Below are 144,179 nucleotides of genomic sequence, written 5' to 3'. Positions count from 1 at the left end.
CCGTTCTTGATTCTATGGTTTTGGCCCGTGGTATAGGATCTAATTTAGCCTCGGTTTGGATCCCTTGTATTGGTTATTGATGGTTTTGTCCCATGGTGTGGATAAGGGCTTGACTATAAATAGAGAAGGAGATCACTTGGCCAAAGTATCTTTGCAAATTGTATATCTTAAGATCTGAAATATTGGGTTATCGGTTTAAAAGCTTGATCTATATAAAAGAGAAGTTGAAAGTGAATCTATGAAGTGTGATCTCTTGGGCGCATGATCAGATCTGGGCATCTGACTATTTGTGGCACACTGGTGGACTGCCAATTCAGCCCTAATCAGAGGTTCGTAGGTGATTTACAGTGCAAGTGCGGGGGTACGCACAACAGATAAGGCACAGTGCGTGGGTACGCAGCGCGATAGAGGTTCAGGTGCGGAAGAACAGTAAAGGTATGCAGCGTGGCAGAGGTTCAGGTGCGGAGGCACAGTGAAAGTACGCGGCGCCACAAAAGCCGCAGGTGCGTAGATACGTGGCGCGATAGCATCTGAGGGTGCGTGTCCACAGTAGTAGTACGCGGCGTGATTGAAGAAACAGTGCATGGGTACGCGGTGCAGTGGAAGGCTCTCTGCGGGGATACGCAAAGACGCAGAAGGTGAAGTGTGAAGCCACGCAGTCTAGATAAAGAAAAATTGCGTATCTGTCCTAAAACATTTGTTGATCATCTTCTATTTATTGCTGTAGAGTTCTAGGTTTATATTTCTGGTACTATCTTTCTGTTTACAGCATTCTGAGAAGTTGGGTAATTCTTGGAGTTTGGGTAATTTGCATGTACTTGATGATTATTTGATATTCTTGGATCCAGTTTGAAAATTTATGAAAAGTGGTCCTTGAAAGAAAAGAAGTAGGGGGTTGTAGCTCCCTTCCAGGAGAGACTAGAAAACGAGAGAGAGTTGTAGCTCTCTGCAGGTTGCAGCCTGCGTACTGGTAAAGGACTGCACCAGTACAAAATCATTGTAAAAGGAGTTTCTAATTGAAAGAAGATAGAGACATATTGCAGCAGGTGGTTTTCACCCACATTGGGTTTCCACCTTATATCTGGTGTTCTTTGGTGTGACTATCTGTTTTTCTTGTTCATGCTCATTGTTTTATGGTACTAACATACAAGAATAATTCAAAGTTTAAATAAGGAAGATTTATTAAAAAGAACTTGATAATATTGATTCACCCCCCCTCTCAGTATTATTTCCAACATTTTTTGCCTTACCGGTTTCAGAATGGACATGAGCCAAATTTTCCTTAGTAGCTGCAAATGGCATGGCCACATCAATGGGACATAGTGACTGGAATCCCAAGATCACCTGAAAGGGGTTGTGGCCAGTTGAGCTATGGAGAGCCTGGTTATAGCTATACTGGACATAGGGGAGGCTCTCATCCAATGTGCATGGATTCTTTGAGTTGTACACATGCAGAATGTGTACAATCATCATGTTGACGACCTATGTTTGGCCATCAGTTTGGGGATGGAAAGTTGTGGACTTAGTGAGCTTAGTGTCCAGAACTGACCAAAGACTGGACCAAAATGTGCTGAGAAACCTACTGTCCTAATTTGAGATGATAGATTGTGGGATCCCAAAGTGTACCCACACTCGTTCAAAGAAGAGTTTAGTATTGGCTTCTGCTGTGATATTCTTCTTGCAGACCACCATAATGGCAATCCTCAAGAATTTGTCGACGACCACAAAAACAGAGTCATTTCCATGCTTAGTAGAAGGAAGGCCTAACATGTAATCCATGGAGATGGATTCCCAAGGTTGACTAGGGGTAGGCAGTAGAGTATAGAGGCCTTGCTTCTAGATGGTTGGTTTTTCAATGGCGCAGGCAGTGCAGGATCTTATGTACTTCTCGACATCTTGTTGAAGATTTGGCCAATAGAAATACTTTTCCAGTACTGCCACTATTTTCTCAACCCCGAAATTCCCAATAGCTCGACTATAGTGTGCTTCCCAAATCATCTTAGCATGCTCGCTTGAAGGAACACAAAGGTGACCCACGTGGCATAACAGGGAATTCTGGAGGTGAAAATCTAGAACATGTTGATCCTCCAAGAGCATCTAGTATGTGTGGCCAAATTTTGGGCCACATTTCTAGAGAAGTGGCCAATCAGAAGTCTCGTGCCCACAAGAGTTGAGCACAGTGGTTATCGCCATGATCGATGGTCGGTTGAGGCAATCTGCAACATTATTGGTGCTGCCCTTCTTATACTTGATATTCAAATGGAACTGTTGCAGGTATGTGGATCACTTCTAATGGTGATCGTTCTGTAACTTCCCTTGCGTCTGTATGAACTACAGGGGATGGTGGTCTGTGTGGATGACCGTTTCCTTCCCCAAAATGTAATGCTTCCATTATTGGTAGGCCTACACAATGGAATACATCTCTTTGTCAAAAGTGGAATACTTTCGGACTGTGTCTGAAAGTTTGTCACTATGATATGTCACTCGATGCCCATGTTGAGTAAGGACTACCCCAATAGCATATCCAGAGGCATTTGTTTCGACCTCAAATGGTTGTTGCAAGTCTGGTAATGTGAGCACTGGTGCCGAGCAAAGGCAATGTTTCAACTCTGTGAATGTCTTCTATTGAGATTCATACCAAAATAATTTTGCTTTTGCTCCTCCCTTGCTGACTTGACTCAAGGCCCAAGTGATATGAGAGAATCCAAACACGAACTTGCGGTAGAAATTGGCAAGACCTAGAAAGTTGCAAAGCTCTATTAGAGTGGTTGGAGTTGGCCAATCCCGAATGAATTGGATCTTAGTTGGATCCACATGCACTCCCCATTCATCAATAATGTATCTCAGATACTGAACTTGGGTCATGCCAAAAGTGCATTTCTCCAAATTGGCACACAACTTCTGTTTCCACAGTTTTTGGAGAACCTGTCAGATGTGATGGAGTTGCTCTTCCCAAATCTAGTTGAAGATCAGGATGTCATCCAAGTATACCACAACAAATGAGTTGGTGAATGGCTGGAAGATGTCATCCATTATCCTCATGAAGGTTGCAAGAGAATTCGTCAAACCGAAAGGCATAGCCAACCATTCGAAAAGGCCCTCCTTGGCTTTGAAGGCAGTCTTCCACACATCAGAGGGTTCAATTGGTAGTTGGTTATATCCTGACTTCAAGTCGATCTTGCTGAAATATTTTTCCCCCTTTAGTTGGTCCAGAAGGTCATCAATTCGTAGTATTGGGTACCTATTTTGGACAGTGATCTTGTTCAGCGCCCGATAGTCAATATAGAGCCTTCAAGTCCCATCCTTCTTCTATACTAACATGATCGAGCTTCCAGAGGACAATGAACTTATTCGTATGTGACCTTTCTACAACAATTCTTGAATCTTCCTCTTGATTTCGTTGTTCTCCAGAACGAAGAGCCGATAGATTGGTCCATTGGGCAGTGGTGCACCTCGAGTCAGATCGATGGAGTGCTTGACCTGGTAGTGCAGAGGCACCCCTGCGGGGGAGGTGAAGATGTCCTTGTACTCCTCCACGACCTTGTTCATCTATTGTTATCATGCAGAGGGGCCCTATCTAGAGTTCATGGCCACCATCTTCTTCTTTCCTTGAGGGCGTATCATCAGGAAAAAAAATTCCTAGTTTGGAAATTAGCTTACTACATTGTTTTGCAGTAACCAAAGAGATGGCGGTAGGCGGTGCTACCTCTGGTATCTTGTACAACTTATTTCCCAAGGTAAAAATAATAGCATGAGGCCTTGACTCATACACAACATTTCACTTCCAAAAGTATGGTTGGCCTAATAATAGATCACAAACATCAAGGGGAGCAACGTCACACAATACCTCATCTATGAAGGGCTTGATGTTGTATGGAAGGCAACACTGCTGGCTCATGTGCAGATATTATCCTTGGTGAAGCCACCTGATGGTGTACAGTTGTGGATGTGTTGTGGTTGGTAAGCCTAGCCGCTTCACAACCTCTGCCAAAATGAGGTTCTTTTGGCTCCCAATGTCAACAATGAACTGTAGCGGGGAACCCTTTGCCCACATGTGGGAGTGAAAGAGTTGCTCCTCCTCCTCTGGATCTTCAGGTCCCTCCTTCTTAATCTTCATGGTGGAAATAGTGGAATTGGGCTCCACATCGATAATCTGCTTCCCTTTGTCATTCCCCTTATCAGGGTTTGACTCAAAGTCGGAACATGCATCTAATTCCAAATACTTGAGCTTGGCCACTAGTGACTGCTTCACCTGACACTCACTTGTTTTGTGAGTGGAGCTCTTATGGAACTCACACCACTTTCTCATGTCCTTCTTCAGCTTCACAGTGTTGGGCCACCTTTCCTTGGCTTTTTCCCTTTTTCAGCAATTTGGGGGCACCTTTCCCTTGCTTCACATTGGCAGATCCAATGTCTTACTTCTTCTGTTTAAACTTCTGTTTGATCTTGATAGTGTATCGGTATGTCGTGCCGAGTGAGGAGATGTCCAGGAACTCCATATCATCCTGGATGTACCTGTGTAGGTGGTCACGGTATTTGAGTACCAAATGTAGCTCAGAATCCTTGATACCCAACTTTGTACGAAGGGTATGAAAAATATTGGTAAACTCCGAAATGTCTTGCTCCCTTCCCTGCCGTAGCGTGGTCCACTTTATGTATTTATCCTCATAGCTTCTGACAAGGTAGTACTGCTCCCCGATGGCATTCCAAAATGAATTCCAAGTGGGTGCAACTGAAAACAGTGAGGTCGTACTTTCATCCTTCTGCTCGCAGTAGGTTTCCCACCAGTCCTTGACATGGGGGGCGGCTTTGAGAAGAGTGAAGGTAATCTTTTCCCGACCGAAAAAATCATGAACAAGAAAATACCCTTCTAGCAGATTTAACCATTTATCTACAGTGTCTACATCTATCTAACCCTCAAATATGGGAATGTCAAAGTTAACTTGTACCTTAAAGGGTATGGCACTTCCAGAGTAGTTGCCGGAAGTAGATGTGTTGCCCCTGGGTAGCCACTGAAGGATCTGGGCAAAGTTGTCCATCATCGTGTTCATTTGTCACTCGAGGGCCTCTTCGAGCAAGATTTTGATAGGATATCCTACCCCCTCATCTTTATTTTCATCCACCATGGGAAGTCATTGGGATTTTTGAGGCTCGTCTTGCAAAGGTTCGACCAGTTCAAGCCCTAACTCCTTATATCCCCACCTCGTTGGGGACATGCAAAGAAAAATAGAGAAAGAGCAGAGTGATCTGATACCACTTATCCATATTTAAACAGGAACGCAACAAATTATAGATATGACAATAAATACAAAGATGCAACAGAAATAATACTTCATTTCATTGATGTAAAATACTGAAATATGCTTACAAACAGAAATTGACATAAACTAGCTCGGGCGATGGTAGCTTATCACTGAGAAGAGATGTGATGGCTACATGCCTCTGAACTATCTTACAATCATGCTGGAAGGCCTGTTTATTGTTGAGAAATAATGTAAAACCCTAAACATCCAAAAAACTAACCCTAGGAGATGAAGCGCCAAACTATGGGCGCCGTTTTGGGTAAATTGGTACATCAACTTCCCGGGGTCGTAACTTTGGCATACAATCTTCGTTTAACGTGCACAATACCTCGTTAGAAAGATATATTTGAGAACTACAACTTTTGAGTGAGCAACATCAAACCATGGACCCATTTTGCACCCAGTTCTCCCAAGAAACGTCATTTAGCTCCTCAAAACAGCTCCAAAAGTTCAGGACCCAAAAAACTACCAAAAATAGTAAATTGTGCTATAAATAAGGAAACTCAAAAACTAAAAGAAACAGTGGTGGAGGTCCAAGTGGAATAGGCGGGTGGCCACCAATATCCACCTGGATCAGTTGAAGGGCCAACATGTTGAACTAGTTGAAAGGCTTTCCTTCACTTTCCATCTGATCTAATAGAACCACCCATCTCTGGGAGAAGGTCTCTATACTCTCTTGGCCATATAGGTGACATGAAAAGATGACCACGAGTTGGTAAGCCTTCCTGAGTGTCTTTGTCTTGTATATCTGGTTGGGTGTCACCCTCAACTTTGATGGCTCCCTTACCCAACACTTCAAGATGTCTGTTGTGCTTGCGCTTCTGTTGGGAGTGTAGAATGGTGCATACATCTAGTTCACCAACTACAAAAAATGATACATATGTTGATAATCTTCCACCCTGAAGTTAGGAAGCTCTACTCCAATGACATTGATTAGTATCATCATTTAAGGATCAGTGTGTGAGACAATCTAGTGGATCATGTCTGTGCGTGGGAAGGTGGAATACCTGCATGAAACCTTGTACAATCTTGACTTATGAATGTTGACATGGACATGACGGTGCTCTAGATTCCCCTCAAAATTTCCTGCGAATATAGTGTTGATGTCTTACCATGTGATATTGATGTCTTTCTCAATGAATAGATGTGTATCTGCATAAATGGGAAAGCTCATAGACACCTTTTCAACCACATCTCCAGTACTATTTTCAACTGTGTCCTTTGATCCAACTCTCTTAGAGGCCATGCTACGTGCACTGCTGAAAATATTCTCAACACCTGTTGTACATATAGACAAAGAAGACACTCAGGGCAAGCCAATGTTAGCTAAAATACATAAGGCAACTCGAGAATCAATCATGTAGCAAACTAGGTGACTACTGGGCAAGATTGCATAACATTAACTCTAAGAGGCTGGGAGAGTGTTATTTGGAACTACACATTGCGTAGTCCCAGTAGCCAGTGAGGCCTTCTACTGACTAGAACTGCATAGAGTGCACTCTAGAGAGGCTGAGTTTGGACTTGAACTGCGCAATGCTTAGTTCAGTCTAGCTGGGTTACTGGTTGGAACTGCACATTGCGCTATCCCAGTTGGTAGGACTGGGCACTATTTCTTATAATTGCGCAGAGCAAAACTAGGAGCCAGTGTCATGAAACCTCTATGCAATTACTGGAGTCAAGGAAGAGCCTTGACTTCCGAGAATGTGCAGTGCATGCTGGGAGAAGCAAGATCTAGGCCAAGTTAGCCCAGATCTGCTCAAGGGAAACCTGAAAATGGGAGGGACTAAATGATGGTGCAAATATAGTCTGGATCTAAGTGAATAGATATGCATGCAGTCCAAGCAAGTGTAAAAATTAGTCAAACGGAAAAATAATGAAGCTCATGAAGAGAGTCATCGCAATAGCGACTGTTAGTGCAAAAACAAGTTCATGTATGCGACACTAAGGAAATGCAATGAAAAAATTAAAACAACACTTCTACAAGTTAAAATACATTGAAATGCAAGTGTTCATTCAATAAAGAAAGGAAAACAACACTCGCACAAGAAAAGAAATCAAAAGTGACAGAAAAAGTGGCAAAAGACATGAAAAGAAAAACTTACCCGGAAAATTTGTGCCAACTATGCTGAAGGTTCCTAGATGCCTCAGGAATGCTAGAGATCCAAGATTAAATGTAAATAATGAGATATGGGGTGTCCATTAAATAGATTTGTTAGATTTAGGGTTTATGACACACATTCCACAAATCTAGGAAAAGGTGACACTTGGTGGGAAGTTTCTAAATCAGTTTTCCAGGTAACTCCCACTTGCTAAAAAAAGATCCTTAAAATATAGGGATGCGTTTTCATGTTTTTTCTTTTTTATTTTTCAAGGAAAGTTTCCATGCATGCAAGGAAGTATTGCATAGTTTTTGAGGGAACCGGGAAACCTACCGCACATGCAACGAACAATCACTGAAGGGAATCTTCTGTGTTGTTTCTAGGGTGAGTGGCCCCGACTATCTCACAAGTTCTGCCCAATTTCCCATAGCAAGCCTAGCTTCTTGTTGTGCCAGCATAGTTTTGAGCCTTATCTCACTGCTAAGATAGCCTATGCAATTTTCCAAAGCAAGTTTGGGCTACCAACTCTGCACAATTTATGGGAGTAAGCTACAGGTCTTCTTTGTGCAGTTTTCCAGAGCAAGGCTGGCTACCTGCTCTGCACAATTTCTAAGTGCAAGGCAATAGCTGGGTTATTATATGCAATTCCTGAGGGAAGGATAGACTACCCTCTAGGATTGCATAGTTTCCCAGACAACACAAAGACTAGACGTGAACCAAGTTGCTGGGTAAACTTGTGCTTAGTCGACAGAACAAGTAAGTGAATACAATCTGTTAAGAGAAAGATAAAATTGAATGAAACACAAGTACCTGAGAAGTACAATATGGCTACTAAGATTTCAAGGAGGGAGGCTCCAAAACGAAGCGAAGGAAAAATTTTGGAGGGTGGTTGTAGTCGCTACAACATTGGCGACACACTATTAGAACTCCACCTCTTTGTATGGACCTTGTCTCATGAAAAGTGAGTCAAACTCCTCCAAAAGTATTGTTCGATTATTTGATTGTCATGGCTTCCCCACTAGCTTTAGTGAAAGATATAGTCCCCACCATTCTCTTGATTTGTCAGCACACATACCAAGCCAAGTCAATTGAGTTGTTTCGATTGGGGTTGAGGGGTATATTGGTGCACAAGTAATATAAATGTTAGAGTCTTAGTTTCATCTTTGGTGTTTCTCCGCTACCATCAAGCCTAGAAAGTACCCTGACAGAGTCATGCAGGGACACAAGAATATTTCTGCTTCCAGCAAGCCTTGTTAGTACCCTAGCGGATTTATTTGCATCACCTATCTGTGCAAGAATCCTTTCTCTTCTTTCACCTGATTTGTTTTTTATTTTTCAATTTTTCATTCTCAAAGAACTATGCGTAGGCACTATTTTATTTTATGGACAGAAGAGGGATCCCGACTTATTGAGAGCAGAAGAGGTTGTCCCTTTATAGAAGTATGTTATATATTCCTCTGACATACTTGTTGAGGTTTTTCCTCTCACCTTACTCTACTTGATTGAGATGACAAGGGTTAACCCAAAAAACCTATTAGAGTAGATGGTACTAGTTAAAAGTGCCAACATTTTGTTTTCACCGAGATTCACCCTAAACAGAACATATTTTCCATTAGGGTATCATCGACTGAAGAAAACAATATCTTCATAAAGAGAGAGGACAACAGATAAACAAGTGTTGATATCTATACAAGTCCTCTTTTACTTCACCTTACTTGTCTTGAGAGCCACCCATGGTTTCATGTGAAACTAAACCTATAGGTGCATAACAAGAAAAAAAACAAATAAAGAACATAAGTAAAAGACAGAAAACCAAGCAGGAAATGCAAATAAGAAAGCAAATAAAACATGCAAAAAAAGTAAAACAAAAGAAACACTACTCCTATTCCTAAAGTAAACAACGCATGGGCCCACTCACGTAAAGCGATATTTCCAATGCACCCACCAGTGCGTTGGTTGACCCATGTTGGTGAAGGCCTGGTTAATAAGAAATATAAGCATGTAAAACAACAAACAAGAAAGATAAAACAATGAAGACAAACAAGCTCCGAGTTTAAAAGCATCCACATAAAAGAAATGATTAAAAGCATAAGATAAGAATTATACTAACATATCATGGTGATACAACACACTATGTGTAAACGATAAGAACACACTCTCTTTTGACCTCGAAAAACAAGAAAATATGAAAATGAAAGAAAAATTATGTTTTGGAAGAGTACTCATTGTGTATGACTCCTCCAATGCATGAGTAATGTGATCATGTGATTCAGGTGGAGGATGTGAAATCTGTGAACTAGATTGATCTTCAATGTAAAAAGGAGAGTGATGAGGAGCCTTGGGTGTTTCAACAAATTTATGATATGAATTGGAATCGACATCAAGACAACGAGGACCTGACATAACCATCAGTTTGGGCTAAAGTGCCTCAGCATCTTGCGGGTTTTCCACTTCATCAGCAGGTAGATCATCACAGAATGGTGGCTTAGAAAGATCAACAACGAATGAATAATCATCGTGATCAAATGAAGGAGTAAAGAGATCACAATAGCCATGATTAGAAAATTCAATATGTTCATCAGCATCCTCATGATCTGACGAATCATATAGAGGGGTTAATGAGAAACAAGAATGTTCACCCACTATGTTTCTGGAAATGATAGATGAAAGGTTGAGTGGATTTGCAAAGAAAGCTCTATCCTCTCAGTAATGAAATGATAGACTGACATCTGATGTGTTTTGTGAATGATTAGAAGTAGAAACATCCGGGAATGATTTTTCACGAGATAAATAAAAAATGGAAGAATCACAAAAGTTGTCAGGAAATAGCAGATGAGGTGTGGACAGAAGGAGGTCATCTTTCACCATGGGTTCTTCTTTTGATTCCCACACATACTCATCATAAATGAAATCACAAGTTTGCTGCTCAATGCCAACTTTGTAGACAACTTGATCCCCATGAACAACGAATGTAGAGTCTGGAATAGGATAACATAACGTAGTATAATCCATAGGATCAAAGGAACCATAGGACAGAGGTTGAGAATATAAGATACTGTGACAACCGACTGAGATGCAAGCTAAATCTTCATAGATATCTGGATCAGCTGGGGTGGAAGGATGTGACAGTTCAACAGATGTGTGCACACCTTCTCCCACCTCACACTATGGAGCTAGAGATGTTTGATGAGAAGAAAATGGAGGATCACTTGTGACAACAACCTTGTCCATCTTAGATTTTGCAGCTCTAACACTGAGGTATACTAGGAGGGGTTCGAATACTTCTAAGATATGCATATTTTCATATATGTGAAGAAGATATTGAAATGTTTCATGAAGAAATTTCCAATCAATCTCATCTTCTGGGATTTGAAATGCAATATTATGAAATCGATCACAAAATTGGACAAGGGATTCATCAGGTTCCTTCTATAATTTTATAATTTTATTTTTGAGTGTTTGACGATTGTATTGATAGAAAGCACTTGTCAACTCTTCGACCAACTGATCAAAAGAGTGAATAGAGGCATCGGGCAGTGTGACACACCACATCAGTGCATTCCCACGAAGCACGAATGCAAACAATGAGTAGGCAATGTAATCCTCATGGATTTCATTCCTCTCACAGAAGCCAGTGAAGGAAACTTTGTGTCTAAGTAAATCCGCTCCACCTTCACCATCATATGTGTCACATGACAAGTCATTCCAAAGCTCCTTCGATACTTCAAAATCATTTCCATAAGACAGAAATATCGGAGGATTGATTGTAGCATAAGTCTTGACAGATGTGTAGGGATTCAAAACAAACTTTGAGGATTTAGCTTGTCATCTGTCCCTCCTTTTAGTGCTAGAAATGTTGGCAGTTCTTGACCCACCAACATGTCAAGTGATCTCCCCGGTAAGATGTCCTAACTAGACCTCAGACCGTTTGGATTAGGAGTCCCAATAGTGGGTATTAAAGCTATGCCTTGACTGTGATAGCATGCAGAGGTAAGTTTGATATATTTATCTAAAGCAAGTACGTGACCTTGCAATCAGGGAAAATTTTAGGGGCTAATATTCGCCCATGGGCTAATTTTCTATACTTTTTCCAAAAAAAAGATTCACTAATTTCCATTTTTTTGTAAAAATGATTCGCCCAAATTTTATAGAATGAAATTATTTTACCCTAAAAATCGCCAAAAAATTATATATAGACTATATAAAAATGTTATAAATTTGAATATTTTTACAAAAATATCTCCTAGCATTTTATAGATTTCATATTATGGACTAGTGGGATTCGCTAAGGTTTCCGAACTTTAAGATAAATTTCCATCCTTACAATTTTACCTGCTTGCAATGCGTCAAGTGAGATGCATAGGGGTTCTAACACAAGAAGGGGAAAAGGAAGTGTATCCCTTAGAATCTTGTAATAGTACGCAACAATAAAGGAACACACAAGCTGAATGACATCACAAGCTGGAAAGCAAAATAGTCGACAATCCAAAGTGATGGGTTAAACCAACAACGTGACTTCAACAAGATTCATACAATCATATACAAAATAGTTCATACACAAATGCATAAGTTTAAAAACATACATTGCTAAAGTAACCACAATAGTCGAACTACAATAACAAGATATGCATGAATATGTGTTGGCTCTGTTATATATATATAAAGTGAAAGTTCCATCCATACATACACCATTGACAACCACTAGCCTCAATAGTGAAATGTTAAAGTCAACACTGCCTACTCCTCCAAAGAGATGTTCTTGCTCTATGCTGTGGAGAAGCCAAGGCTCATCACAATACTCTCCAAGCCTTCTCTAAGCAATGCCCATTGAAAATCTTGGCTCCCAAAAGCCCTGTTTATGAGTTATGAGGTTCTATTTATAAAAAATAGTGGGGTGACCCTTGACATTCCCCTTTGTGACTCTAGGACTACCCTCATGACTCTTCAACTTCATTACATATAACTCCTTACGTTACATATGACTATTTGAATTCCACTAATGACACTTGGAATTTCACTTTACATCATGTTTACAATAATAATACATTTTCCACATATACCCATGTGGGAAAAAAATAGGCTTGATTCAGCCAGATATGACAACACGAAGACTCAGACGACTGTGGAAAGACCAACTCATCAACATCCTCTCTATGATATTTGGTGACGAAATGATTCCAGGCTTGGTAGTGGGTAACGGTGTCTACGTATTGTTTGATGATGTATTTCTAGAAATGAACACTTGCCTCCATCACTTCCGGGTATACTGATTTTGAACCTCTGCCAAACTCATCCTTTAACATGCACAACTTAGGTGTGAGAATGTTCGGACCAATGACATATCTCTACATGTGCTTTGCACTGGTGGCCATGTGCATCAACTGATCAAAGTATGTGTCGAGCTCTAGTTGGACTTGGTTCTTCTCTTTTTCTTCAGCGACTATTCCAATTGATGAGGTGCTGTAGTTTCTCACCATCACATTCAAAGTCCTGAACAAGCATGTGTATGAAGCCTCAATAGTGGTGATGAGCAGTAGGAGTTCCTCATAGTTTCATATCAGACTCTAGATGTGTGCTTTGTCCAAATCTACCTATGGCTTCATTATCTTATGCAAGTGAAGCGGGGCTCCCTTGTACCTCATTGTCCATGTCTATACATGATTAACAATGGCATGTATGTATGTGAGTGTGTGTGATATCTTGATGCAACATTGTTTATGACCATGTAGATGGATAATTGCCTTGCCTGTAGTGACGAACTTGTCATACAGTCTTTGTATGATTGTCTCAAGAGCTAGAACTTCAGAAAGTATCGCTTTCTTCATCTCTGCTCTAGCAGATCCTATTGATTGTTCCTCCCTTTGACTGGTTTCTTGCAATTCCTTAGCCATGCACTCATTTTCTTCTATCAAGGACTTCACACTTGAGCTCATGGCTTCAGCATAAGCCTATGTAGCATTGGCCAAGGCAACTGGATGTCTTCGCACATCTAGCATGATCACCCATTCTTCAAAGTGCATAAGTGATGCATGCTCATCCGGGATGTGTGCTCTACATGATTTTACAACTATGTGTTGTGACTCATCGAAGACTATCTTATCACATCTATTCCTGGATCATCCTCAACGAGAACAATCCCTCCTTGTTCACTTGGGACTTTCTCTATTGTTGGAGCTAGTGAAGCCTGTGGGGTGACCTTGGTTTCTTTTAGCATGAGGTTAGTGTCCTCATCTTGTTCTAGCTGTACGATATCCGTGTCTATCAGTTCTACTATTGGTTCATCTATTGAGCAAATTCCTATTCCTATGGCTGCTGAGCCTATTCATCATCTTCTACTAGTGGATCTCAGTCTTCAACCTGTATAGGTGCAGTTTTCACTATCTGAGCGCCCTGCACTTCCTCCTGTTCCTATTCGATTTTCTATCCCTGCGGCACTTCCTTCTCTCTTCTATGCAAATCCTATTCTTCTTTGAGCTTTTTCTCTACTTCTTGCAACTTCCTCTCTATCTCTTCCAGTCTTTGCTTCTCTCTTTTTTTTTGTGCTCCTCTCCTATCATGATTTCACCTCTTGGATTTTATCCCCAAAGCTACTCTCTCAACAAGTGGATCTTCCTTAAACATGTAGTTTTTCTCTACCTCTGCACCTTTGACAATCTTCCTCTTGGCTTTGTCTTGTACAAGTTTGCTACGTGTTGCTACTGTTGCTACTGCTCCCTGTGGTGTTGCTGCCTTGAGTGTTGCTAGCCACTCTACTACCATGTTGACTACTTCATTGAGCCTAGAGGAGTTATAACAATATCTCCAAGGGTCTTCCTATATATAGTGACACGCCCCATGGATCTAAGGATAGTACACTCTCATGCAATGGTCCCTGCATAATCCACACGGATCGTATAGGTTGAAACTCTTAGTGTCGAAATTAAACTTCTTGAAGTCCTCGACCTCGACATCTGCTTCTTTCAAACTTTAGATCATGTAAAACCCAATTCGCAAAAGAAACATAGGCCATATTGCCTTCTTATTCCTATGTAGTCTATCTGATAACCCTGTTGAGATGTGGTATGAAACCTCATGCATGACTAGCTTGTTCATGGAAAACTTCAAAACCAAATGCAAAGCCTTCTCCATGTTTTACATCATGATGAAGGTTCCATTGGGTGAGGTGTACAAATTTGAAGTTTTCAACAATGCCTCCATTGCTTCTTGGGACATACAAGGCGGATCTTGCTCATATATCATTGTCTATAGAGGAGCAATGAAGTGGTAAGATAGTCTAGCCATGAATCCTTGGTAGCTTCTCTCTGAGAGAAACTTGCAATATATGTTCAAAACATTCTTTGAAGGTGTCCATGCCCAACCGATTCCATGAAATCATTAACGGGCACAGATTGCATCAAGCAGGTAGGAAAACATGAAGAATCTTTCTTTTTGATCATTGGGAGGACTTCGGGAATTCGATACATGCACTTTAAGATGAAGATCCAACATGTCATGCCAGTTGAAAGGCTTTCCTTTACTTTCCAGTTGATCCAATAGAACCACCCAACTCTGCGGGAATGTCTCCGTACCCTCTTGGCCATACAGGTGACATGCGAAGATGAACAAGAGCTGGTAAGACTTCCTGAGTGTCTTTGTCTTATATATCTGGTTGGGTGTCATCTTGAACTTTAATGGCTCCCTTACCCAATGCTTCAAGATGTCCGTTGTATTTGCACTGTTGTGGGGAGTGTAGAATGGTGCATCCATCCTGTTCACCGGTTGCGGAAAATGATACATCTGCTGATAATATTCCATCCTAAAGATAGAAATATCTACTCCACTGAAACTGCTTAGTATCATCGTATTAGGTTCAATGTGTGAGATAATCTAGTGGATCATTCCTGCGCACGGGAAATTGGGATACCTGCATGCAACCTTGTACAATCCTGACTTATGAATGTCAACATAGACATGATGGTCCTCCAAATTCTCCTCAAAATTTCCTATGAATATAGTGTTGATGTCTTGCCATGTGATCTTGATGTCTCTCTCAATGAATAGATGTGTGGTTGCATAAACGAGAAAGCTCATAGATACCTGTTCAACCACATCTCCAATACTTCTTTAAACTATTTCCTTTGATCCAGCTCTCTTAGAGGCCATGTTACCTGTACTGTTGAGAATTTGATTAACACATGTTGTACCTACAAATAGAGAAGACACTCACGGCAAGCTAATGTCAGCTGAAAAACATAAGGCAACTTGAGATTCAATCATGCAACAAATTGGGTCACTGTTGGGCAAGATTGTGTAGCATTGAATCTGAGAGGCCGAGAGATTGTTAGCTGGAACTACACATTACACAGTCCTAGCTACCAGTGAGGCCTATTGCTAACTGGAACTATGTGGAACATAGTAAAGAGAGGCTGAATGTGGACTAGAACTGCACATTGTGCAATTCAGTCTAGTTGGGTTGCTAGCTCGAACTGTGCATTGTGCAGTCCCAGTGGGTAGGACTAGGCATTGTCTCCCAGAATTTCACAGAGCACCGCTGGGAGCTAGTTTCAACCAGCCTCTACACAATTCCTAGGGTCAATGCAGAGCCTTGACTTTTGGGAATGTGCAGTGCATGTTGGGAGAAGTAAGATTTGGGCTAAGGTAGCCCAGATATACCTAAGGGAAACCAGAAAATGAGAGGGACTGAATGAGTGTGCAAATATGGTGTGGATCCGATTGAATAGACATGGATGCAATCTAAGCAAGTGCAGAAATCAGTCAAATGGAAAAGAGAATGAAGTTCATGAAGAGAGCCACCGCAACGATGACTGTCAGTACAAAAACAGGGTCATGCATTTGACACTAAGGAAATGCAATGAAAAACATGAAACAACACATGTACAAGTTAAAATACATTGAAATGCAAGTGGTCATTCAATAAAACATGGAAAATAACACTCACACAAGCTAGGAAATAAAAAGCGACAGAAAAATAAGAAAAAGACATGAAAAGCTAAACTTACCCAGAAAATTTGTGCCGAATGTGCCAAGGTTCCTAGATGCTTCGAGAATGCTAGAGCACCAAGATTGAATGTGAAGAATTAGCTTTGGGTAACCATTAAATAGATTTTAGATTTAGGGTTTATGACGCACATGCCACAAATATAGGAAAAAGTGACACTTGGTGGGAAGTTTCTAAATCGGTTTTGCATGTAAGTCCCACTTGATAAAAATAGATTTCTAAAATCTAGGGATGCCTTTTCACCTTTTTTATTTTTTATTTTTCGGGAAAAGCTGTCATGCATGCAAGGAATAATTGCATTGTTATGGAGGAAACCAGGAAACCTACCGACACATGCAACAGACAACCACTGAAGGGAAGCTTCTATGTTGTTTCTAGGCTGAGTGACCCTGATTGTCTCACAAGTTATATGAAATTTCCCAGAGGAAGGTTGGTTTCCTGCTCTGTGTAATTTTTGGGAGAAAGGTTGCTGGCATGCTCTATCCAATTTCTGGGAGCAAGGCTGCTAGCCTACTCTACAATTTTTTCTAGAGCAAGTCTAGTTGCCTGCTCTGTACAATTTTTTATTGCAAGGTAGTTGTTGGGATGTTCTGCGCAAATCCTGAGAGAAAGACAGATTTCCCTCTAGGATTGCACATTTTCCCAGACAACACAAAGACCAGATGTGAACCAAGTTGCTGGGTTAGCTTTTGGTTATTTGACAGAACCAGTAAGTAAACACAAGCTTTTAAGCGAAAGATAAAATCAAATGAAACACAAGTACTTGAGTAGTACTAGATGGCTACTAAGATTTCAAGGAGGGAGGCTCCAAAATGAAGCGAAGGCAAAATTTTGGAGGGGGGTTGTAGCCGCTACAATGGTATGATGATAGCCATCATACATAATGATCTTTGTATAATCCTAAAATCATAGTTTGGATGGCAGAAACTAGAACTAGGGTCTTCTATCTCGTCCACATGACCAACCAATGTACAAGTATAACCATGTGAATGAATGAGTTGAGGTCAAACATGGTAAACACCATACGATTACTAGCTAATGATGTAATTCATTAAGAGACATGAGACAAACCACCGATGATGTTAATGGATTTTAAGGTACTCAAGTACAATCCATATGGTGTGAATAAATGAGTTGATGTCAAACACCACACATAATATTTTGGTCAAAGGCCAATGATGTAAACCTATCACCGAGAGTGCGGAAACTTTCCATTGATGTATGCAAGCACCAAGCTATCGATGGGTGTTTATAACTCAACTTCCTGGATAATGTGTTGATGTCGACAAGAAGCGACATGACGCAGGAGGACCTTGATGTACCCCCCATCAACAACATGAAATAGGTATGATGATTGAGACAAAATGATGAGAATGATGTTCATATGGAACTAGATCAGGAAAGGAAAACATGGAATGAAGGCTTAAGAGTATTGCAATGAATATAAACTAAATGACTTCTCTTGAACAAAATGGTGCCATTGAAATGGAGTTGGAAGCATTGACCCAAAACCGAGATTGAGGTTTTGTGAAGGTATGATGAAGTGAAGGACAAGAATATTACCCAACCCAACAACCACGTAGATGAAGTGGAAGAGTGTCATGTTCAAGAGCAACTCGCTAACATTAAAAAATGGAGTACCATGTTTTCCCAATTTCGCCAACCATATTGGTCAATACCTATTTATTTTTTAACAAGCTTGAGGAGGATAACATATGCTTTATCTATAAGTCCATCCTTTGGATGAAACCCTCTGAGTATATTTAACAAACCATAAGAAGGAGTGGCTCAACCCCATCATAATTGACGAGTCCAACATTGTTTGATGTTTTAACAAGTCCAACGAAGGTAAAACTTAACTTCTTTTTCATGCTTAGAGAGTTTGAAAAAGAGGGGAAAAAGAAAACTCGAAATGTTCCTTTTTGTAGGTACTCTTAGGTCTGAAAAGGTAGAAAACAATACCCAAGAGAACATATTAGCCATGTTTGACTAAGGTATTCCTTTTTCATAGCTATTCTATCTCAGTCTGGAGAAGGGTTAAACTTATACTGAGTAGATGTCTTTTCATTTACTTTTAAGAGTTTGAAAAGACAAGTGCTCAACAATATTTTGATGTTTTGGGAGTTTGAAAAGAGCTGAAAGAGGACTCAAAGGGGTTCCTTTTTTGTAGGTTTAAAAAACTCGAAAAAGAGATAAAGGTGTACTCTTTAGTTAAAATAACATGTTTAAAGCACAACAAAATCCATTAACAATAGTCAACCTGGTCAGAATAACACAGAAAGGATTAAACATACCTATTTCATAGTAAAAATGAATCTTCACTAGCTCAAAACATTATATATGAATAAAATAATGAACAATATGATCATATATACTCAAAATGACTATTCATTTTTACCATTTCACATTTACCTCTAACAGTGAGAGTTCTGAGTACCTTTTCCCTCAATTCTCTATAGCTGATTGTAGCCAATCCGGGGGACAATTTCGGGTATTGTCGCTTCCAGGTAGGAGCTAAAAACCTTGTATTTCTTTCAGTACTTCCATTCTATGATTTCAAGCAACATTTTTGAGTCTTTAAGGGCCTTGGGGTTCCAAAATTTCTCCCTATGACCAACGTAGGCCTAGAGGGTCGAAAAGTGCATTGCACCTAGGCAGTCATGCACTATAGGAAGTGGTGCAACATTCTGGTTTACTCTCCTGGGGTACGTTGGGTGAAAATCTAAATCTTGTTTATCAATTTTTTGTCAAACGTTGACAAGTTTTTTTCATGAAAAGGATCCTAATGAATCTCTTGTTGATGTTTCAAGGGTTCATCAACACAAAATTGCTTTCGTGTGGAGAGAAGGAGAACATGAGAAACACGATTCAAATGCAGCAAATGATCCCGCTACCATCCAAGTGTTGACAAACTATGGATAATTAAAATTTCTTATGGCTTCCTTGTATGAGGCAATAGATGGAGTTGTTGAAATACCTTGTTCATTCAAGGGATGTTCAAGCACAAGCATTCAAGTTTGGGGAACATCTACTCAAGATAAAAGTAGAGGATATATACTTTCTGATAGGACTGTCCATGAGAGGTGCCCCCATATCTCTCCTGAGTGGGAGAACTGGTGCGGAGATAGTGAAAAATTATATTGTCACCTATTGTAGACCTCGAGCCTAACCAATACAATATGGAAATATCAATATAAAATATTTGACCCAGTTACCTTTGAGAATGATCCCATTCATTATTGCAAGGTTGGTCAATTGCTCCACATTGGATGAGGCATTAAGGGAATTTTGTGTTGGAAAAATTAACTATGTTCGGAATTCAATAATGTACTTGAGTCATTATGTAATGTACTTTTCAAAATAGTAATGAAAATAATTTCTATTATTATTATTATGACTTATTAAAGCACGGGTTTCATGCTTGGGTCACCATATTTTAGGTCAAAGTCCCCATTGAGGACTTCTAGGATTTATTCTGGGTGTATAGAATTATTGTGCATTTAAAGAGATCCTTCTCGGGATTTTGAATCATGTAAATAGGGTTAGTATTGAGTCAAATATGAATTATGGAACCTCCAAACCATGTTGACCTACGAGAAGATCAAGTCGGCTTAAGGATCCATTCTACCCCACAAGAAGTCTATAAAAGGAAGGCCTACAAATTCATTTTGAGGATCACTTCTCATTCTCTCTATTCTGGGTGTATAGAATTATTGTACATTTAAGGAGACCCTTCTTGGGTTTTTGAATCACGTAAAAAGGTTTAGTATTGAGTCAAATATGAATTATGGAACCTCCACACCATGTCGACCTAAGAGAAGATCAAGTCAGCCTAAGGATCCATTCTGCCCCACAAGAAGCCTATAAAAGGAAGGCCTACAAATTCATTTGGAGCATCACTTCTCATTCTCTCTCTTTTGGGCAGATGTGCGAAAATCTGTTTTCTAGGTAGAAGTGTGAAGTAGGAGGCTGGGAAAGTCTATTGTCAGAGAGTCAAAGTGAATGCAAGTTTGGGGGATTCTAAGGAGTCAAGGAAAATAAAAAATTTGGTGGTGGTCTCTCTTTGTTTCATGCTCTAGATTGGGAGAACGAAGTCTCCCAACTTGGACTATTGCTAGAAGCCATGAGCTGCTGCAAATTGCTGCATAGTTGAAATTGCTGGAAAGAGATCAATCTTATGGAGGATCCCTTTGTGTGGAGGGAATTTCTAGTCAAGGTATAGGGTGAAGAGTCTCAAAGAATACTATTGAAAAGAAGAATTTCTTTGACTAGGTTTTCCGCTTGAGGGGGCTTTTTCCCTGGCATGTCCCTACATCTTGTGTTCATTGTTTTATGTGTTGCTTCTTTGTGTAATAACTTGATGAACTAAATAAATGAGATATAAAGAATCATAATAGTAAGTAACATCACAAGTAATTATCAAGATTGAGAAAATCTTTACTGCCTTTCTGATTTTCCAACATGGAATTAGAGCTTTGGTGATGATAGAAGAAAAAGGAAGATCTATTCATAGGAACTATCTTAGGGAAGGAATCTATCATATTCAAGGAAGATGTCTAACTCTATCAAGAGTGAAAAAAAGCTTGAAGGAGCATCTAAATTAAGATCTTGTAAGAAGAGGATTGACCTAATCCTCAAGAAGAACAAGGTATTAGATCTAGTAAAAGGAAATGTAAAGAAGCCTACCAAATAAGCTAGTGATGACAACAAAGAGAAATTCGGGGATTTAGAATTCGTGGCTATAACTCTAATGGTAGAATGGATAAAATACAATATTGTCCCATTCATAGCTAACATTGATCATGCTCAGGTGATGTATGAAGCCTTGTCAATGTTGTTTACTATTAAGAACATTGGTCAAATAGAAAGTTTGAAGAATGAGCCAAGGAATACAAAGATGACTAAAGAAGATATTGTTGCAACCTTCTTTGTAAATATAGTTAGACTCAGGGATGATCTTCTAGCCATCGATGAGATTATTCCAAACAAAGAATTGGTGATCATTTCTATATTAGTTTTTCCACCCTATTGGAGTTCTTTTGCTAAGGTCTCAAGAGTTGGAAGGTAGCTCCCACCTTTGAAGAATTATGAACCACATGTAGTCAAGAATAATTAAGGGTCTTTATGGCTGCCAATCCCAAAGAAGTATCAAATTCTTATGTTTCTCATCATAAAGGAAAGAGATCAAAGGGGAAAAGGAAGAAAGCTAACATGTCTAAGATAGAATGCGATCAATGTCATAAGAAGGGTCACTACAAAAGTGACTATCCCAAGAATCGAAAGAATAAGAAGAGTGGAAGAGAACAAGCCAATCTTGTTGTAGAAGGGGACTCAAGGAAAGTCAAGCCTCAAGAGTCTAACATTAGGGAATTGCATTATTAAGTATTTTATCTTGTTTTATATGTTTTAATATTTATAGGGTTTTAACTTATTTTTGAAAAGACATTTTTGTATTAAGTTTATAGGTTTCCCTCAAGTTTTGGAGGGAGCACCCAACAAGTCTCAAAGATATGTATCTCATGTCTTTTCAATTTTGGGTTCATGTACTAATTTAGTTTTATTTATATTAAAGTACTAATCACCTTTCTCCCTCTCTTGTCTTGATTACGAAAACATCTGCAAGAAGGAGGAACTCTCAAGACAAGGTTAGTGAAGAAGCAAAGGTATGATTTGAATTCGTTGATTGAAAGGATTATTCATTTGATGATATATTACTAACCTTGTTATGAATAGTAGTATTGAATCCTAGTGATTCCTATTTGGGTGATTCATCTCTTGATAAATCTACCCACTCCACTCTTATCTGATTTGGTATAACCCTAGACAAGTTCTAGAAAACCCTAACCAAGGGGTATGCTAACGTGAATGTCTGAAATACTAAGTTTCTTAGGGTGATTATAAAATTATATTTGAAGTTTTATTGATAATGTCTTGTTAGGGATTTTGGTGTGATCTAGAAATCCTAACTAGTTGGGATTGAGTGATAAGGTCTGAAATCCCAGAACCTTTCAATTTTTGGTAATGTTGGGTTTGATATGTTTCTACATTGGAACCCTAGCTCATTGGGGTTTGGTGGAATGTGTAAGCAAGACTCTTGCGTTTTCTTAAAAAAATTTCTCTGTAGTATGAGTGTGTTTGTCTGATCAAACCCTAGTGTAATCAAAATGATTATGCTTCTAACTCTTATTTGATCTTGTTGTGAAATTGGGTTTGACTAACACATGATATGACATATTTGAATGATTATAAGATCTAGTCATATATAGATATTCCATTTTTGGTTGAATTCCTAGCTTGGTATAGGTAAGATATATTTATTTTATTGGACATATGATATGCTTATGCATGGTTATGAATTCCTAGATATGTGGGTTGATCTAGTCCTTGATGGGCATGGGTCTTAGGATTTAACGAAAGTCCTGTCTGAGATTCTAGGATGATGATATCTGGAAATATAGGGTGTTGTAGCTAAACCCTAATGAAGTTAAAATTGTCTATTTTGTGTGATATAACAATCTTAAATCTATGATTGTTAGAAAAAGAAAATCTAAGGGTTTGCAGTTAAATCCTAGTGGTGAGATTGTCTAGTGTGAAATGTAACAATCTGAGATTTATGCATGAAATGATTGTTGAGATTAGAAATCTAAGGTTTTGGAATTAAACCTTACTCAAAGTAAAATCTCTAGAATATGTGATTTGATATTTGTATAAGTTTGTTTAGTTTGAGAATGGTTTCTATGGTTTTATATATGTTGTAGTAAGGTATGTCATACCTTTGGAAGACAGATTGAAACCCTAGATGGAATGAGTGTTGTTATGAAGTAGTCTAGGGTGTATGACAATGTCCCTAGCAAGATGTTGAATATTATGTCTCTCATTTTTAAGTTTAGGTATCTTATATGAATAAAAATGAAATGCTTATTTGATTCTTATATGGCTAACATCACGCTTCTATAGTTTTGGTTGTACTTGCTATCTAAGTTATGCAGGTATACAATCTTGGTGAAGATGCTCGATGTGACAAGAAAGCTGTGCAAGTACACAATCTTCAACTTGGTGAAGATGCTCGATGTGACAAGCAAGTTGTGTTGGTAGACAATCTTCAACTTGGTGAAGATGTTCATTGATGTGATAAGCATGATGGGGATGATAATCACTGTGATTGAAATGGTTGGAAGCCATGAAATATTCTTTGATGTCGAAAAAGAAGTTGATCTCCTGGACTGATGCAGATTTAAATAGGAATGTAATAAAGTACAGAAATAACCATAAATACAGAGATGCAATGGAAATAATACTTCATTTCATTAATGTAAAATATTGAAATATGCTTACAAATAGAAATGGAAAATAAACTAGCTAGGGCGATGGTAGCTTATCTCTGAGAAGATATGTGGCGGCTACATGCCTCTGAACTATCTTACAATGAGGCTCGAAGGCCTATTTATTGTTGAGAAACAATGAAAAACCCTAAACATCGAAAAACCTACCCTAGGAGATGAAGCGCCAAGCTATGGGCCCCCTTTTGGGTAAATTGGTACGTCAACTTCCCAGGGTCATAACTTTGGCATACGATCTCCTTTGACACAAAAAATACCTTGTTAGAAACATATATCCAAGGAATACAACTTTGGGATGAGAAACATTGGTCCACCCATGTTGCTCCCAATTTTCCCAAAAAATGTCATTTAGGACCTCTAAACAACTCCGAAAGTTCAGGACCCGAGAAATTGCTAAACATAGTAAATTGTGCTACAATTAAGGAAACTGAAAAACTAAAAGAAATAGTTGTGGGGGTCCAAGTGGGATAGGTGGGTGGCCACCAACATCCACCTGGATCATTCCTCCCACCTTAGGAAGCAATGGTCCCCATTGCGTTGAGTTCCTCCATGAGATGAGGAAACTTCTACTGAACTTGGTCCTTGGTGAGCTGTTATACAACCTCTGATGTGTCCACTAATGGTGGGAAGCATGGTTGAGGGTGGTCCACATTGAACACTCGATGCAAGAAAAGGAATGGGGGAATGATGTGCTTCAAAGCATTTTTTTCCATAGCCTTGGTAATGGTGTAAGGACCATATCGGAGTGGTTTGAGCTTTGATGGGCTCTTGTAAGGCATTCTTTTTGGAGATGCAACCAGACTTTGTCACCCACTTGAAACTTGTGTGGTACCTGATGCTAATCATGTCACTACTTGTACTTGGAATTTTCTAGAATGGAGCGACGATATATCAACCCATTGGGTAAAGGTGCTATAAGAGTCAGATCAAATGAATGCTTGACTTGACAGTGCAACGGTACCCCTGTGGGTGAGGAGAAGATGTTCCTATATTCTTTCATGACTATATCCATCTGCTGCTGCTGCTGCGTGGAGGAACCCTTTGCGAGGGTCATGGATGTGATGATGATCTTCCCCTTACTTTGGGATCGAACCAGACAGAAAACGAATTTCCTATGCTGGGAGATGATCTTGCTGCATTTCTTAGCATAGATCAAAGAGATGGTAGTAGGTGGGGCTATCTCTAGTATCATGTATAATGTATTACATAAAGAAATAATAACAACGCGAGGCCTTGACTCATACAAATCATGTCGCTTACACAAGTATGGTTGGCCTAATAATACATCACAAACATCCAGAGGTGGAACATCACACAATACCTCATCTGTGAAGGGCTTGATGCTGTAGGGAAGGCAACACTGTTGGCAGACTCGGAGATCTCTTCCTTGGTGAAGCAACCCAATGTTGAATGGTTGTGGGTGTGGTATAGTCGGCATGTCCAACTGCTTCAGGACCTCTGCTGAAATGAGGCTTTTTTAGTTGCCACTGTCGATAGTGAATTACAGTTGTGAACCCCTCACCCACATTTGTGAGTGGAAAATACGCTCCCCCTCCTCTGGATCTTCGGGTTGATTCTTCTGGATCTTAGTTGTGGCAATAGTGGCACTGGGCTCTGCATCACTGATGTGCTTCCTTTTTTCATTCCCCTTGTCAAGTTCTGACTGAGGGTCAGAACATGCATCTAATTCTAAAGCCTTCAACTCGGCCACCAGCGAGTGCTTGGTCTGACACTCACTTGTGTTATGAGTGGGGCTCTTGTAGAAGTCACACAACTTTCCTGTGTCTTTCTTTGAATTCATGGTGTTGTTATTTTCTTGCGGCTTCAATGGGTTGTCTAGGGTCACCTCACCTTGGATTTGTCCTTTGTTCTTCTGATTCGCAGATCCAAAGTCTCGCTTCTTTTGTTTAAAATTCTACTTGATCTTAACAGTGTATCGATATGTCGTGCTGAGCAAGGAGATGTTCAGGAACTCCATTTCGTCTTGGATGTACTTGTGTAAGAAGCCATGGTATTTGAGTACCAAATGTAGCTCAGAATCCTTGATACCCAACTTTGTGTGAAGGGTATGAAAAATATTTGTGAACTGTTGTAGCATTTTTTGGTTTTGATAAGATAGAATATTTTAAAAAAAAGTGTTAAGTTAGGATATGGACATAACAATAGTAAATAAAATGTTTTAAAAAAAGAAAATATCTTGATGATAATGTCCATATCAAAGAAAATGTTAGGTTAGATGTCCTAAAAAATCAAGACAAAAAGAGAATGTTAGGGTAGAAAGAAAAGAAAACAAATAAACTTTGAAAGTAAGCAAGTCCAAATGCCACTACTATTTTTCTACAAAATAATGGTTGTGTGCAGCTAGTCATAAATGCCACAATCCATGACAGTCAAATAGTTTAATCTTGACTGCTTCATGCTTTAAATTTGATGTTATAGTTAGAGAATAAAGGTCTGGCCAAATTGTTTAATCTTGGCAGATCAGTAGTTAGGTAGAGAATGATAAGGTGCTCATCAGTTTAATCTGAGCCCTTGGAGGTTATGAGGTTAGAATTAGATGGTTTTCTTTTGTAAAATAAAAGAAAGGAAAGGGTTTGCTAGCTTAAATGTTCCCATTAAGTGAAGAAAAAATGATAGGATAAGCAAAGGGTAAGTAGAAGAAAGGTTGCAGACGTTTGATTATTGATTGGAAAAAATGTACATTTATCACGTTTCTATGTCCGTGAGGCAATTCCACAAAGTAAAAAAAGGTCTACTTTACTAATTTCATCCATATATTTACTAATTTTCCCTTCCTATCTTTATACATTCATATTCATTCACTTTCCATAAAAATCCCTTTTCCTAAGGTCAAAACCCTTTTTACCTAGGAAAAGTGAAAATCCAATGTAAAATCCTTTTTTTCCTAAAAAACCCATAAAAATGTATTTTCCCTAAGTATTGATGCATTTATGAAAAGCAAATAATTCATAAAAAACATTATACTTAGTGTATTTCCCTTTTCCACGTATATTTCCCTTTTTCGCCTATATTTCCCCTTTTCATGTATATTTTCCTTTTCCGCTCATATTTTCATATTAACACTAACCTATAGTATTAAACCCATAAAATTCCATTTTTCCTTATATATTAACTCCCTTTATTAAATAATTTGAAACCTTAGTTTTATTATAAAACTATGTATTTTAATAAAACATCGCATCGGTAGATTGCAACCTTTCAACATGCATCCACTCCCCTCTGATTGCGATATGCGATGCACAACGGACCCGGACCCGACGCAATATATATTATAGTTCATGCCATATCGCATCTGCCTCCATCACAAATCCCAACTAAAGCAATAACCTTCCACCATTATGATCTCCGATTGCGATGGGAACTCGAACCCAACGCAGTATTATTCATGTTTTATTTCCATATCGTGCCCCTCCCTTATTGCATTCTTTTGTGATGGGCCCTCCTCTGCTAAAATGCGATTGTGATATGCGATATGAACCTAGACCTGATATCATTTATCCACCCGCATTCATATTATTTCAAGTCCGCCATATGTGTTTTGCGAAGGTTTCTTTGTTAAATCGTTTTTATGATTTTAACAAAGAATTAACCTAAACCTTTGTTTTAACATAAAACCCCGCTAATCTCAGTCTTTAACCCATAATAAAGTGCCATACCACCATAATAGCTCTATACTTCTCCTTCGCTCCACCACCATCCAATATAAGGCATTCAAATCCAATGGCCCTAAGCAATTTCGGGTTGTATCTCTGTACGGGCATTACCCACCCGAAAAGTGGTATTCCACCATCCTCCCTTGCTATGTGTTAGGCTTTAAATCATATCGGGTGACCCCTTCCCAAAACCGCCCACGCCTTATAAGCGGTGCGATGAAAACCAAAACCGCCTCCAACATAACGACAAAATAGCCACTGTACATTTTGCGCCATAATTAAAATAGAAGCATGTTTTTCTATTTAAATACAAAAAATGCCATTTTGCTCTATTTTTCCTGTTTTACACAGTGAAGCCTCCATAAGCCTTTGCGACCAATAAAAGAATCACTTTACCTTCCAATACGCTATGGACTCCTTTCAATGTCCTTTCAAGCTCTAAAAAGCCTTTGAAGACCTTCTGTCACTTATGTTTTTCTTAACAATTTCTGTATTTTGCAAGTAAAGACTCATGTTCCATGCTTACAAAGAAAAAGCTTGTATATAGTGAGAAGACAAATATGAAGATCATATCAATTCACTTTACCCTGTAACATAAAATCTAAAGTGATTTACTATTGAAAGACACAGTAAAAACATGAAATGCACAGTAAAGGTAAAAATGCACAGTAAAGGTTACTCAGCAGGGTCAAAGGATATTTAGAGAGTTTAAAGAGTATCAGATGAAAAATCAAATGAAGGAATCAACCAATGTGAAGGATACAAATAAATTAGCAGCTTAAAGGGTAGAATATCAACCAACAAAGCCAACACAACCTGAATAAGAGGGACAGCAAGAAGCAGTTCAATAACTGCCCCTATCTTCTTGCATGAAGATCTTTCCTTTCCTAGAATAAATGTTAAACAGTTTTAGGGATTTTCTTAGTTTCATTATTGTATAGATAACTCTCTTCTTGAGTTATTATGGGTTTGAAGTTCAAGATTCATTGTTCATTGCTTGTTAAGTCTTAACTGTTAATTCTTCTTTGAACCTAGAAGCCACCTTTGAAGGAAGCTTTTCTAGACACTTGATTTACTCAGTCTTTCTGGAACCTTAATACAAAGTAAAGGGTTCTGAATTTGGTTTTACACAGTTTGTGTTATCCTGTAAGTTTTTCCAGTTATCAATCATTATGTTTTCCTTCATATGCTTATGACTTATAGAGATATCTAGGTAGGAAGAATTGTGTCTCAATTTATTCCTATAAGCTCCTGAAGTGATCATTTATTAAGAGAATGGATTAATGAACTGTCTATTTAGCTAATCCCCTCTAATCAATAAATCATCAGCATCTTGTGTAAGCTTAAGTATACTACCTTGAACCTTTGGAATGTAGTTTAGAAGGTTTTCCCACTTATTATTGTTCTGTTTTATAGTCTAGAAACTGTGATAATCATATTATTTTCTGCCTTCTTCTCACAACTATTTGATCTATATCACTGTGTAAAGTCTTATAGCAGCCCTTTGCTGAGATATTAATATAACCCAAAGGATTAAGTATTTCAATTCTACATCTGTCTTCATTCATAGGTCTTCCAAAATTAAAACCAAAAACCCCAAAACAATTATTTTAGATGCCTTGGCATTAGTAGCTGACCTACTACTATCTCAGAGGTACAACATGAACTCTGACACATCTTGGTCCATTCCCTACCACAACGTGGTCAACTTTATGTATTTATCCTGATAGCTTTTGACAGGGTAGTACTACTCCTTAATGGCATCTTGAAACGAATTCCAAGTGGGTGCGGCTGAAAATAGTGAGTTCGTACTTTCATCCTTCTACTTGTAGTAGGTTTCCCACCAATCCTTGATATGGGGGGCAGTTTTGAGAAGAGCGAAAGTAATCTTTTCCCTATTGGAAAAATCATGAACAGAAAAATACCCTTCTAGCAGATTTAACCATTTATCTACGGAATCTGCATCTATCTAACCCTCGAATATGGGGATTTCAAAGTTAACTTGTACCTTAAAGGGTGTGGCGTTTCCAGAGTAGCTGCTGGAAGTAGATGTGTTGCCCATGGTTAGCCACTGAAGGATCTGGGAAAAGTTTTCCATCATCATGTTCCTTTGCCGCTCGAGGGATTCTTCGAGCAATATTTTGATAGGATCTCCTACCCCCTCGTCTTTCTTTTCATCCGCCATGGGAGGCTTTTGGGATTTGTGAGGCTGGTCTTGCAAGGGTTCGACCAGTTCAAGCCCTAACTCCTTATATCTCGACCTCATTGGGGACATGGAAAGAAAAACAGAGAAAGAGCAGACTACTCTAATACCACTGATCTAGATTTAAACACGAATGCAATAAAGTACAAAAATAACCATAAATACAGAGATGTAGCAGAAATAATACTTCATTTCATTAATGTAAAATACTAAAATATGCTTACAAACAGAAATGGAAAATAAACCAGCTAGGGCGATGGTGGGTTATCTTTGAGAAGAGATGTGGCGGCTACATGCCTCTAAACTGTCTTACAATGAGGCTTGAAGGCCTATTTATTGTTGAGAAACAATGGAAAATCCTAAACATCCAAAAAGCTAACCCTAGGAGATGAAGCACCAAACTATGGGCCCTGTTTTGGGTAAATTGGTACATCAACTTCCCGGGGTCGTAACTTTGGCATACGATTTGCTGTTTGATGCACACAATACCTTGTTAGAAAGATCTATCTAAGGAATACAACTTTGGGAGACTGATGTTGGTGCCAGTTTTCCCAAAAAACGTCGTTTAGGGCCTCAAAATGGCTTCAGAAGTTTAGGACCCGAAAAACTGCTAAAAATAGTAAATCATGCTACAATTAAGGAAACTGAAAAATTGAAAGAGACAGTTGTAGGGGTCCAAGTGGGATAGGTGGGTGGCCACCAACATCCACCTAGATCATGGATGAATAATGAATAGAAGAGATCTCCATAATATTAAGAGGGAGTCCAAATAAAAAGGTGATTCCTCGTTGAGAGGGAGTGACATATATGGTTCTTTGCTTCATGTGTCATGCACTAGAACAAAACTAACAACCACAAGTTTGAATGAAGGCCATGAGCAGGATAAGGAAATTGGAGAAATCATTTTGAAGTTTTGTTGAAATAAGAAAAGCAAGATTTGATTGAAGAAGATGTTATTGCATATGAAATACATAGAAAAATGTATGATTGAGGAACCTTCTGTAAAAGATTCAGTTGATAGTCCTACTGTGGAGGATTGAGAAGCAACGTTTGTCTCCTGGAAGACCTAGGAGTTTTATATTTATATACTTGTCAAAATATGTTATTGATTGGCGTTGTGTTTGTACAACAAAATCTCTCAAAGGAAAGCATACTGGTTACAAATCAGTTTGATTGGGAGAGATTGGTTATTCTTGATTTGCTCGATCAAGGGGTGTTGAGGCTTTGCGAGTGAAGCACTTCCGAGGGAAACATCTGGCTGACACTTTGTGTTGATGTGTGAGTCCCCAAACTTGGAAAGGTGGTGTTGATTATTGAGCTTTGTTACACACTTGGATTTTTAGGTTGGTGGTTAGCAAGTATGTCTAATGGTACCTAGAAGGGCTGAAAGCTTGAGTCCACCTTAGTCCCACATGGATAGATTTCCTTGTTCAAGAATATAGTCCATGGCACTATGATGCATCAATTGTTGAGTGACTGGTTGGATAGATTTCCCTAGCCAAGAATCTAGTCTGTGGCATTGCGGTGCCTAAATTGTTGTGTGACTGGTTGGATAGATTGCCCTGATAAGGAATCCTATCCATGGAATTGCAGTACCTAAAGTTCTTCAAGGTTCATACAGTTTGAGATATTTCATTATATATGTACATCACTTCTCATTCTCTCTATTCTGGGCATAAGTGTGAAAATCTTTTTTTCGAGAAGAAGTGTGAAGTAGGAGGCTGGGAAAGTTCGTTGTCAAGAAGCCGAAGTGAATTCGAGTTTGGGGGAGTTCAAGGAGTCAAGGAAAATTGAAATTTTGGTGGTGGTCTCTCTCTGTTTCATGCTCTATATTGGGAGAACGAATTCTCCCAAGTTGGACTACTGTCGGAAGCTGTGAGATGTTGCAAGTTGCTACATAGTCAAAGTTGCTGGAAAGAGCTCAGTCTTCTGGAGGCTGACTTAGTGTGGAGGGAAGGTTTGGTCAAGGTCTAGGGTGAAGAGTCTAAAAGAATACTATTGAAATTAATAATTACTTAGACTAGGTTTCCCCTCAAGAGGGATTTTTTGATGGCATGTGCCTACATCTTGTGTTCATTGCTTTATGTTCTACTGCTTTGTGTAATTACTTGATGAACTAAAGAAAGAAGATATAAAGAATTGTAATAGTAAATAACATAACAAGTAATTATCAAGATCGAGAAAACATTTACTTTGTTTCTGATTTTCCAATATTTTGAGGTCTAAAATGGGCCTCCTAAGGAAATTATAAAATAATAGTGAAAATAATAAAATAATATTAGATTACATCATCAAATTTTAGAGGGTAAAAAGAAAAAACTATTTTTCGAACAAGTGTCTCATATTTTCAACTTATCTCCTTATGGGTTTACTCAAATTTCAATTTAAAACACTCTTTGGATGCATAATTTGATTCCTTATCCAAGGATTACCCATGTTGCATACTTTCGATTGTCCCTGCTACAAAAAAAATGAGAAATACATGAAAATTGTGATTGCAATCATGTTTTTTTCATGTATTTCTCATTTTTCGTGTACTAGGGGCCATCGAAAGTATGGAACATGGGTACTCCTTAGATGAGGAATTAAATTTTGCATCCAATGAGTACTCCTAGTTGAAATTTGAGTAGAACATTAGAGAGATAAGTTTAAAATACGAGTTGAAAAAATAGTTTTATTATTTTATTATTTTTTAATATTTTTACTTTTCTACTCCAAAAATGGTGAATCCTCCCCCATGGTTGATATCATCATCTTGAATCCTATTTTTTCTTATAAAGCTTATGTTGGTTGTACAGTTTTCTTAGGAGGCCCATTTTAAATCTCAAAATTCCATTAATGCAATCATATCATATATGCAATAAGGATTGGAGTGTCTAAAGCCAACACTTTTCAACTGGAGCGAGGGATTTCTGGTCAATATGAAAGAACAACTAACTAAAGAAAAAGAATGAAAACTAACAAACTTTGGATATGGTACAATCGTATTTTCCTTTGCATTAGAATGGGTTCCATTACTTCAACCTCAACATATCATACTCAAGCCTATCGATCCGAGGGTGCCACTGATGAGGAGGTGGATAGATCACATGTTCTGATGTGCAAGGCCATTGATGATAAAATTTTCACCAACCTTCTTCAGATGGATGCACAGATAGTTTATCATGATCAATGAGTATCCTTACGCAGGCATGGATTTCCATGATGACCTTGAGCATGTGTTTCCTAAGGGTGAATAATGGGGTGCTGCAAGTAAGAAATTTTGACCTTTTAAGTTTTGAGAGTTTAACAATTTTTTTGTTGTTATTTTTTTTATGTTTTCGAGACTAAACTATTGATGTTTCATGCAAACATTGGACCATTTCAACCTATTGGTACTTCATATCTCTGTCGTGTAGAGGAACAAAAATAGGAGGAGGCAGTAGAACCAACATAGGTCGCTGCAATGGGACAAGATATGCTACGAGATGCAGATGTAGTAGAGGTCCTATCAGAGGTAGAGTGCCACATGGAATGGTTGACACATGGAATTGATGATACCACGGTCGACCAACTTCCATTGCGACTTCAACGATAAACCACAGATGTACCTAGTCATATCAATTGAATACTGTGCAAGATGGCTCGTGAAGTGTCATTCTATCATGAGAACCTTTGATTATGTCTACTTAGAACTTGCATGTAGTTCTTAATGTGGGTGATGTATGTGTCTTAGGAACAATTTTTTGTAAAACCAAACTATATATATATATATATATATATAATTTTTATTTTTCAGTGTTTTTGGGTTTTTATTGTATTTTCAATATGATCTGATGTGAATTGAAAATTAATTACATTTGTTACAAATGTCTATCTACAACATGATTAAGTAGGGCATCTATCAAGGTATTTAGATTCCTAGAAATGTGTTCATATTGTATGAAATTGAAATGTATTTCTAGAAGGCATACTCTTAAAACCATGCATAAGATGGTGGGACTTCTAATTGAATAGATACCGACAAGTTGTAGTACTATGAGTTTTGAGTCAAGTCTAATGACTAAACGGTGGATAACATGTGCAACAGCATAAGATAGTAGATAAACCATTGCGCTATACTCAACGATGTTGTTGGTGGAGTGACAAATACAAATCCCTTGTAGACTCACTAACTCGCCATTTGGATCAAATATAGCCCATGATGCAAAAGATAAGTCCCAAGTACTATGATTGGTACCATTAGCATAACCGATGAAAGTTTCAAGAGATATCGACATCTCCAAACTAAATGTAAAATGGAATTAATAGAAACCATGTAAAACTCTAAAAAGATGCACCATAAATACACTCAACACACTTATAGACAATATGTACACAATGAAAACTACATTTGATATCAAGCATAGTATTTTCTTAGGTACAACACATTTCTAGGCCGCGCCAAGGGAAATCCATAAAAATCTACTAAGTCGTAGGCCCCTTTTGCAAGGACTCACTTGAAAATATGGACCTAACCACATGGGTTGAAACTTCCCTTAACCTAACTTATCATACTCCTGGTCATATAGCAGACAATGTCTCCTTTCGAGAAGACATGAGGCTTGACACTCTTGTCATACTATGCCTTGATGTGTCTTTTATGAGCTTTGTTAGCTATAATAGCATCACGTCGGGTTTCATATAAATGAGTCAGATGAAAAAGATGCTCCTCCTCTACGGAAGTGGTAGGAAGAAGTTCGATAGCTAGTTTCAATGATGGATTTTTTCATTCAATTGGGAGAATAGCTTCGAGAACATACACCAACTAAAAATGTGTGAATCTGGTAGCCGTCCTGACTAAGGTTTGGTATGCCCACAAAGTAGTGTAAATAAGAAAATTCCAGCCTGATTCATGGACCCCTACCATGTGTTAAAGCATCTTCTTAAGAACTTTTTTGATGGCCTCAACCTATCCATTAGCTTGAAGATAGTAGGGAGTGGAGCTTTCATGGAAAATTCCTAGCTTAGCAGTTAGTTCGGTCATCAAATGATTTTGAAAATGTTTTCCATGATCCGCAACTATTTCTTGTGGAACAAAAAAATTGTGTGATGATGTGGTTGAAAAAGAAGTATGTAGCCATTTCTTCAGTGTTGTTAAATTTAGGCATTGCCTCATCCCACTTAGTAAAGTAGTCGACAATGACAATAATATAACCATGCCCTCTGGCCGAGTAAAGCTCTGAAAAGACATACCATAAATACACTCAACACACTTATAGACAATATATACTCAACGAAAACTACATTTGATATCAAGCATAGTATTTTTTAGGTATAACACATTTCTAGGCCGCGCCAAGGGAAATCCATCAAAACCTACTAAGTCATAGGCCCCTTTTGCAAGGACTCACTTGAAAATGTATGGACCTAACCACATGGGTTGAAACTTCCCTTAACCTAACTTATCAGACTCATGGTCATATAGCAAGATAATGTCTCCTTTTGAGAAGACATGAGGCTTGACACTCTTGTCATACTGCGCCTTGATGTGTCTTTTATGAGCTTTTTTAGCTATAATAACATCACGTCAGGTTTCATATAAATGAGTCAGATGTAAAAGATGCTCCTCCTCTATGGAAGTGGTAGGAAGAAGTTCGATAGCTAGTTTCAATGATGGAATTTTTCATTCAATTGGGAGGATAGCTTCTAGAACATACACCAACTAAAAAGGTGTAAATATGGTAGTCGTCCTGACTAAGGTTCGGTATGCCCAAAAAGTAGCGTAAATAAGAAAATTCCAATCTGATTCGTGGACCCCTACCATGTGTTAAAGCATCTTCTTAAGAACTTTGTTGATGGCCTCAACCTGTCCATTAGCTGGAGGATAGTAGGGAGTGGAACTTTCATGGGAAAGTCCCCGCTTAGTAGTTAGTTCAATCATCATATGATTCTGGAAATGTTTTCCATGATCCGCAACTATTTCTTGTGGAACAAAAAATTGTGTGATGACATGGTTGAAAAACAAGTTTGTAGCCTTTTCTTTAGTGTTGTTAAATTTAGGCATCGCCTCAGCCCACTTAGTAAAGTAGTTGACAATGACAATAATATAACCATGCCCTCTAGCCGAGTGAGGGACCAATAACGATAACAAGATACAATAGAGAGGGCGAAGCATGGGTCTTACAATCATGTATCTAGCATACATGACACTTTTGGACAACGAGGACGCAGTCTCAAAAGATGGTAAGCCAGAAGTAACTAACAAGTAAAATTTTCTAGGTAGTAGCATAACCAAATAAATTTTCACGACATGCTCCTGAGTGGCATTCAATTAAGACATTCTTGGATTCCTCAAGTGTAAGGCACCTTCATAAGACCGTATTGATACCACAAAGGGTGTCACTAATAATGATGTAATTTCAGGCTTTGTAACAAATACGTCGTTTGTCTGAGCAAGAGGTATTAGACTGGAAAGTATGGGTTTGGAGATAAATTAGGAATTCTCCATACAATGGGTCAGATGAAGATATCAGAAACAACGACTGGTTGGGAATAGAATCTTTAGATGTAGATTCCGAATTAGGGGAAGGGATATCACACATTAGTTCCATGAAAACTAGGGATTTCTTCGACCTAGATTTGATCCTGAGGTCGAATTATTGTAACATGAAAATCCATTTTGATTACTTCCCCCCAGCAATTGACATGAAAAAATGTATTTCATAGGGTTGCAATCTGAAATGACCATAGTTTTCTAAAGCAAGATGTAATGGAAAAATATTTGGATGGCTTGAATGGCCACCAAACCCAACATTTCTACGTGGGAATATGGAATTTCAGTAGTGTTAAGATTACGACTTAGATATTAGATGGTATGTTTAGTACCTAAATCATATTATTGGACTAATATCATTGCTATAGTATAAATGGAAGCAACAAGATACAGGAAGTAATCGCACTGATAGTCATGGCGAGATAGAAGAGATGCTCGAACCAGTACATCGTTCAGGGCATTAAATGATTTCTGAGTTGCATCATCCCAATGGAAGGGAACCCATTTTTTTCATCCAGCGAGTGAATCCTTTGGTCAATTCAATGTAGTTAGGGACAAATCTTCGTAGGAAGTTAGCTTTCCCTTGAAGTCATTGAAGCTGAACTAGTGAAGAAGGTTCAGGAAAATCGATAATTTCCTGTACTTTCAATGGATGGATACAAATTCCTTCTTTCTATATGACAAACCTTGAAGCTAAGTAGAACTTACACAAAAAATGCATTTGTGTGGGTTAAGGAAAATATTATAATGTCTACAATGAAGGAAAATAGTATAAAGATGCATCGGGTGATCAGTTCGATGTTTTGAGTGAGTAGTGAGATCATCCAAATATGGTTGAATGATGTGTTTGATATCATGAAAATCATAATCCTAAAATTGGTAACAAGCCTTATTATAGTCCTCCTTATCCTGGGATGGCTGCTAGTGTTTTGCATCCTACTTTTCCCGTTCAATTGGGTTCGATGTTGGGTTTATTGTTTGTTTCCCAACCCGTGCCATCATCTCAAGTTCATATTCCTCAATCTGTACCTCAACAAGCTCAAATTCATGTAACTCAACCTGTATAGGTTGTGATCGCATCTCAACTTATTCCTTCAATATCTGGCACCTCTTAGGTCCCACTTACTCAACCTTTACAAGTTCCTTTACAATCTCAATCACTTGCACAAGGTATTCCTCAAATTCCAGTAGGAGAAATTATGTACAATATGGCACAACATCAAATGAACCCTCTTTATCATGGAACAATGAAAATTCCCATCAGGAAATAGTATAAACCTGATTAGGGTATCCCTCAGGTGCCTTTTCAAGGCCAGCAAATTCATGGTTATCCTGGGGCTGGTAAACAATGTCACTTATATTCTGTCTATCAAAATCATCCTTATTCCGGTAACCAAGTTCCTTATCACCAAAACCATCCTTATTCAGGAATGCAAGTGCCTGTTGCCTAGGATATTCCTTCTTATCTAGGTCATCCTTTGCTAGAATTTAATCGGAAGTTGCCTTTTGTGGTGACTCTCGATTTGCCAGATTTGACTCAGCTCACCAATGACCCCATCACTCATTCACCTTGGTGGCCGATTATTCCTACTAAATTTCCTTTCGATATCCATAAATTCAATGGGAATCTAGGATAAGACCCATTGAAAAATATCATAACGTATCATCTATGGTGTTCATGAAACTCCCTTAATAATTATTATATTCAACTTCATCTTTTCCAAAGAATGCTTATGGGTACCACTGCTAAATGGTATATTGAGTTACCCAAAGCTTCATTCTATGATTTCAACACCTTACGCACTACCTTCCTCATGCATTTCCAGTGACCCATCAGATATCAAATTGGAACATAACTGTTAACCAACTTCAAACAATCTAATTCCACTCAAATTTCTAATCACATTCATGAGTGGAGGCATCATCATCGCTCGGTCAAAACTTATGTTCTCGATCAATTTCTTGTGGAATTGTTTACCAAATCTATATTAGCAACAATAATAAAATATGTGGCTAAAGGTGGAGACATGACTAAAGAGAAATTAATTGCTTGTGTGCAATATTTGGATTTGGTTTATACCCAATCTAGCGCACTCTATGATAAGATACTAAATGCTCTATGACCTTTGAATATTGTCCCTCCTCTTATGCCTGGTAAGCAATCTCATGCTACTCATGGCATTATTCATTCTACCAGCATGAAGACGACGAGTAAATCATCTGGTATTGCTCCACGCTCAATCCCACCCTCCCTTGGCTTCTGCTTCTGAGATAAATGATGTTTCATCTGATAAAGGAAAGTATCGACAACAACCTGGAAGCAAGAAGAAAGTGTTGGCATTATGACACAGGCTTGGCACTATGGCACAGGTATTGTCCTTGATGGCAACACACTCGGAAAATCACTTAGGTGACAGTTCAGGATCACAGGCTCTCAAAATAAAGGAAAAGGAGGTATACACAGGTTCCCATTGACCAAGCCATGTATACACATGGATTCACAGACCAAAAGGCGCGTATGCATATACACGCACTTTCATGCACATAAAAGCGCATAGAGTTTGGAAAACTTGGTTTTTGGTCCTTGGTATTCGAACCTATGGTTTTGGACCATGGTATCTCATCCGAAGTATTGAACCCAAGTATTTGGACCCAGGTATTGGTTCTAAGTGGTTTTGGACCATGGTATTGAGTAAGGCCTAAGACTATAAAAGGGGAAGGAGATCATTAGGAAATAGCACTCAAGGATGGAATATCTTATGAAGAGCAAGATATAGAATACTAGTCATTGGGTTATGGTGCATAGCTGGATCTGAATCAAGGAGGAACCTGAGCGCTAGGACAAGGATAAGTTCTATTGATGGGTCAAGATCTTAAGGCTTGAAGAGAAGTATCTTTGTGTGATTTTGATATGTTGTATTTGGTGCATGACTTGATCTATAAATCTGATGATCTAGGTATAACTGATGTCTGAATAATTGAAAAGGGTAAATTATCTTTTATAGATCTGTACACAGGTTCAGCACAGAAAGGCATGTATACACACAGGTTCGGCAATTCAAAACAGCATATACGCAAGCTTGCCTTAATATAGTGGTGTATGCACACAGGTTCTACATATTGAAGTAGCGTACATCTCATAAAATTTGTTTTAGCTACTTCTATTTATTACTGCAATGTTCTGGGTTCAAAATTGGTTTCTGGTTACTATTACTATATTCTGGTTACAACATTCAGAGAAGTGATTGATTGGTTCAATTTTTGGTTGGTGCAATGGAGATTGGTTGATGCAGATATATTTGATGTTTGATTGATGTTATTAATGGATCCAGTCTGAAAATTTATGAAATGTGGTCCCTGGAAGAAAAGAGAAGGTTGTAGCCTTCTGTAGGCCAGCACCTATGTACTAGTACATCAGCTAGTATAAGAGCTAGGGGGGTTGTAGCTCCCTTCCAGGAGAATCTGGAGAACAGGAGGAGGTTGTAGCCTTCTGCAGGTAGAAGCCTGCGTACTGGTATGAGACTACACCAGTACAAAAACATTGTAAAAAGAAGTTTCTTATTAAAAGAAGATAGAGACAAATTGCAGTAGGTGGTTTTAAACCACATTGGGTTTCCACCTTATATCTTGTGTTCTTGTGTGTGATTGTCTGCTCTGTTTTACTGTACCTGGTTACTATTTAGATGGTTATGATGCACAAATTAATGATCAACATCTGAACAATAAATTAAATTATAAGTCTGCAGGTTATACGCTAGTTTCCTTAACTACAGTTGCATATATACACAGTTTTCACTAACTGAAGTAGTGTATACAAATATGATTGTGAAATGAAAAATAATTGACTTGCTAATACTGATTCACCCCCCCCCCCCCTCAGTATTATTTCCGACAATTGGAATCAGAGTAGGTCCTTCAGAAGAAGCTTGATCACTTGAAGGAAGATCTATCATCATGAGCAACTACAAGAAAGAGGCATCCATCCGGCCACCAATTTTTTATGGGAGCAATTTCATTATTGGAAGGTAAGAATCACGACCTACCTTCAATCTCTTGGAACAGAAGTTTGGGATATTATGGAAGGAGGATACACATTTCCAGCAGCAACTCCTATAGATACGACAGGTAAAAAGCAGTATGAAACAAATGCAAAGGCTGTCAATACTTTATTGGGGAGTCTATCACAATAAGAATTCGTCAAGGTTATGCAGCTCGAAACCGCCAAAGAAATATGGGACAAGATCGTTCTAAGCTATGAAGGAGATGATAAGGTAAAACGTGCAAAACTACAATCTCTCATAATTCAATATGAAAATTTTAAAATGCACAATGATGAAAGTGTAGCTAATTTCATGAAAAATCTGGGTGAAGAAATAAAAGACGTCACTTTAGTTGAAAAGGTTCTAAGATCCTTGCCTTCTAAGTTTGAATCAAAAGTTTCTTCCATAGAAGAAAAGCAGAATCTTCAAAGTATTACTATGTCACAGCTGCATGGAATCGTAACTGCTTTCGAAATGAGAAAAGGGGGTCCACCAGACATGAGAGAAGCCGCATTCAAAGCTTCAGGAAAAGGAGAATATAATGAGTCAGAACATATGACAGAAGGAGAGGAAGAATCAAATTTTGTCAGGAACCTTCAACTGGGCTCTGGAAGATTCAAAGGTAAGTTACCTTTCAAATGCTTTGATTGTGGAAGAGTCGGTCACTATGCAGCCAAATGTCCTCATAAAGATAAGCTTGATAAAGGTAAGGAACTAGTTAAATGGAATATAAAACAAAACGTAAGTAAGAAGAGCTATTACACACATGAAGACAGCGATGGACTTTCAAATAGTGATGAATATGAACATGGTAATGATTATAGACTTTTGATGGCTTTTGAAGATGATGATTACTTGGATGCTATAAATGAAGATGTTCTCTATGAAGAAATTTCTAAACTTAAAATTTGTTTAGAAGAAAAGAGTATGATTATAGATACTCTGACATTCCAACTTGCTGAAAGGGAAAAAATACAATGAAAAGTTAGAATGTGAAACTGTGGGACTTAGAAAAGATATTGAGAAAACAAAAGCTCTTAATCTCAGATTTGCTAAAGGATCTAAAACTTTAGATGAGATTGTCAAAGTGTAGTGTTCTCCTCTAATAAAAATAGGTCTTGGATATATGGAAGAAGCATTTCAAGTGCAGAAGCCATCCACCTCCAAAAGTTATCTTGAAGCAACAAGGAGAAGTGAACAGGTTGACAATCATCAACAAAGGCATAAAGCAGATCATCAAGTAAATCAGGGTCAATCTAATTCAAGGATGAACATAAGCTACAACCAACCGCAGGTAAATCATTCCCAATTTGCTTCAAGAATGAATGTCAATGGAAACTACAATCACATGGTCAGTAGATTTGATAATCGCAGGAATTTCTTTAATGGCCAATGTTTCTCATGTCATAACTTTGGACACAAAGCTGCTCAATGTGTTGCCTACAAGACCATCATGACTAGGGAAACACAAAATCAAAGGAGTATGACTGGGATCATGAAGAGGACCTTCAATAATTTCTCTGCTCTTGAAAATGAAATAGAATGCTCTATTTGTAACAACTTTAGTGATGAAGAGTCTAAATGCAGGAGTAAGTTTTGACAACCATCTTAGAAGGAGCAAGCTTCATTGGGTCCCAAAACATGGAGAAAGAAAGAACCACAAACAGAAATATGTGGTATAGCCTTATATGCAGAAGGACAGGAAAATCAGTGGTACATCGATAGTGGATGCTCCAAACATATGATAGGTGATAAAGAAAAACTTCAGTCATATAGTGCCTTAGAAAAGGAAAGGAAGGTCTCATTTGGAAATGACACCCCTGCACTCATAAAAGGTAAAGGCTCTATTCTTTTAAGAGAAGAGGTCAAATCTAGAAATGTTATGTATGTTGATGGCTTAAAGCATAATCTATTCAGTGTTAGTCAAATGTGTGATCAAAGAAATGAGGTAGTATTTCGATCAAATGGATGTATTGTTTGTGAGCTTGATACAGGAGAAATAGTGATCAAAGGCATAAGAACTCCAAATAATTTATACATACTCAAGGGAGGATAGCAACAATGATATCTAAGAAAAAATGATGAACACTGGCTATGGCACAGAAGATTGGGGCATCTAAGTTTCCCTTAGATAAGGAAAGCATGCAAGTATTGTTGGAAATAATACTGAGAGGGGGGGGGGGGGGTGAATCAGTATTATCTAGTTCTTTTAATGAATCTTCCTTATTTATACTTTGAATTATTTTTGCATGTCAGTACCGTAAAATAATGAGCATGAACAAGAAAAACAGATAGTCACACCAAAGAACACCAGATATAAGGTGGAAACCCAATGTGGGTGAAAACCACCGCTGCAATATGCTTCTATCTTCTTTCAAATTAGAAACTCCTTTTACAATGGTTTTGTACTGGTGTAGTCCTTTACCAGTACGCAGGCTGCAACCTGCAGAGAGCTACAACTCTCTCTCGTTTTCCAGTCTCTTCTGGAAGGGAGATACAACCCCCTTTTTCTTTCAAGGACCACTTTTTATAAATTTTCAAACTGGATCCAAGAATATCAAATGATCATCAAGTACAAGTAAATCACCCAGTCAACTGCAGTAACCAGATCAATAGTAACAGTAAACTAAACCCAGAACACCTTATCAACAGAGGAAAGTCAGTCAAATAAATGCCTTAATACAGATACGCAGTTTTTCTTTCTCTGGTTTGCGTGGCACCGCACTTCACCTTCTGCTCCCCTGCGTATACCCGCAGAGAGCCTTCTGCTGCACCGCGTACCCACGCACTGTTTCTTCAATCATGCCGCGTACTGCTACTATAGCCATGCACCCACAGATGCTATCGCGCCGTGTACTTCTACTGTAGCCACGCACCCACAGATGCTATCGCACTGCATACTTACGCACCTGTGACTTCTAAAGCGCCGCGTACTTTTACTGTGCCTACGCACCTGAACCTCTGTCGCGCTACGTACCCACGCATTGCGCCTTATTCTGCTCTGTGTACCCACGCACTGCTCCTTCTTCTGCTCTGCGTGCCCACGCACTTGCACCGTTAATCACCTGCGTACCTCTGATTAGGGCCGAATTGGCAGTCCACCAGGGTGCCACAGATAGTCAGATGGCCAGATCTGCTCATGCGCCCGAGAGATCACGCTTCATAGATTCACTTTCAACCTCACTTTTATATAGATCAAGCTTTTAAACCGATAACCCAATATTTCAGATCTTAAGATATTCAATTTGCAAAAGATACTTTAGCCAAGTGATCTCCTTCCCTATTTATAGTTAACCCCTTATCCACACCATGGGACAAAACCATCAATAACCAATACAAGGGATCCAAACCGAGGCTAAAATAGATCCTATACCACGGGCCAAAACCATAGAATCAAGAACGGCGGGCTAAATACCACGGGCCAAACATAAGAAACCCCATGTGAGTGCGCTTCTCTACCTTGAAGTGAGTGAATTGGGGGTACGCACCTCATGAACGGGTAGCCTGCGGGTATGAATGCACTTCCTGGCCGGCGTACCTGCGGGTACGCACCTTTTGAACTATTCTCCTGCGTACCTCTTAATTTCCAACATTTTGAGAGCCTGATCAGAGCATTGCCACCTGTATGAGTTTCCATCAAGTACAACACATGAATCATAGAGCCATACCAGAAACATAATGCCAACAAGTATCAGGCTATTTGTGATCTTCCTGACATCAGAATTCTAGACAATACAATATGCAAATCATGTCAGTTTGGTAAGCGAACCAGAACACATTTCACTGAGAAGGAAGGATCAGCTAGTAGGCCACTTGAACTTGTCCATACTGATTTATGTGGTCCATCAAGGAAAATGTCACCTCGAGGAGAAGAATATTTTATATTGTTCTTTGATGATTTTTCCAGGATGTCTTGGATAGGACTTCTGAAGCATAAAGACGAATCTTTCAAAAAGTTCAAAGCTTTCAAAGCCTTGGTTGAAAATGAATCAGATCGCAAAATCAATTGTCTCAGGTTTGATTAAGGAGGGGAATTTACCTCGAATGAATTTTTTGACTTTTGTGAAGAAAATGGAATAAGAAGGGAATTTTATACTGCAAGGACTCCTTAGCAAAATGGAGTGGTAGAAAGGATGAACAGAACAGTTCAACAAATGGCTCGTGCTATGCTTGATGAGTCTAGAACTCCTGCAACCTTCTGGGGTGAAGCTGCATTTTCTACCATTACTATTCTCAACAAAACAAATGCCCGGGTAAACAACACAAACTCCTCATGAACTTTGGTATGGTAAGACCCCTACTGTAAAATACTTCAAAGTTTTTGGAAGAAAATGTTACATCAAAAGGACTGATGAAAAGCTTGGCAAGTTTGAACCTCGAGCAGATGAAGGAATTCTCCTTGGTTACTCTTCCCGAAGTAAAGGATATAAGTGTTACAATAAAAGACTTGGTAAAATTGTTGAAAGTATTGATGTGGTGATTGATGAAGCAGGCAACAATCCAAAATAGATAAAAACTGAAGACTTTGAAGATGATGAGGATTATCCTTCAACATCAAATCAGACTAATGTTGAAGAAGAAACTTATGAGGCACTAGAAGAATAGATAAGGGTAGAAGAAAAGATTCCATCTAGGTACAACCAGAAAAACCATCCAGAGACTCAAATTTTGGGGCAGAAAGAGGCAGGTGTACAAACAAGAAGAACTATTACAGAAGCTTCAAGCTATCTAGCATTGCTCTCCTCCATTGAACAACGAAATGTAAGTGAAGCATGCAAAGATGAATGCTGGGTCAAGGCCATGAATGAAGAACTTGAGCAGATTGAAAATAATGATACTTGGGAGTTGGTTCCTAGACCAAATGATAAGAATGTCATAGGGACAAAATGGATATTCAAAAACAAACTGAATGAAAATGGATATGTTATTAGAAACAAGGACAGACTTGTTTGTAAAGGGTATGCTCAACAAGAAGGTATAGACTTTGAAGAAACTTTTGCATCAAGTGCTAGACTTGAAGCCATAAGAATGTTCCTTGCTCTTTCTAGCTTTTAGAATTTCAAAGTATATCAAATGGATGTGAAATATGCCTTTCTAAATGGAGACTTAGAAGAAGAAGTGTATATTGAGCAACCCGATGGATTTATCCTTAGAAATGATCCAAAACTTGTATGCAAACTCAAAAAGGCTCTCTATGGTCTTAAACGGGCTCCAAGGGCTTGGTATTATCATCTGGAAAAATACCTCCATCAACAAGGTTTTTCAAAAGAATCAGCAGATAGCAATCTATATATAAAAATTGACAATGATAAATTGCTAATACTTGTTGTGTATGTTGATGATATCATCTTTGGTAGCAATGAAGAAGACATGAGTCAAAACTTTGCCTTGGTGATGCAGAAAGAATTTGAAATGTCCCTTCTTGGTGAGCTCACATACTTTCTTGGTTTACAATTCCAACAAAACAAAGATGGCATCTTTCTATCACAAACCAAGTACCTCAAGTAGATCTTGAAGAAATATGGCATGGAAGATTTGAAACCAGTATGTACCCCTATGGTAACAGGATGAAGCCTCAGCGCAAATGATGAATCAACAGTAGTACATCAACCAACCTATAGATCCATGATTGGTAGTGTGCTCTATCTGACAAGTACCCGACCAGACATCATGCATGCAGTGGGAATAGTTGGAAGATTTTAGGCAAATCCAAAGGAAGCTCATCTTCAAGTAGTTGAAATAATTTTCAAATATCTTCAAGGAACTCAAAACTATGGCTTATGATATCCTATAGATACAGATATCACACTTCATGCATATACAAATGCAGATTGGGTAGGAAGTGTGGATGACAAAAAAAGCACTAGTGGTGGTGCATTCTTTATGGGATCCAGATTAGTGTCTTGGTTCAACAAGAAACAAAGTTCAACTGCTTTATCAATAGATGAAGCAGAATATGTGGCTACTGCATCTTGCTGCACACAACTCCTTTGGATGATGTAAACATTGCAAGACATTCAAATCACTTGTACTCCACCCATCTCCATTCTATGTAATAATACAAGTGCAATAAGCATTTCAAAGAATCCTGTCATGCATTCCAAGACCGAGCACATACCTATCAAATATCATTTTCTTCAGGAACAGGTGCTCGAACAAAAAGTCAAATTGGAGTATGTTCCCTCCAAGGAACAAGTTGCTGATATACTCACCAATCCACTGCCCAGGGAGACATTTGAATACCTCAGACGGAAGCTGGGAGTAATTGATGCATCATCTTGCTGTTGACACTTATCTATTTCTGAGAAAAGTGGGCGTACACGAGTTTCATGAAGCGTATCTGCGTACATACGCAGGTTTCAGTGGATACAGTGGCGTATATGTTGGTTTGAAGAAAAACAGTGGGCCAGACTCAGGATGAAAAGAGTCTGATGTGGGTTTGATCATCTTACATAGGTTCAGGGGGAGCATATACTTCTAATAGTGCATTGTTGGCATTACCTTAGAAGATCTTGGTACAAGTTCACAGTTGTTTACTGATCCAGGTGGAACAGGTGCAGAGGGAGATCATGGTTGTTGGTCTATATGGTGATTGACAAATGTTGCTAATATTGTCTTAGATATTTGGTATCTATGTCATGTATTTCTTTGAGTATCAAGGTCATGTAATGACCTATTTGGTTTCCCCACTATGCCTGGGATGGATGATGTAATGTTATTGTTTTATCATGTACAAAATTTTGGTGTATCCCCACTTGGTTGGGAGGATGGGTCAATTTTGGTATATCCCCACTTGGTTGGGAGATGGATGTATGTATGAGTCTTTGGTGATAGGAAAGTCATTTATGATGTATAGATCATTTTTCTTTCTTGTAGAACATCTTTTTGCAGACCTTGCCTACAATCAGGGGGAGCATGGACAACACAGTAGAGCAGAAGATGTCAGCAAGTACTCAGGGGGAGCATAACCCTTTGCCCTTGATGACAAAGGGAGAGAATGACTTTAAGTAACCTGGGGTTTCCATCAAGTCTAAAGGGGGAGATTGTTGGCATTATGACATAGGCTTGGCACTATGGCACAGGTATTGTCCTTGATGGCAACACACTCGACAAATCACTCAGGTGACAGTTCAGGATCACAGGCTCTCAGAATAAAGGAAAAGGAGGTATACACAATTTCCCATTGACCAAGCCGTGTATACATGCAGATTCACTGACCAAAAGGTGCGTATTCATATACATGCACTTTCATACACATAAAAGCGCGTACAGTTTTGAAAACTTGGTTTCTGGTCCTTGGTATTTAGACCTATGGTTTTGGACCATGGTATGTCGTCCGAAGTATTGAACCCAGGTATTCGTTCTAAGTGGTTTTGGACCATGGTATTGAGTAAGGCATAAGACTATAAAAGGGGAAGGAGATCATTAGGAAATAGCACTCAAGGATGGAATGTCTTATGAAGAACAAGATCTAGAATACTGGTCATTGGGTTATGGTGCATAGCTGGATCTGAATCAAGGAGGAACCTGAGTGCTAGGAGAAGGATAAGTTCTATTGATGGGTCAAGATATTAAGGCTTGAAGAGAAGTACCTTTGTGTGATTTTGATCTGTTGTATTTGGCCCATGGCTTGATCTATAAATTTGATGATCTGGGTATAACTAATGTCTAAATAATTGAAAAGGGTAAATTATCTTTTATAGATCTGTACATAGGTTCAGCACAGCAAAGGCACATATACACGCAAGTTCGGCAATTCAAAATAGCGTATACACAGGTTTTCCTTAATATAGCGGCATATACATGCAGGTTCTACATATTGAAGTAGCATACATCTCATAAAATCTATTTTAGCTACTTATGTTTATTAGTACAGTGTTCTAGGTTCATAATTGGTTTCTGGTTACTGTTACTGTATTCTAGTTACAACATTCAGAGAAGTGATTGATTGATTCAGTTTTTGGTTGGTACAAAGGAGATTGGTTGATGTAGATATATTTGATGTTTGATTGATGTTATTAATGGATCCAGTCTGAAAATTTATGAAACGTGGTCCCTGGAAGAAAAGAGAAGGTTGTAGCCTTCTATAGGTAGAAGCCTACATACTGGTATAAGACTGCACCAGTACAGAAACATTGTAAAAAGAAGTTTCTTATTAAAAGAAGATAGAGATGAGTTGCAGCAAGTGGTTTTCACCCACATTAGGTTTCCACCTTATATCTTGTGTTCTTGTGTGTGACTGTCTACTCTGTTTTACTATACCTAGTTATTGTTTATATGGTTCTGATGCACAGATTAATGAGCAACATCTGAAGAATAAATTAAATTATAAGTCTGCAGGTTATACGCTAGTTTCCTTAACTACAGTTGTGTATATACACAGTTTTCACTAACTGAAGTAGCGTATACAAATCTGATTGTGAAATGGAAAGTAATTGACTTGCTAATACTAATTCACCCCCCCTCTCAGTATTATTTCCAACAGAAAGGAAAAGGTAAGAAAAATAAATATCCCTCTCCGCAGGATAAACAAACAAATCAGTCTTCTGTTGAGAAACAGAAGCCTCAATATCCTTTCTTGATTTGCAATGAGGAACACTTTACACATGGTTGTCCTCACCATGCTAAAGTGAATCAATTTCTTAAGTCCTCCACTTCTCTTGCAGTGTTGACTGATGTGTTTCCTAATCAATATACTCATATGGTTGCTCGGGACCCATCTTCCTCTAACACAATTTTGATGATTTCCTTTTCAAAGCCGAAATCTGATGTTTTGGTAGCTACTCAGAACAAGTATTATGGTAATGTGAATCTATTGAACGATCATGCTACTGAACAACCTTCCAGTTCAGCACCATCCTCATTAGATCCCACTCTACCATTGATTCCTACCAAATTGACTATTAAACCTATAAAGGCCGTTATTCATAAGTCAACTTTCAACCCTCATGCAAGAACCACTCAGAATTATAATGTATTTGAAGACTTGGCTCAGTATCCATTGGATATGTTGACTCTTGAGGTGTCATAGAACTAACCTACAAAAAAGAGGACTTTACTTTCAGCTATCATACCTGTGGATCCATCAGATTACAACCTTGTTGTTTTCTCTCATGAAAACTATACCCCTTGTCTTCCATCTCAATTATCTTTACAATCCAAGTTGTTGTCTATGGTAAGAATATTCATTATTCTTTCATGGATGAGGGAGCCTTGACTTGCATTATGTCCATGTCTTTCTGGAAGGTGATTGGTTCTCCTCAACTGAGTCAGTCACCTACTACATTGAGAGCATTTGACGGAGAGAAAACACAAACCTTGTGGGATTTTAAACTCCCTACAAGTTGAGTTAGGAGGAAAAATTGTCTCCATAGTCAAAGTTATTGACAGACCTCTTGATTAAAATACTCTATTAGGACGTATGTGGGTTTATTCCTTGGCTACTGTCATCTCGACTTACTTCTGTATAATCACCTTTCCTCATAAAGGCAAGATTGTAGCCATAGACCAAAGCACAATTTTCACCTCTGATTCACATGTTACTAGAAGTGTCCCTCTTTTGGGGTAAACCCTACAGTCATATCAACATTTTAGGGTTGGAGTGTTGAAGGATTCTTCACTTAGGGGGACCTTTTCACTCCCTCCTCCTCTCCTTCTCGACATGATATCATCTTATACTATCCTGGTCGATTTATGGATTCTACCAAATGAAATTGACATCCAAAGTGTTGGTGACCGAATGTTGCTAAGTCCCATTGAGCTAGATTATCAAGCCATTTATTTGTCTTGTGCAGTTTCCTATTATTATTTGCTTAATTGGTTAGGCAGATCGTTGGACTAAGGTACATCTTCTGATCCTTTCTTATGTAAATTCCCTACTAATGAAAGCATCATGGAAATCATGATGTCAAACGATGCACTGTGGGATGAACATCACCATAGTTCCTCCTTACCTGATTCCATTGAGGATAGTTTGAGTGATGTATAGTCACCCAATTCTGTTGATCTTTTTACAAATTCCGTGACTATTCATGAGGGAGATTCGTAATATAAACTTTCGAATATCGAAGAGATGGTACCTCTTGACATTTCCATCAAATCAAATGTTGTTGAAAATATACACATTTGAGAATCTTGTTCTCCATCTCAGATCGAGGCTTACCAAGCCCTTTTTCATGAGTTCTGAGATGTCAAGCATCGACCCAAATATCATTGTACATGAAATTAAGATGTATACTAAAGCCAAACTAGTCTGACAACACCTTCATTTGGTCCATCCCAAATTATTTAAACCAAACGAGAGTTTCCTATAAGCAAAAGTTCCCTAGGGAAAAATAAAAGAAGTTTTAGGTTGGTCCACCAGGAGAATGTGGATTTGATTATAGCCTAAAAATTTGTCCATGAATGAAAAAATTTCGTAGCCAATGTAGTCATCAACAATCTGTTCAATAAATAGGGTGGGATAATTGTCATTCATACATGCACGATTCACATCTCAATAATCGAAGCACACTCGAATGGTGCCATGTTTCTTCATGACAGGAACTACATTTGACACACAATCAATTAAAGGAATAGGATATATGAAACTAGCTCGAAGAAGATTTTCAACTTCAACCTTAATGCGAGCATCCTTCTTGGGATGGACTAGATGAAGGTGCTGTCAGACTAGTTTGGCTTCAGTATACATCTTAATTTCATGTACAATGATATTTGGGTCGATGCTCGACATCTCCTCATAGGTCTAGGCAAAGACATCTCAGAACTCAAAAAAAAGGTCTTGGTAAGCCTCGATCTTAGATGGAGAACAAGATTCTCAAATGTGTAGATTTTCGACAACATTTGATTTGATGGAAATGTCAAGTGGTACCATCTCTTCGATATTCAAAAGTTTATATTACGAATCTCCCTCATGAATAGTCATGGAATTTGTAAAAAGATCGGCAGAATTGGGCAACTATTCATCACTCAAACTATCCTCAATGGAATCAAGTAAGGAGGAACTATGGTGATGTTCATCCCACAGTGCATCATCTGACATCATGATTTCCATGATGATTTCATTAGTAGGGAATTTACGTAAGAAAGGATCGGAAGATGTACCTTAGTCCAATGATCTGCCTAACCAATTAAGCGAATAATAATAGGAAACTGAACAATATGAATAAATGGCTTGATAATCTAGCTCAATGGGACTTAGCAACATTTGGTCGCCAACACTTTGGATGTCAATTTCGTTTGGTAGAATCTATGGATTGACCAGGATAGTATAAGGTGATATCATGTCGAGAAGGAGAGGAGGAGGAAGTGAAAAGGTCCCCCTAAGTGAAGAATCCTTCAACAATCCAACTTTGAAATGTTGATATGACTATAGGGTTTACCCCAAAAGAGGGACACTTCCAGTGACATGTGAATCGAAGGCGAAAATTGTGATTTGGTCTATGGCTACAATCCTGCTTTTATGAGGAAAGGTGATTATACAGAAGTAAGTCGAGATAACAGTAGTGTTGAAGCCCCAAAAATTGGGTTGATAACAAGGGGGATACCCACCCGGTCCGGACCTTGGTTGTCAGCTCCTTATCCGTTTGGTATATCTGGTCCGACTGGGGATAATGGGACCAGTTTCCCAATCTAAGGGTGTGTGTGTGTGCAGAGTTGGATGATGCTGATCTAAGAGTTCTAATCTAAGCTACTTTAATCTAATTCTATGCTATTGTAATCTAATGAAAACATCACATCTAATCTATGCTAACCCAGGATGTATTTCTTCTATTATGTGATCTAAAGAGATTTCAAATAATAACTGGTAATAAAGATCATTCAGCTATCATAAGAATGGAAATCAATGAAGATGAACCACTTTGCATAAAAAGTTAGGCAAAACAGTTGTGAACAGCATATCACATAATAAGTTATTCATATATCAAACATAAATAAATAGCTCCACTATACAAAAGTGCCAAATGGTAACTCAAACATTCATGCAATAACATATAAACAACTAAAAACTGTATATCACTTTAAGAATATAAGCAAAAATGGCCAAGAGATAAAAGTTCCATTTATGACTGGTCCTACTCATAAGCTTCAAGCAACAATGATTTATCTCTACTTGTTCTAATATCTACCAAGAGTACAGAAGTGAAACATCAGTAGCAGATATCAAATGCAAACATTAATAAACCTTGATCCATTCATTCATCAAAACCTCCTCTGAGGGTGCAGAAGTGCATGTTCTGAGGACAAGTTTTTGACAAATTTCTGGACCCTTCTCTAAATGCATGAGAAGAGTTTAAATACTGCTAACTAAATAACTTAATTACATAAATTTAGGATATGGTTTAAATGACTGCCCTTTACCTAAACAAACTTATTTCTAAAAATTGAATCTAATTCCTAACTATTTCTGCATTTGCTCCTTAATGTTGCGAGCATGTAACATTTTCCTGGGAAGAGTCGGCTGGTTGTTTTCTGCTTTTACTTGAGCTATGGAAATAGAAATGGCAAGTGCTGGCACCACTTTCTAGTAAACTAGAAGATATTTTTGGGAATCATCCTCTGCCTGGGCAAATTTACTGCGTATATACTTGGTAACAACCCAAATTTCTCTCAAATTGCTTCTGCTTTTGCTATCTTGGTTTCTGGACTCGTGGAAGACTAAGAAAATTAGGGACTTTTCTTTCTGAACAATTTTCTTAGCGATGCGCGATTAGCGCTAGCGCTAATCACGCATCGAAAACCGCCTCCGTTCTTTGATCCGGGCCTTTCTGGTGCATTTTCTACCTTTAGCGCTTTTCCCTTTACTGGGCATAAGCTTTCAGAATTTTGTAAACATGCTGCTTTTGTGAGCTTTTGACCTTAAGTGTCGAATTTCCTATTGATATCAACATCTGTTCAGTAATACTCTGAAATCTGTGTTTCTATTGCATGCAGTATCCGTTTATGAGGACATCTCTTCTCTGTTCTCCGAGCATTGACGCTTTCCCTTTTTCCTTAGATATTTCCTGCACATTGCTTCATGTTGTTTCCTGTTTTTTATTCTTGCAGTTCACGCAAAGGAAAAGAGTAATGATAATAAATTTTGACACGAAATCTCTAAGCTCTACGAATGTATAAAATCATGACACCCATAGTGAACTGACTCTTCGAAAAACACAAAACTGTCCTTCATGAATACTTTGGCGTACATTCATTAATTTCTTTTAAGGCGTGCGCCCGATTTTTTGGTTTAGGGACAACTTTTCTTGAATGCTGAGCCGAGGAAAATTTGCGATGGGTGATTTCTGCGACTGGCATCGAGCATTGTGGATCGCATTATCAAGATGTGTCATTGCAGAGTTTCCTGATCAGTTTATCACAGAATCGCAGCATCGTGCTTATCGCAAGATCGCAGATCGCGCTTATCGCAAGATCGCAGATCGCGCTTATCGCAAGATCGCAGATCGCGCTTATCGCAAGATCGCAGATCGCGCTTATCGCAAGATCGCAGATCGCAGATCGTTGCAAGATTGCAGATCGCACTTGTTGCAATTTATTAAGTTATTGTGTGCTGTTTCTGCGATGTTGCGATATGCGATGTTGCGATATGCGATGTCGCATATCGGCCATCGGAGATTTGTTTAATTTATGGGCGCTTCTTAATGTATGCGATGTGATGAATTTCGCGTCGCTTCTTCGTAGTTTTTTATTGTGCTCATAAAGAAATGCTTTACTCTTCTCTGTGCGATATATTTTAAGGAGTATAATACAAAAAAAATTATAAAATTTTTTGAATTTTTTACTAAGGGTCCCCACTTCTTTAGTGTTATTGCTAACACTAAAGAAGGAGGGGGGTTGTTGGTGGCCACAACAATGGCGATTCACTTGGAAGAACCAGTTATCTCTGCTTTTCTATTGAATTTTTTTAAACTTCCAAAACGGAAAAATTTTCATAAATCTAAACTTTGTTATGGACAGATAGAGTACATTATACCTTATTCTATCAATGATATTTTGTTTCAACCTCTTTCTATTCTAATTGTTTGCTTCCTCAGGCTTGTCCTTGTATTTATATCAGCCATTACTTGGTCTTGTAAAGATAAAATAAAGTCTTCTCTGTGTGCTAGCTTTAAAATATGCTCGTTTGCCGTAGGTAGAGCCTCTGCTGCCAGCAGGCGTCCATAGCCTCGACAGGGTTACCTGTTACCCAGTAATGATCCTTTATCCTGTTTAAGGCTATCTACAACCTTCAAATAAAAATCCATACTGACACTTTTTCCTTTTTTATCCTTAAAGAACAATGTCTTGGTTTGGTAGCCAAATTATGACACAGTGATTCACTTGATTTACACTTTTGCTGAACAAGCTGGCTCGTGATGAGATCCCTTGTCTTTTGATTTCAACAATCTTGAGTCATTGCCCTGTTTTGATGGACAATGTTTGGCAAAGTCAGCAAAGTTATAATATCTGTGATCATGATAAGCTGGCTTGTGATGAGACCTCTTATTCTTTGAGATATAGTGTTTCTTGGATTGTCCCTCTGAATGCTACGATTTTCTTTAACAGGGAGGAAATCATTGTTTTCCTTAAGAAAGCTTTGGATGACAATAATAGAGTTTGAAAACAACAGTTTTACAGAGAATCTTTATTTTGTTATTGATACCTTTCATTGTGCTGACATAAAACAATTTCTTTGCTAAAGGTTGCTTTCATCAAATTTTTTGAAGTTGAAACTAGTATCATATCTAGGCTAAAGTTTTTAACTGTATCTGTCAATAATAAAGGTCATATTTTCAAAAATTTTCTATTTATACAAGCGAAAAGCTCAAAATCTGAAAGAGAAATGGTGTCTTTTCGTGAATACCGGTAGTAACCATTTACAACTAGTTTTATTAAAGAAAAGAAAAAAAACAAAACTATTCTACAAAATAGAAGAATAATCTTCTATGGAAAATATATTTTAAGGATTTGACCATTAACAGGCAAAGAATCCCTTCTACCTGCTAGATCCTGTAAGACAAATGTTGATGGACCTATGACTTCAACAATCTGAAAAGGACCAAGCCACATCTTTTGAAATTTTGTATGTTTGCCCTTTTCTTCGTGTTACAGGGAAAAGTGTCTATATAGAACTACTCTATCCCACTAAGGTGTGACAGCTGCCTCAGAAACAAACAGAGAAAAGCTACTTTCGTTTTTCCTTTATGAATTATAGATAGAGAGGAACAGAAAGACCAACCTCTGTCTTGCGCTAATCTCCTGATTTGATCCCTCTCTTCTTTGATAGTCCTTAGCAACCTGCTCCCTTGCACACCCAGCTTCACAAAATACCTGTAAGATCACAGAAGCATAGCACTATACAAAGACATGGATCTATAATCATAAACAATCTAGGGTCAGATGTAAATTGACCATACAAATGTAGCAATCATCAATGACACAAAAGTATGGAGGAAAACTCAAATAGCTTTTATTGATAAACAAGAAAAGAGCCAAGAGGAGTTACAACCAGTTGTTCTGACCCAGCATCAACCTCCCAGCAAAGAAGCCCCTCTTCACCTCAAACAAAGCTTAGATCACCCAACAATCTGATGTTTGTCAAACAATTCCTTACAATATGCAAAATTCCAGCCTCTGGATCTCTGGGATGAGGGATCCATATATAGATATCTGTAAGGGGGATGAGTCAGCTTGTGATTTGATTAGTGTCCTCCCTCTGATAGTTCTTGCTTCCACTTGGAGATTGATGGTCTCTTACTCATCCTTGGTCGAATTCAGTGAGGCAAGTGTCACAGGAGAAGATTTTGGAAGCTTCCATTGCCTCTCCACCTCGCGGAATGACACTGCCATTTGTCATTTCTTGCCCATCGCACCCTACAGAAGGTATTTTTGAAATGCAACGCACCCCCACAGTGTATTTAGGTGAGATGCAATGCACTTAGCTAGTGGAGCAGCTGAAATGATCTTGTTTTGACCAATTCTGAGCAGTTTTTCATGGAGAACTTTTGGGAGAAGCTGTAATCTATTGACCTTGTTCCTTTAGGGGTTAGAACAACACTTTTAGGGACTCAGGAGCCCTTGATTTATGGACATTTCATGCTTGGGGTTGTAGGGCCCAAAAATGTCTATAACAGTTGCCCCCTAAAGCATGAGGTCGTTAATCTTTTGATGTCGGGTGAAATGCTTTATTATGAGAATCCGAAGTTCTTTCAATGCTGGGAGGAGACCTGTAATAAGATACAATACAATACATTATCTTCATAATATTTTCATGATCTAGCTGAGGCGGGCATTCCCATGCTCAGCTTTATAAATTCACTTTCATGTACATAGGACAGACAATCGTCTGAGTGTAGACTGATGATTCTGATAGAGCCATCATCCTTTTGATTGGATGATTATCTGTGCAGCAATGATGTACATTTAATGTCTTTATTTCCCTGAATATATATTGCAGCCTGGATGGATGAAACTAGATCCTGGGTCTTCAATCTCATTCGATCTTCACTCGAAGTACAAGTCGATCCATGTGAGAAATGTTCCGAAGTCGAACATGGAAAGACATTGCTTGATTACCAGCCAATGATGTAAACTGTTAACAAGCGCGAGAGGAATCACCGATAATGATAATGACCCTCAAGGTACTGCAGTACAATTCACGTGGTGTGAATAAAGGACTTGGCATTGAACACCACGCAAAATCTTTCGGTCGAAGGCCATTGATGTAAACCTGTCGCCGAAAGTGAGAAACTTGCCATTGAGGCATGCAAGCTTCAAAGTACTGAATGGGGTGTTCCTAGATCAACTTCTTGGATAATGAGCTGATGTCGACAAGAAGTGATCCATCACAGGAGGGCCTTAATGAATCCCACATCAATGACACGGAACGGAGCAAATGATTTTAATGGAGGTGAAAACGATCTGGTGATATAAGGTTCAGGGTGGAGGTCATGAAAGAATGTAGTATAAATGTATGGTAGTGGGTGAGACACAGGTGAACTCTCTGAATGACTTCTCTTGAACATATCGGTGACACTGATGTGATGGATTGGTAGCATTAACCCCAAATGTGGATGGTATGATGGGACCATGGTGATGCGACCGGTGAATGAAACAACCCAACCCGACTCGGACATGGAGTGGAAGTGTCATGTTCAAGAGCGACTTGCTACCAACAAAGTTTCTTCAAGTTTTCTTCCCAATTTTCCGTAGTCATTGCTGACCAGTACCTCTTTATTTTTGTCAAGCTTGAGGAGTATAACATATGCGTGTTCTATAATTTTCCCTTCGGGCAAACCCATCGCTATGTTTTAACGAGTCTAGCGACAGTGAAACTCGTTCTCGTCTATAGACAAGTTTGTCGCTATTAATCTTTTTAACGAGTTTAACGACAAAGATAACTCGGTCCTTTTCAATTTTAGAGAGTTTGAAAAGGAACGTAAAGGTAACTCCAAAATTCCTTTTTTGTCATTTAATCCTTTAAGTCCGAAAAAGTATAAAACAATACAGAAGGGATGAATTTTCGATACTTTTAACGAGCCGAACAAAACAAGCGCTCGATCTTTTTGTGTAATAATCCCTCAGGTCCAAAAAGATTAAAATCTGGAGGAGGGATAGCACTTCCTATCCCTTTAATGAGCTGGAGAGGCCAATGGCTCGGCAATCTTTTCATATTTTACGAGTCAGTTGAAAAGAGCTTAAAGGAGACTCGTCTTTTGAGGAACGAGTGATAAAATGGGTAGCAGCTGATTCCAGGTAAGGTTTGGAATTTTCCAATCACGACAGTGTTACAAGGATGGCTAGTGAAATCACTCTTCGTAGCTGTTCCTCAAAATGGGTAAACAATCAAATGCGGGTGAATGATCGGCCAATGCAAAAGTGGAGGTGATGGTGCAAACATGACCAAGGCTTTAATGGCTAAAGTACTACATTCACGATGGTTATTTACTGGTGAATAGTTCATTTTTTAACGAGCTTAAACGCGGGAGGAAACATTTGCTCATGGCTTATGTTTATTTTTTAACGAGCTTGAACCTTGCGGTAACATTGCTCGATTGAATGGTCCCTTTTTTATTTTACCATAAATAGCTTTGTTCTTTCAAAGATTGTACTGTATTTTCAAATGCTTCATCAAACTAGTCAGAAATGAACAATATATGTTTGAAAACGAGTTAGAACATTAATATTTTACTTTGAACTACGTAAAAAGTAATGAAAAAGTGTTTTTACCTCTCATTTTACCATTTCATTTGAACTTTGGTTTGTTGGAGCTTTGGAGGTGCTTTCCCCCTTTGATTTTCATCAGCTGATTTTGGGAGATTCTGTGGACGATTCTCAGCGCCGTCTGGACCAGGTAGGAGCTAAACCTGAGCTCTTTCATTTCATGGTATGTATTTTACATTCTGAGCCTGATTCCTAGTTTTTCTGAGCCTCTGGGGTTTGAAAAAATCATTTTGCCTTCAACGCACCCTCTGTGTATCGAAAGGTGCGTTGAATGTTGGCCTGTCTAAAGGCTATCTAACATGCAACGCACCCAGAACACTACTGTAGGTGCGTTGGGTGCAGAAAAGGAATTCTATGCACAATTTTTGATGGAAATTTTGCTTGTTTCTTACCAAAATTAGGATCTAACTCTTCTCTTGTTTGTTTTTCAGAGATCTTTGGAGTAAGATGACCATTACATGGCAAGAACGTGAGCATGAAGAAGAGGACATGCTTTCCCTACATGATCCGGTTACAGTAAATGCACTGCGGAACTATGGCTTGTTGAAGTTCTTCCGCATTTCTAGCATGAGACAACAGATCAACTTACTGCAGTATTTGCTCGATGCTTGGGATCCTACCAACCAGGTTTTCTAGATCAGGGGCAAATCTATCCCCTTGACTGTAGTAGACATCCATTTCTTGACTGGCTTGTCGAGGTGGGATGCCCCCATCTCTTTATTAGGTTCGGCCCGAGGAGGCGACTCTGTGAGAGATTATGTTCACCGGTACTGCAGAGAAGGATCTCAGCTGAGTAAAGACGGCAAGATCATCATCTGTGATGTCACTGACAGGACCCTCAGGACTATTCTGTTTACTTTTGGTAGGATGGCCAGTGGTGCGGCTCTTCATGTAGCCAACCGATCTTATATGCAGTATGCCTTGGAATGCCTCCAACCGAAGGTGTTCAACTGGTGCGACGCAGTACTTCTTGTGATGAAAGAACAGTTGACCAAGATAAAGAGTGGGAGGTTGAAGAACTTTGGGTATGGTTCTATTTTGACCTCCTTTGCCTTGGAGAAGATACCACTGATGTAGCCGCAGTATATTGCACTCGATTTACCTTCACCTACCGAACCACGTATGCAGAGATGGGTTGACCATATGTCTAGGCATGTGGGTCAGTCTCAGATTTCATTTTCTGATACCTTCTTCAGGTGGTTTGATCTTCAGGAGATGGTTTATTCCGAGTATCCATATGCTGGCATGGACTTCCGGGGTGATCCAGATCTAGTACTGCCGGATGGCGAACAGTGGGGCTCCATTGGTAAAATCTTTGACTATATTCATGTTTATCATTTTTCATTTATAATGTCCTTGTGCTTTATTCTATCAAGACTTTAATCAAACTCATGTGTACATGTAGATGTTGGTCCTGTTCGTCCAGTAGTTCACCTGAGAGTACCAGCTGCCGCCCCAGCAGGAGAGGCCATCGGAAGGGCTATCCTTCGTGACCTCGATGTGGCCGAGACTCTCACAGCATTACAGGAGCAGGTTGAGGGCCTCACTCTTGGTATTCCAGATGTGAGGACTGATGAGCTACCTTTGAGGTTACAGCGGCATACTACTGGTGTGCCAAGACGATGGACTCGTCTCTTACGCATGATCACACAGGCTGTGACTTGCTATCACGAGCATCATTAGACTAGGGTGCCCCCTAGCATTTTGAGCTTTTTAGTCATTTGACCGATTTTGTCTTGGTTACAGAACATTATGTGTAAACCATAAAAAAATATATATATTTTTGATTTTTGGAGTTTTATTTTGGTTAAGTTACATGATCCAAATGCAAACATTGATGGTATGTTTCTTTTTATAAATGTTGCAAATGCCTATCTAACACATAATTTTCCAATGAGTCAGTTAATGTGTTTAAGTTTCTGGAAATATGTTGATATTGAATAAAATCAAATTGTCTTTCCAAAATCTTAACCCTTAGGAACATGCGATAAATAGCTGGATTTCGGACAAAGTAGATACTAGTGAGTTGTAGTATTACGAGTTGTGAGTCTAGCCTGACAGTTAGCCGGCGTATACCATGTGTGATGGCATCAGAGAGAAGTTCTATCAACGCGCTATATTCAGCGATGTTATTTGTTGATCGACCAATACATACCCCTTTGAAACTTACTAACTCGCCACTTGGATCAAAAATGGCCCAGGCCGCGGAAGATAGGTTCCGCGAACTACGACTCGCTCTGTCGGCATATCCAACACATGACTCCAATAGGTTTGACATCTGCAATAAATGTAAAAAGTGGATTTACTTGACCAAAATAAACACTTTAGCGAAAAAAAAACATAACAAAAGCATACAGGTTACCATTACGCATAGTAACGCTTGAGGTACAACCCGTTACGAGGTTGCGCCAGCGGAATTCCATCATAATCCATTAACTCGTAGGCTCTTTTTGCTAACACCCATTTAACAATATAGGGGCCCATCCATAAAGACTTAAATTTACCTACTCCCAATTTATCGGATTCTTGGTCGTAAAGCAAGACCAAGTCACCTTCTGAGAAGACACGGGGTTTGACATTTTTGTCGAACTGCACCTTGACTCGTTTCTTATGGGCTTCGTTAGCCAAAGTGGCATCACGATGGGTTTCATCCAATTGGATTAATTCCAAGAAACGAGCTTCTTCTTCTGAAGTTCCGGGGAGGAGATCAATTGCGAGTTTGAGAGATGAGATTTCGCACTGGATTGGTAAGACTGCTTCCAGGCCATATACCAGTTGGAAAGGTGTAAACCCGGTTGCATTCCTTACCAATGTTTGGTAAGCCCACAAGGCTGAGTACAGGATTAGGTGCCATCTCCTCTTGTGAACTCCAATCATCCTTTGCAGCATGTGTTTCAGGACCTTGTTGATTGCTTCAACTTGTCCGTTGGCTTGCGGATAATATGGAGTAGAGCTGTCATGAGACAACCCTAGTTTGGCAGCTAATTCAACCATCATGTGATTGTGAAAATGCGATCCATGATCTATGACTATAGCCTGTGGTACGCTGAATTTGGCGACTACATGATTGAAAAAGAAGAGGGTAGCTGTTTCACCAGTATTATCTAATGTAGGCATCGCCTCGGCCCATTTGGTAAAATAGTCAACTGCGACTATGATATACCCATGCCCCCCCGTCGAGGTGGGGTTACATGTCATGAAATCGATGCCCCATTTGGCGAATGGCCCAACTGCAACTATCGGCTACAGAGGTGTGGGTGGTCTTCTGGTTTTTCTATCAAAAATTTGACAAGCATGGCAACTTTTGACTGCGGTTATGCAATCTTTGAACATTGTTGGCCAGAAGTATTCTGCTCGTAAGATTTTTTGCGCTGTAGCATATCTGGATTGATGCCCCCCACATGTGCCCTAATGACAATCATTCAGGACTCTTTCGGCCTCCTCATGGGTGAGGCACCTTCTCAAAACTGTATCGATACCACGAAGGTAAAGTGTATCACCGACGATCATGTAGTCTTTTGCTTGGTATCGAATACATTTTTGTTCGGAGCAGGAGGTGTTTGGCCTGTACTTTTGGGTTTGGAGATAAATGATTATATCCCCATACCACTCATTGCTTTAAGATATCAGAAACAAACTTTCATCCACGATTGTTTCTTTGGATGTTTCATCGTTGGATGACGATGGGAGATCGCACAATAATTCTGCGAAAACTAGAGCTTTCTTTGACTTGGATTTTACAAATTCCAGATCAAACTCTTGTAGGATTGCTATCCATTTTGAATATTTGCCCCCCAGCAACTGTCGCAACAATATATAAGTCATGGGGTTGCAATCTGACAGAATGGTAGTTTTCCGAAAGAGGACATAGTGTCGAAATCTCTGTATCGCTTGAACAGCTGCGAGTGCTAGCTTTTCAACATAAGAATATTTTCTTTCTGTATCATTTAAGTTTTTACTTAAATAATATATAGGATGTTCAATTCCATTGACTTCTTGAACTAAAACCATTGCGATGGTCGTATCCGCTGCAGCCAGATACAGGTTAAAATCTTTTTGATAATCAGGAGCATACATTAATGATGCTTTCATTAGGGATTCTTTTAAAGCATCAAAGGAAGCTTGCGCAACCTGATCCCAGACAAAGGGTACTTCCTTTTTCAAAAGACGTGTATAACCTTTAGCAAGTTCGGCGTAATTTGGAATGAACCTCCTCAGAAAGTTCGCTTTCCCTTGGAGTTTCTAAATCTGAAGCAAATTCGAAGGTGGAGGCAAATTTATGATTGCCTGGACCTTACATGGGTCGAGACGAATCCCGTCCTTTGAGACTAAAAATCCAAGAAAATGGCCAGAACTGACGCAAAATACACATTTGTGTGGATTGATTCGTATCTTGTAGTGTCGGCAACGTAGAAATATCGCTCTTAAATGCTGCAGGTGATCAGTCCGCTTTCGCGAATGAGCCGGAAGGTCGTCGAGGTATGGTTGAACGATGTTTTTGATGTCATGGAAGGCATAATTCATTGCCCTGTGAAACGTCGCCCTTGCATTGTTTAAACCAAAGGGTAATTTTCGATATGCGAATGTGCCCCACGGACAAATAAATGCAGTATTTGACTGGTCCTGTGGGCAGATATTTATTTGATTATACCCGGAGAATCCATCCATGAATGAAAAGATTTTGCATCCAGCGCATTCATCAATTATCTGGTCGATGAAGGGTGTAGGGTACTTGTCTTTTGGACAAGCTTCATTTACATCCCTATAATCGACGCACACTCTAATTGTTCCTTGTTTTTTCATAACAGGGACAATATTCGATACCCAATCGGTTAGAGGAACCGGGTAAATGAAACCAGCATGGAGAAGCTTTTCAACTTCTGCCTTAATGGCGGCGGCTTTCTTGGGGTGCACCTACCATAGCCGTTATTGTACTGGTTTGACATCTGGATACATCTTAATTTCGTGTTCAACGATACATGAGTCAATGCCTGGCATTTCACTATATGACCAAGAAAAGACATCTCTGAATTCGCGAAAAAGAGCGTTATATATTTCCAGTTCTGAAGGAGAACAACATTTTCCAACATAAATATTCTCTACAACATCTGTCTTGGTCGAGATATTTATGGCGATAGTCTCTTCAATGTTGGACAAGTTTCGCTCGGAATCCACCGTGTTTACAGTATTTGATAGAAAATCAAAAACTGAGGGATGATAAAGGTCATCTTGAGTATCTTCTCCACAATCCGGAAGAAGGGAACGATGGTGGGAATCATTCCATGGTGCCCCTTCAATTACCATTGATTGGACAATTCCTTCATCGGTGACATGCACTCGCGACCAAGGATCTAAAGGGGTACCATATTCTTTAGACCTATCTATCCAAATGCTTGATGAGCGTTGATCTGGGTTTGCCATCCAGGCTAGGAACATTGATTGCTACAATATTTCTGTTGGGCTTGGGGGCAAAACCATTGCATGATCCATGTCGATATCATTTTCTGAGATCTTTTTAGAAGATATCATATTGCAGGTTCCTATTGACGCTACTTCCGCCAGGTTGATTGGAGGTGGAAGGGCAAAAGTTACCATTAGTATAGGATCTTTTAGTAGGCCTACTCCGATATTTTGAAGTGAATGGGGGCTTCCATGGATCATGGGAATGCTTCCTGTAACTTGAGAACCATTGGGGAGGAAGTTTTGTTGATCGACGATTGTAATCCCTCCTTGAAAGGGAAATGCAATCTTCCTAAAATAGGTCGACACAACAGCCACCATAGCATATATCCATGGTCTTCCTAGTAGGATGTTGTAATCAAGATTTCCATCGATTACTTCAACATCTATTTCTACCGTTTTCCCTCCTAGTTCAACTTTCAAGTTACTTAGAATACCATATGGGGTATATGTCCTTCCGTCGAATGCTTTTAATGTCGTCGAAGATCGCGACAAGGTTGGGGATCATAAAGTTTTCCAGCAACTCATCGACATAATGCATGTAGATGCCCCCTCATCAATAATTGTTCGATGAACAGTTTTGTTGAGGGCTTTCACTTGAAAAAGGAAAGCTAGTTGAGCTGGTAATTGAGGATCGTATCCTTTATGGTCGAAGGATACAAGATTGGAATCCTTTGGGTCTATCCCACCAATGGCTGATAATAAAGCTTGCCTTTGGGATGGGCAATTTTGTAGTACTTCAAGAGTCGACATAGTGGATGGCGATTGGGCCAAATCTTCCACTATATTATAATGTTGTGCCGCTCTAGCGCGGGGATTAAACGTCGACTTGTGTACTACTCCCTTTGGCGGTTTTATTGTCAATTCAGGAATGATGGGTGGTGCAACTTCTGTCGAAGTTGTTGTCGAACTACTAGGTTGATCTTTATCCTTGTTGTTCGACAGCTGTGGATTCCCATAATCTTTGTTCCTTGTCGATATCAAAGCATCATTTTGTTGTTTTGAAACCGACAACATTAGCACTTGACACCAGGAAGCATCTTCACTCTCAACCAGATTTGTTCCTGGATTTGGAAACGGATCAGTTAACACTGCGGAGGTTTTTGAATTCTTGAAGAATTTCTTAAGCTCGGCTCTGTGTGGATAGTCTGCGGTCTGATGATCCTCATCGCATATCATGCATGGAAATTTTGGTTTCCTATCTCCAGGAGGGTTTGAAGAAGATTTTTTAGGTGATGATTCCTCCTGTTTCTTCTTCTTCCCTTTGCCTTTCTTCTTGCTCCCTGGTTGTTTGGTTTCTTTGCCTTTATCTGTCGATACGGCATTTACTTCCGAGGCAAGAAGTTCATCTTTTGCATTTTGACCTAAAATCTCACGGGCCTTTTTGGATGTAGCCTTTGTCGATTTCGTGTCTGTTGTGCCGATCACGCCATCTCCGGCATGAGAGTCATTGTTTGATTTAGGAGGGGGAGGAATTGAGAATTCTGGTCTAGGGGCGTCAGGTATTTTATCGTAGAGCGTGCCGGACTGAGTGTAAATCAAGTCCAAATATTGTGCACGAGCGATAACTTGCTCTTCTGTTACAACCCCCCCCTTTGCCACATCTTCCGTGATGGAAGGTAGTAATGACTTGATAAACCATTCAGCTAAGAGCTGATCGGGAACATACATTTTTACCATTCTACGACGACGTCGCCACTCATGTATATGATCAGATATGTGAGTGGCCGTTGTCTGTCTGAAGTTGGTAAGAAGTTCTGTTCCTGTTTCGTACCTCATTGGTAACTGAAAATGGGTTAAAAAGGTTGTGGCTAAGGTACTGAAGTTGTCGAACGAAGCTCTAGGCAATTCGATGTACCATTTTGCCGCTGGACCCGTTAACGTCCTCTGAAAGAGGCGAAGTCTTATCGAATCATCATTTAGAGTGTTTGATGAACACCATAGATGAAAGGTCATCACATGATTCGATGGATCTTCACCCGGATTTCCATTAAATTTAGGAATATCTGATGGAAGTTTATGCGGAATCGCTGGCCACCAAGGGGCATAAGCGATTGGATCGTTTGTTAACTGATTTAAACCAGGTAACTCTAAAGTTGCCACAAAGGGTAACTGCTAATTCAGGTTAGGCGAAGCATACCCAGGATAAGATGGGATCGCCTGAGCAGTTGGTCTTTGCATACCGGCATAATGCATTTGATGCTGGTAACTTTGGTAAGGTTGGTGGGCATGACCATTGTAAAATGGTTGATTTTGACCGTTTTGAATATACGGTTGTCCACTATTTGCAAAGATTTGTTGCTCAGAACCTTGGTATACTTGTTGGAATTGTGGTTGTTGGTATTGCACTAGCCATGGTTGTGAAGCCATGTGCTGTTTCCCAATACTAACAGTTTGACCAAGATGAGGGGTAATTGTACCCATCTGAACCTGTGTCATTCCACCAGTCGGTGATTGTGGTTGAGTCGCAGGGTCAAGGGGCTGTTGCATTATAACTTGAGAAACCTGAGGTTGGCATACAATAGGTAGCGCTTGAACTTGCGACACCGTCACAATAGCTGGCGTAGTTGGTATATTTGACATAGGTAAGCATTGTTGCATTGAATATACAACTCTTGGCTGTTGAGGTAGTATTGGTACCCAACTGCTTGACGTAATTCCAGTATAACCCGAATGTTGTTGTGAACTCTTGTATGGATATCCTCCTGGAAGGGATAATGAAAGGGTATACTGCCCCCCATACGGTTGTAATCCAGAACTCAAGGGAATGGTTTGCCCTTGGGGGCCGGACTGCCCAAATTGACCTCCAAATGGATCAATTTGTTGAGACTCAACATAAGAGTTTCCGGATATTATTCCGGATGAACAAACAGGAACAGACCATACTGTCGAAATGGCCCCTGAGTGGGCTCCTTCTAGCGATTGAGAGCTAGTCGAGACAGATGGTATACCGACAAACATTGTTGGAGTGATAGCAGGGAGTTCTGTCGTCGCTATGTCAGACAACACAGTCCTAGATGTTGACGGTTTTTCAGACATTTCTAGTCTATCCAAAAGATTACCTAGCGATTCTATAGGAGCTTCCGCTGGTGGTAGACTAACTTCTGATGAAGAACGATATAGAGTGATCCCGACTCCAAATTGCGATGGAGTACTCGTTGGAGGATCTTCCACAATCTCTTCTATGGCAATCAGACCAGGTGGAAGGGGAAGACCGTCAGGTCCGTAGAATATTTCTGGTGCCGAAGAAGGTATAGAATCGGCAGCGACAGATGTTTGAAGAGCAAGACTCTCCGAACCGGTTGTAGATGGAACTGGTTCGGTAACGCAAGTGTTTACTCTTAGACTAGGATCAATATCACTGTCCTTCTGTGGCTGCTGAACTTCTTCTGTAGAGGTAGGGATTCCAAAAATGTTTGGAGTAACCGGAGTCTCTGATGTTGTTGGAACACTTGTTCTAACTTTAACAGGAGATTTGGAACCAGTTAAACGAGTTCGCTTTGTCCGTACTATCTTCGATTCTGGAGACAAAGACGGTTGACTCGTAAGCCTCTGTGAATGACGAGGTTTCAATTGACTTTCTTCCATGATTGCGGATTACTCGATCAACTAAAATAAAGGGGAAGTATGTTTCCGAATTAAATGAATTTTAGACGCTTTGACACAACTTATTTTTTCAGTTTTTAAGAGTCTAGAAAAAACAAAAGATGACTCTAGTCGCCTTCGATTTTTAATGAGCTTGAAGTGACAAGTGCTCAGATGGACCTTTTCCGTTAAGGAGTTGAAAAGGAACGAAAGGGACTGCTCTAGAAATCTAGGTAGAGGGATTACCAAACCAATCGCAAAACTGCAGAATACTTTTTACGGTATGGCAGTTAATCTTCCCGAATGCTGTGTTCAGTGCATTGCGATCGATAGGGTGGTAGACACGGCTTCCTATGGATAAAGGATTAAGCCTATTGGGGTCTCCCAAAATATACTCGACGGTACGTGGGAGCACAAGTCCGTACTGGCACTTATCGTCTCAAAGTGGAGGAATCACCCAACCATCAGTGAGGACAACAGTTACCAGGCTTTATGACGCCGAAATATGTCTCTAGCCTAGACTTCTAAATGTTGTGCATTAAGTTCCAAAGCGTTGTTAGATTCATTGAATTTATTTTAAGTTGATCTTGTTTATGAAGTTTGCCTTTCAGGTTCACCACGAGATGTAGATGTAATTCCTAAAATGCAATCTAAGATGATAAACAAACTTTTTATCTTCTTTGTGCAATGAAAATCCTAGCTACTAAGGAAAAGAAAGACAGAATATTTTCACAAAGAGCAAAGAGCACACTCTAAATGCACTTTCCTAAATCAAGCCAATCAGACTGTCTATATGCAAATGCACATGCATATATTTGTTTTCGACTTTCTTAGTATATGAATGCTAACAAGAAAGTTGATGCACAAATCTGAATTTCTTTTCAAGTGACAAATATCAACAAGTTTCTTTTCGAAATCAAAAAATGGAGACAATCACAACACTTTACGATTTTGAACTGAATACTTGTTCTCGACACTAGAAAATTACAAATTCAGACCAAAAGCAATAGTAACGGGATAATCGACCATCAACAACAATCAAACTCTTTCCTACAATTGAAATCGACACTTGCGACAGTTTCAAATCATAGGACGACAGTACGATTATGCTACTTTTGCAAAGGAGAACTGTAAATGACTCAACAAACACACAAAAACATCTGCAGTTCTTTTGTACAAATGAGGTGGAATAACAGCAAGGAAAAAGGGTTTCAAACAGACATATACTGATCACAGGCAGCAAAATTCAAGAATAGAACTGGAAAGAATGAATCACAGAAGCCACAACTGCACAGAGCTAGTCTGATCAGCGCACCTGTAACACAGAGAATCTGAAATGCAGCGCAGCTTGTCCACTCGGGAAGTGCACTGAAATTCAGAATCTCTGAACAGTACCTGCGCTGGGCCAGAAACGAGACTCTGTTTGGGTTCCGGGTCACAGTTTGCAGTTCAGTTCTTGGGTTTTGGCCGAGCAAAAAGCAATCAGTAATGCAACAATCAGGGGTAGATCTAAGGAGGATCTAAGAGCTATCACAAGGGCAATCAGATAGTTTGTGAATCAGTTGTTTAAATCATAAACAGATCCAGTAGATGGATTGAAGTAGCAGTTATCTACTTTGCATTTGTTATGGCAAATGTAGTTCGAATGCTACTTGTAAGTTTATGAAATAGACAACAAAGAATGATAAACAAACAAACTAATTAGCTCCCCAGTGGAGTCGCCATTTTGTTACAGGGAAAAGTTTCCATATAGAACTGCTCTATCCCACTAAGGTGTGACAGCTGCCTTAGAAACAAATAGAGAAAAGCTACTTTCGTTTTTCCTTTATGAATTATAGATAGAGAGGAACAGAAAGACCAACCTCTGTCTTGCGCTAATCTCCTGATTTGATCCCTCTCTTCTTTGATAGTCCTCAGCTACCTGCTCCCTTGCACGCCCAGCTTCACAAAATACCTGTAAGATCACAGAAGCATAGCACTATACAAAGACATGGATCTATAATCATAAACAATCTAGGATCAGATGTAAATTGACCATACAAATGTAGCAAGCATCAATGACACAAAAGTATGGAGGAAAACTCCAATAGCTTTAATTAATAAACAAGAAAAGAGCCAAGAGGAGTTACAACCAGTTGCTCTGACCCAGCATCAACCTCCCAGCAAAGAAGCCCCTCTTCACCTCAAACAAAGCTTAGATCACCCAACAATCTGATGTTTGTCTCAAGAAACCAACAACAATTCCTTACAATATGTAAAATTCCAGCCTCTGGATCTCTGGGATGAGGGATCCATATATAGATATCTGTAAGGGGGATGAGTCAGCTTGTGATTTGATTAGTGTCCTCCCTCTGATAGTTCTTGCTTCCACTTGGAGATTGATGGTCTCTTACTGATCCTTGGTCGAATTCAGTGAGGCAAGTGTCACAGGAGAAGATTCTGGAAGCTTCCATTGCCTCTCCACCTCGCGGAATGACACTGCCATTTGTCATTTCTCGCCCATCGCACCCTACAGAATGGATTTTTGAAATGCAACGCGCCTCCACAGTGTATTTAGTTGAGATGCAACGCACTTAGCTAGTGGAGCAGCTGAAATGATCCTGTTTTGACCAATTCTGAGCAATTTTTCATGGAGAACTTTTGGGAGAAGCTGTAATCTGTTGACCTTGTTCCTTTAGGGGTTAGAACAACACTTTTAGGGACTTAGGAGCCCTTGATTTATGGACATTTCATGCTTAGGGTTGTAGGGCCCAAAAATGTCTATAACACTTCGTGAGCCTTATCCCATTTTAAAACTAAATCTCCCATCTGAAAATTTTTTCTGGTCATTATGTTTGAATCAAAAGAGGATTTTATTAGCGCTTGATGATGAGCATGGGTTTTCTTAGCTTGTTCTCGTTTCTCTTCTAATTTAATTATTTCCATTTGTCTTAGTTGTATGGAGGAAGTAGGTACTTCATCAATGTATTGTATTAAAGACGAAGAGGGAATGACTAAGTGAGTTGGAAGAACCACTTCTTTCCCATAAAATAAATTAAAGGGGGAAGTGCCAATCGAAGCTTTTTTCGTTATTCTATCTACTCATAAAGAATTTACCAAAGCTTTATGCCAATTCTTTTGGTTCTGGTCAACTGTTCTTTTAATAATCCTGATTAGGTTTTTATTTGTTGACTCAGCTAACCCATTACCTTGCGGATAGTAATTGGCCGAATATTTTAGTTTGAACCCTCTTTTAAGTGCAAACTCAGTCATTGCATTTCCAAAAAAGTATGATGCATTATCAAACATTAAAGCTATTGGCAATCCAAACCTAGTGATTATAAATTGATCTATGAATTCGATAATATTTTCAGAATTAGCCATCTTGAGAGGAACTGCTTCTACCCATTTAGTAAAATAATCTGTTGCCGTGAGGATGTATCTATGCTGCTTAGAAGAGTGAGGAACAATCTCACCTATTATGTCCAAGCCCCACTGACTGAATGGTTGCTCGATGTTTATCGGTTGTAGTGGCAGGGATGGCTTCTTTTGTCTTCCAGCAGTAGTTTGGCAGACTTGACATTTCCTCACATAACTGTGTGAATCTTTGAACAGCATAGGCCAGTAATATCCTGCACGTAAAATTTTATGTGCAGTAGCATCTCCAGCATAGTGTCTGCCTGCTGGTCCATCGTGGAGTTCCTGCAAAACTTTTTCAGCTTCAGTTTTTTCAAGACATCTAAGAAAAACAGAATCATAATTCTTTCTAAAAAGAATATCATTTATGAGCTGATATTGTTTCGCTTTCAATCTCAGAGCTCTTTTCTTAGTGTGATCCAGGTGTGATGGAGCATACCCGTTCTTAAGATAATAAATGATATCAGTATACAATGATTCTGCGTCATTTAGGCTTACCTCATACATTTGTATCTCTTCGGATGAAATTTCAGAGATTTGCGATGCTCCAGCCAACATTTTGCAGAAGCCTTGACCTCTTACAATGTTTGCTAGTTTGATTTCAAGGTCGTATTCTTGTAAAGCAGTGATCCAATTTGCTCTTTTCTCGCCCATATCCTTCTGTATTAGAAGACTTCTTACCACTGGAAACGGTACTATGATCTTAGTATGGGTTTTAAGTAAGAAAGGTCTGAAATATTTGACCGCTTTGAAAACAACATAGGCCTGTTTTTCCACGTCTGAATAATTGAGTTCAGCACCTTGTAAATTTGAGCTAAAAAACGCAATTGGAGCTTCTGCTTTTTCTTGATTTGCTTGAGTTAGAATTGCAGCATATGATTTCTCTGAGGCAAATGTGTATAAAACAAAAGATTCTGAAAAATTCGGGGTTGCTAAAGATGGAGCATTAATAATAGCTTGTTTGATCAGGTTGAATGCTTCATGTTCATCTTGAACCCATTTGAAATTTGAATTCTTTTTAATCATGGTTTACAAAGGAGACACAATTCGTGAAAAATATGGGACAAATCTCTTTACAAAATTGATTTGACCAAGGAAAGATTGCATGGCTTTTTTATTATGAGGTAGAGATATTTCAGAGATTTCTTTGATTCTGTCAGGATCAATGTGAATACCAGATTTTGACACTATGAATCCTAGAAGTTTTCCTTCACTTAATGCGAAAAAAGATTTCTTTGGGTTAAGTGAAATCCCATACCTTAAACATCGTTGAAAAATTTGTTTCAAATATTTGAGATGGTCGCTTCGCTTCTTGGAGTACACTATTATATCATCCAAATAAATTACTACAGATTTATTGACTAAACCCTTAAATGCGATGTCCATGGCTCTTTGAAATGTAGCGCCGGCATTAATCAAACCAAATGGCATCTTCTGATATGCATATGTGCCCCATTTAGTTCTGAATGCGGTTTTCAACTGATCATTAGGATGCACCGGCACTTGATTATATCCTAAAAATCCGTCCAAGAAAGACATCAGTTCTGAGCTCGCTACTGCCTGTAATATCTGTTCCATAGGTGAAAGAGGAAAATTGTCTTTTTGACAGGCTTTGTTAAGATTCCGAAAATCGATACAGATTCTAATATCTCTGTTTTTCTTTCTAACGGGTACGATATTGGAGACCCATTTGGAATGTCTGAGGGCGAAAATTATTCTGGCTCTTAATAACTTATTTAGCTCAATTTTTATCTAATTTTCTAAATTGGGGTGGATCTTTCTCAGTTTCTGTTGGACAGGTTTTTCGTTGTCAATCATAGGAATAGTATTCTGAATGATAGAAGTGTCGTACGTCTTCAGCTCATCGTAATTCCAGGCAAAAACATTTTTATATTGTCTCAAAAGACGAATATACGCTAGTTTTTCTTCAGGGACTAGGCCGATGCCTAGATTAACATTTTGTGGTTTATCATCGGTTCCTAGGTTTACTAATTCATAGTTCAGAGTTGAACTGTAGAGCTTTGAATTGGTAGACCTTTTAAACCGATTTTTCAAATCGTATAAGTCTTCTAACTTAACCACTGATTTAGGTATAGCATTATCAGTGCTATTTTTTTGTATTTGTCGATCGTGATGGTCTTCGTCAATTATCTGATTGGAGTAGGATCCTTCATAAGTGAGGAAATTTACAATATCAGGATCGTCATTGAATACTCTCCAATTCGTAATGTTGTCAGGGATGGACGGTCTAAAGATTAATTCTATTGAGAATCTATCTGGACTAAAATTTTCGGATGGAATAAGCCTAGAGGCTACATTAGCCAAAAGGTCTGCGCTTGCATTCTAGAGTCTCGGGATTGAAGAGATATTAAATGCTATGAAATGCTCAGTCAGATATTGTACTAAAGATTGATAGTGTTTTAAATGACCTGATAGGCAATGTATAGTGTTACGTACCTGTTTGACGATAATCTCAGAGTCTCCGAAGACTTGAAGATACTTGACGTTTAACCCGATTGCTTTGTATAGGCCTTGCACCAAGGCCTCATATTCTGCTGTATTGTTTGTGCAATTGAATTCGAGTCTGCACGTAAGCATAGTCTTGTTTCCTTCTGGACTAATCAGAACGCATCCTACTCCTTCTCCTTCATTAGATTTAGGGCCATCGAAATATAATTTCCAAAACAAAGATGTATTTATAGGTTCATCTACAAAATTAACACACTTTGAACTATCAGTTTGGGAAAAAATTTCGACTTGGGACAAAACTGAATTTTCTAAGTAAGGTGATGGGTGAGCATTGAAATTACCGAGAAAAGAATCTACCGAGTAATTGCCTATGATACTGCTGTTATATGATACTGCTTCGTTTTCTCTCTCTAATTCTGTTACTATGTACTTCTGGTGTAACTCTCGTTCAACCTTTATTTGATTCGGTTTACCATTGCAGGGTAACCACATGTGCGACCAATCGGTTGCAAAGTATCCATGGAGTTTCTCGAACCAACCCCTGCTAAGAATTAAGCCATAGAATTCTGGGATATCAGCCACTAGAATGTCAATAACCTGACATACCTTCGGGTTAGATGACAATCTTATGGTTACTTGATTAATTTCACCAATCACTTCGACTTGAGATCGATCAAGCTGAACTATGCGTACTGCGGATTTTTGTGGTTGAACATTTAACTTAGCACATATTGATCTGGGTAAAATATTCGATGAAGCACCGTAATCTACCAAAAAATTTTGCACATTTTTTTTGAAAATTTCATAAGTGAGAAGAAACGGGGGAGTGTGAGATCTTGATCTTCCTCCAATCAAGGCAATATCATTTGGATCAATCTTATTGATCACGCTAGTTGGAGGTCTTCCCATGTTGTGGGAAGCTTGAGAGAGTACAGCGGTAGTCAAAGGTACAATAGGCACAGTGTGCAATTCTTTCATCATTATCTTCTATTGATGCTTCAATTTGCTCAATTCATAAAGGGTAATATTAGCCCTAGTTTTTTTTATGTCATCAATAATATTGTACTCCATTTCATCCGACACTATCAGTGTTTTTGATGGAGTTGTTTGATCTGCTTGGACTGGGTTAGATCGAGTCGCTTTAGTGGTTGTCTTCTTTGTTGCGAGTTTATCTTTTGTTGTAGGGCTTGCGCTCTTCTGCTTAGGGGTAGTTTGGGGAGGATCAAGCTGATTTTTGCTTCGTGTGCTAACCGGAAATAATTCTTGATCTTCTTCTTGTGGGAGGATGAAATCCCACATTCCTTGTAATTCCACAACTTCTTCATCATCGGTCTGCCCTTCAGTGGCACTTTCTTCTTCTTCCTCTTCCTCAGTTTCAGCATTAGAGATGGCATTGGGTGGTCTTGCATCCGTTGAAGGACCTCTTTTAAAAGCTCTGTAGGGTTTTTTTAAAGAAGTTTCAGCTACTTTTTTTTTTATGTCAATCATCTCATTAGACATGGTCTTTAATACTTTCTGCAATCCTTCCAAATTGAAAGGGTCTTTTGTTTGTTTCTTCTTGGAGTCTTCCTTGAAGGTGACTATTTTTGACTTGCGTTCCTCTATCGTGTATCTCTTTTCCAGGGCTATTACGCGTTTCTCTACTACTATCACCTCTGTCATGTTTTCAACTAAGGTTGTTTTATTTTCTCTATCCACGAAGATTGCTATGTTTGATGGTAAATCAGTAATATACCATTCACATCGTACTTCTTCGCTGGGTTGGGAAGCAGTGGGAATTTTGTTGAGAATTTTATTGAACCGTAAATCGAAATCTTTGATAGGTTCTTAAGCTTGGGCCTTAAGATTGGATAGGTCATTGATTAATGTTAACATTGATCTGTCATCACCAAACTTGATAAGGAATTGATTGTGGAATATATCCCAACTTGTGATAGACCCAGAGGGTATGAAAAATGCCATGACCCAGTTGTCCCTTGCAGTGTATAGGAAAAAAGCCGAACAACAGCATCTTCGTTAGTAACTCCGTTGAGATTGATAGAAAGCATGACATTGTTTATGTGCTCTTCCGCTAGCATGCCTGCTTCTGGATTGAATTTAGGTAGCCATTTCTCAGGATGGGCCAGTATTTGACTCAAGGGTGCAGGCATTAAAACTGCCCCAAGGTTGTTCCATGGAGACTGGGCCATCGTTGAGCTGCTAGTAGAGAAAAGTGCAGAGGATGATCTCTGTGGCTAGGAAGATGAGGATACTATGATCGTAGATGATTGAAGAGGGGTTGTGGGAGTCCCGTTAGATGGATGGATGATGGTTTGGAATGGAGGTGTGGGTGGTTGACTTCGCGGTGAGGTAGTTGAAATGGGCGATGTAGATGAAAGAGTCTCACTGTCAGACTCTTGTGGTGATTTCCACTCTCTTTTTCTAGTGGGAAGACGCAACTCAGTTGGCTAGATGCCAAATTTTTCACTCTTTAACCTGGTTAGGGGATGAGCAGGATTGTACTGCGAGGTCACACTGCTTTGAGATTTATCAGACCTCTGAGGAAAAATGGAAAATCCCTGAAGTTTGTGAATCAGAGATTCAACTCCAGGAGGTTTAATGGTAGATTGGTCTGAACTATCAGGGCGTGTAGCAGCGATTAATACTCAAGCGACTTCTGACTCTGGATTTAAATATACTGGAGAAGTCAGGGGAGATGATGAGGGCATTTTACTCTCAGAATGGTATTTAGATTTTGATTTACGTGCCATTCATAGTTCAGGCCCTCCTTCTAGCGCCAAATATGTTGAAGCCCCGAAAATCGAGTCGACAACAAGGGGGATACCCACCCGGTCCGGACCTTGGTTGGCAGCTCCTTATCCGTTTGGTATAGCGGGTCCGACTGGGGATAATGGGACCAGTTTCCCAATCTAAGGGTGTGTGTGTGTGCAGAGTTGGATGATGCTGATCTAAGAGTTCTAATCTAAGCTACTTTAATCTAATTCTATGCTATTGTAATCTAATGAAAACAGCACATCTAATCTATGCTAACCCGGGATGTATTTCTTCTATTATGCGATCTAAAGAGATTTCAAATAATAACTGGTAATAAATATCATTCAGCTATCATAAGAATGGAAATCAATGAAGATGAACCACTTTGCATAAAAAGTTAGGCAAAACAGTTGTGAATAGCATATCGCATAATAAGTTATTCATATATCAAACATAAATAAATAGCTCCACCGTACAAAAGTGCCAAATGGTAACTCAAACATTCATGCAATAACATATAAACAACTAAAAGTTGTATATCACTTTAAGAATATAAGCAGAAATGGCCAAGAGATAAAAGTACCATTTATGAGTGGTCCTACTCATAAGCTTCAAGCAACAATGATTTATCTCTACTTGTTCTAATATCTACCAAGAGTACAGAAGTGCAACATCAGTAGCAGATATCAAATGCAAACATTAATAAACCTTGATCCATTCATTCATCAAAACCTCCTCTGAGGGTGCAGAAGTGCATCTTCTGAGGACAAGTTTTTGACAAATTTCTGGACCCTTATCTAAATGCATGAGAAGGGTTTAAATACTGCTAACTAAATAACTTAATTACATAAATTTAGGATACGGTTTAAATGACCGCCCTTTACCTAAACAAACTTATTTCTAAAAATTGAATCTAATTCCTAACTATTTCTGCATTTGCTCCTTAATGTTGCGAGCATGTAACATTTGCCTGGGAAGAGTCGGCTGGTTGTTTTCTGCTTTTGCTTGAGCTATGCAAATAGAAATGGCAAGCGCTGGCACCACTTTCTAGTAAACTAGAAGATATTTTTGGGAATCATCCTCTGGCTGGGCGAATTTACTGCGTATATACTTGGTAACAACCCAAATTTCTCTCAAATTTCTTCTGCTTTTGCTATCTTGGTTTATGGACTCGTGGATGACTAAGCAAATTAGGGACTTTGCTTTCTGAACAATTTTCTTAGCGATGCGCGATTAGCGCTAGGCACTAATCGCGCATTGAAAACTGCCTCCGTTCTTTGATCCGGGCCTTTCTGGTGCGTTTTCCGCCTTTAGCGCTTTTCCCTTTACTGGGCATAAGCTTTCAGAATTTTGTAAACATGCTGCTTTTGTGAGCTTTTGACCTTGAGTGTCGAATTGCCTATTGATATCAGCATCTGTTCAGTAATACTTTGAAATCTGTGTTTCTATTGCATGTGGTATCCATTTATGAGGACATCTCTTCTCTGTTCTCCGAGCATTGCCGCTTTCCCTTTTTCCTTAGATATTTCCTGCACATTGCTTCATGTTGTTTCCTATTTTTTATTCCTGCAGTTCACATAAAGGAAAAGAGTAATGATAATAAATTTTGACATGAAATCTCTAAGCTCTACGAATGTATAAAATCATGACACCCATAATGAACTGTCCTTCATGAATACTTTGGCGTACATTCATTAATTTCTTTTAAGGTGTGCGCCCGATTTTTTGGTTTAGGGACAGCTTTTCTTGAATGCTGATCCGAGGAAAATTTGCGATGGGTGATTTCTGCGACTTGCATCGTAGCATCGCAGATCGCATTATCAAGATGTGTCATTGCAGAGTTTCCTGATCAGTTTATCACAGAATCGCAGATCGCGCTTATCGCAAGATCGCAGATCGTTGCAAGATCGCAGATCACACTTGTTGCAATTTGTTAAGTTATTGTGTGCTGTTTCTGCGATGTTGCGATATGCGATGTCGCATATCAGCCATCGGAGATTTGTTTCATTTATGGGTGCTTCTTAATGTATGCGATGCGATGAATTTCGCGTCGCTTCTTCGCAGTTTTTTATTGTGCTCATAAATAAATGCTTTACTCTTCTCCGTGCGATATATTTTGAGTATAATACAAAAAAAAATTATAAAATGTTTTGAATTTTTTACTAAGGGTCCCCACTTCTTTAGTGTTATTGCTAACACTAAAGAAGGAGGGTGGTTGTTGGTGGCCACAACAAGTAGCCATAGAATAAACCCACATACGTTCTAATAGAGTATTTTAATCAATAGGTCCGTCAATAACTTTGACTATGGAGACAATTTTTCCTCCTAACTCAACTTGTAGGGAGTTCAAAATCCCACAAGGTTTGTATTTTCTCTCCGTCAAAGGCTTTTAATGTAGTAGGTGACTGACTCAGTTAAGGAGAACCAATCACCTTCTAGAAAGACATGGACGTAATGCAAGTTGAGGCTCCCTCATCCATGAAATAATGATGAATATTCTTACCATAGACAACAACTTGGATTGTAAAGATAATTGAGATGGAAGACAAGGGGTATAGTTTTCATGAGAGAAAACAACAAGGTTTTAATCTGATGGATCCACAGGTACGATAGCTGAAAGTAAAGTCCTCTTTTTTGTAGGTTAGTTCTATGACACCTCAAGAGTCGACATATCCAATGGATATTGAGCCAAGTCTTCAAATACGTTATAATTATGAGTGGTTCTTACACGAGGGTTGAAAGTTGACTTATGAATAACAACCTTTATAGGTTTAATAGTCAATTTGGTAGGAATCAATGGTAGAGTGGGATCTAACGAGGATGGTGCTAAACTAGAAGGTTGATCAGTAGCATGATCATTCAATAGATTCACATTATCATAATACTTGTTTTGAGTAGCTACCAAAACATCATATTTCAACTTTGAAGAGGAAATCATCAAAATTGTGTTAGAGGAAGATGGGTCCCGAGCAACCATATGAGTATCTTGATTAGGAAACACATCGGTCAAGATTGCAAGAGAAGTGGAGGACTTAAGAAATTGATTCACTTCAGCGTGGTGAGGACGATCATGTGTAAAGTGTTCCTCATTGCAAATCAAGAAAGGATATCGAGGCTTCTGTTTCTCATCAGAAGACTGATTTGTTTGTTTATCCTGCAGAGAGGGATCTTTATTTTTCTTACCTTTTCCTTTCTGCTGGAAATAATATTGAGAGGGGGGGTGAATTAGTATTAGCAAGTCAATTATTTTTCATTTCACAAACAGATTTTTATACACTACTTCAGTTAGTGAAAACTGCGTATATACACAACTGTAGTTAAGGAAACTAGCGCATAACTTGTAGACTTATAACTTAATTTATTCTTCAAATGTTGATCATTAATCTGTGCATCAGAACCATATAAATAGTAACCAGGTATAGTAAAACAGAGTAGACAGTCACACACAAGAACACAAGATATAAGGTGGAAACCCAATGTGGGTGAAAACCACTTGCTGCAATTCGTCTCTATCTTCTTTTAATAAGAAACTTCTTTTTACAATGTTTCTGTACTGGTGTAGTCTTATACCAGTACGCAGGATTTTACCTGCAGAAGGCTACAACCTTCTCTCATTCTCCAGATTCTCTTGGAAGGGAGCTACAACCCCCTTAGCTCTTGTACTAGCTGATGTACTAGTACGTAGGTGCTGGCCTACAGAAGGCTACAACCTTCTATTTTCTTCCAGGGACCACATTTCATAAATTTTCAGACTGGATCCATTAAAAACATCAATCAAACATCAAATATATCTACATCAACCAATCTCTTTTGCACCAACCAAAAACTGAATCAATCAATCACTTCTCTGAATGTTGTAACCAGAATACAGTAACAATAACCAGAAACCAATTCTGAACCCAGAACATTGTAGTAATAAACAAAAGTAGCTAAAACAGATTTTGTGAGATGTATGCTACTTCAATATGTAGAACCTGCATGCATACGCTGCTATATTAATGCAAACCTGCGTATACACTATTTTGAATTACCGAACCTGCATGTATATGTGCCTTTGCTGTGCTGAACCTACGTACAGATCTATAAAAGATAATTTAACCTTTTCAATTATTCAAACATCAGTTATACCCAGATCATCAGATTTATAGATCAAGTCATGTGCCAAATACAACAGATCAAAATCATACAAAGATACTTCTCTTCAAGCCTTAAGATCTTGACCCATCAATAGAACTTATCCTTCTCCTAGCACTCAGGTTCCTCCTTGATTTAGATCCAGCTATGCACCATAACCCAATGACAAGTATTCTAGATCTTGTTCTTCATAATATATTCCATCCTTGAGTGCTATTTCCTAATGATCTCCTTCCCCTTTTATAGTCTTAGGCCTTACTCAATACCATGGTCCAAAACCATAGGTCTGAATACCAAGGACCAAAAACCAAGTTTTCCAAACTGTACACGCTTTTATGTGCATGAAAGTGCGTGTATATGCATACGCACTTTTTGGTCTGTGAATCCGCGTGTATTCGCGGCTTGGTCAATGGGAACCTCTGTATACCTCCTTATCCTTTATTGTGAGAGCCTGTGATCCTGAAATGTCACCTGAGTGATTTGTCGAGTGTGTTGCCATCAAGGACAATACCTGTGCCATAGTGCCAAGCCTATGTCATAATGCCAATAATCTCCCCCTTTGGACTTGATGGCAACCCCAGGTTACTTAAAGTCATTCTCCCCCTTTGTCATCAAGGGCAAAGGGTTATGCTCCCCTTGAGTACTTGCTAAGATCTTCTGCTCTATTGTGTTGTCCATGCTCCCCCTGACTATAGGCAAGGTCTGAAAAAAGATGTTCTACAAGAAAGAACATGACTCTATATGTCATAAATGACTTTCCTATCACCAAAGACTCATACATACATCCATCTCCCAACCAAGTGGGGATACACCAAAAGTTTGTACATGATAAAACAAGAACATTACATCATCCATCCCAGGCATAGTGGGGAAACAAAATAGGTCATTACATGACCTTGATACTCAAAGAAATACATGACATAGAGACCAAATATCTAAGACAATATTAGCAGCATTTATCAATCACCATCCAGACCAGCAACCATGATCTCCCTTTGCACCTGTTCCACCTGGATCAGAAACAACTATGAAATTGTACCAATATCTTCTAAGGTAATGCCAACAATGCACTATTAGAAGTATATGCTCCCCCTGAACCTATGCTACATGATCAAACGCACGTCAGACTCTTTTCATCCTGAGTTTGGCCCATTGTTTTTCTTCAAACCAACATATATGCCACTGTATCCACTGAAACTTGCGTATGTAGGTGGATACGCTTCATGAAACTCGTGTACACCCACTTTTCTCTGAAACAGATATGTGTTAACAGAAGATGATGCATCAATTACTCCCAACTTCTATCTGAGGTATTCAAATGTCTCCCTGGGCAGTGGATTGGTGAATATATCAACAACCTATTCCTTGGAGGGAACATACTCCAATTTGACTTTTTGTTCAATCGCTTGTTCCCGAAGAAAATGATATTTGATAGGTATGTGATTGGCCTTGGAATGCATGGCAAGATTCTTTGAAATGCTAATTGCACTTGTATTATCACATAGAATGGAGATGGGTGGAGTACAAGTGATTTGAATGTCTTGCAATGTTTGCATCATCCAAAGGAGTTGTGTGCAACAAGATGCAACAGCCACATATTCTTCTTTAGCTATTGATAAAGAAATTGAACTTTTTTTCTTGTTGAACCAAGACACTAATCTGGATCCCATAAAGAATGCACCACCACTAGTGATTTTTCTATCATCCATGCTTCCTGCCCAATATGCATCTGTATATGCATGAAGTGTGAGATCTATATCTCTAGGATACCATAAGCCATATTTTTGAGTTCCTTGAAGATATTTGAAAATTATTTTAACTGCCTAAAGACGAGCTTCCTTTGGATTTTCCTGAAATCTTCCAACTATTCCCACTGCATGCATGATGTCTGGTCAGGTACCTGTTAGATAGAGCACACTACCAATCATGGATCTATAGGTTGGTTGATGTACTACTGTTGATTCATCATTTGTGCTAAGGCTGCGTCCTATTACCATAGGGGTACATACTGGTTTCGAATCTTTCATGCCATAATTCTTCAAGATCTACTTGAGGTACTTGGTTTGTGATAGAAAGATACCATCTTTGTTTTGTTGAAATTGTAAGCCAAGAAAGTATGTGAGCTCACCAAGTAGGGACATTTCAAATTCTTTCTGCATCACCAAGGCAAAGTTTTTACTGATGTCTTCTTCATTACTACCAAAGATGATATCATCAACATACACAACAAGTATTAGTAATTTATCATTGTCAATTTTTATATATAGATTGCTATCTGCTGATTCTTTTGAAAAGCCTTGTTGATGGAGGTATTTGTCCAGATGATAATACCAAGCCCTTGGAGCCTGTTTAATACCATAGAGAGCCTTTTTGAGTCTAAATACAAGTTTTGGATCATCTCCAAGGATAAATCCATCTGGTTGCTCAATATACACTTCTTCTTCTAAGTCTCCATTTAGAAAGGTAGATTTCACATCCATTTGATATACTTTGAACTTCTGAAAGCTAGAAAGAGCAAGGAACATTCTTATGGCTTCAAGTCTGGCACCTGATGAAAAAGTTTCTTCAAAGTCTATACCTTCTTGTTGAACATATCCTTTACAAACAAGTTTGGCCTTGCTTCTAATAACATCTCCATTTTCATTCAGTTTATTTTTGAATATCCATTTTGTCCCTATGAAATTCTTATCATTTGGTCTAGGAACCAACTCCCAAGTGTTATTCTTTTCAATCTGCTCAAGTTCTTCATTCATGGCCTTGACCCAGCATTCATCTTTGCATGCTTCACTTACATTTCGTGGTTCAATGGAGGAGAGAAATGCTAGATAGCTTGAAGATTCTGTAATAGTTCTTCTTGTTTGTACACTTGCCTCTTTCTGCCCCAAAATTTGAGTCTCTGGATGGTTTTTCTGGATGTACCTATATGGAGTATTTTCTTCTACCCTTATTTGTTCTTCTGGTGCCTCATAAGTTTCTTCTTCAACATTAGTCTGATTTGATGTTGAAGGATAATCCTCATCATCTTCAAAGTCTTCAGTTTTTATCTATTTTGGATTTTTGCATGCTTCATCAATCACCACATCAATACTTTCAGCAATTTTACCAAGTCTTTTATTGTAACACTTATATCCTTTACTTCGGGAAGAGTAACCAAGGAGAATGCCTTCATCTACTCTAGGTTCAAACTTGCCAAGCTTTTCATCAATCCTTTTGATGTAACATTTGCTTCCAAAAACTTTGAAGTATTTTACAGTAGGGGTCTTACCATACCAATGTTCATGAGGAGTTTGTGTGCTATTTACTCGGACGTTTGTTTTGAGAATAGTAATGGTAGCAAATGCAACTTCACCCCAGAAGGTTGCAGGAGTTCTAGACTCATCAAGCATAGCACGAGCCATTTGTTGAACCATTCTGTTCATCCTTTCTACCACTCCATTTTGCCGATAAGTCCTTGTAGTATAAAATTACCTTCTTATTTCATGTTCTTCACAAAAGTCAAAAAATTCATCCGAGGTAAATTTCCCTCCTCAATCAGACCTGAGATAATTGATTTTGTGATCTAATTCATTTTCAACCAAGGCTTTGAAAGCTTTGAACTTTTCGAAAGCTTCGTCCTTATGCTTTAGAAGTCCTATCCAACACATCCTGGAAAAATCATCAAAGAACAATATAAAATATTCTTCTCCTCAAGGTGACTTTTTCCTTGATGGACCACATAAATTAGTATGGAAAAGTTCAAGTGGCCTACTAGCTAATCCTTCCTTCTCAGGGAAATTTGTTCTGGTTTGCTTACCAAACTGACATGATTTGCATATTGTATTGTCTGGAATTCTGATGTCAGGAAGATCACAAACAGCCTGATACTTGCAAGCTTTGGAAGCTCAGATGCCCCAATCTTCTATGCCATATCCAATGTTCATCATGTTTGCTTAGATAGCATTGTTTTTGTCCTCCCTTGAGTATCTATAAATTATTTTGAGTTCCTATGCCTTTGATCATTGTTTCTCCTGTATCAAGCTCGCGAACAATACATCAATTTGATCGAAATACTACCTCATTTCCTTGATCACACATTTGACTAACACTCAATAGATTATGCTTTAAGCCATCAACATACATAACATTTCTAGCTTTGACCTCTTCTTTTAAAAGAATAGAGCCTTTACCTTTTATGAGTGCAGGGGTTTCATTTCCAAATGAGACCTTCCTTTCCTTTTCTAAGGCACTATATGACTGAAGTTTTTCTTTATCACCTGTCATATGTTTCGAGCATCCACTGTTGATGTAGCACTGATTTTCCTGTCCTTCTGCATATAAGGCTATACCACATATTTCTGTTTGCGGTTCTTTCTTTCTCCATGTTTTGGGACCCAATGAAGCTTGCTCCTTTTGAGATGGTTGCCGAAGCTTACTCCTGCATTCAGACTCTTCATGGCCGAAGTTGTTACAAATAGAGCATTCTATTTCATTTTCAAGAGCGGAGAAATTATCGAAGGTCCACTTCATGATCCCAATTATACTCCTTTGATTTTGTGTTTCCCTAGTCATGATGGACTTGTAGGCAACACATTGAGCAGCTTTGTGTCCAAAGTTATGACATGAGAAACATTGGCCATTAAAGAAATTCCTGCGATTATCAAATCTACTGACCATGTGATTGTAGTTTCCTTTGACATTCATTCTTGAAGCAATATGGGAATGATTTACCTGTGGTTGGTTGTAGCTTATGTTCATCCTTGAATTAGATTGACCATGATTTACTTGATGATCTGCTTTATGCCTTTGCTGACGGTTGTCAACCTGTTCACTTCTCCTTACTGCTTCAAGATAACTTTTGGAGGTGGATGGATTCTACACTTGAGATGTTTCTTCCATATATCCAAGACCTATTATTATTAGAGGAGAACGCTACACATTGAAAATCTCATCTAAAGTTTCAGATCCTTTAGCAAATTCAAGATTAAGAGCTTTTGTTTTCTCAATATCTTTTGTAAGTCCCACAATTTCACATTCTAACTTTTCATTGTATTTTTTCCCTTTCAGCACGTTGGAATGTCAAAGTATCTATAATCATACTCTTTTCTTCTAAACAAATTTTAAGTTTAGAAATTTATTCATAGAGATCATCTTCATGTATAGAATCCAAGTAATAATCATCTTCCAAAGCCATCAAAAGTCTATAATCATTACCATGTTCATCTTCATCACTATTTGAAAGTCCATCGCTGTCTTCATGTGTATAATAGCTCTTCTTACTTACGTTCTATTTTCTATTCCATTTAACTGGTTCCTTACCTTTATCAAGCTTATCTTTATGAGGACATTTGACTGCATAGTGACCCACTCTTCCACAAGCAAAGCATTTGAAAGTTCATTTACATCTGAATCTTCCAGAGCCCCGTTGAAGGTTCCTAACAAAATTTGATTCTTCCTCTCCTTCTGACATATGTTATAACTCATTATATTCTCCTTTTCCTAAAGCTTTGAATGTGGCTTCTCTCATGTTTGGTGGACCCCCTTTTCTCATTTCAAAAGCAGTTAGGATTCCGTGTAGTTGTGACATAGTAATACTTTGAAGATTTTGCTTTTATTCTATGGCAGAAACTTTTGATTCAAACTTAGAAGACAAGGATCTTAGAACCTTCTCAACTAAAGTGACTTCTTTTATTTCTTCACCTAGATTTTTCATGCAATTAGATACACTTTCATCATTGTGCATTTTGAGAGTTTCATATTGAATTCTGAGAGATTGTAGTTTTGCACGTTTTACCTGATCATCTCCTTCATAGCTTAGAATGATCTTGTCCCATATTTCTTTGGTGGTTTTGAGCTAGATAACCTTGACGAATTCTGATTGTGATAGACTCCCCAATAGAGTATTGACAACCTTTGCATTTGTTTCATACTGTTTTTTACCTGCTATATCTATAGGAGTTGCTACTGGAAATGTGTATCCTCCTTCCACAATATCCCAAACTTCTGTTCCAAGAGATTGAAGGTAGGTTGTGATTCTTACCTTCCAATAGACGAAATTGCTCCCATAAAAAATTGGTGGCTGGATGGATGCCACTTTTTCGTACTTTCTCATGATGATAGATCTTCCTTCAAGTGATCAAGCTTCTTCTGGAGGACCTGCTTTGATTCCAATTGTTGGAAATAATATTGAGAGGGGGGGTGAATCAGTATTAGCAAGTCAATTATTTTTCATTTCACAATCATATTTGTATATGCTACTTCAGTTAGTGAAAATTGCTTATATACACAACTGTAGTTAAGGAAACTAGCATATAACCTGCAGACTTATAATTTAATTTATTCTTCAGATGTTGATCATTAATCTGTGCATCAGAACCATATAAATAGTAACCAGGTATAGTAAAACAGAGCAGAAAGTCACACAAAAGAACACAAGATATAAGGTGGAAACCCAATGTGGGTGAAAACCACCTGCTGCAATTTGTTTCTATCTTCTTTTAATAAGAAACTTCTTTTTACAAGGTTTCTGTACTGATGCAGTCTTATACCAGTACGCAGGCTTCTACCTGCAGAAGGCTACAACCTTATCTTGTTCTCCAGATTCTCCTGGAAGGGATCTACAACCCCCTTAGCTCTTGTATTAGCTGATGTACTAGTATGTACGTGCTGGCCTATAGAAGGCTACAACCTTCTCTTTTCTTCCAGGGACAACATTTCATAAATTTTCAAACTAGATCCATTAATAACATCAATGAAACATCAAATATATCTGCATCGACCAATCTCCATTGCACCAACCAAAAACTGAATCAATCAATCACTTCTCTGAATGTTGTAACCAGAATACAGTAACAGTAACCAGAAACCAATTTTGAACCTAGAACACTGCAGTAATAAACAGAAGTAGCTAAAACAAATTTTATGATATGTACGCTACTTCAATATGTAGAACATGTGTGCATACGCTGCTACATTAAGGAAAACTTGCGTATATGATGTTTTGAATTGCCGAACCTGTGTGTATACGTGCCTTTGCTATGCTGAACCTGCGTATAGATCTATAAAAGATAATTTACCCTTTTCAATTATTCAGACAATAGTTATACCTAGATCATCAGATTTATAGATCAAGTCATGCGTGAAATACAACATATCAAAATCACACAAAGATACTTCTCTTCAAGCCTTAAGATCTTGACCCATCAATAGAACTTATCCTTGTCCTGGTGCGCAGGTTCCTCCTTGATTCAGATCAAACTATGCACCATAACCCAATGACTAGTATTCTAGATCTTGTTCTTCATAAGATATTCCATCCTTGAGTGCTATTTCCTAATGATCTCCTTCCCCTTTTATAGTCTTAGGCCTTACTCAATACCATGGTCCAAAACCACTTAGAACCAATACCTGGGTTCAATACTTCAGATGAGATACCATGGTCCAAAACCATAGGTTCGAATACCAAGGACCAGAAACCAAGTTTTCCAAACTGTACGTGCTTTTATGTGCATGAAAGTGTGTGTATACGCATACGCACCTTTTGGTCTGTGAATCCGCGTGTATACGCAGCTTGGTTAATGGGAACCTGCGTATACCTCCTTTTCCTTTATTCTGAGACCTGTGATCCTGAACTGTCACCTGAGTGATTTGCTGAGTGTGTTGCCATCAAGGACAATACCTGTGCTATAGTGCCAAGCCTGTGTCATAATGCTACCACTTTCTTCTTTCTTCCAGGTTGTCGTTGAGACTTTCCTTTATCAGATGAAACATCATTTATCTCAGAAGCAGAAGCCACAGGAGGGTAGGATTGAGGGTGGAGCAATACCAGATGATTTACTCATCGTCTTCATGCAGGTAGAATGAATAATGCCATCAGTAGCATGAGATTATTTACCAGGCATAAGAGAAGGGACAATATTCAAAGGTCTTAGAGCATTTGGTATCTTATCATAGAGCGTGCTAGATTGGGTATAAACCAAATCCAAATATTGCGCACGAGCAATTAATTTCTCTTCAGTCATGTCTCCACCTTTGGACACATATTTTATTATGGGTGCCAATATAGATTTGGTAAACCATTCCATGAGAAATTGATCGGGAACATAAGTTTTGACCAAGCGATGATGATGCCTCCACTCATGAATGTGATTAGAAATATCAGTGGAATTAGATTTTTTGAAGTTGGTTAACAGTTATGTTCCAATTTGATATCTGATGGGTCACTAGAAATGCATGAGGAAGGTAGTGTGTAAGGTGCTGAAATCATAGAATGAAGCTTTGGGTAACTCAATATACCATTTAGCAGTGGCACCCATAAGCATTCTTTGGAAAAGATGAAGTTGAATATAATAATTATTAAGGGAGTTTCATGAACACCATAGATGATATGTTATGATATTTGTCGATGGGTCTTATCCTGGATTCCCATTGAATTTAGGGATATCGAAAGGAAATTTAGTAGGAATAATCGGCCACCAAGGTGAATGAGTGATGGGGTCATTGGTGAGATGAGTCAAATCTGGCAACTCAAGAGTCACCACAAAAGGAAACTTCCAATTAAATTATGGGAGAGGATGACGTCGATAAGAAGGAATATCCTAGGCAACAGGCACTTGCATTCCTGACTAAGGAGGGTTTTGGTGATAAGGAACTTGGTTACCGGAATAAGGAGGATTTTGATAAACAAAATATAAGTGACGTTGTTTACCAGCCCCAGAATAACCATGAATTTGCTAGCCTTGAAAAGGCACCTAAGGGATACCCTAATGAGGTTTATACTATTTCCTGCTGGGAATTTTCATTGTCCCATGATAAAGAGGGTTCATTTGATGTTGTGCCATACCGTACATAATTTATCCTACTGGAAGTTTGAGGAATACCTTGTGCAAGTGATTGAGATTGTAAAGGAACTTGTAAAGGGTGAGTAAGTGGGACCTAAGAGGTGCCAGATATTGAAGGAATAGGTTGAGATGCGATCACAACCTATACAAGTTGAGTTACATGAATTTGAGTTTGTTGAGGTACAGATTGAGGAATATGAACTTGAGATGATGGCACAGGTTGGGAAACAAACAATTGTTATAGATCTAACCCAAAAGTATATGATAATAGAAATAAACCCAAGAAACAATAAGAGAGAAATAGATAGAAATGCTTCTTTATTGATATCAAGACGCTTAAGGTAGGGCAACACCATACATTCACTCCTTAAGGAAGGAGAACACTCCACAAGCCATATGCCCGTTCATACCATAATCCTTCACTATATCTCCACATGGAGTCTCTAGCCTCTATATAGGCCTCATACATACAATACCATGGGTCATTACCATGGTTCCCTCATACCATCAACTAATACCATGGGCCCATTACATTATTATTAACTACTTGTGGTCCCTTACATGACATGGGTTAACCACCTTATTTATTGCTATGGCCCATCCCATTATTACATTATTACCTTGGGTACCTCCCTTGGTACCCCATATTATCCCCCCTAGGTATATAACAACAATAAACCCAACATCGAACCCAATTGAACGGGAAAAGTAGGATGCAAAACACTAGCAGCCATCCCAGGATAAGGAGGACTATAATAAGGCTGGTTACCAATTTTAGGTATACCAACAATAGGTTTCACCCTTTCCAAAGGAGGAGGGGGTGATGGACGCAACTACCATGTTGTGGAGGGTAACCAACATATAGATACTTAGGTTGTTGAAGAAGACCTTTTCAACTAACATAGGGGCCAACCTGTTGTTGAACTGTCAGTGTGAGAGGAGGAGAAGGAGCAGGCTGAGCAACACTCATAAAAGCAGTGCCATATGGAATTCCCTAAGTGGATGACATGGAGGATGTCCATAAATTGGAAGATGCACCAGAGAGGGTGCCAAATAAGGACCGATAAACTAGTGGAATGGATGGGCCACCATATAAATGTGCTTCTGGTGATGTCAAAAACGTAGATGTGGAAGTGAAATTTGAAGTCTCAACCATAGTGGTAGATGTAGGCTGGGAATCTATATTGCTTCTAGTCATGTTCAATAATCCCAATGTGGATTGTTGCGTGAAATTCATGGGTAAGTCAAAAGAACCAGGTAAAGGAGTTTGTTCAGGAGGTGGAGGAGGAAGAAGAGGATGGGTTGGATAAAGAAAAAGTCCCTCCAAATGAGTAAAAGGACAAGGCTCTTCTTGTTGGATCTCCTCAATACTCACAAGTCTAGGTGGAAGCAGTTCACCATCGAGACTGAGATATATAGTAGGTGGATCTGTCTGAGATAATGGAAGAGAGGATGAAATACCTGAAGTAACAGGTAAATATGACTGAGGCTCCTCAGGTTCAATGACCTCAGGAAATAAAGTTTCTGACTCGGGAAGGTTAGATTGTATAACCTTGGGGAATAAAGTCTCAGGTAGTTCAGTATTGGTTGTGTCAGTTTCACCGACAAGAGTTGATGTCATCTCGGGTTTAGTACTCAAAGGGACATATGATTCTAGCTGATAAAATTTAGGAGGACCAGAAATAGCTCCCAAGATTCTCGATTCAGTAGTTTGTGTTCTTTTAGGCTTCTGACGACAGCCATGAGTAGCCTCTGGTGGAATATGAGGCTTATTTTTCATTCTAAGGGAATGATGGAGTGAGGGATCTTGTTGTTCCATGTTGGATAGTAAATTTTATTAACACAAAAAAAATAAATAAATAAAAAGGAGGGTAATCTAGGCATAAAGGATTGCCAAGCAACCTCGAACTACAATGTACACCTTGGCAAACCAAGGATGTAACATATGGCAACCAATCTCCCTGAATGTTGTGTTCATTGTATCACGATTTACAAGGTGGCAGACTTGGTTACCTATGGATGGATAGCAACCTATTGGGGACTCTAGAAATAGACACGACAATACGAGGGAGTGTAGTCCATAGTAGTGTTTTCTAATGCGTAATCGTTCGATGAGAGAATTCCCATATACTTTACATGCATGGAGTGCCACCAATATACTTGAAGGTACGTGGAGTATGATCTTATACACTCACATACGTGGAATGGGATTTTACCCTTGGGATGCAACACTGGAAAAAAATGATAGCTCCTACATTTAACGACATTGGAACACATCTTTAGCCTATACCTTTATGTGTTTTCATTAATGTTACAAATGCTCCTTAGGTTGATTTAGTAAATTTTAAGCTAATCTTGAATTAAGTTTTAGTTTTATGGCTCCCCATGAATTCACCTGAGTTCCCTAAAATGTGAATCTAGCACGAGGATATATAATCTTTCTCTTTAATGAAAATCTAGCTAAGGAAGGGAAGAGACAAACAATATGTAGCATAGAAAATGAAGCAAACAAGATGGTCAATGCAATTCCCTTTTGATGCAACTATTCCTAGATCAATATAAATGCAAAACCCTAAATTCCAATGCAAGATATTTTCTTTCAACCACACTTAATTTTCGAAAAATAAGGAAAACTAAGATGTAAAGTCTAATCATTCATTCAAATGAACTTTTCAAAATGAGGACTAGAACAACAATTCATCCAAGTGATCAATGATCAAACAAAACATGTTTGCAAGTGACCTAATGATAAGAACAAAGAAAAAATGAAACCAATTCTTACCGAAGGCAATAAAAAATAAATGCAAATAAAATTGACACTTTAGAGAGACCATAAGACACTCCATACTCAGGGAAGGTCAACTGGAAGTAAGCTGATCAAATCAACATTGAAAAAACAAGGATTTTTTGTTTGTTGCAAAAATAGGGATCAATGTAGGTGTAGAAGAGCCACTGGTGCTTTGCAATGCAAGCACAGAGAGGGCCTGGGTGGGGTGAAACACATGAAAAAAGAAGGCCCAGGTGGGGGTGCAACGCTTTGTCAGTAGACTAGAGGGTGTGTTGGTCCTAGGAAAGAGGATTCTAAGATATAAATTGCAAACAAGACTCAATGCGATCACTTCTTAGGTCTATTCTTGGCTGGTTAGAGAAGAAAAGGATTCTGATAGAGGTAAATCAAACAAAAAGGACAAATAAACCACCAATTAAAGGCATCGTTCCCCAATGCAGTTGAAAATTTGTTCTGCAATATTTATGACTACGGATAGAAATATCTCCCCTAGGTTTGGTGGCTAACCTAAAACAACAGAATGACAAAGGACCCAATGTTTTCATTAAAGTAAGTAGATGATTAGAAGAAACCTACATATAATTTTTCATATGTTTCACTCTTTCTTTGGCTTGAACGCTCCAATCCTAGCTCTAGCTGGAAAAATTAGAAATTGCACAACCAGACAACAAAAGCCAAGAAACTACGAGATATATGTAGCATCATCTATCTAATTTATTCAACAAATCAACATGGTATTGAAATATATGAAATAACGACATCACATATAGGAAAACAAAATAACTCTTTGTATTCATATAAATGGAGTGAGTTACAACCATAAATAGGTGTTGATCTTATAGAACAACTCCTCCAAGTTATTGAATTGTCCTTCCTTTTTCACAAAGTGTATCTCCAATCACCCTAAATGCATGAAAGGATAACTCTCATAATAACATCATAAGGGTAGAATCACTCTCCAAAATCCAATCCCTTGCGTATGGAAGGCTATAAATATATAGAGGAGTAAGGTAAGTTGGGATTTCTTATCCTTTCACCAATCTTGGGATTGATATTCACTCTTGATGGGAGGATGAGATCTAAGGATAAGGGATGGAAACTCCAAGGTATGATATGATAGGATTCAAAATTTTTATTTGAGGTAAATGGTTACAACAAATACTGTAAGCTTCTGGAAATGGAGGCTTCGAGATTCTCCCACTTTTTCTTGAATTTCTAGAACCAACACAGGTGCAAGGAGGGAAACCTGTAGGTGATCAATGCAGGCCATAGTGGAGAAACTTGTAGGTGAACATTTTCTAGCAAGAGGCCATGGTGTTGTGGTCCTAAAACTGGCTCAAAGGATGTAGTTCAAGGCATAAACTGTGGGGAATGGGAGACTCATGCATAGGGCTTTGTGTATTATGATATAAAGGGGAAATAAGATGTGAATGATCCCATTAGGAGGCTGATTGATCAAATGAGACAAAATAACCTATAACACTTGGTATGTAAGTATGGAAAGGAGATGAGGAATTGTTTTTCTATCAGGGAAAGTATGCCAACGATATACTGAAGAAGTTCCACATGGAGAGTAGAAAACCCATGGAGACTCCTCTAACAAGGAATTGGAGGAAGGAAGATGCTACTTCAGGTGAAGTAGTGGAGGCTACTATTTACAGGGATCTTGCAGGTTCGCTTATATATATGGTGAACACATGACAAGACATATATTTTTAGTTTAACCAACTTAGTCAAGCAATGGTTAATCCAACCAAAATATATTGGAAGGTAGCTAAACATGTGTTGAGATAACTTAGAGGCAGCACTCAGTTTGGTATTTGGTACAAACGGGAAGAGGGAGTGAAGCTGCCAGGCTTCACAGATGCATATTGTGTAGGGAGTCCATCTGACAGGAAGAGCACATCAGGGGGAATCTTCAGTATTGTGTCAATAATAGTTTCTTGGTACAACAAGAAACAAAGATTAGTTGTATTCAGTTCAGCAGAAGCAGAGTACATGGTTGCTAGTTAAGCAACTTGTGAGGCTATCTGGATGAGGAAGATCCTTGTTGGGTTATTTACTCAGCAAATGGATCCTATAGTGATGTACTATGACAATTAGGGTTGTATCAAACTCCTTGAGAATCCAGTTTTTCATGATTTGTCCAAGAATATCGACATCTTGTATCACCATCTATGAGATTGTGTGAAGAGGAGAACCATGTTGCTAGAGTAAATTCCTACAGATGAAAAAGATTCAGATATTTTCACAAAGGCATTGTCAATATGAAAATTTTACCTTCATAGAGGAAAGATCAGGGTATCAGATAGTCCCTTTCTTGTTGAGAGGGAGTGTTGAAAATGAAACGAGAAAATCCTAATTTAGTTTTTTCCTTGGATTAAATTAGGAATAAAACTGTAAATCCACATCACAAGACAACTTGTATTAGTTAACTAAGATAAATTAAATTAGTTGTCTCAATTAATTGGAGTGGAGGGTGTTATCACTCAAGTTGTTCCCTGGCTCCTGAGGGAATACGGCCGAGGTAACCACTAACCAATATTTTAGCTGCAAGTCCTAGCCTACTTGCAATGAAAGAGGGCTCTCTCTTTATATTTTAGCTTTGTTGTGGAATAATTTTAGGCTAGTTATGATGTACAGAGTTTTGTTTTAAATTTGGTTGGATGATAATTTCAGGAAGAACTGGGATGTAGTTTCAGAACAGTCTAGACTATTGGGCAATGGAGTCAATGATGGTATACTGCTGTAAGTGTTTATTGTGGAAAAGGTAATGCTACAGAGCCATACAGGCGCCTATGGAACAATTCTTCAAATATGGGACTCGATGGCATGAAATCAAGGAATGAAAGGCAATCAAGGATATTTCACTATGCTGATAGAGGGAAAGTGTGAGAATATTTACCTAGGAGCAGTTAAGAATTCCTAAACAACATCCATAATGAAAGAATCAGTTCAAACATGAGCAATTAAGAATTCATATTTATGACTAATTCCGAAGAAAACACAGTTAGAAACAGAGATTGAGCAGAGGGTGTATTCAAACAAGTCATGAGCTATTTTTTCTTCTCTGTTACTAAGATCATGAAACATATGTGAAATTTGCAAACACAGAAAGACAAAACATAGTTTAGAATAACTTATTGTTCCATTAAATGACACAGGAATTCTGTAGCAGAACGCAATTCATTACTTCAACATCCAGATGGTGCACAAACCATGAACTTCACCAGCAATTTGTATTAAAAGTCTGAAAATTTATAGCGTAGCTCTTAGAGAGAATTACCAACCAACCCCGAATACGTTCTATGGGGAGGTATATATACAAAATAAGATACAAAATATCTAGATGATGAGTCTTCATGCAATAAATTACATCACCAACTCTTCCAAGGGAGTAAATGAAGAATTAAACACTGCAGTTAATATTGGCTTGCTAGCTGTCTATTTTGTCAGAAAATTTTGACTTTCTGGGCTAAATGAGTTGGCTACCTGCTGCGCATTTATTCTGCATGTGTTGTTCTAATGCTGGTACGCTGCCTGTTGCTGTCTTGGTCTTCATCCTTGGTGCTAGGTTTCTTTACATTTAATGAGCTGTAGTTAACATTCCAATTCTGCTTTACGCTGCTTTAATCCTTTGATAGGTGGACCGTGCCCTCTGTATATGCTGAACTGTAGTTTACAAAAAAGAATTAGTAACCAAAATCACCTGAGCAGCATCTCCATCATTCCTCTCCACCAATCTTCTGTAGGTAGATGATGCCTTTGTATCTTTATCAGTGTTTCATCAGCTTTTGTGTATCTATAAAAGTTTGGCTGGTCTTCAAAGAGATGGTTTATCTCATGTGCAATGTAGAATAGATTTTCTAATTTATCAAAGACACTCTGTCCAGATGGAGGCCCTGTCTCTTCTTATGTGCTTGAGGAAGTTATGATTTGATTAGAAGCATAATTGTTCACCCTATTGGCATAATTCTCATGTGACAGCAGTCTTCCAACACTGGTTACTAGGCTAGGTAGCCCTTTGCTCTGTAATGCTGTGATCTTTATTCTGAACTCATCCACCTCTGCTTGCATCTCTTGGCATTTTCTTTCCAATGTCTACACACAATTCCTAAGGGTTAACACCCTTTTTATTAGCAAGATAGATTCAGTCCTGTTCCTGATTCCTAATGTTGCCAACTGCCCTTTGGTACGAGTATTCAGGAATTGGATCATTCTATTAGCTTGCTCGGGCATATTTCCTAAAGATGCTCTAGCCTTTTGGTTTTCAAACTGAGCCAAGCTTATCAAATCCATTTGCTCATGAATGGTTTCAATGGACTGCCATTGGTCTGTAATGGATTGGCCAATCTTGGCCCACAAAATTTTCTTGATATCTGCTAGAGTTTTATCAAAAGTGAGCTCTTTCTCCAGCTCCTTTATTCTTCTTTCCAGGGCTTTCACTTCCCTTGTCTTCTCAGCTACTTCCTGCTTTGAATTGTCATATTTTTCCTCTATTCTAGCCAGCTTTTCCTTGGTTTCTTTCAATTCTGCCATTTGCAATTCCAAGGCTTCTATTTCTTTCATCATATTGTCCATTCTCAAGCTGGTCCCTTGTTCTACAGGTGCTGAAGTACTTGCTGAAATTGGTGCTGAGCTTGAGGCACCTGCTTCTGATGTTGTAACAGTGGGAGGGACTATTGTGGTGGCCGTAGGAGGAGCAGCTGTGAGAATCTGAGCTGTTTGAATTGGCTGAGAGGCCAACTCTCCTTGTCTTGCCTGTAATGATGCCTCCAGGGCACTCTCTATCTCTACCAACCTTTTATGTAAGGTCGTAAGCAAAGCTACGACATCCTACTCCTCTTTTTGTTGTGCCACCACTGTAGTTTGAGGATGCAATGTGGGTGACAGCTTGATTTGTCTCCTAAGGGCGGCTATGTCTTCATCTTTCTTTTTTATCAAAGCTTGCACACCCTTGGGATCTGTGGGATCATGTCCCAACTCTATGATCATCTCCTCCAAGGACTTGATTCTGTTGTCCTTGGCCTGTGATGAAGCTTTCTCCAACTCTAGTTGGGCAGCAGTATTGTGCAAAGAGTTTTGCAATCTATAGGCTAACAACGTTTTATCTGCTAAAGTAGAATATACCATCTCCCTAGTCTGCTTGTGCAATTCAATCTAGTCCATCGGATGGATATCCTTGGAGAACACTTCTAGATTGGTTCTAATATAGTCAGCGGCTGATTGGGGTTGCTGAGTTGTAGGTCTGAAGTGACCCAGGGTCATTCTCCCTTCCTGGATGTCATAGGCTGCCATTGGCCTTTGCTGATTGGTGGGGGCCATCCTTATTAACTGGTTCTATAGCTGTAATCTCATTGGCTCATTCCTAGCTTTGATATCAGTGAATGCTTTTTTGATGTCAGAACCCTGTCGGCCCTGTTGCCTGGTGGATGTTACTTCCACCCCCTGTTGTCTCTCTTGCTCCTGCTGAAAGGAGTTGGCCGATGTTTCCATGCTTGGGAGAACTTGCTGTTCAGTGGGCCCCTCTAGCATTTCTTCCTCCAAAAATGGATTCAACCTTTGTCTCTTTCCTCCTTGCTGCTCTGTGGATGTCCCTGGAGGGGTCTCTTCCTGTCTATCCCTCTTATTTGCCCCTTCCTCATTAAGAGGTGTCTGTAATACTGGGATATCCGTCACCTTTTCTTGAGTAGAAGGGCCTTGTCCTTGACTTTGTTCATCAGTAGAAGTATGCCAATCTGCTATTGTTTCTTACTGTCCTAAATTGTGCGCTTGTTCTTCTGAATGCTACACCACTTTTCCTTTAGCTGTCCCTGGTAGTGGAGCACTTTCTTGAGCTGGTTGCTGGTGGGCTGTCGCAGATGAGGTGCCTTCTCTAAGGTGCCGAGGAGCTGTAAAAAAGACCTGTCCAAAAGATTCCAAGTCAACAGATTTTTCCAGATTCTTGATTGCTTTTTCTGTTATTTCTTCTTCAGTGAGCTATTCCATTAGGGTGCCTTCTACCCATTCTTGTTGATTGGCATATTGTTCAATTTGAGGGATATTGCAATGTACATATCCTTCAAGCCTATACTTGATTCTTCTAATGCTTAGAAACTGATTGGGGTCATATGGTGACCAAATGAAACTTAGTTTGAGCTTAATTTTCTCTCCCAGAATCTGGTTAGCATCCTTCCATGCTTCCTCTCTCTTATTGAAAATAAAGGGGCCCAATTGATGTCTGATTTTCAGCTGTGCCTTTTTGCTTTTGCCATGGAAATGAATCATATCTGCATTACCAAATTGCCAAAAGTATTCTAAGGCAAAGAGTCTCATAGGGACATATTTTGGCAGTTGGTAGGGGGCTAATTCACAGCCATAAACCCTGATTACTATGTGGTTTTGGTAGAAATACCAGTCACCAATGCTGTAGCTTTTGGAAAGCTGTAGAATCTTTTGCATCTCATCAGTGAGTCTGGGAGGAGGATCTGTTGATAATAAGCAGGTAGCTGGATAGACAAAAAGGTCAATGAACTCACAATATGTGTATGGGGAGTAACTAACATGATGGAATACTGATGACCAAAATATGACTGACCTCCTTTCCCCCTTAGCATCCAATTTTTTGAGGACGACTGGGAAACTTTCAGATTGATAATATAGCAGCAAATGATAGATGTATGAGGTGTATTTGAATACCCTTTCCCTTTCTAGGTTCATGAATTGCTCATGAATCTTATAAGATATGAAGGTGGCATAATCATATTGGACAGCAGGGGGTTGTCCTGGAGTGAAGATAGACATCAAGGCAAAGACAGTGCTGTCCACAATTTCACTTGTTCTGAATCCCAAGATGTAGGAGATCATATCTATGAGCATTTTCCCCTCCTCAGTAAATGCAACATGGAGATAGGGGATTGTGAATCTGGAGCAATAGTCTGGTGGCATAAACAACTTAGCAATTGGTCAATCTCTGCAGAGGGCAACTTTGAGGCTTGATCCAGTAGATTCTTCATGGAAAGGGGGACCAAAGGCTGAGTTGGTTTGAATTGCAACATCTCATTGATAGACTGAGTAATGTAGAAGAGGACTTTACCAACAGGGCCCATCACCGCCCTTTGAGAAGGATCATAATTGGAACAACATTGATGGATGAGGTCAGGAAAGACATTTGCTGAGGGCAAGTAGTACATGGGCATGTTGGACTCCCATATTCTCAATGGATCAGTTTTGTTTCTGAATTTACTCCTTATCTCACAGAAAGCCTGAAGATGAGGCTTGTCTCCTTCCATATCAGCAATTTGATAGTCTCTATCTGCCATTGGAATCCATTCTAACTGTCTATGGGGTGCATTTAGTGGTGCAATATTGAGGGCAACTAGGGCCTCCATGTTTTGACTATGATTACAGTTGGATTAGGCCTGTATTTCAGCAAAAAGCAGAGTTTTGACAATGGTTTTCTGGGCAAGGAACTTACAGTTTTAAGTTCTGTGCAGAGATGTTATTTCTGAGTAAGGCTTAAGGGGAATGAAGAGTATGGAGGGCTCTACAGTAAGTACACTGGAAAGGGAGAAAAATAAAGGGCTTTAGCAAACTGTCTTTAGTGGTTCCGCGGGCAAATTGGAGCTGGAATTCGAGCTAGAAATGGCAATTTTATAAGAGGGGATAGAGATGTCGGGTTTTGGCCACAAATCAAGTTATACAATGGGGCAGAGAGGAGAAGCTCGCGAGTTCCGGCGTCTTTCAAGTGAATTTTTAGGTGTATTGGCAAATTTTGCAGAGAATTTATGAAAAACAGGGTTACGGGTGTTTTTTCAGGTAAATACCTGTTCCTTTGAGAGATTGCTGTGGTGAAGAGTTGTAGGCTGAGGCCGAAGAGGTCGGGTTGCAGGTCGAGTAGGCCTGGGTGGCTGACGAGAACGTCGAATGCGATTTGGACGTAAGTTGCATGCACGAACTTGCACCGTTTGGTTGCATAAAAAACAACCAAAAATGACAATTTCGCGAGTTTTAATGCCAATTTGTGTTTCTGCGGCATTTTGGTGCTTTTTTGCGATGATGTTAGCATGACATCATTGGCGGGTCCCACATACGGCAAGGTGATGTGGCAGTTGACTGGGACGACGATGTGGCACAGGACACAGTGGCAGGGTAGGGACGCAAGCAGATGCGGTGGCGGTGACACGAAGCAGCAGCGGGTTAACGCGGAGGTGACGTCACGGGGATGTGGTGCCCGAACAGAAGGCGGTAAATGTCAGAGGAGGCCTGACGCAATGAAAATAGGACACGCATCTTTTGTACGACGGAAAAACCGTCGTGCTATCAGATGCTAACTCCCGTACGTCGGGGGCACTCCGATATCGACGATAGTTGTCGGTTCTAGGAGAGCGGATCAGAGGGTCAACGGAGTGCGAAGCTGGCAGCAGGTTAATGTACGGGGGCTCGCTATATATTATATTGATTTATTTATGTGGCGGGGGGTTCAAACCTTTGGAAAGTAGGTTATATGCGTTATACGCGCTGGAGGAATTGAATGTTTAATAAAATTTTAAACACCAAACTTTTAAAAATGAACGTGGAGGGTATTGTAACAAAGTTTAATGAGCGGAGAGGTGGGCAGCAGTTGTTAGTTTAACCAGAGGTTACATTAACACCAGTTTAAGACGCGGAAGGGTTTATATTAGTCCCAAATGGACTAATATCTCCCAAGACTACATTATGTGGCTATAGTGCCATGGGGTGGGTTATGTAATATTTTTTGGAATTTAATATAGTTTTTTGTATAATAGGGGTAAGGAAGTGATCTAGGGAGCTAGATAATAGAGTTAGAAGTTAATATGACCTTGTGAAGTGAAAGTGTAGGGGCATGCAGCTAAGTTTATGAAGGAAAACATAGATGTAAGAAGTGGATGGAAGTTGGAATGAGGATTTTTACACAAGAAATGTGGCTTCTTTTCATTGAAGAAAGTCAAAACTTGACTTGATATTTTACAAAAATGGAGTGAAAGCAGGACTTGTTGGGCGGATCCCCAAGGTCCTCAAGGGGATGTTAGTAAGAAAATTTGGGGGGGTGAAAGGGAGTTAGACATGCTTCCATAGTTCTGCCATCAAACAACTGCTTTGACATTTCTCTCGTCGATGAGATGAGCTTTCCTTGATAGTATCATAAGTGACCAAAACCTTGCTTCTGCAACCTCAAACTACCTACCCAGCCGAATACACCTAACATTTTTTCTTCCTTTTGAATGGGTGCACTTAGACTTGCAGACCCTGATTATCCTCTTTTCTTTTGACTGTCCTCCTATCTAAGTCTACCCTTATTTCTTCCAAGGGCCTAGATTAAGCAGTTGGGCTCCTTAATTTCTCTACCTAGCTAGTGATCTGCCAAGCTTGAACTGTTTGGACAGATATTCATTCTCTAGTCTAGAACAAGCAATTTAAAACATGGCATGGTCTAGATTGAACTGTTGGGCCATCCAGAAAGTGTGATAAACAACAAGACTTTGCCCATCTTGCAAATCAGCTAGCAGTGGCATTTTGGCTGGCCACTTTCCTGGTCTTTCATTGGGGTTCATTTTTATCATTTTTTCTGACCAATTGATTTTTCTTGCCCTTTGATTATTATTTTAGGGCATACCCGCTTTACATTTTTTAACTTTCCTCTAATTCTTTTTTACAAAATATGGAACCTTTGCAGCATGAAAAGATGAACATATTTGGCACTTCCCAGGTCAATCATGAAAAATGAAACCTATTGGTATAGGAACCTAACAGTGGCTCCATTTGGGGATGGCCTTTCCTTGTGAAAGGCCAAGAACAACAGGTCAGATTGCCTTGTTTTTCGACAATTGTTGTAGCCTAAAATTTCCTTCTTTTGAATATCAATGATCTGAACCTTTATATCTTGTATGTAGTCCTTATGAGCTGATCTGTGCAAAATTACAGCTCTATCTTTACTCGTTTCTCTGAGTATTGATCATCATCTGTATACTTCCCAAGTCTTCTTCTTGATTTGCTTTGTTAATTTCAAAATATACACCAAAATGGTGTAGCTCCTTGACTTTTTCTTCAAAATCTGCTGCATGTTGTTCCTTATGTAATTGTTGTGAACATAAAAAATTGTTGGAAATACAAATATTTATGTACAATATACAGTGGTGTTATCATGATTACATGGAATCAAAATAATGCTTGAGCATTCGCCCATTGACTGGGCCTTCCTCAGTATTTGTGCCATCTAAACTCCTCAAGAAATAGGTATTGTTACCTTGTACAACATGTATGACATAAGGTCCTTTCCATAGAAAATCAAATTTCCCATGTTTCCCTTTATCTTCCCTCCTAGAATCCTATCTCAGCACTTTATCTCCTATGAAGAGATCTTCAGCTTTTGTTCTTTTGTCAAACATCCTTAAAGCCTGACTTCTCTGATATACTTCTTCTCTTGTTTGCTGCAAGTGGATAGTTTGATTGATCCTTCTTTGAATATCATTGGGATCTGCCTGTATTTCTTGCAGAAACTTGATCACAGGGATTCCCAAAGATGAACGGAAAACAACTTCTAGTCCATATACTAGTTCATATGGACTTGTGCCAATGGATCTTTTGGTGGTCAATCTATCTGCCCATAGTGCATTTACCATCTTCTTATGCCAATTCTTTTTGTTCTCCTCCAAGACCTTTTTGATGATGTTGATGAGGCTTTTGTTGGAGGACTCAGCTAGGCCATTGCCTTGAGGGTAATAGGCTGTGGAATGGCCCAAGGTAATGTGGTATTTGTGGCAAAAGTTGATCATTCTTTTGGATTTGAAAGCAGCAGCATTGTCTGTAATAATTTTATCTGGATAGCCAAACCTTGACAAGATGTTGGTTTCTAAAAATTGCATGATGATTGAGTCATTGGCTTGCCTACAAGGGATGGCTTCTATCCATTTGGTAAAGTAGTCTATGGCAGTTAAAATCCACCTATGTTGGCCAGAGGATGAAGGGTGGATTTCCCCAATGAAGTCTAAACCCCATTGTTGGAATGGTATTTCAGTTGAAATAGGTTTGAGTGGTAAAGGTAACAACTTTCTCTTGCCTTCAAAGATCTGGCATTTATGGCAAGACATTACAAATTTTTTCACATCAGCAAATAGGGAGGGCCAATAAAATCCAGCCCTTAGGATTTTATCAGCTGTTGATTTCCAGTACAAGTGTCCACCACAGTCACCTGCATGAAATTCTTTGAGGACATTGTCAGTTTCATCCAATGTTAGGCAATTAAGTAAAATTCCTTCATGGTTTTTCCAAAACAAAACATTGTCTATGATACAAAACTTTGATGCTTTCATTTTCAAGAACCTTTTCTTAGTCCTGGACAACCCTGGAGGAGCTTGCAGGTTTAGTAATACAAAACATATGTCAGCATACCAGGGTGATTGTAAAAAGGCTTGATTGATCTATGGAGTCTCCATCTCCTCTTCATTGTCCAGTTCATTGATATCAAGGGCTTGGAAATTGGTTTCAGTCATCCGTTTGGCTAGCCCTTGTCCTTTTATTAGTTTTGTAGGCTTGATTTCAATGTCATATTCTAAGATATTGCCAATCCATTCGCCCCTTTTGCCTTCAATTCCTTCTTGAGTTAAAATGTCTTTAACCACAACATTTGGGACATAGGCAATGACATGAGAGTATAGAATGTAAATTCTGAAATCCTTGATGGCCTTTACCAAGGCATAAGCTTGTTTTTCCATGATCTGATATTTTAAGGGAGCATCTCTAAGAGCTTTGCTGAAAAAGGCAATGGGCTTCTCACACCCTTGGTCATCTTTTTGCAATAGGACAGCAGCAATTATATGCTCAGAGGCAAAGGAAAAAATGATGAAATCTCTATCAAACCTGGGACTTGTGAGGACTGGTGTATTTGTCAAAGCTCTTTTGATGTCCTCAAAGGTTTGTTTGGCTTCCATAGTCCACTTGACTTTAGAATCTTTCTTCAGCATATTGTTTAATAGTCTTATGAGCTCGGCCAAATTAGGAATGAATCTTCTCAAGAAGTTGATCTTCCCTAGAAAAGCTTGTAATTCTTTGATGTTTCTTGGATGAGACACTTGAAGGATAGCTTGAATTCTGTTCGGGTCAATCCTAATGCTATCTTTTGAAATGATGTGACCTAGGGGCTTGCCTTCCTCTAGGCCGAACAATGATTTCTTTGGATTCAATGATATGCCATATTTTCTGCAAATTAGGAAAACTTGCCTCAAGTGTTCTAAGTGTTCTTGGTCTGATTTTGAAAAGGCAGTAAGATCATCAAGGTATATGACTAGGAAATCATGGATTTCTTTGGCAAAGGCTATGTCCATTGCTCTTTGAAAAGTGGCCCCTGCATTTTTAAGCCCAAAAGGCATTTTCACATATTTGAAGGTTCCCCAAGGTGTTGTAAAGGCAGTTTTGTCTTGATCATCTGGGTGTACTAAAATCTGATTGAATCCTAAGAATCCATCTAACAATGAGATCCTAGAGGCTCCTACTACCCTTTGTAGGATATGGTCCATTTTTGGTAAGGGATAATGGTCTTTGAGAGAGACTTTGTTCAAATTCCTTAAGTCAACACACAGTCTAATCTCTCCCGTTTTCTTTCTAGTAGGCACTAGATTTGAAATCCACTCTGAGAACCTAATTGGAGCAATGATTCCTACCTCATACATACGTTTAACTTCTTTTTCAATGAGGGGAAGCAGAACAGGGTTCACCCTTCTAAGCTTCTGTTTAAAAGGCTTTTGGTTCTCTTTCAAGGGTATAGTATGTTGGATGACTGAGGTATCATAAGATTTGAGGTCTTCATAACTCCAGGCAAACACATCTTGGAATTCCTTAAACAAGTCAATGTATTTCAATTTCTGATCAGCAGGCAAGGCTTTGGAGAGTTTTACCATTTTGGGATTTTGTTTGGTTCCAATGTTACAGTCCTCAATTTCAGCATTCAGTGGTTGTATTCTTGGCTTCCTTGAAATGTCATTTGAATCAAATAAATCCTCCAAAGGGGTTAAACCTGTGGGTAGAAAATTGTCTTTTAGATCAATTACTTCAGCTTCTGCCTCAGCTATTTCATCAAAATCTGTTTGCTCCAGCTGTTGTACATTCTTGTCATTAAAAGTAGTTGGATGCAAAATCAAACTTGTTGTTTCAGCTGATATATTTTTTTCAATTCTGTTTGTCTGTTGTTGATCAGCCATAGTGCTAGTATCAATGTTCATGCTGGAAATTCCTCCTTCAAGGTTAGGAAGTTATTTATCTGTGTGTCACTTTCAAAGACTTGCCAATTTTTGACATTATCCGGGACTGCAGGTCTATGTTTGATTTCAGCTGTGAAATGGTGGTTAGGTTCAAAAGGTAGCTTGCATGTGCTGGCAAAAGTTGCCAAGCAATGTGCATGTAAATTGTGCTTTCTTGACATTTTGGTGAGTTGAAATTCTAAGAAAGTGTTAAGTATTTCAATGGCTGCACCTCTATAAGCCCTCAACCTAGGGTCATTTGTGACAAAATTTCACTTCATCTACTGTATGATTAGATTTGAATCCCCTAAAATTGAGACTTTGGTTATACCCAGGTTTTTGATTAGCTTGAGTCCTAGCAAAAGGGATTCATACTCGGCCATATTGTTTGTGCATCTGAAGTTTAATTTGTATGCATGAACTTCAGCATGGTCATTTTGCATGTTGTGCATCCAGACCCCTGCCCCTGCTCCTAATTTGTTTACTGAGCCATCAAACTCTAAGTACCATAAGATTGGGTTCTTGTAAGTCATTTGTTATGTCCTTTCCATTTGTTGCATTAACCATATCAAGGATTTTTTGCTCTTGGCCACTAGATTGTTCATCTATGCCTTGTGTTTGCGTTGCTTCTAAGAGTTTGACATCGGTTGTGGAACACATATCAACATTATATAAAATGAATGAGTCCATATCAGAATGCATAGAGTAGATGGGGAAGTTTTGGGGCTTTTCTTGACTACTCACCACATATTTCATTAGTGTTTCATGGTACAATCTCTTTGGCTGTCCAAAGACCGAAATAGTGGCATAAGACATGTCTAATTGCAAGGATCCTTAGAGTTTGGCACCCCATGATCTTGATAAAAGCATACCGTATTTGGGTGGAATGTCAGCTACCACCACATCCATCAGAATTATTTTGGTTGGGTATTGGACCAGGGAAACACACAAATCTTTAATTAGGCCTAGACACCTGACTTGGCTTGAATCAAATGAGAACAAATCTTTGTATGGTCTTGTGATATCTAGGTCTAGTTTTTCCATCACAGATTTAGGCATTAGGTTATGGGAAGCTCCTGAATCAAACATTGCATTGTGTAACACCTTGTCATGAATGTTTAAACTGACATAAAAAGGTGGAACTCCTCCATTTGTTGTCTTTCCATTAACTTTAGGACCAAAAAGTAATTCAGGTTGATCATCTAGAACATTTACAGCATCCCTATTGTCTAGTATTTGGAGTGACCTATTGATTTGCTATCTATACACTTCATGTTTGGCTAATTCAGAAAGAGGAATAGCTATTTTCAGCTTACCTATTTCTATTTCCAAGTTAAAGGGTTTTTCTATCTGCAGCTTTGTGTTGGGGACAACAAGCTTTTCTTTTTCAACTAGATCTTCAATGATCTTCTCTTGATTTTGACTGTTGTTTTGAAGTACCTCTTTTTTAGAAATATTTTCAGGAACACTGTTTGAATTTGCTTTTGAGGGGACGGATGAGAATGGATGATTTTTAGAGGGCTGTACATCTGATATATCTTCCACAGTGACTTCTCTTGGGTTTGGGTCTGTTTTATCAGAGAATTCTGTGAGAGCAGCTTTATCTTTTACTTTCTTTGGCTGTTTAGCATCCTTTGGTTTGATATTTTCAGGCACATCTATGGTTCTGCTCCTTAATTTCTACTGTTTGTGAACCTCATAAACTGCTGCATCATAGCCTTCCCTAAAATCAAATGACTCTCCTGATTTAGTTTGAAATTGATTGCAATTGTGGGCCTCTTGATCTTCTTGTGTTAAAAAGACTTGGTGTTCACTGTCCAAACCCACCAAATTGATATGAGGGTCCTCTGTTGGTTCACTAGATGTTGAAGCTTCGGCATAGTTTTCTTGAAAAGGAGGTCTGATGTTCTGGTTGGGACCAGCCCTTCCAACATTCAGATTTTGATTCTTTCTAAAGTTTGGGTTTCTTGCAGTATTTGGTTGCCCTTCCCATGATGACTTTCTTTCGATGGTTTCCACCCTATCCCAAAGTCTGTCCATACCTTTGATGATTGCATCCAATTTTTGTTCAAATGTTGAAGGTTCTTCTTTAAAAGTAGTTCTTCTTTCAGCTCTTGCCCTATTTCCTTTAGCAATTAGGTTTGCCTCTACACTAACAGCTATATTTTGCATGTCTGCTAAGGTCGGAGGGGCTCTTTCCCTCAGTTGATATGCCATGTCAGAATCAAATCCATCAGGGAATTTGATTAAGGCTAAATCAGGTGGAGGTCTAAGGTTTTGAGGGATGGCATTGTAGACATTATTGAACCTTGCACAATAATCTAGGACAGTTTCTTGTGGGCCTCTTTTTATAGTATCATACTCAGATAAAATGTGTAGTGGATCTTTTTTCTTTTCCCATCTATTGAGAAATGTTTGGTAAAGAGCATCCAGATTGGCTATTGAATTTGCAGCAAGTGCTCTAAACCAAGTTCTTACTTCACCTGTTAAACTTTGGACAAAAATTTTCATTCTTACATCATCATCGTCAATTTCATAATTCTCAAAGTAGTCTTGCATTTCCTTTGTGTGATGTAGAGCAGTATATGTACCTGTACCATCAAAATAAGTGATCTTACTTTGATAATCCTAAGGCATAGCCCCAGGATTTCCAGGTAACTGTAAAGGGGCATATCTATTTGCCATATTTACAGGAACAAATGGGACAACAGGAACAAATGGGAGAGCTGGAACAACAGTAACAGTGGTAGAAATATGGGTAGTAGATGGTGGTGTAGAGAAGGTGCTTTGAGAGGTGGATGAGGAAGAAGGAGAAGAAGGAGCAATGTGAGGACAGACTGAAGGTTTAGCAGGGGTTAGAATATAACTTTGCTGAACTGCTTCAGGGCTAGAATCAACAAGATCTTCTTGTTCCTCTTTTTTCCTAAGGATCTTTGGGATTAAGTTGGGATTGTCAAAAACAGCTGGAGGATCTTGGTCAGGATTTGACCTCGTATAACGAGTTTTCGTTTTTAGAGCCAGCTTCCAAACCTGTTTTTGGTATTTTCTGGGAATGTTTTAGATTAGAATGAAAATGGTCAAATTTTGGAACAACTGTTTACAGCTTAAAACTAGAATGAAGATTGACTGAAGCAGCTTTTATTTAATCCTGTAAATGCAAAGCAAGAACAGTTTCAAAGGCTTTTTGGCTGACATTCAGGCTTCATCTGTAGTTTTAAGGAATAGATAGCAATTGAAAAATTTGTGTCCCCAGTGGAGTCACCAATGATGTTATCACTCAGGTTTTTCCCTGGCTCCTGAGGGAATACGGCCGAGGTAACCACTAACCAATCTTTTAGCTGCAAGTCCTAGCCTACTTGCAACCAGATAGGGCTCTCTCTTTATATTTTAGCTTTGTTGTGGAATAATTTTAGGCTAGTTATGATGTACAGAGTTTTGTTTTAAATTTGGTTGGATGATAATTTCAAGCAGAACTAGGATGCAGTTTCAGAACAGTCTAGACTATTGGGCAATGGAGTCAATGACGGTATACTGTTGTAAGTGTTTCTTGTGGAAAAAGTAATGCTACAGAGCCAGACAGGCGCCTATGGAACAATTCTTCAAATCTGGGACTCGATGGCATGAAATCAGGGAATGAAAGGCAGTCAAGGATCTTTCACTATGCTGATAGAGGGAAAGTGTGAGAATATTTACCTAGGAGCAGTTAAGAATTCCTAAATAGCATCCATAATGAAAGAAGCAGTTCAAACATGAGCAATTAAGAATTCATATTTATGACTAATTTTGAAGAAAACATAGTTAGAAACAGAGATTGAGCAGAGGGTGTATTCAAACAAGTCCTGAGCTATTCTCTCTTCTCTGTTACTAAGATCATGAAACATATGTGAAATTTGCAAACACAGAAAGACAAAACACGGTTTAGAATAACTTATTGTTCCATTAAACGACACAGGAATTCTGTAGCAGAATGCAGTGCATTACTTCAACATCCAGACGGTGCACAGACCATGAACTTCACCAGCAATTTGTATTAAAAGTCTGAAAATTTACAGCGTAGCTCTTAGAGAGAATTACCAACCAACCCCAAATACGTTCTATGGGGAGGTATATATACAAAAATTAGATAAAAAATATCTAGATGATGAGTCTTCATGCAATAAATTACATCACCAACTCTTCCAAGGGAGTAAATGAAGAATTAAACACTGCAGTTAATATTGGCTTGCTAGCTGTCTATTTTGTCAGAAAATTTTGACTTTCTGGGCTAAATGAGTCGGCTGCCTGCTACACATTTATTCTGCATGTGCTGTTCTGATGCTGGTATGCTGCCTGTTGCTGTCTTGGTCTTCATCCTTGGTGCTAGGTTTCTTTACATTTAATGAGCTATAGTTAACATTCCAATTCTACTTTACGCTGATTTAATCCTTTGACAGGTGGACCGTGCCATCTGTATATGCTGAACTGTAGTTTACAAAAAAGAATTAATAACCAAAATCACCTAAGCAACGTCTCCATCATTCCTCTCCACCAATCTTCTGTAGGTAGTTGATGCCTTTGTATCTTTATTAGTGTTTCATCAGCTTCTGTGTATCTATAAAATTTTGGTTGGTCTTCAAAGAGATGGTTTATCTCATGTGCACTGTAGAATAGATTTTCTAGTTTATCAAAGACACTCTGTCCAAATGGAGGCCCTGTCTCTTCTGATGTGCTTGAGGAAGCTGTGATTTGATTAGCAGCATAATTGTTCACCTTGTTGGCATAATGCTCATGTGATAGCAGTCTTCCAGCACTGGTTACTAGGCTAGGTAGCCCTCTGCTTTGTAATGTTGTGATCTTTATTCTGAACTCATCCACCTCTGCTTGCATCTCTTGGCATTTTCTTTCCAATGTCTGCACAAAATTCCTAAGGGTTAAAACCCTTTTTATTAGAAAGATAGATTCAGTCCTGTTCCTAATTCCTAATTCAGCCAACTTCCCTTTGGTGCATGTATTCAGGAATTGGATCATTCTATTAGCTTGCTTGGGCATATTTCCTAAAGACGCTCTAGCCTTTCAGTTTTCAAACTGAGCCAAGCTTATCAAATCCATTTTCTCATGAATGGTTTCAATGGACTGCCATTGGTCTGTAATGGATTGGCCAATCTTGGCCCAAAAAATTTTCTTGACATCTGCTAGAGTTTTATCAAAAGTGAGCTCTTTCTCCAGCTCCTTTATTCTTCTTTCGAGGGCTTTCACTTCCCTTGTCTTTTTAGCTACTTCCTGCTTTGACTTGTCATATTTTTCTTCAATTCTAGCCAATTTTCCTTTGTTTCTTTCAATTCTGCCATTTGCAATTCCAAGGCTTCTATTTCTTTCATCATATTGCCCATTCTCAAGCTGGTCCCTTGTTCTGCAGGTGCTGAAGTAGTTGCTGAAATTGGTGCTGAGCTTGAGGCACCTGCTTCTGATGTTGTAACAGTGGGAGGGACTGTTGTGGTGGCCGTAGGAGGAGCAGCTATGAGAATCTGAGCTGTTTGAATTGGTTGAGAGGCCAACTCTCCCTGTCTTCCCTGTAATGATGCCTCCAGGGCACTCTCTATCTCTACCAACCTTTTATGTAAGGTCGTAAGCAAAGCTACGACATCCTGCTCCTCTTTTTGTTGTGCCACCACTGTAGTTTGAGGATGTAATGTGGGTGACAGCTTAATTTGTCTCCTAAGGGCGGCTATGTCTTCATCTTTCTTTTTTATCAAATCTTGCACACCCTTCGGATCAATGGGATCATGTCCCAGCTCTATGATGATCTCCTCCAAGGACTTGACTCTATTGTCCTTGGCCTGTGATGAAGCTTTCTCCAACTCTAGTTGGGCAGCAGTATTGTGCAAAGAGTTTTGCAATCTGTGGGCTAACAATGTTTTATCTGCTAAAGTAGAATATACCATCTCCCCGGTCTGCTTGTGCAATTCAATCTGGTCCATTGGATGGATATCCTTGGTGAACACTTCTAGATTGGTTCTAATATAGTCAGCAGCTTATTAGGGTTACTGAGTTGTAGGTCTGAAGTGACCGAGGGTCATTCTCCCTTCTTGGATGTCATAGGCTGCCATTAGCCTTTGCTAATTGGTGGGGGCCATCCTTATTAACTGGTTGTACAGCTGTAATCTCACTGGCTCATTCCTAGCTTTGATATCAGCGAATGCTTTTTTGATGTCAGAGCCCTGTCGGCCCTGTTGCATGGTGGATGTTACTTCCACCCCCTGTTGTCTCTCTTGCTCCCGCTGAAAGGAGATGGCTGATGTTTCCATGCTTGGGGGAACTTGCTGTTCAGTGGGCCCCTCTGGAATTTCTTCCTCCGAAAAAGGATTCAACCTTTGTCTCTTTTCTCCTTGCTGCTCTGTGGATGTCCCTGGAGGGGTCTCTTCCTGTCTATCCCTCTTCTTTGCCCTTTCCTCATTAAGAGGTGTCTGTAATACTGGGATATCCGTCACATTTGCTTGAGTAGAAGGGCCTTGCCCTTAACTTTTTTCATCAGTAGAAGTAGGCCGATCTGCCATTGTTTCTTACTGTCCTAAATTGTGCACTTGTTCTTCTAAATGTTGCACCACTTTTCCTTTAGCTGTCCCTGGTAGTGGAGCACTTTCTTGAGCTGGTTGCTGGGGGGCCGTGGCAGATGAGGTGCCTTCTCCAAGGTGCCGAGGAGCTATAAAAAAGACCTGTCCAAAAGATTCCAAGTCAACAGATTTTTCCAGATTCTTGATTGCTTTTTCTGTTATTTCTTCTTCAGTGAGCTCTTCTATTAGGTTGCCTTCTACCCATTCTTGTTGATTGGCATATTGTTCAATTTGAGGGATATTTCAATGTACATATCCTGCAAGCCTATATTTGATTCTTCTAAGGCTTATAAAGTGATTGGGGTCATATGGTGACCAAATGAAACTTAGTTTGAGCTTAAGTTTCTCTCCCAGAATCTGGTCAGCATCCTTCCATGCTTCTTCTCTCTTATTGAAAATAAAGGGGCCCAATTGATGTCTGATTTTCAGTTGTGCCTTTTTGCTTTTGCCATGGAAATGAATCATATCTGCATTACCAAATTGCAGAAAGTATTCTAAGGCAAAGAGTCTCATATGGACATATTTTGGCAGTTGGTAGGGGGCTAATTCACAGCCATAAACCCTGATTACTGTGTGGTTTTGGTAGAAATACCAGTCACCAATGTTGTAGCTTTTGGAAAGCTGTAGAATCTTTTGCATCTCATCAGTGAGTCTGGGAGGAGGATCTGTTTATAATAAGTAGGTAGCTGGATAGACAAAAAGGTCAATGAACTCACAATATGTGTATGGGGAGTAACTAACATGATGGAATACCGATGACCAAAATATGACTGACCTCCTTTCCCCCTTAGCATCCAATTTTTTGAGGACGACTGGGAAACTTTCAGACTGATAATATAGCAGCAAATGATAGATGTATGAGGTGTATTTGAATACCCTTTCCCTTTCTAGGTTCATGAATTGCTCATGTATCTTATCAGCTATGAAGGTGGCATAATCATATTGGACAGTAGGGGGCTGTCCTGGAGTGAAGATAGACATCAAGGCAAAGACAGTGTTGTCCATAATTTCACTTGCTCTGAATCCCAGGATGTAGGAGATCATATCTATGAGCATTTTTCCCTCCTTAGTAAATGCAACATGGAGATAGGGGATTGTGAATCTGGAGTAACAGTCTGGTCGCATAAACAACTTAGCAATTCGTTCAATCTCTGCAGAGGGCAACTTTGAGGCTTGATCCAGCAGATTCTTCATGGAAAGGGGGACCAAAGGCTGAGTTGGTTTGAATTGCAACATCTCATTGATAGACTGAGGAGTAATGTAAAAGAGGACTTTACTAGCAAGGCCCATCACTTCCCTTTGAGAAGGATCATAATTGGAGCAACATTGATGGATGAGGTCAGGAAAGACATTTACTGAGGTCAGGAAAGGATCAGTTTTGTTTTTGAATTTACTCCTTATCTCACAGAAGACCTGAAGATGAGGCTTGTCTCCTTCCATATCAGCAATTTGATAGTCTCTATCTGCCAGTGGAATCCATTCTAACTGTCTATGGGGTGCATTTAGTGGTGCAATATTGAGGGCAACTAGGGCCTCCATGTTTTAACTGTGATTACAGTTGGATTAGGCCTGTATTTCAGCAAAAAGCAGAGTTCTGACAATGGTTTTCTGGGCAAGGAACTTACAGTTTTAAGTTCTGTGCAGAGATGTTATTTCTGAGTAAGGCTTAAGGGGAATGAAGAGTATGGAGGGATCTGCAGTAAGTACACTGAAAAGGGAGAAAAATAAAGGGCTTTAGCAAACTGTCTTTAGCGGTTCCGTGGGCAAATTGGAGCTGGAATTCGAGCTAGAAATGGCAATTTTTTCAGAGGGGACAGAGATGCCAGGTTTTGGCCACAAATCAAGTTATACAATGGGGCAGAGAGGAGAAGCTCGTGAGTTCCGACGTCTTTCAAGTGAATTTTTAGGTGTATTGGCAAATTTTGCAGAGAATTTATGAAAAACAGGGTTACGGGTGTTTTTTCGGGTAAATACCTGTTCTTTTGAGAGATTGCTGTGGTGAAGAGTTGCAGGCGGAGGCCGAAGAGGTTGGGTTGCAGGTCGAGTAGGCCTGGGTGGCTGAAGGGAACATCGAATGTGATTTGGACGTAAGTTGCATGCACGAACTTGCACCGTTTGGTTGCATAAAAAGCAACCAAAAATGACAATTTCATGAGTTTTAATGCCAATTTGTGTTTTTGCAGCATTTTGGCGCTTTTTTGTGATGATGTTAGCATGATGTCATCGACGGGTCCCGGGTACAGCAAGGTGACATGGCAATTGACTGGGACGACGACGTGGCACAGGACACAGTGGAAGGGTAGGGACACAGGTAGATGCGGTGGCAGTGACACGGAGTAGCAGCGGGTTGACGCGGAGGTGACGTCACGGGGATGTGGCACCCGAACAAAAGGCGGTAAATGTCAGAGGAGGCTTGACGCAATGAAAACAAGACACGCGTCTTTTGTATGACGGCAAAACCGCCGTGCTATTGGACGCTTACTCATGTACGTCGGGGGCGCTCTGATATCGACGATAGCCGTTGGATCTGGGAGAGCAGATCGGAGGGCCGACGGAGCGTGAAGCTGGCGGCAGGTTAATGTATAGGGGCCCACTATATATTATATTGATTTATTTATGTGGCGGGGGGTTCAAACCTTTGGAAAGTAGGTTATATGCGTTATATGCGTTGGAGGGGTTTAATGTTTAATAAACTTTTAAACACCAAACATTTAAAAATGAACGTGGAGGGTATTGTAACAAAGTTTAATGAGCGGAGAGGTGGGCAGCAGTTGTTAGTTTAACCAGAGGTTACATTAACTCCAGTATAAGACGTGGAAGGGTTTATATTAGTCCCAAATGGACTAATATCTCCCAAGACTACATTATGTGGCTATAGTGCCATGGGGTGGGTTATGTAATATTTTTTGGAATTTTATATAGCTTTTTGTATAATAGGGGTAAGGAAGTGATCTAGAGAGCTAGATAAGAGAGTTAGAAGTTAATATGACCTTGTGAAGTGAAAATGTAGGGGCATGCAACTAAGTTTATGAAGGAAAACTTAGATGTAAGAAGTGGATGGAAGTTGGAATGAGGATTTTTACACAAGAAATGTGGCTTCTTTTCATTGAAGAAAGTCAAAACTTGACTTAATATTTTACAAAAATGGACTGAAAGCAGGACTTGTTGGGTAGATCCCCAAGGTCCTCAAGGGGATGTTAGTAAGAAACTTTGGGGGGGTGAAAGGGAGTTAGACATGCTTCCATAGTTCTGCCATCAAACAACTGCTTTGACATTTCTCTCATCAATGAGATGAGCTTTCCTTGACAGTATCATAAGTGACCAAAACCTTGCTTCTGCAACCTCAAACTACCTACCCAGCCTAATACACCTAACATTTTTTCTTCCTTTTTAATGGGTGCACTTAGACTTACAGACCCTGATTATCCTCTTTTCTTTTGACTGTCCTCCTATCTAAGTCTACCCTTATTTCTTCCAAGGGCCCAGATTAAGCAGTTGGGCTCCTTAATTTCTCTACCTAGCTAGTGATCTGCCAAGCTTGAAATGTTTGGACAGATATTCATTCTCTAGTCTAGAACAAGCAATTTAAAACATGGCATGGTCCAGATTGAACTGTTGGGCCATCCAGCAAGTGTGATAAACAACAAGACTTTGCCCATCTTGCAAATCAGCTAGCAGTGGCATTTTGGCTTGCCACTTTCCTGGTCTTTCTTTGGGGTTCATTTTTATCATTTTTTCTGACCAATTGATTTTTCTTTCCCTTTGATTATTCTTTTAGGGCATACCCTCTTTACATTTTTTAACTTTCCTCTAATGCTTTTTTACGAAATATGGAACCTTTGCAGCATGAAAAGATGAACATATTTGGCACTTCCCAGGTCAATCATGAAAAATGAAACCTATTGGTATAGGAACCTAACAGGGGGTCTAACTTGAGTCATGTAGAGTGTCTCCTACTTTATAGGAGCCCTGGTTGAGTTTATTTGAGTTGTAATTAATTGATTTAGTTTAATTGAGTTAAAGTCATATAAACTTGTTCCAACTGATGGAGGAACTAGCAGGAGGTCAGACAGTGAGGTGTTGCTTCATTTTTTTCAGCCAGTTAACTAATGATTCACTCATAAATAACCCATTCATGTAAGATATGAGAGTTACCCAGTTGAGATTAGACTTCAGAGACAATGTACTATCAGTTGTATAATCATCTGAATTGTACAGGTGGTGCATGCAGTCATAGGAAGGCCTATGATAATTGCATGATTCCAATTGAGGAATTTCCCTAATTAATAGGTGGCTAATTCCCGAGGAAACAATGCAAGGAAATATGGACTTGGGCAAGCAAAAATTTGGTTAAGTATTGGCCTAGGCTTGTTTAGGAATTTGTGAGACAGATAGAGATAGTGCTGAGGTTGCTTGGGCTTGAGCCAAGCATTGTAATCTTCTCATATTTTATGACTAATGCAATATATAGATAAGGGGTTTCTAGCTATGGCTTTCCCCAGGAAATCATCCTGTAATGTGTTGATTGATTTTTTTTCTCTTGCATTCTTTGTGACTTCACCATCGTTTAATTTTTTCTGTTAATGAGTAGAATAGATTCAAGTCTATTGTTTTAGTAAATTACAATTAGAATTTTGAATCTACAAGGAATTTCTACATGATTTGTGCAAGCCATTTTGGGATGAACGTAAAGGAAATAGGAGCTTGACTGAGATGGAGGAGTGCTATCTAGCCACCAAGGAACCCCATTGACATCCCAAAATCTCAAACCAACGACCGTGTGGAATCCAAGGTAGGTTTACTATCATTTTTTCCCATTTTAATTAAATTTCCTTGTGAAATTAAAACCCACTACACACCACCATATAAAATCCGCAAAAAACAACCATGAAAACCACTAAGAAAACCCTTGAAAACCACAAAAAATTATAATTTAGGCTTTATTTTTTATTTTTTCATTTCAAGTAGAAGTGTTTAATAATTGTAATGATAACATGTTTATTATGATTTCTTTTAATGGTAAATACTTTATTTTCAAATTATTTTATGTTTTGAAGTTTTTTCTCAAGAATTTAGTGAAATAAATTTTCAACATAATTTGACTTTTTGTTATTTAAAATGCATTTTAAATTTCTAACAAATTTGGCCAAAATTATGCCCAAAAATACCCTAAAACATAAAACAACCAAATTATAATCAATAAATAATAAATTTGGATCTTAAGATTGACATAATGAATATGGTTTCTCATGGTGCAACTCTATGTATCAAATAAGAATTTTTTATTTATTTATTTTTTATTTTAAATTTAAATTAGTTTATATTTTAAATATTTTTTTAATAATACATATAGTAATTCATTTCAAGAAATTAACTACTTAATTAATTCATTTGTTAGTTGTGTAAGAACTAGAGAGGATGTTTTTCTATGGACCGATATATGGATTATGAATGTTAAAACTTGGGGATAGGCCTATAGGTTGTAGACCTAGTTTTTGGTTATATGATTGGTGGGTATACACATATAGTGGTATCTCAATCCTAGATCACCATCCATGCCATACACCTATTTCATAAGCCATATGTAGAAAGAGAAACATTCATATAACATGTACTTAACTAAAAACCATCTAATAAACATAATCAAAGATACCACTATATGTATATACCCACCAATCATATGACCAAAAACTAGGTCTACAACCTATAGGCCTATTCCCAAGTTTTAACATGCATAATCCATATATCGGTCCATAGAAAATCATCCTCTCTAGGTGTCACAAAACTAACCTTTCCAAGGTGGGACACTACATACTCCCCCTCTTGGATTAAACTTGGCCCAAATTTTTCTTATAGTTGTCGGATATATATATATACATCTCTCTCTCTCTCTCTCTCTCTCTCTCTCTCTCTCTCTCTCTCTCTCTCTCTCTCTATACATACTCTCCTTCTTGGATTAAACTTGGCCCAAATTTTTCTTATAGTTGTCGGATATATATATACATCTCTCTCTCTCTCTCTCTCTCTCTCTCTCTCCTTCTTGGATTAAACTTGGCCCAAATTTTTCTTATAGTTGTCGGATATATATATATACATCTCTCTCTCTCTCTCTCTCTCTCTCTCTCTCTAATCTCTCTAATCCAATCATAGGTTGTCCATGAAGACATACACACAAAAGAAAACATACCATTATTAATGAAGTACCATGTACAGTCATGCCATACTATATAGGTTTTGACATACACTACAATACATACTATATCAAAAAAATCATATAATCAAGCATATTGTATCTAGATACTATTATCTATAAATGATATAACATATAGAACATATATTCATTAAAATGACAATTATATCACATTAAACATGATTGTCTTTCCCTATTTAATGTGTTAAGAGTTTTGTAATCTTTCATGTGTCATTCTCTTGGGTTTCTATAGAAAAATTGATCTTTCCAATTCACAAATAACTCCCACATTATTTGTATAAATAACAATCATGGTCCATCCCATCTCACAATCATGTTTGTATACAAGAAGCATCAAATCATCATACAATTGCTTGTGAATTTACTCAACAAAACATGATGTTTCCCCTTGATTTATGTCTTCTCAATCCAAGTTTCCCCTTTTCCTTCCATAAGACATCTTTGCAATCAAAATCTTTAGGATTTACTTATAATTTTTACTAAATGTTTACTCTTTAGGAAAAATCACAATTTGAGGTTCAATACACAATTGTTTTTTTAACTAACATGCTAAGGTTCCATATAGTCCTCAGTGACCCACTTTCTTATTATAGACCATTCATTCAATTCCCATAATATTGATTATTAATCATTTATTTTAATTGAGAATCAATTATGAATCACTGGTTTAGAAGATATTCATTCCAAAAATAAATTAAAAATATTTTTTTGCAAGCTTGTAATCAAGAACAACACTCATAATTATGCAAATACAATATCTATATTATTGAATCTATCTTGATAATTGCAAGACAACATGTTTTCCAACTATAAAATTACTCATGAATTCTATTCAATAATTAATTCATTCATTTGATTACATGCATTTCTCTTAACATAATCACATAAACAAAAACTTCAAACTAACGCATGAAAATATACCATCACAATATTATGAATCATCTTCTTAATTCACATAAGATTTATTTTAAGAATTTACATTTTGAAGAAAAGATTCATTTCTACCCAAATACAAAGGAGAATTACTTCCAGCTCAAATATTACAATAATTTGTAGGTCTATTGACTAATCATGCTACTATACATCCCATCAAAACCACGCAAATACAACAATCTCTTTCATTCCACATACTCTACAATTATTTTAGGTGTCTAATTCATGTGAATTTTCCAATATAAAAAAATGAGAGATGACTCTTCTTTAATTTCTTTTTCTTTTTATTTTTATTTTTTAATTTTTAATTTTTAACAATTACAATCTAACAAAATTTCAATTGATTCAATGATCAAATTCAGATACAACACGAATTTATAGCTCTATCACCTACCCAACAATAGTTTAGATCAATTCATGGATTCCATCCTCATAATTTATCTAAATAATTTTGTTAAATGTAATTCAACCAATAATAAATGGTTTCCTAAGAAACCAATACAATGACCAATGAGACTACCTGGGCTTTCCTTGACACAACAATATGCAATCTCCTTCAAATGCTATACTTAATTCTTCATAAGACAAAGAGAAGATATACTGTCAAATTACCACAAGAAAATTTTCACAATTTTAATCATTTCAAAACCAAATTAAATCTAGATCAATCAAGAACATACACATAAAGAAAATAAAATAAAACATTGTAGTATAATTACCCAATTCTTATTTGATTAATTTATATCAATTATCAAACTATTCCAAACATTCCAAACAACTTAATGGTATTCAATATACATTCATATTTTTATTCATCTATAATTAATAGAAAATAATGCATTTATATCTCACCAAATTCATGCTATGAATATTTAATCCATTTAACTTCAATTACACATAATAATTCCTCCTTAATCATGTCCATGAGATTCCATCAAAATAACTTGTTCATTCTAACCAGAAGAATTACTTAGCTCATAGATATATGTTAGTATGGATTCCACACTCATACATAACATAAGGAAAACATAACCTTCAAGTTTTCCTTTAAATGGCTTCCACAACCATTCATGAAAAATCCATTTAAGATTATTGTTTATTATGGAGGTTATACGACAACCTAGTATTTGAGTAATTTCAAGTTATTTGATTCAAAATTTCAACCCAAAATACACGAATTAACAACTACACAAAATCATATTAGAGATATCATAGGAGTTCCATTCTTACTCATTAAGAATGTATTCCCGAATGATATTTTAACACATCAATTTAATGCACATGCATTACTTGTGAATCTACTTTCACAGTTAAAAGTGACATCCTTCAAGGTAACTTTTGTTAAGTTTCCATTCTAGATAAAAAGATTCAAAATTATCATTATGAACTAAATAATCACATTAATTGAATCTTAACCTTACACTTGTTACACATTCCCAAAGCATACACACCAAACTCATCATACTATAGTGCATATTAAGCCAATATTTTTCTTGGTAGGTACAATTTCAGCGAGTAAACATGGCTACTAAGCCCATATCACATTGATAACGATGCATTAACCATAAATACAACCATGAATTCACTCAACATATCTCACTAATCCATTGACAAGCAAGCCGTTTGCATGCTTGGGTTTAAGCCCAATATGTTTATTTTGAGGTACATTGTGCTATCCTCCAACCCTCAAAACTCTCTTTTTCTTACATTAATTCACATTTTTAGACATAATATGCTTAGTAGGAAGACTGAAGGGTGTTTTTCATATTTTATGTCCTAATGTGGTTAATATGCAAGAGAAGGAAGCATTTTTTGGGATATTGGCCATGCAGAGGGTTGATGGAGACAGCTAGAGAGAATATAGGGGGCTTGTCCACCTCATTAAGCCCCTAATGCAGCTTTAAGATCATATAATCCTCACCAAAAACTTGAATTAAATAGTAGTCGAGGAACTTCAAGTGAATGACAAGGTCAAAGGGAACCAGATACACAAATATCTAGGTTTTGGAGGGGAGCGTTCCTCCTTTGAAGGGAGATGCCCCTCAATTACTTTTGTATAAATAAACTAGCTAAAAGGCTCATTATGATTCATATTTGGTTGCATCTAGGAGTAGCTACTTAGAGAGTAGTGCTTGACATTGTTATTATTATCTTTCATATGATGTATGTGACTATCATTTTCTATTAATGATAAGTTTACCATTGGCCTGCATCTAAGTTAGTTTTGGAGGGCTAAAACCCTTGGGTTTGGGGCCAACCCATAGGCTTTAGTCCTTCTCTTGTATTTCTTTCTTGTTCCTATTCAAATAATTGCAATTCTTTCCCTATTTTAGTATATTCTATATCATAAAAACTTGTAATTCTAGGCTTTCCTATCACCTCTCTTACGGGAAGAGTGATTGGAAAGATCTACAACTCAGGATTATTTGTTTATGATTCTTGGAAATTGTTAAGTATTAGATTGTAATATTCCTACATGTTTAATCTCTGCAAATTAGGATTTTGCAACATTGGTTTGTCACTTGGAATTATGTTATAGGTTAGAGTAGACTTCAATGAAATTCAACTCATATTTTCCATGTTAATTTACTTTGCTGCAATAATGATCATTTGATGCATGTATTTGGCTAGCTGCAGGAACTATGTTGATTTGAAAGGGTGGGAAAAACTTTCCACATCCACCTAGACCTTTCCATATTCCTCCCAGGAACCTCACCTTGCTTCCAAACTCTATCTCCTAAGTCACTTTGTTAAGGTAAATAGAGGACACTATGGGCATCAACTTTGGTGCAAGATAGACCTCTGAGGGGTACTAGGCTTGGCTAAGTGGCTTACACAGCCTTCATTCACCTCCTTCTACCTTCATCCACCTACCTTTGCCTTCAATACACCATTTTTATCCTCAAAATGCTCTCAAATCCTCCTCCTATAACAAAACAAGGCCTTCTGTAGCAATACAAGATCCCCTGTAATAGACCTGAAGCATTGTTTTCTTGAACCAATTTTTCTCCATATTTTGACTCTAGAATAGTTAAGTTGAAAAATGGACCCCAAACTATGATTTTATGATTAGGGAAGACTCTAAGACCACTCAAACCTCATCCCTTCCTCACTACAACCATCAAATAGAAAAACGGAGATAGAATTAGTATCTTTCTTCATAGGTATGTTAAAGATTAGATTCCTCATTTTCAATAAAGTGTGAGTAGACAAATGATGCATGCTAGTAGGTTATTGATTTTATTAAGTGTGAAAGTACAGTAGCATGATGCACTTCTGCAAATAGACTATCCTTTTCCTTTCATGCAATTTAAATTAGCATTTACATTTAATGAATGATATTTTCAACTTTTTAGTTAGAATGATGTTCATTTATGATGTCATAAGGAGTTTTCACTGTAATTAGTTGGAGGAGTGGTCTTTGAACACCTTGATTTGATTTCATGAATGAGAGTGACATGAGTAGAACCTAACCTACTATGCATATAGCACTGTCACATATAAGTTTGTATGAACTCTGGGTTGATAACGTAAGTTGGGAAGTCCGTGGGAGGTTTAATATCCTTGGTGCAATATCAGAGCTCTTCACTTTTTGGCACCATTTCCAGGGTGGTGTCTAAGTATGTGTTGTTTTTACTTAAGATTTGCTTGCTTTTTCTATTTTGCATTAGTGTTATTATTTTGAAAAATGGTGAAAAGTTCAAAAAGAAAATTGTTCTTTCTTGCCTCGTAGGAGTAGGGATAACCAAGGGAAATTATTACCAAAAAACCCCACCCCCTCAAGTTGTCAACCCTCATTCTTGTTTGGTGACTGTGAGCTTCCCTCTCTGACTATAGGTGAGTTAGAAAACCCTTTAGGAGAGAAACTTGAAATTTTTAAAGAACCTATTGGAGAGTAATAACTTATCTCACCTACCCGAACCATGGCTTAAAACAAGAAAAATAAGCTTTTCCCTATCAGAGAAACCAATGGATAGGCCAAAATAAAGAATATATGCCTTGCTTCCCTTCCACAGTTCCATGGCATAACCTATGAGGATCATGACTCCTTCATGTTTGAGTTTGATGTTGTCTATATGACTTATGATTATGCCTCTAATGAACAAAAGTTGAAGTTGTTCCATCTACCCTCAAAGATGAATCCTTCCATTGGTTTATGAGTTTACCTGGACACAACATCATTACCTGGTCCAAAATGAAGAAAGACTTCAATGGAAATTATAGGGACTATTGTAATTCCAAAGAAACAAAGGAAAAAATATTTAGGATGACCCTTGTACCTGATGAATCCTTAAAGGACTATGAGGAAAGATTCCAACTAAATTATAGGAGGGTTGTTATACAGGAAAATGACGTCCTCATCAGCTCATAAGAGAAGGGAAAGATGACTGAAACACTGACCAAGTTCACATGCCTATTTGTCAAGCTAATTCTCTCCAGGAACTAGCAACCTGCTTTATAAATCTTCCTAGCCATGCATCAGGTGCATTAGTCCCTAGGGTGACTCTGTCTATTGCCTTGGGATGAGAGTTAGTCAACTTAAGTGAGTTTCTATGGGTCAAAGGAGCAAGTTGACCGAGAAATATACCTATATTCACTCCTATGTCAACTCATAAAAGTAGGGAAACATCCAGATTTGATCGGTTTGGAGGAATTAATATTGCTAATGGAGTCTACAAACAGGGAAAGAGCATTAAAGCATGGAAAATCTCTGATTTTTCCCAAAGGAACTCATGAAGTATTTGGCAAGGATTATCCTCTCATGCTATATATTTGATCCTACGGCCATTGTGAAAGAGGTCCAAAATATTGAAAGGATTGCCTATCGACTGTCAAAGCTTGCATTAGACATTGGTTCTTCAAGAGGTTAAGAAGGGAGAGAGAGAGAGGAGCAAGATGAGTAAGGGAATGTTGATGAAACCAATGGTTGTAATCACTATTTTCTATCATTAATATAGACCTACAATTGTGTTGTCCACTCGATGGCATTGGTATTCTAATTTATTTACATGTTTATGCAACGTTAATGATTATGAGTGACTTAGAAGTATGAAGTTAGATATCCCTATGTATTAATGTATTAATTGTTGAAGTTATATGTTGTGATACTATGCCTCATCTTGTTTATGTGTAGGTATTGACCTTGGAGCTAGCTGAGGGGTCTTCCACTCTGCTACTTTGCACTATCCAGCAACACCATGCCAAGACCTGAGGTAACAATCCTTCTTTCTACTTCAGTTCTCATTTCACTAGTATGGATATGTGCATGTATCTCTAGGCCAGTTGCAGCTAATCCGACTGTCTGCCAAAGATCCTGGGAAGATCCTTGAGGGTATCTCCATCACCAAACACCAGTGCATTAATCCCTATAACAGAATTGGCGACTCCGCTGGGGACTACATTTAGTTCCTGATTTTATCCCAAGAAGTTCCTAGATCTCTCTTTCTTCCAGATCTTCCTATACTTCTTGATCCCTTTTTTGACCACTCGGCACTATACAACACCCTTCTCTCAGTGCTCAGCTTTCGATTTGATCCCCACAACCTTCTTTTTCAAGCCTATTCCTCACTAACACACCTTGCCAGTGTAAACAATGATTTATAAAGTGCTCTGGCCTTGCACACAGAGCATTAGTGCAGTCACTAACTCTCTGTACCCTTTGTTACAGTGCATTAGCCAACCATTTCTTGATAAACAAGCTATTCTGTGACCTCATGGGTTGGGAAATTTTCTTCTAGACTGATCAGGTATCTGGAACTGTGCATGCTTGATTGATATCTATCTCTTGAACAAATTTTTCTTTTCGAGAAATAGCTTTATTGCTTAAAGTTTTTCATAAAAAAGAAAATACAAAAAATTTTATTGTTTTCTTCTTAGTTGGTAAGATTTGCATTTATTTGGTTTCAAAATTTGTTAGAGAGCATTGTATTTTTTTTGGTTGTGCTTGTGTTTTACTGAACTGGATGCATGGTATATATATTGACATATAAATGACTCCTCCCTTGTAGAAGAAATTTATTCATCGAAAATTAAATTTAAGTTATTGTTTTTGCATGATTTGAGTTAGAGTCCCACACAACTTCATACGTCAACACCCCCACTGGAGACTTTAACAAAGTACATTTAAAATGTACATAATGAAATCAATCAACAACTCTTTTTTTTAGTAAACACATATTATTTTAGGTTAGGATATTGGGTTAGACAGTTTTGAGTTAACTACCCAAGATCATACACTGAAACTAGTGTCATTAACGAGGGAAACCCTTCTGCACCAATACTATCCAGGACAAATCCAGTAAAAGCGGAGCTAAATACGAGACAACATCAAACTGTAAATGAAGGTAGCCCACCTTCGCTTACATATCCTTTGGGTATTTTGTGTATCGGGGATCCCTTTGCGGATATTGAAGCTGAGTCGGGGACTTAGGTATCCTGCCCACACAGTGTACTGTCTGTGACTATGTTCCCCCCAGTGGTGTCTGTGTTTTGAGGTAACCATAATGGCCATACATTTTAGGTACGAACACAAGGTGACTGGGGTGGACTTCCTTGGTACGTAAAAAAGACGAACCTACTCTGTCTTCGATTTTTGGGAGGGTGCTTGTCTTCATGAGAGTACTTGGCCCCTTAATCTAAGGTTTGGGTGAAGCTCAAGAATAATCGTAACTGTACATTTGGCCAACTCTCTCTTTTATCCATTGTGATACTGGGTTTCATCTCCAACAAACAGTGGTTATCAGACATGGTCATACCCTCTGCTTGTTGGTTGATTTCTTTAGAGTGTTTTTATTTTTAGGTTCCAATTTGTTATTACTGAGACTTTAATAAATATCACTAAAAATATATTCATAAAATTTATCGGTCACTCTGGCTACATCTGGTCCTTATCGTCAATATAGACAACTACTAGGTCTTCCCCACTAATTGTGGAAAATCTATTGAGCCCCAGTGAACTGGATTACCCATGTTTAGGTAACCAGTCTACAAGATCTCACACTGAATCATTCTGGACATCCCATGACTCAAGTTTACCAGAAGATTTCTTTACTGAAGATTTCATTCGTCCATATAATCCTATGATCAAGAATCCATTGGGACTGCTCTTGATTGTAGTTGCACTTGTACCTCCTATGTCTTCTATTGAACCTATACCTACCATCCCATTGACGACTAATGGGTCATGGGTGTTTGTGTATACTTTTGGTCCACCTCCACCTCCCCAGTCAACAGTTAGTACCACACCTTTGATGGAAAACCCCACTATCCAAACCATGCTAGGTCCAAGCACTATAGTGACACCCAACACGAATGGAACCTAGTACATACCGATTTCTACCCCTTTTGTGCCATCTCCTAGACCATCGGCAAGCGCTCCATATAGTGATCCTTATAGCGCTCCATATAGCATGGTTATAACAAGTCCCTTCAACAACCCTTTTGGTTGGAATCCCTTAGTTAGTTCCAACCCCCAGGTTAAAATGCCTGGGGAAACCATTCCCAATATGCATATACCGGCCGAGAACATTACTGTTCCCCCTCCATTTATAGGACAATAGGGACAGTCATTGATAGACATGAATCCTCCTTATGTCAGTCAAGGGCCTATGGCTAATTATGTGGCTAGCGAGATCCCTCAACATGGCCTTGCTCAATCTATATGGGCACTCCTTATCTTGGGGGCACTTATATCCCCCAGCCTAACCATATCACCATAAAATTGGAGGACCACCACAAAACCGCCTTCATTTTCCTTTGGGGAATATTTTCATATCAAAAACACCCATTTGGAATAAATAATGTTGGAGCAACATTTCAACAGGCCATGGACTATGCATTCCATGATATCTGACATATTGTTCAAACTTACCTGGACAACCTCCGAGCCCATTCCAAGAAGTGAACTCAGCACCTAGTTCATTTACGAGCAATCTTTCTTAGGTGCAAGTTTTATAACATACATTTGAATCTATACAAATGCATTTTCTTTGTCGAGTTTGGATGTCTACTTGGTTTCATTGTCTCAAAACATGGGATCAGCGTTGATCCTGATAAGGTAAAGGAAATTACTCAATTTCCTAAACCATGATCCATTTTGCAGCTGCAAAATTTGCAAGGGAAAGAAAAATTCTTACGACGGTTCATCGTAAATTATGCCAAGTTGATGAAAGGGTTTATGTGCCTACTGAAGAAGGGAGTACCATACTTGTGGGATGATTAAGTCCAATGATCATTTGATGCCTTGAAAAATGCACTTATATCAGCCCCACTAATTAGTGCTCCCAACTATGGGTGCGACTTTCTCCTCTATCTGGCAGCCTCGCCATCATCTCTTGGAATGGTGTTGGTCCAAACTCATGATGATTTGAGTGAGCATGTGATCTATTATATGTTGAAAGGCTTGGCTGGGCCCGAACTTAGATATTCACATGTGGAAAATATGTCCTTGGTAGTTTTCTTTGCTATCAATTGATTCTGGCATTATATACTGTTGTGACAGATTACCATCATCTCTTTGGAGAATCCCATGAGACACATTTTGTCTCATGAAGTCATTGGTGCAAAATATTCCAAATGGATAGTTATCCTCCAACAATTTGATTTGGTTTTCTCCACTGCCAAGGTGAAAAAATCCTTAGTCTTCGCCGAACTTTTGTCGAATCTTCCCATTGTCGATCCAAAAGAGATAGCCCATCATCCTCTACTGAATGAATCTATCTATCTGATTGAGTATACTAACCCTTGGTATGGTGACATTCTTGTCTACCTCCAAGCATAATGTTTCCACCCTGAACTATCATTAGGTGACCATCGTCGCATCCGCCACCAAGCTCGACACCATTTAGTGTTGAGCGATACTTTATATCACGGTGGAACTGATACAGTTATTCAATGTTTCCTCATTCATGAAGAGGCAAAATGTGTTTTAAATGACTACCATGCTAGGGCATGTGGTGGTCATCTTTTTGTCATTTCTACTGCCCAGAAAATTTTATGCGCAGGCTACTACTGGCCAACCTTGTTCAAAGATTGTGTCAAGGCAATCAAACAGTGCCACCCTTGTCAAGTGTTTACAAAGAAAATGCACACTCCCCCTACCCAACTACATCTGGTTATCTCCGTTGGCCCTGTTAAACACATATGGGCAGCAAAGGAATATGAAAGATAAAACATGAGAGTACGATTTTTATTAACAAGAGATATACATTTATAGTACATATTGTGACCATTGGGTTCTGCATCCCATGGTCTCTTGGGCTCCTTTTGTCTATTCGGCTTCCACACTAACCCATTGAGGATTAGGTGTCCAACATTCCCCCATTAATCCAAAGGGTTATATATGAGACCAAGAAGAGAGCTGTAATACAAAATGTGCAAAAAATGCATGGCAGCACTAGGCCAAATGTGCTCTCTGAAATGTTGGTATAAAGGGCATTGGTTTAAGGATAACCACCAACACTGGAATGCTTAGTGCAATTCTCGAAACTCTTCCAAAACTAGAAAGAAACTGAAGTCTTCTGTTAGAGGAAGTGTTCCTATTATTTTGAAGAGGGAAACCTTCAACCATGAAAGGGAGGTCTCACCCCGCATAAAAGGGAGAACTTCAACCTGAAAAGGGAAGTCTCAACCTGTGATGGTTTAAGGATTACCAACAACTCTGGAATGCTTAATGCAATTCTTGGAACTTTTCCAAATCTGGCAAGAAGATGAAGTCTTCTGGTAGAGGAAGTGTTCTCAATTTTGTTCCTGGAATTCTTCTGAAACTGGCAAGAAGCTGAAGTCTTCTGCTAGAGGAAGTGTCCCAGATTACCAACTAAAGGCATGCTCAGGGGCATCTTTGTCTCTAGCTACAACTCTAAATCTAGTGTCACAGGTTGTGGCTCAGGCTCGCTTGATGTGGCTTTGAAGCTTGTAGATGACCATCCTTTCCCCCCCTGTCAGACACAAGGTGAGATGATGGAGAAAGCTCAACTGCAAGACTATTCAATACTCTGGAACAAGTTCTGACATGTGATTGGAATATCTTCTTGGTTGTTGATTCCCATTGCCAAGAAGTGATCCATCCAAGATCAATCTTTGTTCTTGCAGGACATTTGTTTTTGAAGCATCTGTTTGAAGAATGACTAGTTTTATGATAGTGCTTACATGGATGAAGATAAAAATAGTCATCTTTCAGATCGCCAACTCGGTCACAGTGTTGGCATTTCATAATCTGTTGTTGTTGTTGTCGCTGTGGAAGAGGGGCAGAATCTGGAACAGCTAGATGTGAGCTGTCATGAGGAGCAGGTGAACTATCATGAATGAATCCATCACTTTGAAACTAAATGGGCTTTGAGTATTCTGGAATATGAAAGGACAAGTCCTTGTCATATCCAAGACCAGTTCTATGCTTGTTGTGGAAAAGTTGTTCCCAAGGTCTGATGATGGGCTTGGGAAGTGCAGACTGATTTTCTGCATCTGCATGTACAACTGCTACTTTATGGGAGTCTATTTCAATCTTCTGAACAAAAATAGGTTCAGAATGACTCCTCTATTTTAATTCTTCTTGCTGTAGCTGAGTTTCGAGCTGCAAAAAATCAATTTTCTCTTCTGCATTTTGTAGACAGACCTGAATGGCTGTTAGAGAAACTTTGCTAACTTTTAATGTATCATGATTAGTAGATAATATCAGAGTTTTAAGGAACTCTAATACTTCACTAATTCTCACCATTTTTTCTTCAATGTCAAATTTACACCTTAAAAACTGATCACAACTACTACTCAATTTAGAAAAGTAATACCCACTCACAGTACATAGCGATATCCTTTATAAATGTCAGCAAATGATCAGTGTGCAACCAGCAAGCACCAATTACAATCCATTACATAAAAAAATAAGAGTTTACTCATGACCAACATCATGTTCTGACAATACAACCGAAAAAACCTTTCTCCATAAAAGATTACAATTAGCCCACCAAACTCTTTATGCAACAAACGAATCAAGGAATCAATACACTATAATGAGTTTTAAATACAATGCCACACTGGGGCAGCAACAACTTCAAACTTCTTCACTCTTCACTGAAATACATGTTCAAAATTTACACAATGATGTAGATGCTAGCTTCAGGCCCTATCGCACATCACAAATAGTGGCTACATTATTTGGCATAAAATGATCACTCCACATGCATAGTTCTTCCCAGTCACATGTGTCGTATATGCTGGAAAATTGGATTATCTCCCAATGCATAACAAGGATCGGTGTCAATGACGTAGGAAGTCGGAAGATAACTAGCTAATGTATATGAGAAGAAGGTGGTATTGTGGGGACAATCTCAAACACTGGATGCCACTGGCATGATGCTAGCCACAAGAATAAAATTGCTACCCGTCAGGACCATACATGCTACCAAATTTCAGAGAGGAACCTACGTATGTGCCCACAGTTCATTACCCCACATCTCCACCAAAACATAGCCTACGCCAACACCGACAGCAGGAATTTACATGCTTGCATTATGATAATCGCTCCATCTTTGTTTGCCGAAGGTCAAATGTTCATAGGTATTGCATGTACGAGAAAATAATATTAGTAGGAGAGCGCACAACTATGGATTAGTTTGAAGTTTTAGTGTGAAGGAAACAATCAATCAGGACGACATAAGGAACGACCAATTAATTTGAGAAACTGAGGTTGCCTATCGCATCCTTCTGTGCAAATCAGTACCAATTCAACATGCTTAGTTACGTCTTCCTTTCTGGTCATACTGGGTCCGTAATGCCTCTTGATTACCACCAGAATGATGAATATCTTATCTTGCTCGTGCCATGGGAGAAGTGGAATTTGTTACTGGGGCGTTAATCAAGGTGCATGCACAAGATACCTCGAAGGTGTTTGCGTCTTCCATCCCCAGTACTAATCGTTTGGTCATCGGCCTCTACCAGCCCCTGGAGTAATGGAACATGGCCGAGAACAAGAGTTTGACCAGTCCTACTCTTGAAGGTCCCATTGTTGCATTAGCTACTTCTAAGGCAGCAAAGATGGTTATTCCTGCAAGTCACGTCAACAAGTGTGATTATGGGTTGCAGAATCCCATAAATAATTCGAGCAAAGAAATGGCAGACCAAGCAGAAGCTCAAGGGTTTCATAGATTCGGCATTGAGGACATGAATCGATGCATAGAGAATGAGGACTACATTGTCTGGAATCAAAATTGATTTTCACTATCCCTATCTCAGTCGCATAGAGAGAAACAAACAGATTTCTTGAAAGAAGCCAAATTAGTGGAGCGTTATGAGGTAATAGAAAACCTGAGAAATGAAAAGACTGAGTGTAGGCAAGGATTGAGAATTATTGTAAGCACTCAGGTGAATTGATATGTCACAATTGGCGTTTCTCAGAGCTACTATAGAGCTGGGCAATAATCACCATGATGGTCCGAGCGGTGGTGGCCACATAGCTTTATATCCCACGTATATGTAGGGAGGCTAATGACCACTTTCAGAATTCACAATAGAACTGAGTGAGTAGGGATGAAGATGATCTCAACATTGGAGAAAATTGTAGAGACTACATTGCCAATGAACATCGAAGAGCCATAAACCAATTGTGAATATGAACATTGAATGTGAAGGATTGAACCAACTTTGAGAATGATGGAGCAGGAATAACGATCGCCGCTGACCTCCCTTATCTGCGTGCAAGTTTGATGCATATATGGAGCAGGCTTACAACAACAAAAGCCACTAAATACTCAACAACAGAAGCAAGCTTATAGCCACAAACTGCGAGTTCTTGGGGAAGGAGTGAGTAGCCGCAATGGGCACAACATTCCTCTCTTCTCGTTCTATGAGGAATGGCAGGCTTCCAATATGCCTAAACTTCACAGTAAGGGCAATCTTGGGCGAAGTCACCGCACTGATAATAGTTGTCCCTGCCACCACCTCTGTCACCACCAACACCGGCACCGTTGGTCTTACTTAAATGAGCGCACATCAACTGCTTCCTTCCCCGAGCACTTGCTCGAATGTATTGGTCCCAATCTTGCTCAAGTTCTTGTCTGTATTTCACGATAAATGTAGAGATTTTAGGTTCAATTCTTTGCGATGTCAATCCTTGCGATCCATGACTGTTTCAAAGGACCTCTCGACACAGGTATGGAATGGATTCCTAGAGCCGAATGCTATTGAGGACACTACAAAAGGACGAGAAAAATAATAGTTTGGAGTATCATAATTTAGAGCTTCGCAATGGTAGAAAGAGTGAAATATAAAAAATTGAAAGTGGGAGCGAGAGCGGATTCATATGCATGGATGGAGCTGAAAGTTCTAAAGGTTATCTTCAAGCTCAGCATCAACTTTAAGCGCAGAAATGCTGAGTGTTTTGCATGTAGGTGGAGCAACAACAAGACCAACGTAGTAGAAGGAACAAGCCAGTGGAATAATAGTGAGTCGCAGGAGAATAATGATGCGTTCAGGTCAGTGGAGGCATCAGAGCTGCGAGGATTTTCTATTTGGGTTAGTGTGCATAGAGAATGCAGCTAAAATATGGCTAATAAAACATTCATGAAATGTAGAACTGACTTGCACAAAAAAGCCATAAAACAAATGGCTCAAATTAATTATGCAGGGTAGGAACACGCCTGCTCTGATACCATGTTAAACACACATGGGCAGCAAAGGAATATGAAAGATAAAACATGAGAGTACGATTTTTATTAATAAGAGATATACATTTATAGTACATATTGTGACCGTTGGATTCTGCATCCTAAGGTCTCTTGGACTCCTTTTGCCTATTCGGCTTCCACACTAACCCATTGAGGATTAGGTGTCCAACAGGCCCTTTTGCCAAATGGTGTATCAACTTCATCACATGCAACCCCACTTCCTCTACTGGACACAACTACATTATTGTGATTGTGGACTATTTCACGAAATGGACCAAAGCCCTTCCCAATTTTTAGGCTGATGGAGAAACCATGATGCTATTCCTGTTTAATTAGGTTATCTATTGTTTTGTTGTGCCTCACACAATCATTACAGACCATGTGTCTCATTTTTAGAAACACATGATGTTTGACTTAACATCGTTGCTCAATTTTTGCTTGGACCAATCATCCTCCTACTACCCCAAAGCTAATGTGTTATGATGGAGTCCCCTGGGTCCATTTTGGGGCAAAAGCCCAAGTTTTGATGTAAAAAGATGTAAAGTCTCTGCAAATTGTGGTCGCGGAGTGCATAGCTAGTTAATAGTCAAAAACGGATTTTACCCTCCTTTATGTAAGCTTGAGTCGAGTTTTTGAAGATCTACTCATGTGTCTTAGAGAGTCTAAGGAAAGCAATCAAAGTTTGCCTATGGGTATGAGAGAAGGAGTCTAGCACAGAGAAGTAGTTTTAGAGGGGAAAAGGCTCTGCAGCTGAGTGTGTAGAGGCCTAGAGTAGCATCCATAGTTGAGTGCATGGATGCCTACAGCTGAGTGCACAGGAATTATTGAGTATGTAACCCTATATTAAAGATCAACAAAGAAGATTGTTGCAGAAATTCATGTGTTTTATCTCTTTATTTTTGTTATGTAAGATTGTGATATATGCTGTAATGAATGATGTCCTTATGAAATAATGATGCATTGATGCGGGACTTTAGTTGATCTATATTATTATCTGAATGTAATTAATGTTAATTGATTAAGCGAAAATCATAACTCTTCCTGTTAAAATTATTGAAAACTTAGGTAGATCTAAGTAAATACCGATCTAAGGAGAATCTATGGTGCACATAAGTAGATAATTTCTCTGGTCGAGGTCCGAAAAAGCAAGTCGTAGAAATTTGGGGAGGTCTAGGGGCCAATTAAAGGAAGTTATAACAATAAGCCATAAGGGCTTAGAGATTTGTGTGAAGGTAGATCTAGGTCACAAAAGGACATCACAGTGATCTTTGGGTGTGGAAACTTGGTTCCAGCATCCCCCCATATTTCTTCGGGTGAGACTTTAGTACGCGCACTGCGGATTGATGCCGAAAGGGCCAGTAGTGTAGGGATTTGTTTGGAACAACTAACTTTGAACCTGGGTCAGGACCCCCTAAGCCAACAAATGGTTCCATTATCAGGACCGGGATCTTCATAAAGAGATGTGTGTTGTCGCATCACTCGAATCTGACCAAGAAGGAAATTGAGAAGTGGTTGGATAGAAAAATCCATGAATTCACAACGTAGGAAAACAGGAATCCACATTTAAAAAAAGAACAGTGGTTGGACAGATATTTGTACATAGAAATACATGAAATTTTCTTTTACACCTTCCCGATTGAACTATACAAGTGGATAACTAAATTGACAGATGGCCAAGGGAGGTGGAGGCTCGACTGTCCAACAGTGTGGACTCTAGAATTAGTGCGAAGGTTGGAATCTTCTGAAGATAAGATCATGTGCATTGTTTACCATTGGCTTGATCGGGTTATAGGAGGATTGTTTACAGAGTTTTTGGTCGACACCTCAGTCAGTTATAGTGAAGCAAAGTGACGCTTTTTCAAACGACTGCAAGGTAAGTATCTAAGATCTTTGAATACTTGGATTAAGATGTTATTGTGTGAGAAACAGGTTACGCCACTGCCTTGATGTTTGGAGCTATGCGAAGTGGGAAGCTCTTCAAAGCTAGGGGAAGAACATGCACTGAATATAGCTTGTTGATTGAACCTCTTGTGAGTGAAGACGAGGGAGCAGCACAGGCATCACCATAGAGCATTGTCTAGTTGATAAGGTAGGGTTTTCTGTGAATACCTCATCCGTCCACACCACCTCCACCTTCACCTCCACAACATACACCTTCACCCACACTGCCACCACCACCACGACCATCAGTCAACATGTTGAATACAATGAAGTTTCCATTTTTCGAGGGCTTAGGAAGTGAGGCTCCAAATCAATTTTGGTTTGTTTTGAAGGGTGTTTAGACATCACAACAAATTATAGATGATAACATAAAGAAGGCGTAGTTGGTTACCGCTCTGCAGGATCGCGCATTGACATGGTACGTTAAGTATTGCACTAATAATCCATTGGAATCATTAGCAGATACTCAGACTGCTTTGAAAAAAGAATTTGTTAAGCCTAAGTCTACCTCACAATCGATAATTGGATTTAAGGAAGTCATGACGAGAGCTGGTGAAATGCCATGGGAACTAGATCAAAGATTGAAGTGTGAGATCCGCGAAGCTATTATGAATCTCATAGATATTCAACACCATGATTGGTTGATAGTCGCGCTTCTGCCCCACCTAAGGATTGCTTTATCAGAGAAAAATATAGGAACTCAGGTAGAAGCTCTAGAAATCGTGATGAGATTGCATGAGATACCTATTCAAGATGTGTCTTTGGGAGTCCAACAAATTCACCCACAGTTGCAGAACCTCTGTTTGGAATTGCAGAGCTTGAAAAAAGAAAAAAGAGGCCAAGATAGAGGTGCGCAAAGAAGTCTGGTTTTTCAAGTGTAAGAGCCAAGGGAATGATAAGGATCATTTCCCTATGTTCACGCACTATATTACACGGGGGTCAATGCCCCTGAGGTAGGAAGCTCCAATAAGACCAAGTATGGGGCCTGCGCTATGGTGCACTATTTGTCAAGAGGCCAGAAAACATGTTACAAATAATTATCATTTGCTGCAAAAGTTTGTACAAACACCACAACAATTGTTCTATGATTTTTTCAAATCGGTGGGCCATGATGAGTGCCACTATCGAATCTATGAATTAATGATGGAGAGGATGCGTACAAATTGAGTGCAAGCGGAAACTCGACCTCCAGATTAGGGCATTGGGGGAGCGTGCAAAGGATATCAGGGATGCGGACAAGGCTGAGGAGGAGGAGGACCTGCTAGGGGTTGTGGGTAGGTCATTTGCTACAATTGCGGAATGGCAGGACACTACACATGGGAGTGTATGAATCAGACACATCCGTCATGTCAATATTGTACTTAATTTGACCACACAATCGAAGAATATCCTATGCTGATGGCCAAGATGCAGGAGAATAAGTTGAAACCTCAATATCCTAGCCAGAACTTACAAATGATGAGGACCAAGCCCTGCGAAGAGGACCCGAATGTGAATATCCTACTACGAATCATGATCACAACTCTTGACGATAAGGGAAAGTACCCTGAAGAAGGTGGATGGGTTTGCAAGGTCTCGGAAAAGGAGACTGGTTGTGATCTGGAGCACGCGAAGGAAACATTCATGGAAGCAAAAGAAAGCTTCGCTGAAGCCTCTACCTCAGGGAGTTAGAACAAACTTCCAGACACCAGCGTGCCTACAGAGGTTGAACCCTCTATGCTTACCACCTTCTTGGAAACTTGTATGAAACTACTGCACAATATCCAGGCTTTGGAAGGACTATAGGAGTTGATAAAGAAGTGTGTCATTAAGGATAATGCTCTTCATAGACCCCGCATAGTAAGAAATATTGGTAAGCATAAGGCGAGAATAGGGCGCGAGATGAGACCTACTGCACAAATAGGAGACTATGAGATGGACAAAGTTATTTTGGATTTAGGGTTTGACATGAATGTATTTCCTAAACAGACCTGGGAGAGAATGAGGAGACTTGCAGTGCATTGGTCTCTGATTCAACTAAGGATGGTGAACCAACAGAAGATTATCCCTATGGGATAATTGCAGGGAGTTACCATAGATATAGAAGGTGCGAGCGCACTGGCTGATTTTGAAGTGATAGAAATTGTTGATGACAACAATCCATACCCCGTACTCCTTGGAATAGATTGGGCTATTGATATGAATGGGGTAATCAACTTGAAGAAGAAGATGATGTTATTTGAAAGAAAATCGCTCCACATTGTAGTACCATTGGACCCTGTAGAAGGACCGCGCTATACCAAACCGGTCCACGACTATGAGGAAAGTGACAATGATATGGATAAAATCTACAAAATCATGGCACGAGACCAAGATTGGGTCAATACAACAGCTGATGGATGGATTGCATGGGACCACGAAAGTTCTTGTACCTCAAATTCAAATGAAGAGTTGGAACATTGGTAAAACAGGTTGCACAAAGTATCCACACCGTGCTGCAACATGATGACCAAATTGTTGTGCTGTGTGTCATCAGAGGTAAGAAACTTACCTTATTACAATGGTTTAACTAGCGTAGATAAGTTTTTGGATGCTTTTGAAAGAGAAGTTCTAGAGGATCACCGCTATCAGGCATTGGATTTGTCACTGCGTGCTACGCCCGCTCGGTGGTGGGGCATGCACAAAGATAGCTTTAATGAGTGGCACGATTACAGGAGGATGATGAGAGTGTGATTTGGTTTTCCTAAAGTACGGTTAACTGAGAAATATGATGGGAGGAATGATCTACGCAATCATTTAGAAGAATGGACTAAAGTGTATGGAACAGAGCCGCACCAGAATGGGTACATTTATTTTGTCACACTCTAGACATAATTCCTATGAATTGGTATTTGGAAACAGAGCTCCGCCATGACACTATGGAGTGGGATATCTTAAGAGAAGGATTCTTGATGACCTTTAGCTTTGGAGACAGGTTCCAACGCATTGATGAGGCATTGTAGGAGGTTAAGGCAACAATCTTTCAAATTCTGAATTGGTTCAACTAGATTGGATCAGCACCCAGCTGTGCCATGTGCTCCTTGCTATAGCATGACTATTGAAGGGGGCAATGAGGATCCACGAAATATCAATATCCCAAAAATAGAAGGTTTCCATGAGATCGAAGGTCGCAAATAGAGAACCCGAATATCACTTTGCCACTAAAGACTAGGTAGATAAACATTGGTACTGAAGTGGAGCATAAGTTCATGAAGATCAGAGATTATTGGGATAATGCCATAGTGGATAAAGTTTTTGAATTACTCTGTGAGTACCAGGATCTTTTTCCTACAAAATTTTCAGACTTGAAAGGCATCATAGGTGATTTGGGAGTGATGAAAATAACTTTGAAACTAGACACGAAGCCCATTAAGCAGAGGCCATATCGCCTTAATCCCAAATACAAGGAAAAGGTCTGCTTGGAATTGGATAAGATGCTTGAGGCAGGTATTATTGAACCAGTGGAGGAATCTGATTGGGTGAGCCCAATGGTAGTTCAGGAAAAGAAGTAAAAGGGAGAGATAATGATTTATGTAGATATAAGAAAGCTTAATGATGCTTGCATCCATGATCCTTTCCCCCACTGTTCACTGATGAGGTATTGGACAATATTGGAGGGCAAGAGGCCTACTTATTTACTGATGGGTTCTCTGGATACCATCATATCAAGATTGCACCAAAAGGCAGGAGTAAAACAACCTTCGCTACTGAATGGGGGTGTTTTCAGTATATGGTGATGCCCTTTAGACTCAAAAATGTGTCGATGATATTCTCTCGCGTAGTCATCATGGCATTCAAAGAGTTTATTCAAAAATTATTAGAGGTATATTTTGATGACTAGACAATGTTTGGGCTAGTAAAGTGCCATGTAGCCAGTTTGCGCTTAATGTTGGATACACGCTGAAGGTATTAGATCACATTGAACTTGAAGAACTTCTTGTTTTGTGTCCCCTTTGGGATTTTTTCTTGGTCATGTTGTATGCAATCAAGGAATATTGGTGGACCCTGCCAAGATCATGGTAATAATCAATTTGGAAGCCCCGAGGAGTTTCAAACAGCTGTGTGCAACGTTGGGCCATACTAGTTATTATCGAAAGTTCATCAAAGCTTATGCTCAGATTATCATGACTATGGAGAAGCTATTGAAGAAGGATGCTACATTCTGTTGGGATGAAGAATGTTAGCATAGTTTAGATGTATTGAAAGAAAAGATGGTCATTGCACTAATCTTGGTCTTCCTGATTGGAAGAAAGAATTTTATGTGCATGTTGATGCCTTGTGTATTGTATTAGAAGCAATATTGACATAGGCTTGCGAAGGAGAGATGGATCACCCTATAGAAATTGCAAGAAGAAAGATATCAAAGGCTGAGAAGAACTACTCAACAATGGAGCACGAGGGATTAGCTATGGTATATGTGCTCCAAAAATTTAGACACTATCTATTGGGCAAACATTTCAAGATGTACACAGGCCACTCCACCTTGAAGTACCTAGTCAATAAGCCTGTGTTGGAGGGGAAGATATGCCGATGGCTAATGTTATTTCAAGAATATGACTTTGAGGTAATTGTCAAACTAGGGAGGTTGAATGCAGAACTTGACCAATTGTCACGAATAGAAATGGTGGAGGAGCCTACTAATTTGGAGGAAGGGTTGCCCGACACGCAACTCTTCATGGTGCACATAGCAGAAAAACACTTTGTAGATACTATCCACTTTTTGACCACAGGGACAGCTCTAGAGGGATACACCATATAGTAGAAGAAGGAGTTAGTAGTGCGCGTGGCAGACTTCTTAGTAATTGCAGGACATTTGTATAAGATGGGAACTAATGAGATACTCCAACGGTATGTGCTAGATTTTGAACGAAATAGCATCTTAGTTGAAGCTCATGGAGGGGATGTAGGGGGGCATTATGCAGGAAATGCAACGTCACAGAAGATTTTGCGTGTCGAATTGTGGTGGCCTATATTGCATAAATATTCTAAAGCGTATTGTAGGGTGTGTCATGCATGTCAAATGAGGGGTAGGCCATTGTGAAGGGATGAGCTACCTCTGAATCCTCAGGTGTCATTGCAGCCATTCAAAAAATGGGTAATCTAATTTGTGGGACCGATTCAACCCCAAGCAAGAAAACAGGAGCGCGTTATTTCATCACCGTGACAAATTATTTGACTAGATGAGCAGAGGCATAGCGTATGAAAGACTGTACAAGGGCAACAACAAAAAAGTTCTTGTTTGAGTATGTGTTAACCAGGTTCGGTTTCCCAAAGGTATTGATGAGTGATTACAATACCCACTTCCTTAATGAAACAATTAGTGCATTGATAGAAGAGTTCCAAGTGTATCATCAGAAAAGTACACCATATCACCCCCATGCTAATGGAATAGTGGAGGCCTTCAATAAGATATTGGAGAATGCACTGAAAAAGATTTGCAATGCACAACAGAATGATTGGGACATGGGTGTACCAGCTGTATTATTGGCATACATGACTAATTGTTGATGAGCCTCATCATTAAGTAACTATATGGACCTTAATATACCTCCAAGGTTACTTAAATCAACTCTTCTCATAATTCCTTACATATTTTAATCATATTTTTCTTAATGAGATGACTAAAAGTAAAATGATATGTCTAGTGGACTAATGTGCAGGTTTTTGAGAGAAAAGCATGGCAATTTTGGTTAATTAAGGGCAGAAACTCAAATGAGATAAGGAGGAGAGATTGTAGGAGATAGATATTCCTCATTTAATCCTCAATCATTCGAATATTCTTCCATCAAATCACACTAGCTCGGAGTTGCAAGTGGCCGAGTCATGGAGATCAAAAGGCAGCCAAGCTAGTAACAATTAAAGAGGAAGTTCATCTTGATTTTGGGAGCCAAGCCTCCCTATATTTAAGGAAGTTGTTGGAGACTTCAATTGTATAAATAAGGAGGCCTAGAGCTTGATTAGGATTCAGATTTTTTATGTAAGAGCACTAAGCATTTTCGAGTTCAAGACTTGTGGAAGACATTGTTATGTAATTTTTTTGATATGTTAAAGAGAATGAGAATTTCCTTGATCTATCACTGAGTTAACTGAAAGGGATAAAGCTCTTGGGTTAGGGCCCAATCATAGCAGAAAAGGCTCCTCTTCTTGTATTTTTATGCTTAGTTTATTTCATAGATTAATGGTTGAATTGGTTTTAGCATTATTTCATTGCAAGTAGTTGTGAGTTTAGATTAGTTTGCTTCCATTTGTGCCTTACTTTAGCAGTAGCTTAGAAAGATAACGAAATACCAAAAAATATGTTAGTAGGTGGATTTGGCCTCACTCCTCCCTTCAGTGACCATGGTCTGAGGAAAGAATTCCTATGCAGCGCAAAAAGACAGAATTCTGATTTCTCATGGAATCTAGGGTTTTCTGCTACTTAGGCCATCATCTTTTCAGTTTTCAAGAATAGGATTCAATTTTCATTTCTGATATCTTTAGCCTTGTATTAGATCTCATGGTGTTTCACATTATTTTGCAAGTATTTCCATGCATGAACTAGGAAACTAGATAATGAAATTCAGTTTTCTTTAGTCGATTGAAAATCTTCCTTATTTGACATGATTCATGTATAAATTCTAGTGATTGATGCAGTGTAGGAGTTCCAACAGTGCAGGGAGATCTCATTACAAGCAACCCCATCCTAACCTCATCCATCCACGATCATCACCTTTTCCACTACATCCCTTAAACAATTCATCCATCCACAAGAACAACTTTCTAGATTTCTTGAGCAAATCCAACCATCTTAAAGACTCTGTTTTGAGCTCTGAAGAAGTATTAGGCACTGATGCTAGCCTAAGCTGCATATACCCATAATATGCAATTTAAGACTGCATGTCGCACTATGTCTTAGGAATTCAAATATTCCATACTTAGTAAAACCTTCACAAATCAAGGTTTAACGAGCGGAAATATAATATCTGATAAAAACCCACTTTATCAAAGTTTAATTCTTCAAGTGAAAACGCTTCATTTGACTCTTCAAAGTCTAACCCTTTGGTAAACTCTAAGCAGAACTTTATACAACTCTTCATAACCTTTGGTTAATAGCCCGTGCATATTAACCATAGCATGGTCTTTTAGACTTTGGTTAACCTCGACTTAACCCATAATATATATATTCTGCTTTATTTTTATTATAATTCCATATAATAGAAATTACACATAAACCACGCTTAACCCTTACCTTTCCACCATTCCACAACCTTGGCACATAGATCGATGCTTAACCTTTCACTTCAAATCTGCATCATTGATTTCTTCCTTCAGATCAATGGCTATTGCGTGATCTCCAACTTTAACCCATTCACCCACTGGAACTCAAAGAAGTTAAACTTCTTTGAATAACTCATCAGGCCCGCCCGTTGTGTTAACCTATGTGCACATTTGAGCGCGATTACCATCCAATCAATCAACCATTGAATGGTCAAAATTATCGGAACTCAATGATGTTTTAAGCCCAATGTATAAAACCTCATCATGTACGAATTCCAAATTAACCAGCACACACTATCGGAAGTGATATGCGTTCGATCAATCACCCAATGTATGGTACTGATGGCTGAAATTCAACAAGGGTTTAATTCTATTGCATAAAACCTTATCGCGTCCGATTTTGGAATATCGCTTACAACTCTGAGGGCACGCAAGAAATAGATTCCTACTTATGAAAACCGCTCTGTCCTTCTGCTAACACGTGGCTTAATCTCCACCACTCAACTTCTTACATTATTTGTGCGGTAAGATCTTATCTGTTTGTCGCACGCAATATTGCCTGCTGATCTGACTGATCCAATGGCTCCTATGCACGTCTACTTAATTTCTTCGTTCCTTTACTTTCTTTTGTTTATACTATATAATAGTCCATTTGTTTGGGTTTTCGCCTATGTCTTTGTTCTCACCTTATAGTCTTCAATTATTCTGATTCAATATTCAGCTTCATTCTTTATTCCTTCCCTCTTCTATGCTTTTGTTGCATAACCCCTTAGGTTTTAAGAACCTTACAATATAGATTCACTATAATGTTAAAGGTTTCCTCCAACACTGCCTGTGTGTAAACCCGATACACTCTTCCCTGCACTTGATCTCTGGTTCTGCACACTTGCAACCCTATGTTATGCAGAATTACTTCTAATTCACACACAATTCATTCAATTACTCCATTCACACCACACAAACTCAGAAATCAAGTTATCTGTATTAATAAACAAATAATTACAAAAGGATTCCTTTCCGACCTTATCTTCACTACTAGTGGCCTTTTCCTTTCCTGCCCGTAGGCTTACAATCAACCCTATTTAACTAACTCACTCTCTAACTCCTAGCTAGCTAACCAGCTTCTATTCCCTTTAGGCTTACATTTATACAACAAGATTCTATAACCAATTCCTGGTTTAGATCCATAACCTTCTCAACAAAATCCTAAAATCTCTTCTTTATCTCTAAGGATCCTCTCTAATACACAAAATCATCAACTAATTCCTAATCTAAGATTTTACAACCAATTTCCAGACCTATCAATCCCTGTGAACTCTCAATTGTCCTAATTCTATCATGTTCCCCAACATTCGAGAACATTTACAAATATGCTTCACAATACTTAATTAAATCCTATTCTTAATATCTGTCATTAAAATTACTCAAAACCTTAATAATTACATTAATCTATTACATAGGAATTCAACTTCCTTGAAAACACAAGACCCCCTATGTCTACTAAAATACAATGATATTGTTGAGCTGAATGCTCCTACATCAGACTCCCAAGGTTAAAATAATTATGATCCCGTAATCATGTGTTCCCATATGTTGATAGAAAACCACCAGGGTCCCAAACTTTGTTCTGTAGTCTGTCTTTGGTTGTTGCTGTTATTTGTTGCTATTCTCTAGGCCTCCACACTTTATGCTGCATTGCCCCACTAGATATGCTCTCACATTTTTTTGTTGTCTTTTTCTTGCTGCTACTTTTCTTTCTTGCTGTTGTCTTCTCCCTTTGAGACACTTTTATCACCAATTCCATCATCAATTCAATTTCTATGTCCAACTCATTTCTTTGTTGAACTTTTTTCTCTTCCTCTGTTACATATCCTTTGCAATCTTCATTAGGTTCTTTCTTCCCTACTAGTGCTTTCAACCATCTCTCCAGTAGCTCCAATTCTTTCTCCCATTCACTGATCCGTTGTTGAGAGTTTAGTCCTTCTTCTTTATTGACTACCTCAATAGCTTCCATCGTTATCTCCGTTGTGCCTATCATCATGATGGAATGATGATCCCTTACTATGTTTTCAGCTAACATAGTCCCTTCTCCAACTTTTCCTTTAATATTTTGCTGGTTATCTTCACTTTGTAGTTGTTGGATCCTTACTACGACCCTTACATCCTTACCCCCTTGTTGCTTCTGAACTTCCATCTCATCTCCAAATAACCTCTTCTCAATTTCTTTGATCACAACATCACACTCACTCATTCTATTCACTGTTCTTGCAAACAAACTATTGGTTTGTGAATTAAAACACTCTTCTATCTCCATGTCTTTTAGAGACTCTCTGCTACTGTGAAGTACTACCGTAACCACTTCTTTTCTATTGCCATGTTCTCTTAGAAAATTCTCCAGCACTTCAATTTCCTCTTTACATTTAGCAAGTGTTTTATCACAATGCTCTTCATTTCCAGTTTCATCCTTTACATGGTCACTATTTCTCAATGATTCAACCGGACTTTCTTCCATAGACAATTCTGTCTCATTCAAATTCATAGAAATAAGTTCTTGTTCTCTCCATA

Source organism: Pinus tabuliformis, chromosome 2_1 (assembly GCF_031772625.1).
Source record: "Pinus tabuliformis cultivar Carrire ecotype Pingquan chromosome 2_1, CPIR1, whole genome shotgun sequence".
Classification (NCBI taxonomy): domain Eukaryota; kingdom Viridiplantae; phylum Streptophyta; class Pinopsida; order Pinales; family Pinaceae; genus Pinus; species Pinus tabuliformis.
The sequence above is the reverse complement of the archived record's forward strand: the minus strand, read 5'-3'. Positions refer to the sequence as shown.